The sequence below is a fragment of the Schistocerca americana genome, chromosome 3, assembly GCF_021461395.2.
Source record: "Schistocerca americana isolate TAMUIC-IGC-003095 chromosome 3, iqSchAmer2.1, whole genome shotgun sequence".
Taxonomy (NCBI): domain Eukaryota; kingdom Metazoa; phylum Arthropoda; class Insecta; order Orthoptera; family Acrididae; genus Schistocerca; species Schistocerca americana.
This window is the reverse complement of record NC_060121.1, coordinates 402451342-402582454: the sequence shown is the minus strand read 5'-3', so window position 1 is coordinate 402582454 and position 131113 is coordinate 402451342. Positions and strand designations below refer to the sequence as shown.

General features: G+C 42.7%; 1 protein-coding gene across 3 annotated transcripts; it reads left to right on the top strand.

The window, feature by feature from the left end:
* Positions 1-51360: 51360 nt before the first annotated feature.
* LOC124606725 lies at positions 51361-126493 on the top strand. 3 transcript variants are annotated; one of them, XM_047138758.1, is made up of 2 exons: positions 51361-51744; positions 126326-126493. In XM_047138758.1, exons 1-2 carry the CDS (start codon positions 51437-51439, stop codon positions 126348-126350), a joined length of 333 nt encoding a protein of 110 aa, XP_046994714.1. In that variant the 5' UTR covers positions 51361-51436; the 3' UTR covers positions 126351-126493. The 3 variants fall into 3 exon arrangements, 2 of the variants coding, with proteins under 2 accessions (XP_046994714.1, XP_046994713.1); XM_047138757.1 differs by lacking the exon at positions 126326-126493 and adding an exon at positions 57818-57942; XR_006978710.1 differs by lacking the exon at positions 51361-51744 and adding an exon at positions 100205-100482.
* The last annotated feature ends 4620 nt before the right edge of the window (positions 126494-131113 follow it).

The window sequence follows — 131113 nt, the reverse complement described above, 5'->3', positions numbered from 1 at the left end:
CGTCCACGCCGAAATCCTCTCCTGTGCCAATCTTTTCATCTCAGAGTAGCAATTACAACTAAAGTCCTCACTTATTTGCTGGCTGCATTCCAATCTCTGATTTCCTCTGTAGTTTTTACTCCCTACAGCTCCCTCAAGAACCACATATATTATTCCCTTATGTCTTAACAGATATCCTATCATCCTGTCCGTTCTTCTATTTTCCACATATTCCTTTCCTCGCCCATTCAACGGAGAACCTCCTCATTGTACACCTAATTTTCAACACTGTTCGTAGCACCACATCTCAAATGCTTCTAATCTCTTTTGTTCCTGTTTTCCCACAGTGTTTCACTGCCATGCAGTGCTGTGTTCCAAACGTATATTATCAGAAACTTCTTCCTCGGACAGTAAGGACTTATGTTTGATACAAGCAGATTTCTCAGAAATTTCTTGTAAATTTAAGATCTAAGTATACTACTAGCGGATTTCTCTTGTCCAGGAATGCCCTTTCCGCCAGTGGTAGTCTGCTTTTTATGTCCCCGTTGCTCCGTCCATCAGGGCTTATTTTGCTGCGTATGTAACAAAATTCCTTAATATCGTGATCCCTAATTCTGATGTTAAGTTTTTCTCTGTTCTCATTTCTTCTTCTCATTCATTACTTTCGATTTACTCTCAGTCCGTATTTTGTACTCATTTAACTGTTCATGACATTCAACAGATCCTTCACTTTTACTCAAGGTAGCAATGTCATTAGCGAATCTTATCACTGATATCCTTTCACCCTGAATTTTGAACCTTTCTTTTATTTCTGTTATTAGTTTTCGATGTACAGACTAATAGTAGGGGCGAGAAACGACTGTTCTGTCTCACATCCTTTTTAATTTGAGCACTTCGGTTTTTGTCTTCCACTCTTACGGTTCGCTCTTGGCTCTTGTACATAATGTATATAATACGTCTTTCTTTCTAGATTATCCCTGTTTATCTCAGAATTTCGAACACCTAGCACCGTTTGAAATTGTCGAATACTTCTTCTAGGTCGATAAATCCTACGAATGTGTCTTGATTTTTCTTCAGTCTTGCTTCCATTATCAACCGCTACGTCAGAACTACCTCTTCTGTACCTTCACTTTTCCTAAACCCAATTTGATCGTCATCTAACAGATTCTCACTTTTATTTTCTAGTCTTCGGTATATTTTTCTTGTCAGCATCTTGGATGAATAAGCTGTTAAGCTGATTGTGCGATAATTCTCACATTTCTCGGCCCTTACTATCTTCGAAAGGCCGGCCGGGGTGGCCAAGCGGTTCTAACCGCTAGAGTCAGGAACCGCGCGACCACTACGGTCGCAGGTTCGAATCCTGCCTCGAGCATGGATGTGTGTGATGTCCTTAGGTTAGTAAGGGTTAAGTTGTTCTAAGTTCTAGGGGACTGATGACCTCAGATGTTAAGTCCTATAGTGCTCAGAGCCATTTGAACCATTATCTTCGAAATTTTGTGGATGATATTTTCGCGAAAGTTAGATGGTATAGCGCCAGTCTCATACCTTCTACATTCCAAAGCGAAGATTCGTTTTGTTGCCACTTCACCTAATGAATTTAGACATTCCGATAGAATATTATCTGTTCCTTCTGCCTTATTTAATCTTAAATCGTCTAAATCTCTTTTAAATTCTGATTCTAATACTGCATCTGCTGTCTCATTCCTTTTTACACCTGTTTACTCTTCTATGAAGTCGTAAGACAAATCCTGCCATGCCCCCCCCACCGCCCCCCCCCCCCCAAAAAAGAGTTTAAATCCTGTGCACAATTGGACAACTGCAAACGACTCACAAAAGCCATGAAGATGGAAAACAGTAGACGCAGCCATAAGTTCCATTCAAAAACAATATACTATCCCTGTTTTTTTTTTTCTTCTTCTCCATCATTTCCCTTCGCACTCAAACACAAGTTTGTGGGAACACATCTACAAGTCCGCATACTTCTTATAACTGTATCTGAAAAAAATACCAAAAATGTCACGAAAAACGTGAAAAAATTCCGAGAAAAGGTTTTTGTTAATGACGTTCATAACTTATATAAGAGAAACGCGTGGCCATTTTCAGCTTCTGTTGAACCAAAGAACGGACAGACATGAATCATTATTTTTCTAAAGAAAAGATTTGGTAATAGGTCTTTATTATGAACTCCACCAATAATTTTCAAAACTAATTATGTCTCAGTTTCATCTTTTGAGAACATGTTATTGCAATCTTATTTGAGTTTGATACGTCTTATTCCACATGACAGCTATCTTCAACTATTCTACCATAGTATGGCGCAAAGATTTATTGGAAACGTAGCACACAAGAGAAGTAAAATTATTTTCTGAATTTGTGTAATGAATTTGTGGAAGAAAGTGACACCATTTTATAACTCTTGGAAGAACAGCCCACAGACGTGCATTGACACTAACAGCACAAATTATTTGAAGTAATTACTGATAATACGTCAATGAAAAACAATCTTTGGTTTCAACTTCAGTAAAGCAAGAACATGACATTATATAAAAAAAAACATGTTTTAAAATAACTTCATAGAGTAATAATAAGAGTGTAAGTGTAATACACGCAGTTAAATTTACCTAATAAGGCTTATGAGAAATCACATAACATAATTTGCTTGGATAACATTCGGTATTTTTTGCAAGCCCAGTAGTAGAATCCATGAGTTACTGAAAGTAAAGATCACATTTTAATCAAATCAAAGGAAGTTCAAGATAATTTTTATTACTGGTGTCTACAAGTGAGTGCAAGTAAAGTAACTAGAAAAAGTCACCATCGCACACACACACACAAACACACACACACACACACACACACACACACACACACACAAGGGCACGCACGCGCACACACACGCACATACAGCATAATGATTCACATCTGTACTGTCTTATAATAAAACTTCACCGCACACGTAGACACACATCAAAAAATTACATAAAGTATTTACACATCATAACCAATAAATTTCGTCTCTCTGTCAGCCTGCTTACCTGGGTGGTAACGTGCTCGCCTCCCATGCATGCGGACCTAGGTTCCCGACCGGGTGGCAGATTTTTCTCCGGTCAGGGACTGGGTGTTGTGTTGTTCTCGTCATCACTGCATCCTCATCACCGGCGCGCAAGTCCCAGTCTGGCGTCGAATGGAATAAGACGTGCACGTGGCGGCCGAACTTGCCCGACTAGGGACCCCCGGCCAACGATGCGATGCGATCATGTCCATTTATTTTTTCATCTATCTGTAATCATTACTTGCATGAGGAAATAATCTTGTAATTTGCTACACCTGGAATAAAACGAAAAACTAACCAAACAAAAAATACTACACATGACAATTTTATTGTTATTAAACTTTTTTTACATATTAGTATAATAAATTACTGCGAAATTTGGCTTGGAGCACAGATCGTTTGGCATTTAATTGTGTCACACGCAGTGAAAATACATTTCATCATCATCTTCAAAACTTATCGTTTATTGCTAACAGAGGGGTTTTCACAATCTGAATACTTATTTGAGATAACTCCACTAAACAGCCAATTTTTGACTGGTTTGTCTGCATTAATAAAATCGAAATGACACTGAACTGCAGTTCATGAGCAAACTGTATACGGTATGAATAATATGTCCTTAATGTAACAACCATCCAGTTTGTCATACTTGAACAGAAAGAGTTCAGTCAATAAATACATTCATACATATCACACAATTAAAATGCAAGAAAGTGTACAGTATCTTTAAAGCACTACTTCTCAAATAAGTGCATTATTTTCGCATTCATTTCTGAAAAAGAGTGTAGATCAAAACCAAAAGTAACGAATTTGTATGTGAGAATCAAACCTCTTATGAATGAAACATGAAACCACAATAACCCTGCTTTTGGAGAGCAAATATTAATTTCTCTTATAGTTCCATAGCGTGACATTGTGTGAGTAGGAGCTAATATTTTATACACACTGCCACTCTGCTAGATACATAAGAAAAAAATATGTTGATTCATATCACGATTTTTTAAAATAAATTGGGACATCCTTTTACAATATATCATCCACTTGATAGCATTGCTGAGAAAGACAAGTTCACCAACACTGATAGTCAAACATCTTGAAAGCAGATGTATTTTTCAGTCTTTCTGATAAAGCAACATCGTTGCTCCAGATTTTTTGTTGACACATCTCACGTTCAATACTGGATGGTGATAACCCTTCTGCAACGCTTATATTCTTTCAGTGCATATTGTGCTTCCATCTGTGTTCAGGCGCCTCAAGCTCTATAACACGCAAGTAGAAGAATATCTGCCCTCCTGTATTACAACAAAAGTTGATAAGCAAAAGATATATTCTGGTTGTAGAAGCAGCATGGAGTGCATTTAATATGAACATTTTGCATGCAAACAGAAGAAAAAACTGAATGATGGCAAAGACTGTGGTGCAGCAACAACAACAGGCTACCTGCCGCGAATATTCACCTTATATAATACACGGTAATGCTGAGCCAAAAACTTCAAACAGGCAAGAAATTCCATTAATCGGTAAGTCATGTCTTTATGACACAAGTATCAAAAATTATTTTCCAAATTTCTGAGGAACATGATAGCAGCGGGATCCATAGTTTTAGGTATATGTCATCAAGGAAACTCAATCTCAAATCTGTATGCTGTATCTTTGGGTTTCACACTGCTTCGAAATAAGGGTTGCTGTGCTTCCATCTGCCTAGCTCCAACAACTTTTCAAGGTGTACTCAGTTACCCAACAGCTGCTGGCTGCACCATCCACTGGGTGCGTCAGTTACTGGATCTTAGCACTCTGAAGACCACCACTTAGTAGAATTTTGGGCCTATAGAACCAGCCATTTATGCCATCATTTGAAGCGTTACTGGCGTGTATGTAATTGATGCATATTAACGAGTAATACATACTAAAAAAGACCAAGCTTCACGATTTATTTTTCATATATACGATATGTGATAAAAAACTGGAATTTTTTAATTTCTTACAGAATCTTTATTTATTTAGTAACAACAACTTTGTCCTCTTAAAAGAAACCCTCCTCAGATGTGATGCACTTACGGCAGCGCTTTTTCCAATCTCGGAAGTCCTTCTGGAACTCTCTTTTCGTTATGGCGTCCAACTTCTTTAGCGATTCTGTTTTATCTCATTAGTGGTGGGAGAACGACTTCCTTCCATGGTTGTCTTCATGCTCCGGAATAGAAAGAAGTCACAGGGGACAAGTCCGGCGAAAATTATGGCTAAGGTAACATAACGATTTTGTTTTTTTTGCCAAAAGAACACGAACGATCATTGATGAGTTATAGAGAGCAGTATCTTGATATAATTTTTACGACTGATTTTTGTCGCAATAGTGGTAGTTTCCTTCGAAACGTTTACACCACCTGTAAACGTCTATCTTACTCATAGTAGTTTCACCAAAAGCCGCAGTCAACACTTTGAGTACGGTGCCACACTTTACTCCATTTTTCAAGCAAAATTTTTCTAAAGCAAAAATTCGAAAACATTTATAACTTTTTCGATTGCCAACAGTAGACTAAATATTTAAAACAGATGAAAATGCAAACATACACCAGGAACATGTACACCAAAAAGATAAAAAAATTGAAAACGAATGTATAAAGCCCGTGACATTAAAAATTACCGTTACTTTTTAATCACACCTCGCGCTTTACTTTTTTGATAGAGTACAAATTTTAAAATAATGATGACAGAATGTGTAATTACCCTTCAAAAAAAAGTCGTGATGAATTTTTGAGCAATTTCTTTCTCTTGAGCTTCTGAAATTTCCTGCTCATTCAAAAACGTGACGTATTTGCAGCAGTATTACAAGAAACTAAAAATGTGATGAGTACACACACGAAATTACGTCAACGTAGTCACATGTTGGTTCAGCCATTCGTGACAGCAGCTGTTGTGTTTGCTAATGTTTATTTCCAAACAGAAGAACCTTATGAAACACAAGAAACTTTCATACATAGAAACTGTTGAATTTATGGAACTCCTTCAGCTAACCCTAAGTTACAACTACTTCACTTTTAATGGCAACATATATAAACAGCCAGATGGCCTAGCAATGGGGTCATGTATATCTGGTACCATAGCTGACATATACATAAATCACTTCAACAAAAATTATTTAACAGGCAAGAACCTTACCTAAAGAAAATTGAATTTCATAGGAGGTATGTAGATGACACACTACTGTTAGTGAAAGGGGATACCAAAGACATCACAGAGATTCTAAATTACTTCAATAATCTACACGAGAAAATCAAATTTACAGTGGAACATGAGAAAAATGAAAGCATCAACTTTCTGGACCTAAATATTACAAGACACAACAACAAATGCACGTTCAAAACTCATAGGAAAAACACAATGAATGACAACACAATCCCTGCAACCTCATGTCACCCAAATATCCATAAACAGGCAGCATACAGGACAATGCTACATAGGGCAACTAAAATACCACTAAACCAAGAAAACATGCAAGAAGAAATAAACATAGTGAAAAAGATTGCAGTTGCCAATGGGTAAAATGCTTCCATGATTGACACGATTCTAGCCAAAGTGAAGAAAGACCTAGGTACAAATTACACTACAGAAAAAAAGAGAAAAACAAATGTATATCTAGTATCCCATACATTGGCAATGTATCACAGAAGGTTGTAAATATTTTCAAACATCACAAAGTAAAAATTGGGTTTTCTACATCTAATAAACTACAACAAAAACTAATACACAATATAAAGTGTAACCATGATCCATACTCAGACTCTGGAATATTCAAGGTTACATTCCAGGAATTCTCCATGTCCTACCTAGGACAAACAGGCCGAAATTTCAACACCAGGTACACAGAACACATAAAAGCCCACACACACAACAGACACACTACATCAGCCATACAACACATGTACATAATACAGGACACCCATTTTTAAAAATAGAGCAAAATGTCAAAGTACTCCACCGACTAAATAAAGGACATACAATGGATTTGGTAGAAGAACTGGAGATATATTCACATTACAGAAAATGTAAAGATAAAATATTAAACGAAAAACTTGAAAGTGAAACAGTGAATTTCTTCAGATGTTTCGATAGTATACTTAAATAAAAATAGTAACACATAGAAATAAGCACAATTGTAAATTGGAAATAAGTAAATTATGATCCAATATGTTAAGATAAATAACCTCTGTACAAAAGCATATCATACTCTGTGGGAGACTCTGTTGACTACTTGTAGGAGCATCTGTGTAACTGTTTTGTTTATGTAAAATGTTTTCGATGTTTAAAAGTGTACAACAAGTTGCGTGTGATGTTTAGTGTGTGTGAGACTCTGCACAAATGGACAATAAGGAGACTGTAAGTACAAATTCTGTTAAATTTCGTCACTAACTTCACAAAAAGATCGACAACCAACTAAAAATCGCGTGTTTTCTTATATATTGCAGTAAAGTCAACGAAATGAAGCATAATCTCACACATCGACATCACATAGGAATGACATAACAAAAACAAAATCGCACTTGAAAATGGCAATCATTTCTCGAAACGTCTCGTGCGAAAAATAGAATAAAGAAAATCGTGACTGGTAGCAGATGAGTTATTTATAAACAAACCTATTGTTTTCACTGTCGCAGACTTTCAGAACCATTTATAATGGATCAAATCAGAATTCTAAAAATTGATTACAAAGGGACAGGTAGCGAGATGTCTATGCATTGTTCTCATATGAACCGAGCACAGTTTTTGAGCGATAGATGGATCGCCCATTGAGAAAATCGCAGTCTGCGCTGTATTCGAGTACAGTCTTTACAACAGAGCATTGTGGTACGAGCTGTGCTCGAGCTTGGTCGAAAAATTGTTAAAACTGTATTGTACAAGATAACACTCGCACCAGCAGTTTGGATGATCTTGCATAGCAGCCAGAAGTGGGTAGATCAGTGATCATGGAAAGAAAGTGAAACTCGGTAGTTGGTAAAACAATAATCCTCATTTTGTAGCTACGCAAGGGTGTCAACTCCGGGATGAGGAGGGGGAGCGGGGACCTACTAGTGGGTGTCAACTAATAGAGATATCAGCTACTGAGATATCCCTCTATGTTACATTAAAATTGTAAAAAGGTGCCCCATGTTATATAGCAAAAGAAGTAACAAGCAATCCTCCTGCTGCAGCAAACTGCCTATGTTACAGCAAAACTGTAATAAGTAGCCCTCATCGTTACCACAACTTTGTAATCAATTGACCCGTCTTTCAGCAATTTCCAGTGTAACCATTTTCCATTGTCACTGCGTACGTATTTTTGGATAGAACATTGGAGCACTGATAGTCAGCTGACATTGTTACTGTTGTTACCCTGCACATGCATTTATTGCGACTCCGGAAATATAAGATACTCGGAGACTGCACCAGTGCACATGTGTAAACATCAGTAAGTCAATCATGAAGTCGACTAAACAAGCTGAACTCTATTAAGCTCCCCTGCAAGTTACAGCGAAACTGTAACATGTTGCCTTCCATGTTACAACAAAACTGTAAAAATTTTCCCTCCTTGTTACAGTAAAACAGCAGCACATGCTGCAGCTGCTTGTTGGATGCTACTGGGGCAATGGTGGCAACCTGACATGGTGACCGCCAGTGTCACAATGTTTGTGACTAGCATAATCACAAATCTGTGGCGACATGTATGTGCCATAACCTTTTTTGAGTCGACAGTCTTCTGCAGTCCATCAGGAATTCCTCTTCTGTGCCAACCACTCTATCTCAGAGTTGCACTTGCAATCTGTGTCCTCAATTATTTGCTGGACGTATTCCAATCTCTGACTTCCACAACAGTCTTACCCTCCACAGCTCTCTCTAGTACCATGGAAGTCATTCACTGAGTCTCAGCAGATCTCCTATCATTCTGTTCCTTCTTCTTGTCTGTGTTTTCCATATAGTCAGTTCCTCGCCGATTCTGCAGGCAACATCTTAATTCCTTACCTTATCAGACCACGTAATTTTCAACTCCCGTCTGTAATACCATATCTCAAATACTTCCATTCTCTTCTGTTCGGTTTTTCCCGCAGTCCATGTTTCACTACCAAATAATACTGTGCTCCAAATGCACATTCTCGGAAATACCTTCCTCATGAAGCCCTATGATTGATACTAGTAGACTTCTCTTGGCCAGGAATGCCCTTGTCTCCAGTGCTAGTATGTTTTTGATGTTCTCCTTGGTCATTCTATAATGCGTTGTTTTGCTGCAGGTAGCAGAATTCCTTAACTTCTCCTACTTTGTGGTCATCAACTGCGATGTTAAGTTTATCGCTGTTCTCATTTCTGCTACTTCCCATTACTTTCGTCTTTCCTCGATTTGCTCTCCATCTATAGTAACTCCGTTCAACAGGTCCTATCCTGTAACTCCCTGTCATTGATATCCTCTCGCCTTGTATTTTAATTACTCTCTTGCACCTTTTCTTTTATTTCGGTCATTGCTTATTCGATGTATAGATTGAACAGTATAGGCGAAAGACTACAAACCTGCCGTATACCCTTTTAATCCGAGCACTTCTTTCTTCGTCTGGCACACTTATTTTTCCATCTTGGCTCTGGGTATATGTTGTATATTACACGTATTTTTCTATAGTATACACCTATTTTTCTCACCATTTCGAACACCTTGCTCCATTTGACACTGTCGAACGTTTTTTCCAGGTCAACAAATCCAATGAACGTGCCTTGATCTTCCTACAGTGTTCTTTCCATTATCAGTCGGAGCGCCAGAATTGTCTCTCTGGCGCCTTTACATTTCCTAAAGCCAAACTGATCGTCATCTAACACATTCTCATCTTTATTTTCCATTCTTTTGTATATTCTTGTCAGCACCTTGGATACATGGGCTGTTAAGATGATTGTGCGATAATTCTCGCACTTGACAGCTCTTCCCATCTTCGGAACTGTGTAGATGATGTTTTTCCGAAAGTCAGGTGGTATATCGTCAGATCCATACACTCTATAAGCCAAAGTGAGTAGTCGTTTTGTTGCCACTTTCCCCATCCATTTTAGAATTTCTGATGCAACGTTAGCTATCCCTTCTGCCTTATTTGATCTTAAGCTATACAAAGCTCGTTCAATTCTGATTGTAATACTGGATCCCCTGTCTCTTCTAAATCTACTCCTGTTTCTTCTTCTATCACATCGGACGAATCGTCCTCCTCATATAAACCTTCAATGTACTATTTCTACCCATCCACAGTCTCCTCTGCATTTAACAATGGAATCACCGTTGCATGCTTTGTATTTAATTTCACCGAAAGTTGTTTTGACTTTTCTATGCTGAGCCAGCCCTTCCGAAAATCATTTGTTTTTCGATTTCTTCACATTCTTCATGCAGCAATTTCGCATTATCTTCCTCGAAATAACGGACAATTCACGGACATGTTTTAAGTGGAAACTCACTTGAGCAACATCTACAGGCGTATCAAGACTGCCCGTCCGCAGACAGTAAGATAACCGAGACGAGATTGGTGGATTGCGGGAGAGATAGTCAACACGGTACACCGAACAAATATCTGAAAGTCCCAAACGCCCGAGACAGTGCGCACGTGCAACCACCTCGTATCGCAATAGAAAACTGTGATACTTCCACAAAAAACGACTAGAGAGCTGTTTTAGTTTCCTACCCATTATCGGGGGGAATGGGAACGATCTGAACGATGTAATATGTTTTACACAAGACATAGGGGGGAGGGGGGGGGGAGGCGTTTCAGCTACTAGGGGGTCTCAGCTGCTGGGTGTCAGCTGTTGGGGATGTGGAGATGTGAAGTTCAAAAATGGTTCAAATGGCTCTGAGCACTATGGGACTCAACTGCTGAGGTCATTAGTCCCCTAGAACTTAGAACTAGTTAAACCTAACTAACCTAAGGACATCACACACATCCATGCCCGAGGCAGGATTCGAACCTGCGATCGTAGCGGTCTCGCGGTTCCAGACTGCAGCGCCAGAACCGCGCGGCCACTTCGGCCGGCGGAGATGTGAAGTATTGGAGGTTTCAGCTATGGGATTGTCAGCTACTTGAGAGCCACCTGATACCGAAACTGTAACAATTTCCTCTGAAACTGTACGAACCATCTCTGAAAATGTAGCAGCTTGCTTCAAAACAGTAAAACGCGACCCAAAGCAGACCGTCGCTGCCCCACCCAATAACAGTTGGGGAAGGTGAGTAATGGCGGCAATATGTTACAGTTTCTGGGCATCTCCTTACAGTCCTGGACCAAGCTGTTACACCTTCGAGTGAGTTTTTACAGTTTAAGTGTGTAGCTGACAGCTTCCCAATAGCTGCCACCCTGGTAGCTGACATCCTCAGTATCTGACACACGCCGTACAAACGCACTGCCACCAACTAGTGTAATAATACAGTTTTGAGATCCACTAGCTGACATCCACCGTTAAGTTCTGGCACACACACTTTCAAGTTACGTCACTTGCTATAAGACCACTTGAATTGTAGAAACTAGGAAGTACTGAAAACTACTGAGGGTCGGAAGACGTATGGATGAATGGCGAACTAGATGAAACCCTCCTTGTGGCATTGAGATGTTGTCAGTGCCAATATGTAGCAATCACATTGCTTACTTTGGTAATTCTAGTCTGCAGGTGCACTTAGAGCTGTGAGTTCCACCACCGGCGTTTTTCAATGCTGTAGAACCATTTTTTATGTTTTTCTAACACAAACCATATTTGCCATTCACTGCAGAAATTATTTATTTCGCAATTGCAATTACCGTCTTTGGACTATTTTCAAGTGGTACTGCAAAAAATTTTGCTTCGGCACATGCCAGACTTTAAAATTCTCCAACACTCAAGGATTAGAGTTTTCCCTGTAGAAATACAGTGAAACCTGACCATGAGAAGTCAACTTTTATGTAGTTTGATGCATTTAATACGTGATGTTAATGCATTGTACAAATTTCAAACCACTATCATCCTCTAACACACTTCAACAGTTAAAATAAGCGAGCCATGTGAATTTTAATAAATAATACAGTCAATTTATATTTGGAAATATATAATTTGAGGACTTATTGCGCGTGCAGATTGTGGTACAACAAACAAATTTGGCCATCAACAAATGCTGTTTAACCTGCAAGTCTTATTAGTAGTGGCAATATACAAACATCGCGTATTTTTCGCAGTCTAATAGACATTTAAGTTACAACTGTAGCGTCACTTGAGTGTTGTGCTCTAAATCTCAGACCTTTTGCGAAATACTACAATTTCATTTTGGAGCAAAGTTTGAATTTTTGTTCATGATCACAGAACTGTAATTATTCCTGTGCATACAGGAAGCAATCTATCTCCGTAGCTGAGCAGTCATTGCAGCTCACTGCCATACAGGGGCCCTGGATTCGAATAGCGGCCACGCCAGAGATTTATCCACTCGGGGACTGGATGTTGCGTTGTCCTCATCATCATCGACATGTAAGACTTGCAGTCAGCGGCAGACTGGGTCTCCCAACCAAAAATGTCATACGATCATTTCATTTACACAATAAGCAACCCATGTATATGCATGCTATGTTGTACTTAAAATCATTGCTTATTATGAAAAATAGTTTTCTTTTGGTAGCAAGCATTGTACTTTTGAGATACTGACTTTTCATATCTGTCTTGTTTCATCACCATCTTTGGTCGAGCTGTATTACAAGTAAACATTTCATATTAGAGAGTTCGCCTTGTGTGAAACAAAAATATGTTGTTTATGTGATACACGGTAATAAAGATATCATCAAAATACCTTCTTCTGCCCTTCCTAAAATAGAGTTTGGTCAGTTAGAATGTATTTCGTATGTGCGTGTTTTCCTCACGTATTTTGGATATAGAAATACTACACATTGCACTATTTACGTCATTTTTCGGAGAACTACTTTTGAACATGGCGCAAAAAATTCTTGTCGTTCGCAAACTTTCGAGCACAGCCAAGATGGCGATTCTGGGGTTACAGTATGATTTGCTGCTTCATTTTAATGATCGCCAAAATACCGAATTGTAATTACAGGAGAGAGCCGTGGCTTCGTGTCATACTTGTTTGTGGTGCTAGTTAGAGGTATGCCTTGTCACGTGAAGAGGATGTGGCCTGTGACGCTATGGATAGGGGCCACGTGATGTGCAAGTGTTCTTCTTCAGCAGATATTTGATGGTCAAGGTTTGACAGCTTGGCCATGGGATACTATCGATATTAAGCAAAGAATCTAGAGATATTCTTCAGCCTCCTACATATCGCTCCTTTACGGATCTTGAAGACCAAATTAGAGTATTACAGTACGAACAGAGGAATATAAGCAGTCACTCTTCCCACGCTCAATACGTGAATAGAATGTGAAGTAACCCTGACAAGTGCTACCATGATTGTTGAGCACCCTCTGTCACGCACTTCACGGTGGTATGCAGACTACGAAATTAGGTGTAGATGTAGACATTCTATGTCTGACATTGTTGATGCACTGGGCGTTCCGTGTCTGCTGCATTAAACTAGCGAAGTGGGCAATTCAGTTTGCTATTGTTGGCAACAACCTGTTAATAGCAAGGGTCTTTGTTGACAACTGCATATTGTAACAGCAAATAGACGGGTCACAGTGTACAGAGTACTTGCCAATACAAACTGGATAGTATTAGGCGCTGAGCAGCTTTAGTGTGTTTCTAGCTGTGCTACAATTTTTATCGGGATCTGCAAGCTGGTTTTTTCCACCTTGTACAAACTCTAGGGATTGATCGATAGGATACGGAACAAAAAATGCCTAATAAACTTACGTCCGGAAATGCGTGGTTTCCATGGTACAGATCATATATTTAATCATACTTTGTTACAGACGCTGCGGTCTAACACGCGCTGTACCTTGCAGCCAGAATTACAATATGCATGGTTACTTCCTAGAAGGTGGTACTGTTCCTCATACGTCATGCACTAACGCCCTCTCCTGCCTTAGTAATTGGTAATGTGATGTTCGGTTCACTTCTCTTGCTGACTCACTTTATAGTGGATGTGATAAAGCGTTGTACACAGTGGTTGCGTATTCGAATCGAGAGCTAGCCGACATGGTGTTTACTTAACGAAAGGCAAACGAGAACGCGCGGCGGGCAGCAAGGTTACACCAACAGCAACCACAGCATTCAATGTTTGCAACAGTATTTTCGCCGTTGGTCTGAGCCAGGGTCTTTTCAGGAACCAGGGAATCATGAAAGACTCACCCGAAATGTTCGGACACCGGACTTCGAGGAAGATGTGATTAACACTGCAGAAGTCGACCGCCGTGTCAGTACCTGGCAGTTGGCCCGCCAGACGACCGTGTGGAACACTCTCCATGATAATTGTTACTACCTTTAGCACTTACAGCGTGTGCGGGACTTACTAGCGACAGACTTTCCACATCGAGAGCGGTTTTGTCACTGGTTTTCACCAGGCAACCACGATTCCGGGGTTTGAGTTATCCATCCTGTTCACAGATGAGGTCACCTTTACGTAGAGTGGTATCTTCAACTTTCATTACAGTCATCCTGGGCTGATGTGCAGAATACCCATGGTGTGGTGATAGTGAATCATCAGCATCGGTGCAGCTGGAATGTGCGGTCCCGGATAATAGGCGACGGTATTTCGGGACCAGTCTTCCTTCCACGTCGCCTAACAGGCCGGAATTTGTGGCGTTCCTTGCATGTGACTTTGCCTCTCCTGTTGGAAGAAGTGCCGTTGATGATACGAAGGATTATGTGGGTCCTACATGATGGAACTCGAGCCTACCTTCCCATTATCGTCCGGACCCATCTCAATCGTGTCTTCCCTGGTCGATGGATCGGACGAGGCGGTCCAGTTGCTTAGCCTTCTCGTTCACCGGATCTCAACCCGTTCGATTTCTGGTTATGCGGCCATTTCAAAAGTATTGTGTATGCAGAGCCCATCCAAATGTGGAGACAATGGAGCACCGTATTCATGCTGCCTTTGACACTCTTCGGATGCAACCAGACCGATGTGAACGAGTGAGACAGAACATTCTACTGCTTGTACACGCAACGTTGAGATACATGGAAACCATTTTCAACACACACTGTGACTGTGGCTGCCGAGTATAGCGTGTATTAGTCCGCAGTTTCTGTAACAATGTTTGACTGAATAAATGGTCTCTAGCATGAAAGCATGCATTTCAGGACGTAAGTTCATTAGACCTTTTTTGTTCCGTATCTTCTCATCGAACAATCTCTGGAGTTTGTAAATCATGGAAAAAAATCAGCCTCTACAGAGGTGACCACACTTATCAGGACCTGTGTGGTAGCCAACAGAAATAGCTAAGGTACTCTTAGCTGAATGCCAGGTCCATAATCTACGAACAGCGACAATCGATTCCTAGCGAGTGTAACCAGTGCTCAGCGCTCTAATTAAGTAAACGCAGCGAGATCAAAACATGCAGTGAAATCTCAGTGGCCCAGACCTTGTTATATATAGTCGCATGTTATGCGTATCCTCCAGTCCGCAGCTCGTGGTCTCGCGGTCACGGGGCACGGGGTCGCGGGTTCGATTCTCGCCGGGGTCCGTGATTTTCACCTGCCTCGAGATGACTGGGTGTTTGTGTTGTTTTCATCATTTCATAATCATTCATGAAAGTGGTGAGATTGAACAGTAAATGCCTTTCCGAGATTGATGTCTGAAATACTTCTCTGTGATACAGACAAGAGGGAGATGGACTCTCATGGTTATTATGGAGTATTTACCAGAATTTTAAAGTACTGTGCTGCACATGTTAGCTTTGTATTTAGCCATATTTCTAATTTTTCCTTTAGGAATGGTCAGTTTCCTGAGCGATTAAAGCACTCAGTAGTAAAGCCGCATTATAAAAAGAGAGAAAGGGATAATGTAGATAATTTTAGACCTATTTCTGTGCCATCAGTGTTTGCAAAAGTTATTGAAAAGGCTATGTATGTAAGGAGAATTGATCGTTTTATATCATACGATTTGCTATCAAATGTATAGTTCGGCTTTAGAAGTCGTTTAACAACTGAAAATGCTAAATTCTCTTTTCTCTGTGAGGTACTGGATGGGCTAAACAAAAAGTTTCGAACGCTTGGCGTATTTTTGATTTAACTATCGCATTTGATTGTGTTGATCACAAAATATTGCTCCAGAAGTTGGACCATTACGGAATACAGGGAGTAGCTCACAATTTGTTCATCTCTTACTTTAGCAACAGGCAGGAAAAGGTCATTATTCACAATGTTGGTAACTGCTGTGATGTGGGATCTAAGTGGGGTACTGTCAAGTGGGAGGTGTACCAGGGATCAGTGTTGGAGCCACTTCTGTTCCTTATTTATATAAATGATATGCCCTCTAGTGTTACGGGAAACTCTAAAATATTTCTGTTTGCTGATGACACTAACTTGGTCGTAAAGGCTGTTGTGTGCAACATTGGCTCGGTTTCAAATAGTGCAGTACGTGACCTCAGTTCATGGCTTGTAGAAAATAAGCTAACGTTAAATCACAGTAAGACTCAGTTGTTACAGTTTCTAACACACAATTCAACAAAACCTGACGTTTTAATTTCACAGAACGGGCATATGATAAGTGAAGCTGAACAGTCCAAATTTCTAGGTGTTCAGATAAACAGTAAGCTGTCGTGGAAAGCCCACGTTCAGGATCTTGTTCAAAGACTTAATACTGCCATTTTCACTATTCGAACGGTGTCAGATGTGAGTGATACTCCGACACGAAAATTAGTCTACTTTGCTTATTTGAATTTGCTTATGTCGTATGGTATTACATTTTGGAGTAACTCTTCCCATTCTAAAAGGATATTTTTGCCTCATAAACGGGCGGTTCGGGCAATAAGTGGTGTGAGTTCACGAACCTCTTGTCGACCTCTGTTCACGAGTCTGGCTGTTTTGACATTGGCCTCTCAATATGTATATTTCTTAATGTCGTTTCTTGTTACGAATATTAGTTTATTCCCAAGAACAAGCAGCTTTCACTCGGTTAATACTCGGCAGAAATCAAACATTTGGATCGGACTTCCTTAACTCTTGTGCAAAAAGGTGTGCAGTATACTGCTGCATCCATTTTCAATAAGCTGCCATTCGAATTCAAAAATCTTAGCACTAATGCACATGCTTTCAAATCGAAACTGAAGAGTTTCCTCATGGGTCACTCCTTCTATTCTGTCGAGGAGTTCCTTGAAAAATTAAACTGATTCTTATTGTATTGCTGATAGCGTTTACTTACACTTATGGTCTGACTTTTTTCAGGTTTATAAACATTTATTTTTATCTGTTATTACTTTTATGTTGTAATTTCATGTACTGACATTTTCCACGACCTTGAAGATTTGATCCTCAATTTGGTCCTACGGAACTTGACGTGTAAATAAATAAAATAAATCCATCTTGTGAATTTGTTCGGGCGCTGATAACCGCGCAGTTGAGCACCCGACAAACCAAACATCATCATCATAGTTTCCTCCAGCTCATGCGGTAGCTTGGTGGACGTACTCACAATGCCTAGTGAGTGTCCTTCTGACTTGTTACTTTGACTGTCCTCATGCAGGCCACAGCCATCATCATCGCAATCTGCATAGTACGTCGATATGCGAGACAAATTGCGTTACTTATTGATTAACTTATTAAAAATAAAACGTTTATCGACGGTCCTAGATCAGTTCCCGGCATTCCTGACTTCGAAAATATTTTTAATAAGTGTTCTTTGCTTTGGTTTGACCTACAAGGCGGGATTAAAGTGACCACTACTCCAATTTCCAGTCAGGACACTCGGAGCCGAACACTGCACTGGAAGTCGTACTCCGCTGATAGTTAATACACCTAGTGATTCCTTGAAAATTCCCTCAAATTTCTGTGAGAACAAACACAAGCATCAAGCTAACGGTTCCCCGATCTGATATATGACCTCTGCCTACCCACCACGTGCTCGCTCACTATTTTGCAAAAATTGTTTAAAAAACTGGAAATCATAATTTCACGTTCCCACACATGAACACACTTGCGAATTCTTTGAAGCTTTCTGTAATGTCAAAATAGCTTTATTGAGTTCTAGGATTATTAACTCCAGAAATATTGAACACTTTTGTTACGTAGTCTTCTTCTCATCCGACAAGAAGGGCTGTGTCCTCTCCAGACCTTAACAACGGAAAATTTTTCTTTCAAACTTCCGTAATTGATTCTTCGACGTACACATTGAAAAACTGTCGTGATAAGCTTAAAACCTACCTTACCCCTTCTTAACATTCATTTGTTTTCCTTGCTGTGAAAAGCTTTCATAGCTCACGTATGTGTTTTTTAAATGTTTTCTATTACTCGTCTTTCTCTATACATTAGTCCCAATCTTGGAACAATTAGGGAATTCGAATTTCACCTCACATTGTGGTAAGCTTTCTCTGGTTCCATAAATGCTACGAAGATATCCTGATATTTCTTCTGTGTGCTTTGCATCACTAATCACAATACCAAAATTGCTTCTACGATAACATGATATCATTTCCATTCAAGAAGCAAAATTGGTCTTCGTAAAGTGGATCTCCAATTTCTTCTTTATTATCAGCAGTTTGCAAGAATGACTTGACAAATTAAACGACTGAGAGTTAACTACATGTATCCTTATCCTTTCTGTAAATGCCTGAACAACAAACAATGGAAGGAGTGAGAAATCATTATTGTTTATTCCTCTACAGGTGAAGATAGGAAACTGACTAATACAAAAATTCAATGACGGAGCTTGCGCTGTTAATGGGACATCAATCAGCAAAGTCTGTGGATGAATATGGTGTCTGGTCTGCCAATTCGTAGAAATTCCTGAATTGTCCAGTTAAAACCATACTCGAAATCTGGATGATGGCGATCAGAATGGTGTGGCGTCTAGGTATCTACAGTAGTGAAGTACAAGAAGAGACTGCTGCGTGAGGTGCCCTGACGGCGTAGGAATATGCCCACTGTCGTTGAGTCTACAGTGGCATGCGATCGCCCGATTGATAGGGTACTATCTGCAGGTATTTGATGAGGGTACACTGACCAGGAGGTAACTGTATGCATGGGCCGTGCCTGTGCTGTCTAGCTGTGTGACGCTGTACAAGAGCCAGTAATGGCCAGCCATGGCCGGTGTGACATGTGACCTGTGGCCTAGAGGCGATGGTGCCATGGTGCAGGCATTGATGATACCACACTCTCCATCCCCCTCCCCATACAAACGTCTCACCGTGGGTGAGTGGCCATGGCCAGTGTGACATGTGACCTGTGGCCACCAGGTGACAGTGCCATGGGGCAGACATTGATGACACCACACTCTCCCAACCCCGCCCATAAAAAAGTCTCACCATGATGGGGGGGAGGGGGGGAGTGGCCATGGGCAGTGTGACATGTGACCTGTGGCCACCATGTGACAGTGCCATGGTGCAGGCATAGATGATACCACACTCTCCAACCCCCTCCCCATAAAAAAATGTCTCACCATGGGTGAGTGGCCATTGCTTTGATGATACCACACTCTCCCACCCCCTCCCCATAAAAACGTCTCACCATGGGTGAGTGGCCATGGCCAGTGTGACATGTGACCTGTGGCCACCAGGTGACAGTGCCATGGTGCAGGCATTGATGACACCACACTCTCCCACCCCTCCCCATAAAAAATGTCTTACCATGGTTGAGTGGCCATGGCTTTGATGATACCACACTCTCCCACCCCCTCTCCATAAAAAAATGTCTCACCATGAGTGGGTGGCCATGGCCAGTGTGACATGTGACCTGTGGCCATCAGGTGACAGTGCCATGGTGCAGGCATCGATGATATCACACTCTCCCACCCCTCTGCATAAAAAAATGTCTCACCATGGGTGAGTGGCCATTGCTTTGATGATACCACACTCTCCCACCCCCTCCCCATAAAAACGTCTCACTATGGGTGGGTGGCCATGGCCAGTGTGACATGTGACCTGTGGCCACCAGGCGACAGTTCCATGGTGCAGGCATTGATGACACCACACTCTCCCACCCCTCCCCATAAAAAATGTCTCACCATGGTTGAGTGGCCATGGCTTTGATGATACCACACTCTCCCACCCCCTCCCCATAAAAACGTCTCACCATGGGTGATTGGCCATGGCCTGTGTGACATGTGATCTGTGGCCACCAAGCGACAGTGCCATGGTGCAGGCATTGATGACACCACACTCTCCCTCCCCTCCCCATAAAAATGTCTCACGATGGTAGTGTACTGTGAGAGGTCATGGCCATGGTGGGAGGTCCCTTGTTGGCAGCAAAGCAACGGTCAGTCCAGATATGGCTGATCTGTATTCCAGCATTCATTATGTAGGCTCCAGAAAAAACTGCATGAAAACTTGAGGCAGAATGCACCTCATATGCTTCCTGGTGTGAGCAATGCCGAGATGGCATAGTTGAGTCCAGGTACATGGGCGTCTCCGCAAACGACAGCGAGGAAGACAGTGGCAGCGGTTGGGCAGTAGGAGGTGCAGCGTGCATTATGGTTACCATAGGCCAATGGCACTGCGGGCTGAGTGGTGGCTGTTGCTGAGGTGACCCAGACTAGAAGGGCTTCGGCTGAGATGCTGGTGATCGTGATGTGGCAATGCCGGGCACCTGGTACAAAATCCTCCATGGATAACTGCTGGGGGAGGCACCAACTACCTGAGCATGCTCTGAAACAGAAAGGTAGGCAACAGGATCGGCGACAGTGCGAGAGCGCAGCTGATTCTCGTGTCCATGATGAAAGCGTCCTGACCCATCGCAACATAGGTTGCTACACCCACACGCAATACAACATGGCATTGGCTTGGAATTTTGAGGGGACTGGAGGAGCACATGGGAATGTGAAGGATGTAGAACATGCGGTATAGCCTAATGAGACCTGGCATGCAGAAGTTCAGCTGGTGACTAATCTCGCAGAGGCGTCAAATCTTATATCGATAAGAACAGAAGCACAGAATTTTCCTTGAAGTGGGCTGCCTTGACTTCGATATTTGTGATTTGAAGACGGGCACATGGTTCTGTTGCAACGTCAAACTGTGGTGAGAAAGGTGCTGATCAGACGTGGGTGATGTTGTTGGCTTTACAGAAATCTACGAATTCTTTTGAAATCAGTCGTGAGCCACTATCAGGTACAGTGTTAGTTGGTAATCCTTCTATATGGAAAATAGTTGCTAAAACTCGAATCATGCCGGTCGATGTTGTTGAATTCAAAGAGATTACAAGAGGAAATTTGGTAGCAAGTCCACGACGATAAGCCACTACGATGCCCAAAATGGCCCCCTGAATTAGATGTGAATTCATTGCCAGGGGCGCTTGGTCGGTATCACTCAAAAAACTATTGGTGAGGAGCAGAAAGATCCTCAAAGTATTCCGATCAGTGCGTGATCGTGTGGCCAATGACCTTGTCCATCGCCAGCCACATGCAGCGATGCCTGGTCAATTGTTTCATATGGACGATGCCCCAAAGTCCCGTAGGAAATAATTCGAACACCTACTGCTGCAGGGAGACTAGGAATAATACACAGGTCTGTTTGTTTTGTGTGTGTATGAGCACATTTTGGACCGAAAAGATGTGCCACGGGAAAAACCAACGCCAAAGGGACTCACTGCCTGAATGAACTGGCGAATGAGTTGGAGGGTGCCCTCTTGCTCCATGGCGATGGTAATTCGATGATGGTCAGTCGGAAAGGTAACCGCTGTAGCTTCGTCGATATGGTCAATCTGAGAGCCAGATTCTTCAGAAGAATCGAATTCCGGATCTGATCCGACAATAAGATGGGATCAAGTATCCATATGGCGTGGCATGCCGCGGAACGCTAGAGAATTTCATTATTATAGTTGCCCGGGGTAAGCACTCATCGTTGGAGTTCTTGCGCTGTCTGGATGGGCACAAGTTTTACAAGGTGGAATAATCTTGTAAGAGGCTTGTAGTCCGTTAGCAGGAAAAAGTTTTCTTCCACAAAGACACTGATGAAACAGTAAATGTCATGGGTGACTGCCAAAGCCTCCTTCTCTAGTTGACGGTGATTTATCCGCACAACCTCATGAATCCACGGACCCTGCATGTCAGCAGTGAACTGTTCAAGCTGGAGGAGGCTCTGTAATGGTATGGGGCGTGTTCAGTTGAAGTGATACGGGACCCCTGATACGTCTAGACGCAATTCTGATATGTGACACGTACGTAAGCATCCTGTAAGATCACCTGCATCCACTCATGTCCATTGTGCATTCCGACGGACTTGGGCAATCCCAGTAGGACAATGCGACACCCCAGAATTGTTACAGAGTGGCTCCATGAACACTCTTCTGAGTTTAAACACTTCCGCTGGCCACCAAAATCCCCAGACATGAACATTATTGAGCATGTCTGGGATGCCTAGCAGCGTGCTGTTCAGCAGAGATCTCCACTCCCTGTATATTCTTACAGATTTATGGACAGCCCTGCAGGATTCACGGTGTCAGTTCCCTCCAGCACTACCTCAGACATTAGTCGAGTCCATGACACGTCGTTTGCGGTACTTCTTTGTGCTTGCTTGGGCTCTACATGATATTAGGCAGGTGCACCAGTTTCTTTGGCTCTTTAGTGTATAACACAATTCCAGTTACGGTAGTTCACTCTTACACAACCTAAGATTCCTGGCCCCGACGCATTTGATATCTTCGGCCTCCGAATTTCAGATTATGTAGCAACGATCAGTTCCCATTTCTGCAAAACAGCGCCATAAAGCTTTATGACAAATACTGTCAGCTTTTTGATGACTGGGGATGTGGCGAAATATTTTTCCATCCACATTAATTTGAAAGATACTGCCCACCGGCGGTTTGTCAAAGCTCGAGAGGTCTTCCGTGCCATTCAGGAGGACGGAGCGGCGGAGTTGAGGCATATGCAGTATCTAGGTCTTATCACGCCGGTCTACACCGATCAATGGGTGTCGCCCCTCGTCACAGCAGGAAAACCCAACGCCTTTGAGCCGATTTTTAGTCCATCATCAGTGCCCATTCTGTCACGGAATCGTATCCTCTCCCTCGCCCCAAACAGTTAATGGACACATTACAAGGGGGCAAGCTCTTCTCGAAGATAAACCTCTCTTGGATGATGCAGTGAAATACTAGCTCGTCATCAGCAATCATATCTGATTGTTCTAATATCAGCGTCTACCCATTGGCAGCGCTTCTTCTCCAACCATCTCCCAACGTTTTTCAGAGCAAGTGACGTCGCAGTTGCCTTCCTGCTCCAAATATCTGGATGACATCTTCATCCCAGGCAGTACTCCAGAGGAGCATCTCCAGAAGCTGGAATGTGTGTTCCAAAACCTCACCAAAACAGGCCTCAGATGCAACCAGAAGAAATGCAACTTGGTCTGTACAAAAATCGAACACGTAGATTATGTTACTGACTCCCACAGTGTTTACCCTTCCCTGAAGAATCTCGCCAAACTACAGGCTGTTCTCGCCAAGATCTCGTATTATCTTCGCCTCATACCTGTACGCTGCTCAGACCGTCTCACACGTATGTGCTCTCCTCGAGAAAACACCCCGGAGGGAATCTAGTCACCTGTGCAAGGAAAGGCTTTACAGACTTGCATAACGACCGAAGTTCAGTCCACTCTGATCCTGCAAATCCTATGGTCCTCACGATGGATGCCTCTTCCTACAGCGCTGGAGTTGTGCTGTCCCACAAGAATGGCGCCACAGAGCGCCCAGTTGCGCGGATACATCACGGTTAACTAGAGAGGGAGGCCTTGGCAATCGTCCATATCGTTTGCTATTTCATCAGTGTCTTTATGGACGAAAACTCTTCCTGCTAACGGACCACAAGCCTGTCACAAGTTTATTTCGCCTTGCGAATCCTGTGCCCATCCAGACTGCACAAAACTCCAACTATTAGTGCTTACCCTGGCCAATTATAATTATGAGATTCTCTATCGTTCTGCGCACGCCACGCCATATGGATACTTGATCTCATCTTATTGTAGGATCAGATGCGGAATTCGATTCTTCTGAAGAATCTGGCTCTCAAATTGACCATATCGACGAAGCTACAGTAGTTATCTCTCCGACTGACCATCATCGAATTACCATCGCCATGGGGCAAGATGGCACCCTCCAACTCCTTCGCCAGTTCATTCGTCAGTGAGTTTCTTTAGCGCTGATTTTCCCAGTGGGATATTTTTTCGGTCCAAAATGGGCTCTTACACACACAAAACAAACAGATCCGGGTATTATTCCGAGTATCTCTGCAGCATTAGGTGTTAGATTTATTTCCTAAGGGACATTGGGGCATCGCCCTATGAAGCAAATGACCAGGCATCACTGCATGTGGCTGGCTATGGACAAGGTCATTGGCCACACGCACTGATAGGAATACTTTGAGAATCTTTCTGCTCCTCACCAACAGTTTTTTGACTGATGCCGATCGAGCGCGCCCTGGCAATGAATTCACATCGAATTCAGGGGGCCATTTTGGGTTTCGTAGTGGCTTATCGTCGTAGACTTGCTACCAAATTTTCTTTTGTAATCTCTCTGAATTCAACAACTTCGACCTGCGTGATTCGAGTTTTAGCAACTATTTTCCGTATAGAAGGATTACCAACTAGCACTGTAACCGATAGTGGCTCACGACTGACTTCAACAGAATTCGTAGATTTCTGTAAGGCCAACACCATCACCCACGTCTGATCAGCACCTTTCTCACCACAGTTTAACGTTGCAACAGAACCATGTGCCTGTCTTCAATTCACAAATATCGAAGTCAAGGTAGCTCACTTCAAGGAAAATTCTGTGATTCAGTTCTTATCGATATAAGATTTGACACCTCTGCGAGATTAGTCACCAGCTGAACTTCTGCATGGCAGGTCGCATTAGGCAATACCGCATGTTCTACATCTTTCACGTTCCCATGTGCTCCTCCAGTTCCCTCCGAATTCCAATCCAATGCCATGTTGTATTGCTTGTGGGTGTAGCAACCTATGTCGCGATTGGTCAGGAGCTTTCTTCATGGACACGAGAATCAGCTACACTCTCGCGCTGTTGCCGATCCTGTTGCCTACCTTTCTGTTTCAGAGCATGCTCAGGTAGTCGGTGTCTCCCCCAGCAGTTATCCATGGAGGATTTTGTACCAGCTGCCCAGCATTACCATCAGGATTGCCACATCAAGACCGTCGTCACCACAGCTGAAGCCCTTCTATCTTGGATCACATTAGACACAACCACCACTCCCTCCACCGCTGAAAACCCTGCCGTCACTGCGCTAGCATCGCAACCTCTGTCGTCGCAGCCCACAATGCCATTGGCCTATGGTGATCATAATGCGCGCTGCACCTCCTACCGTCCCAGCCGCTGCCACTGTCTTCTTCGCTTTTGTTGAGGTAGACGCTCATGTACCTGGACTGAACTACGCCATCTCGAGATTGCTCACGGCCTATGGTAACTGTCATGCACGCTGCACCTTCTACCGTCCCACCAGCTGCCAATGTCTTCTTCAGTGTCGTTTACAGAGACGTCCATGTACCCAGACTCACCTATGCCATCTCAGCATTGCACACACCACGAAGCATACGAGGTGCATTCCGCCTCAAGTTTCCTTGCAGTTTTTCCTGGAACCTACATAACAATCCTGGAAAGCGATCGGCCATATCTGGACTCAGCACCTGGACTGACCGTTGCTTTTCCACCAACAATGGACCTCCCACCATTGCCAAGACCTCTCACAGTACACCATCATGGTGAGAAATTTTTTATAGGGAGGCGGTGGGACAGTGCGGTATCATCAATACCTGCACCATGGAGCAGTCGCCTAGTGGCCAAAGGTCAAATGTCACACCAGCCGTGGCCGCTCACCCATGGTGAGACATTTTTTTATGGAGAGGGGGTGGGGGAGTGTGGAATCATCAATGCCTGCACCATGGCACTGTCACCTCGTGGCCACAGTTACATGTAACACTGATCATGGCCATAGTGAGATATTTTTTATGGGGAGGGGTGGGAGAGTATGGTATCATCAATGCCTGCACCAAGGCACTTTCACGTCGTGGTCACAGGTCGCATCGGCCATGGCCACACACATGGTGAGACATTTTTTACAGGGAGGGATTGGGAGAGTGTGGTATCATCAATACCTGCACCATGGCATAGTCGCCTAGTGGCCACAGGTCACATGTCACACCGGACATGGCCATCCACCCATGGTGGGAAATTTATTATGGAGAGGGGGTGGGAGAGTATGGTATCATCAATGCCTGCACCATGGTGCAGTTGCCTACTGGCCACAGGTCACATGTCACACCGGCCATGGCCACCCACCTATGGCGTGATATTTTTTATGGAGAGGAGTTGGGAGAGCGTGGTATCATCAATGCCTGCACCATGGTGCAGTTGCCTAGTGTCCACAGGTCACATGTCAGAGCGGCCATGGCCACCCACCCATGGTGAGACATTTTTTATAGGGAGTGGGTGGGGCAGTGTGGTATCATCAATACCTTCACCATGGCATAGTCGCCTAATGGCCACAGGTCACATATCACACCAGCCATGGACACCCACCCATGGTGAGACATTTTTTTATGGAGAGGGGGTGGGAGAGTGTGGTATCATCAATGCCTGCACTATGGCACTCTTTCCTCATGTCCACAGGCCACATGTCACACCATGTCATGGCTGGACAGTCCTGGCTTTTGTACAGTCCACACAGCTAGACAGCACAGGCATGGCCCATGCATATAGTTGCCTCCTGGTCAGTGTACCCTCATCAAATACCTGCACAATAGTACCTTTTCAATCGGTCGATGCCATGCTATTGTAGACTCATCGACATTGGGCATATTCCTACGCCCACAGGGCATGTCATGCAGGCACTCTCTTCTTGTGCTTTAGTACTGCAGATACCTAGACACCACACCATTCGGTTCGCCATCATCCAGATTTCGACTGTGGTTTGAACTGGACTATTCAGGGATTTCTACTAATTGGCAGACGAGACACCATATTCATCCACAGGCTTTGCTGATTGCTGTCCCAGTAACAGCGCTAGCTCCGTCAGTGAATTTTTGTGTTAGTCAGTTTCCTAACTTCACATGTAGAGGAATAAACCTTAATGTTTCCTCACTCCTTCCATTGTTTGTTGTTTCGGCATTCACAGAAACGACAAGGATACATGTAATTAATTCTCAGACGTTTAATTTGTCAAGTTATTCTTGCAAACTGTTCATAATAATTGTATATCAAGGATAAAAAAATTGGAGATCCACTTTACGAAGATCAATTTTGCTTCTTGAATGGAAATGATACCATGGTATCGTAGAAGCAATTTTGGCATTGTGATAAGTGGTGCAAAGCAGACTGAAGAAATATCAGGATATCTTTGTAGAATTTATGGAACCAGAGAAAGCTTATCACAATGTGAGGTGAAATTAGAATTCCTTAATTGTTGCTAGATTGGGACTAATGGATAGAGAAAGACGAGTAATAGAGAATATTTAAAAAACACGTATGTGAGCTATGAATGCCTTTCACAGCAAGGAAAACAAATGCATGTTAAGAAGGGGTAAGGTAGGTTTTAAGCTTATCACGACAGTTGTTCAACGTGTACGTCGAAGAATCAGTTACGGAAGTTTGAAAGGAAAATTTTCCGTTGTTAAGGTCTGGAGAGGACACAGCCATTCTCGTCGGATGAGAAGAAGACTTCATAACAAAAGTGTTTAATCTTTCTGGAGTTAATAATCCTAAAACTCAATAAAGCTTTTTTTGCCATTGCAGAAAGCTTCGAAGAATTCGCAAGTTTGTTCATGTGTGGGTTCGTGAACTTATGATTTCCATTTTTTTAAGCTATTGTTGCAAACTGCTGAGCGAGAACGTGTTGGGCAGGCAGAGGCCATATATCAGTTCGTGGAACCGTTAGCTTGATGCTTGAGTTTTTTCTCACTTAAAGTTCAGGGAATTTTCAAGGAATTACTAGGTGTATTAACTGTCAACGGAGTGCGACTTCCAGTGCAGTGTTCGGCTCCGAGTGTCCTCCTGACCCGGAAATTGGAGTAGTGGTCATTTTAATCTCGTCATGTTGGTAAAACCAAAGCAAACGGCACTTATTAAAAATATTTTCGAAGTCAGGAATGCCGGGAACTGATATAGGACCGTCGATAAACGTTTTATTTTTAATAAGTTAATCAATATGTAGCGCAATTTGTCTCGCATATCGACGTACTATGCAGATTGCGATGATGATGGCTGTTTCCTGCATGAGGACAGTCAAAGTAACAAGTCACAAGGACGACACTCACTAGCCATTGTGACTAAGTCCACCAAGCTACCGCATGAGCTGGAGGAAACGATGATGAAGGTGGTGATGTTTGGTTTGTTGGGCGCTCAAGTGCGCGGTTATCAGCGCCCGTTCAGATTCCATCCTTTGCTCAGTCCAATCTCGCCACTTCCATGAATGATGATGAAACACAAACAGTCAGTCTTCTCGAGGCAGGAGAAAATTACTGATCCCGCCGAGAATCGAATTCGGAAACCTGTGCTCGGAAAGCTAGAACGCGTCCGCGAGACCACTAGCTGCAGGCTGGAGGAAACGCATAATACGCGACTGTATATAACCAGGTCGGGGCCAATAACATTTGACTGCATGTTTTGATGTCGTTGCGTCTGCTCAGAGAGCTGAGCACTGCTTACACTGGCTAGGCATCGATTGGCGAATGTATACTAACTTCGCTGTTCGTAGTTAATGGTGCTAATGTATACTAACTTCGCTGTTCGTAGTTAATGGTGCTGGCATTCGCCTAAGAATACCTTAGTTATTTCTATTGACTACCACACAGGTCTTGATAAATGTGGTGACCTATATAGAGGCTGATTTTTTTCCAACATTTACAAACTGTAGGGATTGATCGATGAGAAGATACGGAACAAAAAAGTCTAATGAACTTACATCCAAAAATGCATGGTTTCCATGCTAGACACCATTTATTCAGTCAAACATTGTTACAGAAACTGCGGACTAATACGCGCTGTCCCAGGCAGCCACAGTTACAGTATGGGTTGAAAATGGTTTCCATGTACCTTAACGCTTGCGTGTACGCGAGTAGAATGTTCTGTCTCACACGTTCACATCGGTCAGGTTGCATCCGAATAGTGTCAAAGGCAGCATGAATACGGTGCTCCAGTGTCTTCACAACTGCGTGGGCTCTGCATACATAATACTTCTGAGATGGTCCCATAACCAGAAATCGAACGAGTCGAGATCCGGTGAACGAGCAGACCATGCAACTGGACCCCCTCGTTCGATCGATCGACCAGGGAAGACACGACTGAGATGTGCCCGGACCACAAAGGGAAGGTGGGCTGGAGCACCGTCATGTAGGAGACACATAATCCTTCGAATCATCAATGGTACTTCTTCCAGCAGGGGAGGCAAAGTCTCCTGCAAGAGACGCCAATAATTACGGCCTGTTAGGTGACGTGGAAGGAAGACTGGACCAAAATACTGTCGCAATTTTTCCCGGCCCGCACATTCCAGCTGTACCCATGCTGGTGATTCGCTGTCACCCTACCATGGGTATTCTCCATGCTAGCCCACAGATGGCTGTAATGAGAGTTGAAGATACCACTCTACGTAAAGGTGACCTCATCTGTGAACAGGATGGATAACTTAAACCCCGGAATCGTGGTTGCCTGGTGAAGAAACCAGTGACAAAACTGATCTCGATGTGGAAAGTCTGTCGCTAGTAAGTCCCGCACACGCTATAAGTGCTAAAGGTAGTAACAATTATCATGGAGAGTGTTCCACACGGTCGTCTGGCGGGCCAACTACCAGGTACTGACACGGCGGTCGACTTCTGCAGTGTTAATCACATTTTCCCCGCTACATTTGGGGTATGTCTTTCATGACTTCCTGCTTCCTGAAACAACCCCGTCTCACACAAACGGCGAAATTACTGTTGCAAACATTGAATGTTATGGTTGTTGTTGGTGTAACATTGCTGCCCGTCGCCCCTTCTCGTTTGCCATTCGTTAAGTAAACACCATGACGGCAGGCTCTCGATTCGAGTACGGAACCACTGTGTACAACGCTGTATCACATCCACTACAAGGTGCGTCAGCAAGAGAAGTCAATGGGCCACAACATTACCAATTACTATGGCAGGAGAGGGCGCTAGGGCATGATGTATGAGGAATAGTACCACCTTCTAGGAAGAAACCATGCATACTGTAACTGTAGCTGCATGCTACAGCGCATGTTAGACTGCAGAGGCTGTAAGAAAGTATTATTTGAACATATAATGTCTATCATGGAAACCACGCATTTCCGTACATAAGTTCATTAGATGTATTTTGTTCCATATCCTATCGATCAATCCCTAGAGTTTGTACAGGATGGAAAAAATCAGACTGTAGATCCCGATAAAAATTGTGGCACAGCTAGAAACACACTAAAGCTGCTCAGCGCCTAATGCTGTACAGTTTGTATTGGCAAGTATTCTGCTACACTGTGAACCATCTATTTGCTGTTACAATATGCAGGTGTCAACAAAGACCCTTGCGATTAACACGGTGTTGCAGACAATAACAAACTGAATTGCTCACTTCGCAAGTTTACTGCAGCCGACATGGAACGCCCAGTGAGTCAACAATATCAGACATAGAATATCTACTTCTACACCTAAATACGTAGTCTGCATACCACCGTGAAGTGCGTGACAGAGGGTGCTCAACAATCATGGCAGCACTTGTCAAGGTGACTTCACACTCTATTCACGTATGGAGCGCGGGAAGAGTGACTGATTAAATATCTCTGTTCGTGCTGTAACACTGTAATTTGGTCTTCAAGATCCGTATGGGAGCCATATGTAGGAGGCTAAAAAATATCTCTAGATTCTTCGCTTAGTATGATAGTATCCTATGGGCAAGCTGTCACACCTTGACCTTCAAATATCAGCTGAAGGTCATGAAGAAGAACACTTGCACATCAAGTGGCCCCTGCCCATAACGTCACAAGCCACAGCCTCTTTCTCTGTCACGTGTCAACACGTACCTATTTAACCAGCACATCACAAACAAGTATGACAGTAAGCCACTGCTCTCTCCTATAAACACAATACAGTATTTTGGCGATCATTAAGCAGCAAATCACACTGTAATCCCATAATAGACATCTTGGCTATGCTCGAAAGATTGCGAACGACAAGAATTTTTTGCACCATGTTCAAAGTAGTTCTATGAAAAATAACGTAAATGGTGCAATGTGTAGTATTTCTGCATCTAAAATGCGTGAGGAAAACACACACACACAAAATACAGACAAACAAACTGACCATACACTATTTTAGGAAGGGCAGAAAGCCGGACGGAGTGGCCGTGCGGTTGTAGGCGCTACACTCTGGAGCCGAGCGACCGCTACGGTCGCAGGTTCGAATCCTGCCTCGGGCATGGATGTGTGTGATGTCCTTAGGTTAGTTAGGTTTAAGTAGTTCTAAGTTCTAGGCGACTGATGACCTTAGAAGTTAAGTCGCATAGTGCTCAGAGCCATTTGAACCATTTGAAGGGCAGAAGAAGGTGCTTTTATATCTTTATTACCTTGTATCACATAAATAACATATTTTTGTTACACACCAGGAGAACTCTCTAATATGAAATGTTTATTTGTAACACAGCTAGACCAAAGATGGTGATGGAACAAGATAGAAATGAAAAGTCAGTATCTCAAAAGTGCAATCCTTGCTACAAAAATAAAGCTATTTTTCATAATAAGCAATGATTTTAAGTACAAACACAGCATACATACACATAGGTTGCTTATTGTGTAAATGAATTGATCGTATGACATATTTGGTTGGGAGACCCAGTCTGTCGCTGATTGCAAGTCTTGCATGTCGATAATGATGAGGACAACGCAACATCCAGTCCCCGAGTGCATAAATCTCTGGCGTGGCCGCTGTTCTAATCCAGGGCCCCTGTATGGCAGTGAGCTGCAATGACTACTCAGCTACGGAGATAGATTGCTTCCCGTATGCACAGGAATAATTACAGTTCCGTGATCATGAACAAAAATTCAAACTTTGCTCCAAAATGGAATTGTAGTATTTCTCAAAAGGTCTGAGATTTAGAGCACAACACTCAAGTGACGCTAGTAACTTAATTGTTGTATAAGACGGCAAAAAATACGCATGTTTGTATATTTCCACTACTGATAAGACTTGCAGGTTAGGCAGCATTTGTTGATGGCCAAAATTTGTTTGTTGTACCACAATTTGCACGGACAATGAATCCTCAAATTAAATATTTCCAAATATAAATTGCCTGTATTATTTATTAAGATTCACATGGCTCGCTTATTTTAACTGTTTAAGTGTGTTAGAGGATGATAGTGGTTTGATCTTTGTACCATGCTTTAACATCACGTGCCAAATGCATCAAACTACATAAAAATTGACTTCTCATGGTCAGGTTTTATTGTATTTCTACAGGTAAAACTCTAATCCTGGTCAATGACAAGTATGCATGTTGGAGAATTTTAAAGTCTGACATGTGCTGAAGCAAAATTTTTTGCAGTGCCACTTGAAAAAGGTCCAAAGAACGAAACTGCAATGTTGAAATAAATAATGTCTACAGTGAATGGCAAATATGATGTGCGTTACAAAAAAATAAAAAAATGGTTCTACAATATTGAAAAACTCCGCTGGTGGAATTCACAGCTCTAAGTGCACCTGCAGACGAGAATTACCAAAGTAAACAATGTGATTGCTACATATTGGCACTGATAACATTTTAATGTCACAAAAAGTGTTTCATCTAGTTCACCATTCATCCATACGTCTTTCGATCCTGAGTACTTTTCAGTACTTTCTACTTTCTGCAATTCAAGTGGTCTTACAGCGTATGTACGGAGTGTGTCAGATACTGTGGATGTCAGCTACCTCGGTGGCAGTTATTGGGAAGGTGTCAGCTACACACCTAAACTGTAAAAACTCGCTTTAAGGAGATGCCCCGAAACTGTAACATATTGCCAGCATCACTCACCTTCCCCAACTATTATTGGGTGGGACAACGACAGTCTGCTTTGTGTCACGTTTTACTGTTTTGAAGCAAGCTGCTACATTTTTAGGGAAGGTTCGTACAGTTTCAGAGGAAATTGTTACAGTATCCGTTATCAGGTGGCTCTCAAGTGGCTGACAATCCCATAGCTGAAACCTCCAGTACTTCACATCTCCAGCAGCTGACACCCAATAGCTGAGACCCCCCAGTAGCTATGTCTTGTGTACAACATATTACATCGTTCAGATCGTTCCCCTTCCCCCCGATAATGGGTAGGAAACTAAAACAGCTCTCTAATCGTTTTTTGTGGAAGTATCACAGTTTTCGATTACAATACGAAGTGGTTGCAGGTACGCACTGTCTCGGGCGTTTGGGACTTTCAGATATTTGTTCGGTGTACCGTGTTGACTATCTCTCACGCAATCCACCAATCTCGTCTCGGTTATCTTACTGTCTGCGGACGGGCAGTCTTGATACGCCTGTCGATGTTGCTCGTGTGAGTTTCCAGTTAAAACATGTCCGTGAATTGCCAGTTATTTCGGAGAAGATAAGGCGAAATGGCTGCATGAAGAATGTGAAGAAATCTAAAAACAAATTATTCTCGGAAAATCTGGCTCAGCATAGAAAAGCTGAAACAATTTTCGGTGAAATTAAATTCAAGGGCCGTAATATTAATAATGCAACGATAATTCCATTGTTAAATGCAGAGGAGACGGTGGATAGGTAGAAAGAGTACATTGGAGGGCTTTATGAGGAGGACGACTCGTCCGCGGTGATAGAAGAAGAAACAGGAGTAAATTTAGAAGAGATAGGGGATCCAGTATTACAATCAGAATTTGAACGAGCTTTGTGTAGCTTAAGATCAAATAAGGCAGAAGGGATAGCTAACGTTGCATGAGAAATTCTAAAATGGTTGGAAAAAGTGGCAACAAAACAACTTGGCTTATAGAGTGTATAGGTCTGACGATATACCACCTGACTTTCGGAAAAACATCATCTATACAGTTCCACAGTTCCGAAGATAGCAAGAGCAAGATAGCAAGGATTATTGCACAATCAACAGTCCATGTATCCTAGGTGCTGACAAGAATAATATACAAAAGGATGGAAAAGAAAGTTGAGAATGTGTTAAATGACGATCAGTTTGGCATTAGGAAATGTAAAGGCACCAGAGAGACAATTCTGGCGTTCCGATTGATAATGGAAAGAACACCATAGAAAAATCAAGACAGATTCATTGGATTTATTAATCTGGAAAAAGCGTTCGCCGCTGTCGCGTGGAGCAAGGTGTGCTAAATTCTGAGAAAAATAGGTGTAATCTATAGAGAAAGACGTGTAATATACAACATTTACCCAGAGCGAAGATGGAAGAATAAGTGTGACAGACACTTCGCCTCTACTGTTCAATCTATACATCGAGTAAGCAATGACCGAAATAAATGAAAAGGCTCAAAAGAGTAATAAAAATTCAAGGCGAGGCGATATGAATGACAAGATTCACTGGTGTCATTGCTATCCTCCCGCTGAAAGGGAAGATGAATTACGGGATAGGATCTACTGAACAGATTGAGTACAGACTATAGATGGAGAGTAAATCGAAGAAATACGAAAGTAATGAGAAGTAGCAGAAACGAGAAAAGCGAGAAACTTAACATCGCAGTTGTTGACCACAAAGTAGGTGAACTTAAGGAATTCTGCTACCGCAGCAAAACAACGCATTATAGTCTGACCAAGGAGAACATCAAAAGCATACTAGCACTGGAAAAAAGGAAATTCCTGGCCAAGAGAAGTCTACTAGTAGGTCGTCTGATAAGGTAAGGAATTAAGATGTTGTCTGCAGAAGCAGCGAGGAACTGAATATATTGAAAACACAGACAAGAAGAAGGACAGGATGATAGAAAATCTGCTAAGACCTGTGAGAATGACTTCCATGGTACTAGAGAGAGCTGTAGAGCGTGAAAACTGCTAAACAAGTCAGAGATTGGAATGCATCCAGCAAATAATTGAGGACGCAGATTGCAAGTGCTACTCTGAGATAGAGTGGTTGACTCAGAAGAGGAATTCGTGATGGACCGCATCTGAGCAGTCAGAAAATTGTCGACTGAAAAAAGGTTATAGCACGTACACTGTCGCCACATGTTTGTGATTATGCTAATTAGGAGCATTGTGGTACTGGCAGTCACCATGTCAGGTTGGCACCATTGCCCCAGTAGCATCCAACTAGCAGCTGGAGCATGTACTGCTGTTTTACGGTAACACGGTGGGCAAATTTTTACAGTTTTGTTGAAAAAATGGAAGGCAACATGTTACGGTTCCTCTGTAGTTCGCAGGGGAACTTAATAGAGTTCAGCTTGTTTAGTCGACATCATGATTACACTTGCTGATGTTTACATATGTGCACTAATGCAGTCTCCGAGTATTTATATTTCCGGAGTCGAAATAAATGAACGTGCAGGGTAACAACAGTAACCATGTCGGCTGACTATCAATGCTCCATCCAAAAGTATGTACGCAGTGACAATGGAAAATGGTTACACTGGAAATTGCTGTAAGACGCGTCAGTTGGTTACAATTTTGCGGTAACAATGAGGGCTACTTATTACAGTTCTGCTATAACATAAGGCGGTTTGTTTCAGTTTTGCTGTAGTAGGAGGATTGCTTGTTACGTCTTTTACTATGTAACATGGGGCACCTTTTTACAATTTCGAAGTAACATAGAGGAAAATCTCAGTAGCTGACATCTCTAGTAGCTGACAGCCACTAGTAGTTCCCAGCTTCCCCTCCTCATCCCGGAGCAGACACCCTTGCGTAGCTACAAAATAAGGATTATTGTTTTATCAACTACCGAGTTTCACTTTCTTTTCATGATCACTGATCTACCCACTTTTGGCTGCTATGCAAGATCATCCAAACAGCAGCCGGCCGGAGTGGCCGAGCGGTTAAAGGTGCTACAGTCTGGAACCACACGACCGCTACGGTCGCAGGTTCGAATCCTGCCTCGGGCAGGGATGTGTGTGATGTCCTTAGGTTAGTTAGGTTTAAGTAGTTCTAAGTTCTAGGGGACTTATGACTACAGCAGTTGAGTCCCATAGTGCTCAGAGCCAAACAGCTACTCTGAGTGTTATCTTGTACAACACACTTTGTCGACCAAGCTGGAGCACAACTCGTGCCACAATGCTCTGTTCAGAAGATCGTACTCGAATTTAGCGCAGACTGCAATTTTCTCAATGAGCAAGCCATCTATCGCTCAAAAACTGGGCTCATTTCGTATGAGAATAATGTACAGACGTCTCGCTACGTGTCCCTTCAGTTTTTAGTTTCTAGAATTATTTCGAAATAAACATTAGCAAACACAACAGCTTCTGACACGAAAGGCTGAGCCAGCATGTGCATATTTCTGTCATCTATTTCTTACATTGTTATAAGTTCATATAATTTAGCTCAACTGTCCTACTTAACCCTTTGTCATATTAGCTCTATGTAACCATTTCTCATACTTTCCCTAGCTACGCATTTGTCATATTTGCTCTGCCTAATCATTTCTCATCTTAAACTTGTCTCTGTAACCCTTTCTCTTCTCATGTGTACCTTTATCTCTTTGCTTCCTCCTTACCCCCTTTCATGACTTTTTACATCTTTCAAGACTTATGAGAGCTCACTACAGTACTACATTTAACATAATTATTGTACTAATGGCCCCACATCCTATAGCAACAATTTATGCAGAAAATATCCTTTATAAAGAAACTCAATAAATGACATAAGTTTAAGAGGCAAATACAACCTGAAAATTCCTTAAGCTGAAGCATTGAATGTTATTATGTTACATCATATGTAAATTCAACAAGAAAGCTAGTTTGCAACAACACATGTTATTAAGAAAAATATTTATAAAAGAATGTTATCCTGTGCCATGGCAAAAAGAATACAGCTGAGAACTAAAAAAAAAATATCATTATTACTCCTTACACTTTCTGCATATTTTCTGTGCATGTCGCAACTTGTGAGTGATTAATTTCATCATCACTTCCAAAACTTAAAATTTTCCAAACACTTATACTTTTGGACTATATTGTTGTGGCATCACTTCATAGATATACAAATTTTATCTGTTAGACAAAGAAAAGGAAGATTAGTTCTACAGAACTCAGTACAAGTTAAATATTGCGTGCATGTAGCTATATAAAAGGCAGAAAAAAGTGTCATTCATCACTATAACCAAGAAAATAGATACCACCGCAAAGACAAGTCACATACTGTTCAGTGAGGTACCATATGCTAAAAGCTCATGTCACAGTGTAGGATAGCAATCAATGCTGAGCCAAATCTTTGTAAAACATTTTTTCGTGCATAAATGGAGATAAAAACACACACTTCTCAAGTTGCTGTAAAATATGCACGATTGTTACATGTTAAGTTGTTCCAATGAAAAAAAAGACAGTATATGTTTAGTATAAAGGTTGAATAATTTGCATGAGATAATCATAAACTGTATATCAAAGAAATAGCTGTGTTGTCTCAAGTCATGGTACCTTAAGTCAGTATTGTCATCCAGATATGTCTTTTCCAGAACTTACCTTTTACGCTTCTAAACACAGAATGCATTCACATGGCGTGAAAACTGACTATAACAAGAAACAGGGCCACTACGTCCTAACCATTATTCACTCACTCTACCTCTACATTAATCATCACAATCATTGATCATTCTACTACAGTACACATCATAAATGTCATAATTGTCATCTGATTTACTTACTCAACATAAATTTCATTATCTGTACTACAATATTAATCATGTTTGCTGCCTTTGTCTAAATTACTCTTCAAATAACAATTACCTCCTCTGTTATCATTCACTTATTACCACAAAAACAACACCATATTTCTGTAATCGTAAATATTTCACTTCAGTAAACTCGTCTTCACCACCTCTCAATACATCCTGAAAACTTCTTACATCAAAATACCTATCACTCTGCTCTCCAGATAACACAGTCCCCATTTTAAGAGTCCGTATGTCTCATCGGCTGCGGTAAAAATTATTATATGGCTCTATATTATCATCATTGTGTATAGCCAAAAATATTTCTCAAGTGAACAACACATTTCTGATAACCTGCGTATCCTCTCAGAATTGGTTTAAATATACTGTCAATGTTCATTTTATTATTCGGATTCTAGATGAAATTTTGAAGTTTGTTTAGCATGTGCATTGTGGCAGCAAGTCGCTCGAGTTGTTGCTGATAAATGAAGTTTGTTGAGCGACGAAAGTTGCCCAGTTCTGTCAAAAGTTGCCTGCCGCACGACGGGATTTGCTTTGGCATGTGGTGCAATACCACTGTTTCTCGCTAACTGCGGCTCTGAGCTGTAATGCAGCAAACACTTTGAAAATATTTTAGAAATTGGTGACATGTAGTTCTATCATCTGGGTACAACTTTAGTGAATGAATTACTCTATATATTGTTTGATATACGAAATATGAAAAGTCCCTTGCACGTGTACAATTCTACAAATCCCAAAAGGTCCCTTATATACTTGAAAGAATTTGTGACTAGGGGTGAGATTTAACCAGAATTTTCTGTCCAACCAGTAGCTATTTGGTATTTACTTGTTCTTGATGCGATTTCTTTCTTCTTATTGCAGTCTTTTTGATGTAGCTTAGCGCTGTGTCTAATATCTCCTTACGACGTAATTTTTTCGAAGCTGGAAATGATATTAACTCCCTGATACGATCTGGTGGTTGTAGGTTTTTGAGGACAAATAAAGGAGATAATGATGTAGAATCGTGTGTTAACTCATTGAGAATCTCTTGGAATTTTCGACTGTGTTTGTCCTGTATTGTTTCCTCGTCGTTGATTATCTAGTGGGTTTATTTCTATCCGTCGCGCTGGCCTTCCCCTTCCAGAATTTTGCCACTGTGAACTGTGGTGTTGATTACCGTGACTGTGTCGGTTTTGACTGTGTTGGTTGCTATTTGCATAATTGTTGTCGTGCCATGTGTGTTCCGGATTTGGTCTACCTAAGCTGTGCCCGTTAGAATTTACATGATTACCACTTGCGTTCTAGTATTGTCTGCGATTATTTTGATAACTGCGATTACGATGTTCTCATTACCTTACCCCCCATGAACCATGGACCTTGCCGTTGGTGGGGAGGCTTGCGTGCCTCAGCGATACAGATGGCCGTACCGTAGGTGCAACCACAACGGAGGGGTATCTGTTGAGAGGCCAGACAAACATGTGGTTCCTGAAGAGGGGTAGCAGCCTTTTCAGTAGTTGCAGGGGCAACAATCTGGATGATTGACTGATCTGGCCTTGTAACATTAACCAAAACGGCCTTGCTGTGCTGGTACTGCGAATGGCTGAAAGCAAGGGGAAACTACAACCGTAATTTTTCTCGAGGACATGCAGCTTTACTGTATGATTAAATGATGATGGCGTCCTCTTGGGTAAAATATTCCGCAGGTAAAATAGTCCCCCATTCGGATCTCCGGGCGGTGACTACTCAAGAGGACGTCGTTATCAGGAGAAAGAAAACTGGCGTTCTACGGTTCGGAGCGTGGAATGTCAGATCCCTTAATCGGGCAGGTAGGTTAGAAAATTTAAAAGGGGAAATGGATAGGTTAAAGTTAGATATAGTGGGAATTAGTGAAGTTCGGTGGCAGGAGGAACAAGACTTTTGGTCAGGTGATTACAGGGTTATAAATACAAAATCAAATAGGGGTAATACAGGAGTACGTTTAATAATGAATAAAAAATAGGAGTGCGGGTTAGCTACTACAAACAGCATAGTGAACGCATTATTGTGGCCAAGATAGACACAAAGTCCGTGCCTACTACAGTAGTACAAGTTTATATGCCAACTAGCTCTGCAGATGATGAAGAAATTGATGAAATGTATGACGAGATAAAAGAAATCATTCAGATAGTGAAGGAAGACAAAAATTTAATAGTCATGGGTGACTGGAATTCGTCAGTAGGAAAAGGGAGAGAAGGAAACATAGTAGGTGAATATGGATTGGGGGGAAGAAATGAAAGAGGAAGCCGCCTTGTAGAATCTTGCAGAGCATAACTTAATCATAGCTAACACTTGGTTCAAGAATCATAAAAGAAGGTTGTATACCTGGAAGAATCCTGGAGATACTAGAAGGTATCAGATAGATTATATAATGGTAAGACAGAGATTTAGGAACCAGGTTTTAAATTGTAAGACATTTCCAGGGGCGGATGTGGATTCTGACCACAATCTATTGGTTATGAACTGCAGATTGAAACTGAAGAAACTGCAAGAAGGTGGGAATTTAAGGAGATGGGACCTGGATAAACTGAAAGAACCTGAGGTTGTAGAGAGTTTCAGAGAGAGCATAAGGGAACAATTGACAGGAATGGGGGAAAGAAATACAGTAGAAGAAGAATGGGTAGCTCTGAGGGATGAAGTAGTGAAGGCAGCAGACGATCAAGTAGGTAAAAAGACGAGGGCTAATAGAAATCCTTGGGTAACAGAAGAAATATTGAATTTAATTGATGAAAGGAGAAAATATGAAAATGCAGTAAATGAAGCAGGCAAAAAGGAATACAAACGTCTGAAAAATGAGATCGACAGGAAGTGCAAAATGGCTAAGCAGGGATGGCTAGAGGACAAATGCAAGGATGTAGAGGCTTGTCTCACTAGGGGTAAGATAGATACTGCCTACAGGAAAATTAAAGAGACCTTTGGAGAGAAGAGAACCACTTGTATAAATATCAAGAGCTCAGATGGCAACCCAGTTGTAAGCAAAGAAGGGAAGGCAGAAAGGTGGAAGGAGTATATAGAGGGTTTATACAAGGGCGATGTACTTGAGGACAATATTATGGAAATGGAAGAGGATGTAGATGAAGACGAAATGGGAGATAAGATACTGCATGAAGAGTTTGACAGAGCACTGAAAGACCTGAGTCAAAACAAGGCCCCGGTAGTAGACAACATTCCATTAGAACTACTGATGGCCTTGGGAGAGCCAGTCATGACAAAACTCTACCATCTGGTGAGCAAGATGTAGGAGACAGGCGAAATACCCTCAGACTTTAAGAAGAATATAATAATTCCAATCCCAAAGAAAGCAGGTGTTGACAGATGTGAAAATTACCGAACTATCAGTTTAATAAATCACAGCTGCAAAATACTAATGTGAATTCTTTACAGACGAATGGAAAAACTGGTAGAAGCGGACCTCGGGGAAGATCAGTTTGGATTCCGTAGAAATGTTGGAACACGTGAGGCAATACTAACCTTACGACTTATCTTAGAAGAAAGATTAAGAAAAGGCAAACCTGCGTTTCTAGCATTTGTAGACTTAGGGAAAGCTTTTGACAATGTTAACTGGAATACTCTCTTTCAAATTCTGAAGGTGGCAGGGGTAAAATACAGGGAGCGAAAGGCTATTTACAATTTGTATAGAAACCAGATGGCAGTTATAAGAGTCGAGGGGCATGAAAGGGAAGCAGTGGTTGGGAAAGGAGTGAGACAGGGTTGTAGCCTCTCCCCGATGTTATTCAATCTGTATATTGAGCAAGCAATAAAGGAAACAAAAGAAAAATTCGGAGTAGGTATTAAAATCCATGGAGGAGAAATAAATACTTTGAGGTTCGCCGATGACATTGTAATTCTGTCAGAGACAGCAAAGGACTTGGAAGAGCAGTTGAACGGAATGGACAGTGTCTTGAAAGGAGGATATAAGATGAACATCAACAAAAGCAAAATGAGGATAAGGGAATGTAGTCAAAATAAATCGGGTGATGCTGAGGGAATTAGATTATGAAATGAGACACTTAAAGTAGTAACGGAGTTTTGCTATTTAGGGAGTAAAATAACTGAGGATGGTCGAAGTAGAGAGGATATAAAATGTAGACTGGCAATGGCAAGGAAATCGTTTCTGAAGAGGAGAAATTTGTTAACATCGAGTATAGATTTAAGTGTAAGGAAGTCGTTTCTGAAAGTATTTGTATGGAGTGTAGCCATGTATGGAAGTGAAACATGGACGATAACTAATTTGGACAAGAAGAGAATAGAAACTTTCGAAATATGGTGCTACAGAAGAATGCTGAAGATAAGGTGGGTAGATCACGTAACTAATGAGGAGGTATTGAATAGGATTGGGGAGAAGAGGAGCTTGTGGCACAACTTGACTAGAAGAAGGGATCGGTTGGTAGGACATGTTTTGAGGCATCAAGGGATTACAAATTTAGCTTTGGAAGGCAGCGTGGAGGGTAAAAATCGTAGAGGGAGACCAAGAGATGAATACACCAAGCAGATTCAGAAGGATGTAGGTTGCAGTAGGTACTGGGAGATGAAGAAGCTTGCACAGGATAGAGTTGCATCGAGAGCTGCATCAAACCAGTCTCAGGACTGAAGACCACAGCAGCATTACCTTAATTCCTGTGTTGTCTGTTATTATGCTCCTTATCAGAGCTAGAGAAGTTACTTCTACAACAATAGTCATTATTCAACTGCAAGAATTGTTCGTCGTACTGACGATGTCAGTTATCCCGTCTGTAATCAGTTCTCTGGTTGTGTTTATTATGCGACTTTCAATTGCTTTTGTTTTTATATAGTACAAAAGTGTCATCCGTGTCATAGTTAATGCTGTGATTCTTATTGTCTCTTTTCGTTAAATAGTTGTCACTGTCCAATTCCAGTTCCTGAAGTAAAGTGTGAAACGCTTTTAAATCATCTTTACATCTGCTGGCTAAAGTTACGTGTCCCAAATGTTCAGGTAACTTTGCTAAACAAATGTGGATTAGATCTGACGGACTGTATGGATTTGATAAGTACTCATTTCTGCATTTTGCTAGGCTTGAAAAGTCAGACTGTACAAGTGTCGTATCATTACACTGCTATGTTTTACCCGAAATCATTCACACATTTGCAGTCTCTCACTATAGATCGCATTGTTGCTGCATATTCATTTTAATATAGGAACTGATCAATCCAAGCTTGGGGGTGTATTTCGTTGCTGTAATTCCTGGAAACGTTGAATTTACGTAAAGTCAGAAAGTGTTTGTAATCGAAGTAACCGTTTCTGTGTGAAGCAGAGTGTGCTCTATTGCACCACATCGGCGAGTCATTGTCGTGTCTGGATGTGTGATACTGTTCTCGTGAAGAATCACCTAGATTTGTGTGGTCAGAAAAGCTTTCTGAATATGAATGTAAACGGCCAAATTCGTCTTTTTCGTCTTCGCGGTTATGCTTGCTTTCAGTACGCTCGCCATTTTCACTCATAGTATTCCTGTAACATTTATTTTTCATATTAATTTTCTCCTGGTTGTCTTCAAAATTTGTTAATGACTGATATTATGCTGTGTCTAAAAATTATACTGGTAGTGTGTCATTTAAATCCCTATCTAACTGTTTGATAAATTTGACGTTTTCGTTGTCAAGTCATCCACTTTTTCTTCAATTATTGTTAACTGTTGATTTTTATTCTCGAGAAGTTAATTTCAAAGTTTCCTCATATTCGTTTATTTGTTTTACCGTTGTGTTAAGCTGTTCGTTCTGTTCTTTCATCTGTGTAACTATCGCAACCGGAACTACAGCGTTGATTTTAGCTAACAATTCGTTCTTGTCATTACACCGGTTTCTTTTCGCGTTTTCGTGATTTGTATCAAGGTCACGTAATCTAGTTGCAAAACTGTTAATTATTAGTTGAAGGCCATTTTTAATTTCCTGTGATTTCCTGTTTTCACATTGTGTTTCTTTAGGCATCTGACGAATTGATTCAAGGAAGCCGGCCGGGGTGGCCAAGCGGTTAAAGGCGCTACAGTCTGGAACCGCGCGACCGCTACGGTCGCAGGTTCGAATCCTGCCTCGGGCATGGATGTGTGTGATGTCCTTAGGTTAGTTAGTTTTAAGTAGTTCTAAGTTCTAGGAGACTGATGACCTTAGAAGTTAAGTCCCACAGTGCTCAGAGCCATTTGAACCATTTGATTCAAGGAAATTTTACGGATTCAAATGGTCAGTGCCCTAGAACTTAGAACTACTTAAACCTAACTAACCTAAGGACATCACACACATCCATGCCCGAGGCAGGATTCGAACCTGCGACCCTTTCCGGATTCGCACAGTGTGGTTCTATATAATCGCTCACTGAGGATGATGTGTGTTGTGTTCGTTCAAAAGACATTGACACAAATCTTATTCTGATGTACCTGTTACTAGTTGTAAATTTCGCACGACTCTGGCGACTTTTGGTAGACGGTAGCGCCGCCCAACTCGACTTCAGAATTTACGTGTTCATTCACAATCGTTTTTCTGTTTCACTATTTTTCGCTAAATTGGTCAATAATCGTGTATGCGCAATTTCCTGTAGTCTCATGCAGACTATTGGCAGTTGCTAACTGCTGAATGTGGGTTATCTCATCCTGTACTGAATCCTTATTTTGTAACACCCTCTCTTGTCTTGTGGTACAAAAGATTTTCATATTGTTTTCTGTTGTATCAAACATGATGAAACACCGTATTGGAAAAACAAAATTGCTACAGTGACCAAAAAACAAAAACTGTACTGCTGTGTACGTAAATAGCCAACAATGAATGAAATCCACGCAGAACCCGTACTATTATGCAAACAGTTTATGTAAAAAATAATTGATATTCGTAACATGTCACAAAAATTTCACAAACTGAATACAAAATTGAATTGTCTGAAAAAGAAGTACAATATTAGTAAAACTAACGTGGTGTATTTCTTGCTTTCGAGCAATACAACACTATGTGACTATGTATTACCAAAAGCACCAATGAACTGCCTGACAGGGTCGCCGTATGTAACATCATCACTATATTCTTGTCTGTCTGAAATTTAGCCCGACTTTACCTCTCACTCTATAAAAATCTACATATTACCAAAACAATGTACTCAAAACTGTTATCAAATTTAAATGCAAATGCATATGCTAACCAGAATATGCTAAACAGAACCTAATTTGAAGTGAACTGTAACTGGTATGAATACATTTCTTCTTTACGTTAAATGGGTTAAATGCATAACTGAAATAAAACAATGATATGGCCTTAATCAAAGTTTCTACTTACCTCGCGTCTTGACAACATTGTTGCAGATTCCTCGAAAGCACAACAGCAAACAGCAAGTAGGCAGCGGCTAAGCTAGATTTCTGATTTTAAATAAAATTTCTAAACTATACTCAAATTGTTTAATACCACATGGTACAATGTGGCAATGCATAATGATAAACAATGGGATGAGGAGAGGAACTATTCCTATGAAATGATATTATAAGACAAAAATTTCAGAATGATGTATATATTCAAAAAGACAGAATAAAACTTCACGTGACCTTCACACTTAACGTAAGTCTGAACAATACTAAGCTTAACAAAGTAAACAATGGTTTCAAGAGGGTACAGTGTTAACAGAGAATGCCTATAAAAATCAATCAGCCTAATCAGTTAATACGTTAGTGCATGATTCAGGGAAGTGAGGTGGTCTTTCTCTCAACTCTGAGCAAGTGAACAAAGTTAACTTGCTGCCAATAATCATTTGTCTAAATCAGACGCACAGTGTTGCAGTCTTACTTGAAACTTCTTCTCTTAAAAAAATAACATTATTCAAAATTTATATTCTTTTTCCTTTCAACATATGCATCATATTCATTCTTGCTGTCTTTACAATAAGTATTTCTTCATCTAATAGATACAATCACAAGTCAACACAGGACTACTGATGTGTTTAGCACCTACCACACACAAACTAAGAATGTATCAGACTGCACAGAGGCAAAGACTGTACCACGATAAGATCAAAGATTGTTAAACAATAACATAACTTACTGTCTCTCTGGCGCGCACATCGATAACATAAACCATAATGACATGTCCACCTTACACTATTCCTCGCCTGTAGGAGTTGAATTTTCGAAAACACTGGAACAGGTATTTGTTTAAATTCTAACCGAACAACCAAATCCAAATTTTCTTAGATTTATCTTTTAAAATGCTTTCATAATGACATAGTTCATGAAACATTCCATCCCCTATTTCACCCCTTTAGAAGCTGAATTTCCAAAAACACTAAAACATACGTGTTTTTATGTCTTACAGAGAAGTGAAATATCAATTTATATATCATCATCATCATCATCATCATCATCGTTTAAGACTGATTATGCCTTTCAGCGTTCAGTCTGGAGCATAGCCCCCGTATAAAATTCCTCCACGATCTCCTATTCAGTGCTAACATTGGTGCCTCTTCTGATGTTAAACCCATTACTTCAAAATCATTCTTAACCGAATCCAGGTACCTTCTCCTTGGTTTGCCCCGACCCCTCCTACCCTCTACTGCTGACCCCATGAGTCTCTTGGGTAACCTTGCTTCTCCAATGCGTGTAACATGACACCACTATCTAAGCCTGTTCGCCCTGACTGCTACATCTATAGAGTTCATTCCCAGTTTTTCTTTGATTTCCTCATTGTGGACACCCTCCTGCCATTGTTCCCATCTACTAGTACCTGCAATCATCCTAGCTACTTTCATATCCGTAACCTCAACCTTGTTGATAAGGTAACCTGAATCCACCCAGCTTTCGCTCCCATACAACAAAGTTGGTCGAATGATTGAACGGTGCACAGATAACTTAGTCTTGGTACTGACTTCCTTCTTGCAGAAGAGAGTAGATCGTAGCTGAGCCCTCACTATATTAGCTTTGCTACACCTCGCTTCCAGTTCTTTCACTATGTTGCCATCCTGTGAGAATATGCATCCTAAGTACTTGAAACCGTCCACCTGTTCTAACTTTGTTCCTCCTATTTGGCACTCAATCCGTTTGTATCTCTGTCTCAGTGACATTACTTTCGTTTTGGAGATGCTAATCTTTATACCATAGTCCTTACATTTCTGATCTAGGTCTGAAATATTACTTTGCAAACTTTCAATCGAATCTGCCCATCACAAGTAAGTCATCCGCATACGCAAGACTGCTTATTTTGTGTTCACATATCTTAATTTCACCCAGCCAGTCTATTTCTTTCAACATATAAAAACAATTGACTGGCTGGGTGAGATTAAGACATGTGAACACAAAATAAGCAGTCTTGCATATGCGGATGACTTAGTTGTGATGGCAGATTCGATTGAAAGTTTGCAAAGTAATATTTCAGAGCTAGATCATATATATATGTACCTTTAAAAATACTTTAGTCTTTCTGTAACAACAATTTATTTAAAATTATTCACCCATCATTTCTCACCCGAAGGTGTGAAACTTTCAAAAATGCTGAAGCACGTATTTCTTTATGTTCAACCCAGAAACCAAATACCAATTTCGTAGGTCTATCTTCACAACTGTCTTAATAGGACATCTTTTCAAAAAACCTCTCATCCCATATTTCAACCCCCTTAGTTGGAGAATTTCAAAAAATCTCGTCTTTTAACGACGCCTGCATAATAAGACTAACACTCTCTTCAAATTTCGAATTTCTGTGCTTTGCGGTGTGGACTCGACGATGATGACTCAGTCATTCAGGACATTGCCTACATACACACTTCAAAAAAGTTTTGCATCACCCCGGTTCCAAGAACTCCAGAGGACAGAGGTTGACTGTGGATTCTTTATCACAGACACAATCCCTTTCGCCGGCCGCGGTGGTCGAGCGGTTCTAGGCGCCCAGTCCGGATCCGCGCGACTGCTACGGTCGCAGATTCGAATCCTGCCTCGGGCATGGATGTGTGTGATGTCCTTAGGTTGGTTAGGTTTAAGTCCGATAGTGCTCAGAGCCATTTGAACCATTTGAACCACAGTCCCTTTCACTGTTCAGAGATGTCACTAAACACGCCCAAAGATGTGAACAAGAACGTATGAGCAGCGCCTATTAGACGGAGGGGTCCGACAGCCGAAAAGTTCCAGTCATTCCACCAGGAAAAAAGTATACGGCTCATGTTGTCTGTAGTTCAACCATGCCTAGACGGTCAATACCGCGATTCGATCGCGTCCGCATTATGACTTTGTGCCAGGAAGGGCTCTCAATAAGGGAAGTATGCAGGCGTCTCGGAGTGAACCCAAGCGATGTTGTTCGAACATGGAGGAGATACAGAGAGACGGGACCTGTCAATGACATGCCTCGTTCAGGCCGCCCAAGGGCTACGAGTGTAGTGGATGATCGCTACCTACGGATTATGGCTCGGAGGAACGCTGACAGCAACACCACCTTGTTGAATAATGCTTTTTCAGCCATAGGACGTCGTGTTACGACTCAAACTGTGCGCAATAGGCTGCATGATGCTCAACTTCACTCCCGGCGTCCATGGCGAGGTCCATCTTTGCAACCTGGACACCATGCTGCGCGGTACAGATGGGCCCAACAACATGCTGAATGTACCGCTCAGGATTGGCATCACATTCCCTTCACCGATGAGTCTCGCATATGCCTTCAAGCAGACAATCGTTTGGAGGCAACCCGGTCAGACTGAACGCCTCAGACACACTGTCCAGCGAGTGCAACAAGGTGGAGGTTCCCTGTTGTTTCGGGGTGGCTTTCTGTGGGGCCGACGTACGCCGCTGCTGGTCATGGAAGGCGTCGTAATGACTGTACGATATGTGAATGCCATCCTCCGACAGATAGTGCAACAATATCGGCAGCATATTGGCGAGGCATTCGTCCTCATGGATGACAATTCGCGCACATCGTATGAATGACTTCCTTCAGGATAACGACATCTCTTGACTAGAGTGGCCAGCATGTTCCCCGGACATGAACCCTATCGAACATGCCAGGGATAGATTTTAACAGGGCTGTTTATGGACGACGTGACTCACCAACCACTCTGAGGGATCTACGCCGAATCGCCGTTGAGGAGTGGGACAATCTGGACCAATAGTGCATTGATGAACTTGTGGATAGCATGCCACGGCGAATACAGGCATGCATCAATGCAAGAGGATGTGTTACTGGGTATTAGAGGTACCGGTGTGTACTGCAGTCTGGACCACGACCTCTGAAGTTATCGCTGTATGGTGGTACCATATGCAATGCGTGGTTTTCATGAGCAATAAAAAGAGCGAAAATGATGTTTATGTTGATCTCTATTCCAATTTTCTGCACGGGTTCCGGAACCCTCAGAACCTAGGTGATGCAATTTTTTTTTCGTCTTTATATAGGTTTCTAATGTTGCCGTTGGTTTGGATTCGATTCTAATAAGAATAATCCTAATACTGAACTATCACAGTACGTCAACGTTTGTCCTGTCTTCCACTTTACAACGATTCTGTCCCAGACGCAACATATTTCTGCTGCTTTCCACGTTTCCCTATATTCGCCTGATCAGAAATCGTTGTCTACTTGCCGCTTCACTTCCTTGAATCGAGCTATGATGTACATTCAGACGTCGCTTGCCGGATATCAGAATAGTGAACTAAATCGAAATCATTTACCAGTGGAGATATGATCTTGAAACTTTCAGGTACAAGCCTAATGTCCTAATATACACACTATTTGTATTTAATGTTAGAGTGTCTATTTCTTCTCTACGCATTGCTGACTCCCCTGCTTCTGGGGAAAGAAAGTGCCCTGAAACTCTGTCTTCATGTCCGTACTATTTGACAAGACCGTGGGTAGTTTTCGGCAGCCATAACTGATAATTTTTATCCGTAAACTAAACTGCCTGGGATCGAACGGGATACACAACAATTTTCGTTGGGTAGCCAATGACGCTATCCCTAGATCACAAAAAGTTTATAGAAGCAAGGGTATTCGTTTTACAGTACGCGTAGTTACATGCCGGATGTAAACGGTAACTGTTTACAACGTACCACGGAGATGTAGGTGTAGCCGAAACTAACAAATTTACTTTTGTGGATCAAGCAGGGATACAACCTCAAATTCGGCTACAATAGCCACCTAAGCTCCAGCTCAAGTGCGCTGCAATGTTAGTAATTCCTCGCTCCTCCACTTACAAAATGTAAAACTGACGTTTGTGTAAATTTTACCTCAAAACACAGTGCGTTTTAACAGCTTAAAATTAACAATTTAATTGTTTAGTTTGTCTGTCTTTCTTACAGTGAAACTACTATGCTTGTAAGAGTTACGTTTAAACCGAATAGTAAAAGCAATTACTCTTTACGTAACGTTTACACATATTTTTTCTTAGATAACCTAATAGCCTAATAAGCCGGTGGCGTTAGAGAGCGGGAGGATATTTAAAATCTAGTCGTGCAGTGTCTGTATTTTACGGTGTCTGTACAGACTTATGCAGACATTGTAAAGTACAGACATTGCACTACTGTGTTTCATACCGAAGGAGCTGCGCGGGGTAGTCGCGCGGTCTAGGGCGTCTTGTCACGGTTCGCGCGGCTCGCCCCGTCGTAGGTTCGAATCCTCTCTCGGGCATGGGTGTGTGTGTTGTCCACAGAGTAAGTTAGATTAAGTAGTGTGTAAGCTTAGCAGTTTGGTCCCATAAGATCTTACCACAAATTTACAATACCAAAGGAAGACAATCTGATGCGAAAAAGAACCTCTCTTCCTAAGTGGGAATCGAACAATTTGCGTGCGATAGCTATGGGACGTAGGTAATAGGTTTGAGTGAGTCCTAGAAGCGTGCTCGGATAGCCGAAGTTGTTTAGGCGACTGACTGCGATAATTGTGAGTCCCGGTTCGACACAAATTTTCACATGTACTACAAATTGAATAGCTGTTGTATAATTGTATTCACAGTTTGGAAATACGTTTCACAATTATATTAAAAAACTCGCGTGGCGTACTTGCGCTGTAGCTTAGGTTGCTTTTGTAGGTCAATTTGAGGCTGTTTCCCGGCTTGATAGGCCGCTACTATCCTATATCAAATTGTTCGCCTGCACTTCCCATAGACCACTGTGGTATGTGGTAAACAGTTACCGTTTACCCCCCGTATATACTAAAAGGTGTTTATTCCGGGAATTTCCATATTGTTCTGTATCTAATTTACGTGCAAAATTGCGTGAAGTGCACTCAGTTCAGTGTTATAAAAATTTGTATTTTAGAGATGAAAGAAACTAAAAGCTATTATGTGTATGTACTTGACAGCGAGCCGTCACAACCGACAGCGAGTGGAGAACAGTGTTCGTATTGATACATTAAGCTTCCTGACGAGTATCTTCCTGGAAGAGCGTTAGGTCATCCGAAGCTGCGAGAAGCTGACTTTCAAGGCGTTAGTCAGCCACCAGTGGCGGAAGTTTGCATCCGGTGATAACGTCACCGCACCTATCTGCGGCGACGTTTTTTCGGAGAACGCGAGATACGAGTGGGGACGCACACGTGGTCGCTCCGAGTCGCGTACGCTCTGCGCCTGCCTCATCTGCGCCGGCCAAATCAAAGTGTGGGCGTAGCAGAGATGCAGCGGCTGGCGGCGTTGACGGCGCTGGTGTGGGTGGTCGCCACGTGCTGCAGTGCTGCCAACGTGGTGACAGTGAGGCAGCCCGACGCCGACTGCGTTCCGGTCGAGGAAATCGCGACGGCGGTGGAGGCGCAGGACAGTAGCGAAGAGCACCAGCCGACACCCCCCGTGCTGTTGGCCAACGTGATTCGCGCGCGGCCTCGCTGCCCCCCGGGCTCCACGTGGATCAAGGGCCGATGCCGCCGTGTCGTGAGGTGCAAGCCTGCCGGGTCCGGCGTCGCGACCACTGCTCTGCAAACCGATAGGTAAACCCATCGGACGCGGCGCGCTTCAAGTTCCTTCCTTCTACTAGGGTCATTCCGAAAATAATCCCTCTAACTTCCCTGTGATGACTTTCAATGCCCGGTCCAGATTCTTTTGATGTGGTACTAATTTTTGAATCTTCTAATGTCCTGTTAGTTTCGTTGTCCTGCGGCAGGCGGACATTGTGAGTAGTAAACTGGCTTTCATAGATGATGCAGTTATCTGAAATGAAATACTGTTTGGAAAACGTTGTAAAAATATTCAGTCATACCATTTCAAATACGTGCAAATATTGGAAACTTACTTTAAATACTCAGGAGTGTAAAATATTACACTTCTCAAAATGAGAAAGTACCCCAGTACTATTCTGTGACTACAGTACCAATGAGGTAAAGTTTGAGTCGGTCAACTTACACAAATACATGGATGTAACAGTTTGTAGGGATATGAAAAGGAACGATCGTATAGACTCAGTAGTAGACAAAGCAGATAACAGGCTTCGGTTCATCGGTAGAATGCTAGGGAAATGCAGTCAGTTCACGAAGGAAATTGTTTACAAACCATTCGTGTGCTCGAAAGCCAATTTTCTTAAAAAAAAGGAAACAACGGCAGCAAGAACAGTCACAGGTTCATTTGACCTACTGGACAGCGTGACGGACATACTGAAGCAACTGAACTGACAAACGCCTCAATGTCGACGCAAACTATCCTGTGTAGGCCTGCTTAGTAAGTTTCAGGATCTAAAATTAAATAATAAATCTAAAAGTGTACCAAAATCCCAACGTATCGCTCCCGTATGGATCGCAAAGGTAAGATCAGAAAAATCGCAGAGTGCACAGGAGTGTTTAAGCCGTCGTTTTCCCGCACTCTGTACTTGAATGGAACGGCAGAAAGCCTTAGGAAGTGGAAAAACGGGAAGCACCCTCTGCCATGCTCTTCACAATGGTTTGAAGAGTTTTTATGTAGACGTAGATGTAGACAGCAGCAGCAAGACAGCGTTGCAAAATGGCGTCTCTCATCGAAGAGCGTATGAAACAGACGTGTGTCATTTAGTTCCTCACTGCGCAACAAATTGCACCAATTGTAATCTGTCGACGCCTGATAAATGAACACGGTGATGATACAGTACATATGAATGAAGTGAGGCTTTTCAGCAGAGGTGAAAAATAGCGAAGACAAAGCTTGCCCCGGTCGCTGCTGTTCAGCTGGCATACCTCCTAATAAAAGGATCTCGATCAAATCATCGATGATGATCGGTGGATTACGGCAGAGGAATAGTCTGCACATCTGAATATCGACTGTACTGTCTTAGACGAGATGTTACGCTACCTCGGTATGTTCCAGACGGGCCCCTCGGATATTGATGCAGATGTGGAATGAATATATGTCAAGCCCTTCGGGACTATTGAGGCTAGAGACGACAGTTTTCTGAACACCATCCACTAGCAGAAATGCAAAAACCAGTGTTTGGAAATGTGTTATGCATATCTTCTAACGAAGAAAAGGTTCAAAAGACGGCCATCTACAGACAAAGTGATGTGTATAATGTTCTGGGGTAGGCAGGGTATGGTTCTTTTGGATGTCTTCAAGCATAAAGTAACTGCCAATTCAGAAGGCTACAAGACGACACTAACTAGGCTGTAAGGACAAACTTCTGGAGTCAGGCCAGAGAAGAAAGACACCGTCCGGCTTTTAACAAGATAATGCAACGCCACACAACAGTTTCGTGACCATGGAACTCTTGTCAAATTTGGTTCGGCTGTTCTACCGCAACATCGAACTGTTATAGTTCTCGGGATGAACGGAGTGGGCGAAAGGCTCTCCGCTGGAGATAGGTGGAGTTTGTAATCTCGCCCCTCCCCCCCCCCCCCACTTCCTAATTCAAGTTATTGTCCACAATAAGCAAAGTCTTTCATGAAAAAGTTGAGAGGAATGAAGATTACAATAAACTTTCTAGTTTACTTAGATTTTCGTGTAGAGTTCTTGACTATGGCTCTGATTCTTGAAGCCGAAATTCTCCATTTTAGGTCCTCGTGGTTGAATTGATCTAAAGACGAGGATTGTCCAAAAAGTAAGTTCCGATCGCTCGCAAAATGAAAACCACAGTGAAAACCAGAAACGTTTTATTTACAACAGTTAGGTACACCTTCCAACCACTTCTTTACATAGTCACCGCTCCAACTTCGAGTTTTGTCGTGGTGTTGTATCAACTTTCCAATATCCTTGTCATAAAAAGCAGCCGCCTGTGCTTTCACCAGTTATCTGCACTGATCTGCAGCTCGTTGTCTGTGGAAAAATTTTGTCTTCATAGCCAGCGGTTCTTGTGATCAGAGATGAGACTCACGGGGAGCCAATTACGAACTGTATTGTGTGTGATGAAACATTTCTCATCGGGAACGCTGCAGGAGCATCTTCATTGCCCCTGCAGTGTGCGGCCGAGAACTGGCATGAAGAAGGAACTGCTCGACAGTTGTGTTATGGTGGCTGCGTGACACAGGCGAAATCTCTAACCAGGCCGTCATACTTGGTGGTAGACGCTATTCCCTACGCATCTTTACGTGCTCACTGTTCACTCAAAGCTTAAAAGAGCGACGCGACACGATCGATGGGCGTATTAGAGACACTGCCCAACACATTTGTGCAGAGCTCTACCGGATTGTCGCATTGGATTCTATTTCGCGACCGATCAGAACTTACTGTTGTTGTTGCAGAATTTTTGTTGTTACGTTAATATGTTTTGCCATATTTTAGTGTCTCATTCAGTCTTATGAATTTTCACGTTAACGATGCCGAAATAACATGGTTCGCCCAAAATACAAGAATACGTCCGGTCACATCAGTGGCATGCTTACTACTTCTTCACTATGCGGTAATAACCATACTTCAAAGGGTTTACTTTTTTCTGGAGGAACGAATATCTATTAATTTCGATTATTGTTTCATAAATGAATGAAGAAATAACCATACTAAACAGTACTAGATTGCGTAGTTAACAATAGAAATTTTAAGTGTGCCAAATAATTCGTAATTTCGAATGTTCCTAAAAAAATAATTTTAACTGTACCGTACCTCTACAACTGGTATGGCCTCAGACCGTGAGATGGCGGCAGGAACCCCGGCAGATGGTGTCGTGGAGACGGCGGCAGAGCATTGGTCACGTGACGGCTGAGCCGTCCGGCAGCGGTCGTTGACTCGCAGCTAAGCTGCGACGAAGATATCTGCGTCAGCAGTTCGTCGCCAACCCCCGGCTATGCCGCGCTCATAATCTGCTCGTAAGGCCCCTTAATATTTTGCCAGAGTGGCCTTGTCACTGCGAAGACAGGCACTACCACATATTTCCAGTGCCGTCGCATTCCTTAGCTAATGCGGTGGACGAGTACAGTCGCGTACTTCAGGGCCCTTGAAACTCCCTGAAGGCTGGTTACTGTTCGGAAAACTGGGTCGTCATGGAGGAAGCGGGAGGTATGTCTAAAACGATGCATCGGCTAGCTGCAGCTAACGCTCTTGAAACGGCAATGGACACTGGCTTTGGCCTATGCCCTTAAGGTACATTCCTAATCAGAACATTCATACTACTTACACCTTTTTTGTCCTATGATAGATGAAAAACGTGGCCAAGAGTTATCCAGAAGCAGATACTATTTTGAAAGCTGTAATACAGTGGATAGCCTCAGATGGTTGGGTTTTTACGAGAATGGATTGCAGGCCCTTGTTCATAGTTGGCAAAAAATGCGTAATGGATGGTGATGGTGTGGAAAAATGACAGACGAAATCTGTTGCGCTTTCTGTACCTGTAGGAGTTCCCATGAAAAGAAATTGCAGACATTATTTTCGGAACGACCCATGCGATATTCTGTAACAGCTACTATGTTGGCTGTCAGACTATTGGTTTATTTGTTTTACAATAGGCTATATTTGCTGTCTACAATAATGCTTCTTCATTAAAAATAAATAAAACTCTACAATTAAATGTACATCAAGCATTAGTACAGTATTACTATTCTGCTACTGCTGCTAATGCTATCACCATCAATATTACACTAATGGCCATTAAAATTGCTACACCACGAAGATGACGTGCTACAGACGCGAAATTTAATCGACAGGAAGAAGATGCTGTGATATGCAAATGAATAGCTTTTCAGAGCATTCACTCAAGGGTGGCGCCGGTGGCGACACCTACAACGTGCTGACATGAGGAAAGTTTCCAACCAATTTCTCATACACAAACAGCAGTTGACCGGCGTTGCCTGGTGAAACGTTGTTGCGATACCTCGTGTAAGGAGGAGAAATGCGTACCATTACGTTTCCGACTTTGATAAAGGTCGGATTGTATCCTATCGCGATTGCTGTTTATCGTATCGCGACATGGCTGCTTGCGTTGGTCGAGATCCAATGACTGTTAGCAGAATATGGAATCGGTGGGTTCAGGAGGGTGATACGGAACCGCGTGCTGGGTCCCAACGGCCTCGTATCACTAGCAGTCGAGATGACAGGCATCTTATCCGCATGGCTGTAACGGATAGTGCAGCCACGTCTCGATCCCTGAGGCAACAGATGGGGACCTTTGCAAGACAACAACCATCTGCACGAACAGTTCGAAGACGTTTGCAGCAGCATGGACCATCAGCTCGGAGACCATGGCTGCGGTTACCCTTGACGCTGCATCACAGAGAGGAACGCCTACGATGGTGTACTCAACGACGAACCCGGGTGCACGAATGGCAAAACGTCATTTTTTCGGATGAATCCAGGTTCTGTTTGCAGCATCATGATGGTCGCATCCGTGTTTGGCGACATCGCGGTGAACGCACATTGGAAGCGTGTATTCATCATCGCCACAGTGGCGTATCACCCCGCGTGATGGTATGGGGTGCCATTAGTTACACGTCTCGGTCACCCCTTGTTCGCATTGACGACACTTTGAACAGTGGACGTTACATTTCAGATGTGTTAACACCCGTGGCTCTATCCTTCATTGGATCCCTGTGAAACCCTACATTTCAGCAGGATAATGCACGACCTCATGTTGCAGGTCCTGTATGGGCCTTTCTGGATGCAGAAAATGTTCCACTGCTGCCCTGGCCAGCTCATTCTCCAGATGTCTCACCAATGGAAAACGTCTGGTCAATGGTGGCCGAGCAACTGGTTTGTTCAATACGCCAGTCACTACTCTTCATGAACTGTGGTATCGCGTTGAAGCTGCATGGGCAGCTGTACCTGTACACGCCATCCAAGCTGTGTTTGACTCAATGCCCAGACGTATCAAGGTCGTTATTACGGCTAGAGGTGGTTGTTCTGGGTACTGATTTTTCAGGGTCTGTGCACCCAAACTGCGTGAAAATGTAATCACCTGTCAGTTCTAGTATAATATATTTGTCCAATGAATACCCGTTTATTATTTGCATTTCTTCTTGGTGCAGCAATTTTAATGGCCAATAGTGCAGTTGGTCGATTACGCAGTGCGCATCTGATTTCTCTCTCGCGATACCCATTCGAGTGAAAGGTAAGTTAACCTGAATGTGGGCTAACCGAGCTGACAAACTTTCTATCCGAAGATAACATGGGTCGTATGAAGTAAAAAGTATCACTTCAAGCTGTGCCGGCTGTTGACAGATGTCAGTCTGAAAGTTCAAGTAAGTGTTAGTACCATCTTCCTTCCTTCGGACCAACACATCAATGAAGGGAAGGCAGTGAAAATATGCAGAGCTTTATAGAAGATTTTAATTCCACCCCCCCCCCCCCCCTACACACACCAAATATTGTCTTGACTACGGGGGTGGAAGAAAAGGAATTACTAAGTCAGTAAATACAGGTCGATGCCATCGATTCTGTTTCTTCCAAAAGCCGAGACCTTCAGAGAAATGGCATAGTACACGCCTTGCTGCAAGGGAGAATCTGACTTCACCGCCGTCTTAATCGTAGCTGACCGGGATAGTCAGACGTCCCGTTTTATAAATTCGGTAGAGCAAACTGTTTTAGTTTTGTCGCATGTGTTTGACGCATAGCACGCTCCATTAACAGTAATGTATTTTCGCCTCATTATTAGCTATACCGTTTGCTGTTCTGCTCAAGGTCGTACTGGAGGTGGTTTGCTGTTACCTTCCTACGACCTTTCAACTCGTTCGCTGCTGCACAGAGCTGGCGGTACCCTCCCAGGAGCCGGTAATGGTAACCACAATAAATTATTACTGGTAACAATACATTTATATATACGGCATTACAAACACCTTAAAAAGTTTTTAAATCGTTTGCATATTTACGAACGTACGTTACCTGATCAAAGTATCCGGACACCGTATGTAATGCGGAATTGACCACTAAATGTCACAAGAGGCGGACCGACCAGTACGAAATGAGGCTGCGAGTGCTGGTTTGCCACTAGAGAAATAGTAACTGCAGAGTGCGTTGGTCAGCAGAGCTCAGTGACTTTGGACGTAGACTACTCATTGGACGCCAGCTGAGTAACGAATGCATCAGGGGCATTACTGTCCTTCTAAAACTGCCCAAATCTACTTTCGGTGATGCGAATGTGAAGCAGAATCGTGAAGGAACAACCACAACTACACAGAGACCAAGCAGACGCCATGTACTGATGCATACGAACTGTCAAGCATTGCGGAGGATAGTTGTAAGAAATCACATGAAATCAGTGGAAGAAATCAGTCATGAGTTCCACCACCAATCCAGCTAGTTTAAAAAGAATGCAGTAGAATGGCCAAGCAGCTCCTCGTAAGCAGAACATATCTGTAGTCACTGTTAAGCGACACTTAGGGTGGTGTAAAGGGCGACGCCACTGGACAGAGAAGGACTGGAAATGAGTGAATTTGAGTGTTGGATCATGCAATATACTTTGACAATCCTAATGAAGTGTTCGGGTTTTACGAATGCTTGGTGAACTTTACTTGCCGTCATGTGTGGTGCCAACAGGGAAGTATGGAGGAGGTGGTGTTAGGGTATGGGGTTGTGTTTCGTGATTGGCGTGTTGTCCCCTCATGGTGCTTAAGAAAACACTAAGTGTGGAAGGATAAGAACACATTTTACTGGATTGTGTACCGCGTACTGTAGAGGAACAGTCGATGATTTGTTTGTATCAGCATGACAGTGCACCCTTTCGTAAAGCAGCTTCTACGAGGCAATGTTTCGTAGACAATAACAGTGCTGGAAAGGACTGAGCTTCCCAAAGTGCAGACCCCAACCCAATGAAACACTCGTGGGATGTGTTAGAGTGCCAACTTCGCTGCAAGCCCACCGATCGAACTTCGTTCTCTGGTTTCTGCTCTTGAGGAAGAGCTGGCTACCGTTCCTCCATAGACATTTGGACACGCCATTGGACGTGTACTCAGCTGGTTTCAAGCCTTCGTAAAAGCACTCCATCTTAATGTCCCCTAGTAGGTATCCGAATGCTTTTGATCAGATAATGTATGTGGGCTTAGTTTAAAGTGGAGCAGGGAATGAAACAATAAGGTTTACGAACAACAAGCTTTTCTGTGAAATAAAAAGCAATCAACAACCATAAAAAGGAAATCTTCTGGGAAATCCATATCGTGTCACATTTGTAAATCAAAATCTGGGTGATATTCTGTAGCGCGTTGCTCCACCTCGTGCAGTATAACATCCTCGTAACCTCCTTGACATTTTGTCCTCAAAGTTGTCGAGACGTTGCTACTCTAGCCCTCTGGGATCATTTACTGTGTGAAGAGTGTTCCTCCGACAGCGCACTGCAAGTTTCAGCTCATCCCAAGCAGACTGGACCAGTTTCATGTCTGCAGATAAAGTAGGCCATTCCATTCAGTTGAATTTTGCTCACTGTAGAGAACGCTCGTGCGAAATCGTCGCAGAGATGTTGACAGTAGAAGCTCCCCCCAACCCCTCAAACTATCCTCTACAGCAATAAGACGTGTCCGACATGAATTGCGGCTTTATTTGACTAACCAAGCTCGTGCTGAATCTGTGGGAATGCATACACAAGATGCACTTTGGTAACTGGTCGTCTCTGCGCCCTTCTACGACTGTTATCATGTGTTAAAAAATCTGAAATTCGTCGGTGAAGGGAACGCAACGCAGGTAAAATGGGGTTTAGTTCAACACGTTCCTTGGTCCACCTTCTTCGTGCACCAAAGTTCTGGGAAATTTCTACTGTTGATCACAATGAACGCTTACAGGCTAACTGACCGCGCGTAGACGGTAACGTGTTGTCTGGGCAGAGACACCTCTCCCAGATTCCTTCAAACAGGCTCCTCGTAGCCTTGCTCATTTCTCTTTGAGATACCTTCGATCCAAAATTAGTAGGTAGCGGTGATAGCTGGTATTGTTGACCACGGACGACCAGAGTGACACATCTCTTCAATGTTTTGTTCCACAACAGCGTTTGAATGATCGAAAGACGCCGCCGTGCTCCACGCCAAGTCGGTGGTGAACTTGCTATGCAGCTGCCTCTTTCTGCCGTGAAGAGGCAATGAGCGCATACTGACCCTCGATCCATATCAGACTGAGCAGTGTACTGCAGCCGTGTTGGTCACGATTCAGGAAACAGCATGCTCGACAACTGAACTGAGGATGTATGCTTTCTTCTACTTCTTTTAAGAAGCTATAAGTTGTAACGAGATGAAAAAGTTTTGAGGTAGGGATTAGCCTACCAATGAAACAATATTGCCCTGGTGCGAGGGTTCCTTACAAACTTAATGACGTATATAGACAGTTCAGTCCGCTCCGGGAATCGAGGATCTCGATGATTTTTGCCTCTTAGCGACATTGGCAAGATATCGGTCACAGGGATTCCAAGACTTTCGAGAATATTATAATTTAAAGTTTCAAGTTGGATAAGAAATCACAAAGGTAATATTTGTTTCATGTGATAGAATTACTAGTTAACAATTTTCTATTTTTTTTCTTTTAGGTGTACTGTGTAACATTTCTTCTACGTCAACGTCGACGGGATGTACGCTATAGGTTTTAATGAGCGAGTTTGAGAGTACCAAAATATATGACATAAATGACCGTATCTTTTAGTTGCATTGATTTAGAAGCTTATTGTGCTTAGACCACCAAAATATTGTAGACCTTAGCGTGTGTCATAAATTTGAAACTGATGCGTCTACCCGTTCCTGAGAAAAGGGGGCTTAATAGATTGACAGAGAGTCAGACAGTCTGATAACAAATGAACAAAAATATATTTTTTTCGTGTTAAATAATTACAAGCCAATAATTTTCGGATTTTTTCGTTTATTTTTACAGTGAAACCTTGCTTTTTGCCGCATTTCATGATTCTAGACCAAGGATAAGTGCCCTATAGGTTTTGATGCCTGAGTTTGCGAGTATCGGACTATATCACGTAAATGGCAGCATCTTTTGATTGCGCTGACTTAGCAGCTAACGTTTATAACACAGCCATGGGGTCATACACTTTAGAATGTGGCATAAAATTCGGCTTGATACGTCTATCGGGGCTTCCTGAGGAGAAGGGTTTTGAACAGTCAGTCAGACAGTCAGACGCACGGACATCAAAATGATATTATATATGATTCTTTTTATAGGTTGAGGTATAGAACCATAAAAAAGACAATGAAAATTATGGGATAGTGTAAAATATTTTGAGCAGTTTACTAGTGGAACTGAATTATCTTACTCTATGTCGAATGCACTTTACAAATACAATATATAGAAAGTTAAAGCTGTGTGATGGAGAATGGGGAGGACCACTCGACAAATTGAAGCTTTCTGACGCTCCATTCTGGGAGCTCAGACAGGTTGTCTGATAAGCGCTGACAGGCAAATACCGGCATGCGGTTTAGAACCCGGTTCTTAACTTGTCACAGAATATCAGTTGTGTTACTGTTCACATGTTTTCGGTCTGTGCGCTGTCGTCTTCGTTCGTCATCCGCACAGTTAATTGGGCACTAAAGTCTTACTTGTCCGCAGCTCGTGGTCTTGCGGTAGCGTTCTCGCTTCCCGCGCTCGGATTCCCATGTTCGATTTCCGGCGGGGTCAGGGATTTTCTCTGCCTCGTGATGACTGGGTGTTGTGTGATGTCCTTAGGTTAGTTAGGTTTAAGTAGTTCTAAGTTCTAGGGGACTGATGACCATAGATGTTAAGTCCCATAGTGCTCAGAGCCATTTGAACCATTTAACGAATACAGCCCAAAAGAAATTTACGAGCAACAAAAAGCGTAGAAATTGAAACAGGTGTAGATTGTAAACAGTATAGTGTATATCTGGCAAACGAACAAACCAAACACACTCAAGAGAGAGAGAGAGAGAGAGAGAGAGAGAGAGAGAGAGAGAGAGAGAGAGAGAAAGGCGCAACATGAAGTAATTGTGCGAAAGAGACGCAAATTGGTGTTATGTGATGGACATGTGCAGACAAACAAATGACTACAATTAAAGAAAAACTGAATGGTTTATTCATGACAAAGAGCTTCGCAAACTGGGCATGTGAGTAACACTTTGGTCCACCTCGGACCCTTATGCAAGCAGTAATTCGGCTTTGACTTGACTGACAAAATTGTTGGATATTCTCCTGAAGGATATTGTGCCAAATTCTGTCCAATTGGGGCTTTAGATCGTAAAACTACCAAGCTGGTTGGAGAGCCCTGGTCATCGGGGCTCAGTTCGAGGCGAGACGCATCACTGAAGACAATTACACTCCAGCCAATGGAATTCCAGGCCGAAGACTTGTCTGGAAGCGCCCCGGATTGCGGTGGGATATTAACTTGAATGTGGCTCGCCATTTGGGCTGACAACCATGAGTGATGGTCTGGGACGCTATTTCCTTTCATAGTAGGCTCTGAGCACTATGGAACTTAACATCTATGGTCATCAGTCCCCTAGAACGTAGAAATACTTAAACCTAGGACAGCACACAACACCCAGCCATCACGAGGCAGAGAAAATCCCTGACCCCGCCGGGAATCGAACCCGGGAACCCGGGCGTGGGAAGCGAGAACGCTACCGCACGACCACGAGATGCGGGCCCTTTCATAGTAGGAACAGGTTGGTTGTCAACTCTGGCATCCTTACAATACAGTGCTACTGTGGAGATATTTTATGACCCGTTTCGTTGGCCTTCGTCACAAGCCATCCTGGGTTCATATTTCAGCAACATAATGTTCGCCCGCTCACAGCAGCCAGTTTCTCCTACTTGTTTTCGTGCTCGCCAAACCCTAACTTGGTAAGCAAAGTTGCCGGATCTCTCTCCAGTTGAGAACGTTTGGGGCATTATGGGCGAGGCTCTCCAACCAGTATGGGATTCCGACTATCTAACGTGCCAAGTGGACAGAATGTTGCACGATATCCCTCAGGAGCACATCCAACAACTCTGCCAATCAATGCGAAACCAATAACTGCTTGCATAAGGGCCAGAGGTGGACCAGCACGTTATTGACTTGTTCAGTTTGGGAAGCTCCTTGCCTTGAATAAATCGTCCAATTTTTATGAGACTGTAATCATTTGTTTGTACATGTATCTCACACCTACGATTTCCGTCCCTTTAGGGTAATTCCTGCAGGAGGCGTCTTTTTTTTTTTCTACTACGTTTCGCAAAATGTGTGTTGCTAATAATGGAAGACGCACAGACGAAGGATGAATCTTAGCACATAGTAGCAACTCCTTACAGCGCAGTTATAGAATATGGTTTCCACGTTTTTGCAAAAATGCTGAGTCCATATCCTATAATTTAGCTGCATATGCCGAAAGAAAGGGGATGAATATTTTATAGCGCAATCTTAGAAGGTGTATGTTCTTCTCTGTGAACAAAGGAAATCGTTTTAGGGTTCTCTATCTCTTCCGGTAAAAACTGAGCCCTTATAGCAGTGGTGGCCAAGGAATTCGGCTTCCGAACCGTGTCCTGGCATGAGTGCTATAGCACTCGGCCTCAAAAAGATGGTTCAAATGGCTCTGAGCTCTATGGGGCTGAACCGCTCGGCCACCACGGCCGGCCACTCGGCCTCGCTGCACACTTCCCCCATCGCCCCACGGCGTTGAGGGAAGGGATGCGGGGGGGGGGGGGGGGGGGAGGGGGAACTGCGAACAGTGTATGACTTCGTCTTATTTTTCACATTTCGCAACAGCATAGGCCACGAACGAAACAAATTTCAATATTATGTTATTATTTTTAGCGCACTGAAGACAATTTTTATCTGGTGTAAACTTTCGTGGTATGGACAGACTTTCGCACTCATGGTGCCATGTAGCCATGATGTATTTAGCTTCATAGTCGAAAAACGATCTACCACACAAATAGGTTGGTCGAAATATTGTAGCACTTTTGCAGCCTCATTATGGAGACGTGGAAACTCTACTCAAGGAAAGTAATGTAGAAGTCCTGGATAGTTTTGACGTAAAAGGATTTGTCAATAATATGAGAATTACCTTGCAGGTCAGTTAGAGGTGCACTTGCAACTCAAATGGCGAACGGTGTCGAAGACAGATGGTTCAAATGACTCTGAGCACTATGGGACTTTCACTCCTGAGGTCATCAGTCTCCTAGAACTTAGAACTACTTAAACCTAACTAACCTAAGGACATCCCACACATCCATAACCGAGGCAGGATTCGAACCTACGACCGTAGCGGTCGGGCGGTTCCAGACTGTAGCCCCTAGAACCGCTCGGCAACTCCGGCCGGTTCGAAAACCGATGTAAGATTGACAGTGACCTCAAAACGTTTAGAAAACTATCATTGTAATACTTTCAAGGCCACAACGAACTCTTCAGACCTCATGTTTTCCTTAACGGAAGTGAGCTTAGGGAGCTGTACCGGTGCATGTCAGAATGAGCCCTTTCTAAAACATTATTTTCTTTTTAAATGCATCTTCATTCGATCAGAAAGAAATTGTTTCTTACCTTAGAGTGTCTTACTATGGGCAGTGTGCAACTAAGTCCACTTAAAATGCGATGTCTGCAGTACATTCCGGATGTTTTACTTTTCGTTCCTGCACTCGTTTTTCCTTCGTAAATTCAACAATAGCAAATTTTAAATCTAAAAATCGTTCCAGGTACGCCCCTCGACTGAACCAAAGTACTTTGCAGTAATATATAAAATCTCCATACTCTTCGTTGAGTTCTACCAAAAACTGTTGCAACTGACAGTGCACTAAGACAGGTAACTGCAGAAATTTTAATATTCATACCACCATTTTCTTCGCAAGCTGCATGCCTCCAAATTAAGCAGAAAGTGCTTCAAAACAATGACTCCTATCTGTCAATAGTTGTAATTTTTTGTTGTTTCAGTGTCAGCTAAATCTTTAAATTCATTCTGAATAGTATTATTATACCTTTTATAGTAAATCTGCAACACTCGTCGCTTAAACGACCGTATAATATATACTGAGAACTCTCATGTCTCTCATTCCTTTTTAAAGGTTTGTGACGATAGATGGCCGGACTACCTCTTTTTGTTCAAGCAGCCACTTGACCTGTGACTGTATCTCATACCACGAACGACAGCGAAGGGTAAAGAGATGTGACACCACGACCATGCCGAACTGAAGAGATTTGTGGCGACCGAAAAACGCTACAGCGGAATAGTAAATGAAATGTGGTGCTGTACCGAGTACTTCAGAGAAGGATCGACCGAAGCCGACAGGCAGGGCCTTGGTCCGCATGCGGCCCTCACATCCAGCACACGCGAAGTTTGGCATGCTGTGGCCCACTCTGCCTTATAGGTTCATTTTGTCGTCCGTCCGCCTGTCTGTCCGACTGTTAAGGACTCTTTTTCTTAAGAACGGTTAGAGGTATCAAGCGGAGATACCGTCTCTTGGCGGGGTGAAAAATTTAAGCTTCTATGTCAATTCAGTCAGAAGACAGGCCCTTTTAGGTCACATATTTCGATACTCGCAAACTGACTCATAAAAGATCTATAGACGAACTATCTGTACACATGTCAGGACTGGTGACCTGGTGGTAAAGTGCGTGCCAGGACACGAAGAAACCGCGGGTGGACCTCGGATTTTCCAGTCTTCGTTTTAACCTAGCTTTCATCGCCTAACGATGTGAGGAGTCGCCAGAAATGACACATTAAACTATAGGTCCCCTTTCCCCTGTTCGATAACTAGCGTAGGATAGGGATGGCAAGTCGCCAAAGTGGCGTCCAATCGACGTGCACGATGCCACTGAGCCACAGCCAATTATTAGCTACATGTGTAACCATGTTTGTATCGAACCGTCAGAGTGCAAGTCCTATTCGCATTTATCCGCTTTATTAAGGAATTTCCCGCTTTTCCCCAATACTTTGATTTCTATTTTCAATAACTTTCGAAAGATACAAAATGTACAGGTTTATAAAATTAGTAAATTTGGCTCTTGTGCAATACATTGAAAGGTTTAAAAATGATGTCTTTTAAAATACCAAAATTTATGGAAGTCTCAAAAAGAAAAGTGAACTTCACAGTTATACACAAAGAAACTGGTATAGGCATGCCTATTCAAATACAGAGATACGTGAACAGGTAGAATACGGCGCTGCGGTCGGCAGCCCCTATATAACACTATAAGTGTCTGGCGCTGTTGTTAGATCGATTAATGCTGCAACAATGGCAGATTATAAAGATTTAAGTGAGTTTGAACGTTATGTTATAGCCGGCGCACGAGCGATTGGACACAGCATCTCCGAGGTAGCGATGAAGTGGAGATCTTCGCGTACGACAATTTCATGGTGTAGCGTGAAGATCAGGAAACAGGTAAAACACCAAATCTCCGACATCGCCGCGGCCGGGAAAACATCCTGCAAGATCGGGACCAACGACGACTGAAGAGAATCGCTCAACGTGACAGAAATGCAACACTTCCACAAATTGCTGTAGATTTTTGTGCTGGGCCATCAACAAGTGTCAGCGTGCGAGTCATTTAACGAAACATCATCGACATGGGCTTTCGGAGCTGAAGTCCCATTTGTGTACCCTTGATGACTGCACGACACAAAGCTTCACGCTCTGTCTGGGCTCGTTAACAACAATTGGACTGTTGATGACTGGAAACATGTTGCCTGGTAGGAAGAGTCTCGTTTCTGATTGTATTGAGGGAATGGACGCGTGCGGATATGGAGACAAACTCATGAATCCATGAGTCAGCAGGGGACTGTTCAAGCTCTTGGACGCTCTGTAATGGTGTGGGGCGTGTGCAGTTGGAGTGATATGGGACCACTGATACGTCTAGATATAACTCTGACATGTGACACGTACGTAAGCATCGTGTCTGATCAATGATTGGAAAAGAGCACAGGTAGTCCCAGTTTTCAAGAAGGGTCGTGAGCAGATGCGCAAAATTATAGGCCTATATCTCTGACGTCCACCTGTTGTAGGATTTTAGAACATGTTTTTTGCTCGCGTATCATGTCATTTCTGGAAACCCAGAATCTACTCTGTAGGAATCAACATGGATTCCGGAAACAGCGATCGTGTGAAACCCAACTCACTGTATTTGTTCATGAGACCCAGAAAATATTAGATACAAGCTCCCAGGTAGATGCCATTTTCCTTGGCTTCCGGAAGGCGTTCGATACAGTTCCGCACTGTCGCCTGATAAACAAAGTAAGTGCCTACGGAATATCAGGCCAGCTGTGTGGCTGGATTGAAGAGTTTTTAGCAAACAGAACACAGCATGTTGTTCTCAATGGAGAGGCTTCTACAGACGTTAAAGTAACCTCTGGCGTGCCACAGGGGAGTGTTATGGGACCATTGCTTTTCACAATATATATAAGTGACCTAGTAGATAGTGTCGGAAGTCCCATGCGGCTTTTCGCGGATGATGCTGTAGTATACAGGGGAGTTGCCGCATTAGAAAACTGCAGCGAAATGCAGGAAGATCTGCAGCGGATAGACACTTGGTGTAGGGAGTGGCAACTGACCCTTATCATAGACAAATGTAATGTATTGCGAATACATAGAAAGATGGATCCTTTATTGTATGATTGTATGATAGCGGACCAACCACTGGTAGCAGTTACTTCTGTAAAATATCTGGGAGTATGCGTGCGGAACGATTTGAAGTGGATCGATCATATAAAATTAATTGTTGGTAAGGCGGGTGCCAGGTTGAGATTCATTGGGAGAGTCCATCAACAAAGGAGGTGGCATACAAAACACTCGTTCGACTTATACTTGAGTATTGCTCGTCAGTGTGGGATCCGTACCAGATCGGGTTGACAGAGGATATAGAGAAGATCCAAAGAAGAGCGGCGCGTTTCGTCACAGGGTTATTTGGTAAGTGTGATAGCGTTACGGAGATGTTTAGCAAACTCAAGTGGCAGACTCTGCAAGAGAGGCGCTCTGCATCGAGGTGTAGCTTGCTGTCGAGAGGGTGCGTTTCTGGATGAGGTATCGAATATATTGCTTCCCCCTACTTATACCCCCCGAGGAGATCACGAATGTAAAATTGGAGAGATTCGAGCGCGCACGGAGGCTTTCCGACAGTCGTTCTTCCCGCGAACCATACGCGACTGGAACAGGATAGGGAGGTAATGACAGTGGCACGTAAAGTGCCCTCCGCCACACACCGTTGATCGGCTTGTGGAGTATAAATGTAGATGTAGATGTAGATCAACTCCATCCATTCATGTTCGTTTTGCATTCCGACGGCCTTGGGCACTTCCAGCTGGGCAATGCGACACCCCACACATCCAGAATTGCTACAGAGTGCCTCAGGCACACTCTTCTGAGTTATTATTGAGCATATATGGGATGCCTTGCAATGTGCTGCTTTGAAGAGATTTCCACCTCCTCGTACTCTTACAGATTGATGGACAGCCCTGCAGGATTCATGGTCTCAGCTCCCTCCAGCACTAGTTCAGACATTATTCGAGTCCATGCCACATCGTGTTGCTGCACTATTGCGTGCTCCCGGGGGCGCTACACGATATTAGGCAGGTGTACCAGTATCTTCGGCTCTTCAGTGTAGAAAGTGAGCAGTAAGTGATGAGGGATTTTGTCTTATAGTATTTCTGAAAGGAAGTGGTACAGAAAATATGGCATAAACGTTGACAGGAGAGGCAGAAATGTGCGGAGAATAGTAACCTATCATGGAAAGGTAGATGGGTATTCTGGTGAATCTGGAAGCATTGGAAATGTGGGAATATGTGATGATGTAGCAGGAGATAGTCAAGATTCGTTTTTATAGGATGTGGAAACTGCATACATAGGTGTAAAGGTGGCGGGATGTGTTGGTACAAGCACGGCGATAGTTCTTAATATTACCCCGTATTTTCGAAACGTACTCGGTGAAGACGGCTCCGGTAACAAATCTATGTTTCAGTGCCCTCTGACGAGAATTTCGTAGTCAGTAACAGGGAGGCCACAGCGGACTATTAGTTCTGTGTCGCCACTGATCGCTGAAGATTATTCCAGAATTGCGTTAATGCCCTCGGCTGTCAAGGGACGGTCCGCCACCTGTTGCTTGTCGCGGTTCCAGAGGGACGGATTGCGTCAGAGAGCAACAAGTGGCCCGTACACACGCGCATCGCAGCTCATATTGTCATATCGCATCCCGGCAAGAGCAGTGACAACTAAAAAATTCAATAATTGAGAAAAATCGACGTGATGTATTCTATATATATTGAAATAGTATAAGCATCGTTTAAATTTCAAGTGAGTATTCTTGGCAGTAAATTCGCTTATGTTCTATACAACAGTAATATGGACATATAGTTCTGTTCTCGTCAAATGTGAGGCTTCATCAGGAAATTATTAATTAGTTCTTTCAATTGTGTCACTTTTCTTGCTTTTTCAGAAGATTTTTTTGTTTTTGTTACGACTCCTCATGTAATACTTTTTCCGCCTTTCTATCCCAAACAATGTCTATCACTTTTACTTACAGTAATATAATACGACGTTCGAACCTCCATCAGACAAAATTAGCACTTAATTTAGAATGAAAAACATAAAAACAAGTAGAAATTGTTTTATTATAAAAAATAAACAATGAAAAAGTTATAATTTACGAAGATCAATAGAATTTAAGGAGGGTCATCAACTAGATACAATTTAAAGAAGACGATTTACGGAAAAATAGAATATAAATGAACTTACATAATGTAGGAATACTTCTCGCCGACAAAAAGGATTCAGTAAACTTTCTTTATAGTACAAATTTCCATTTCTTTCTTGCACGCTGAGAAGCACGAAATGTTGTAATATTTACAACAGCTGTAATCGTCAAAACAGTGCACGTTTCTACTGACACCCAAACTTGTCTGAAGTACACGGTAATGCACTATAAAGACGCTGTTTAAACATAGCCATTGTGATAATCAAAGATATCCGAAAGTGCATTCAACTCTCTTGTACATAAAAAGTGTCACAACTCAGAATGTACCATTCTTCTTGAATGACCCATGCACACCTGCCATTTGCAACCCTGAAGTGAGACTGTTCTTGTCGTGACGAATCATGAAATAGCCTACAACAGAACTGACACAACTGCCCTGGAGTGGAAAAATTATGAGACAGAGATGCACGTTGGGGCACTTCACACGTATTTACCAGTGACCTAAAGTCAAAACCGACGTTTTTTTGACTTTTGGCACTTTTCTCACAAGGGAGCGATATGAGAACATACCATCCGTTCTTTGATGATGTCACTTTTTTCAGTCATGTTCTAATCCTTAACCAAATCGAAACTGATTATATAACATTTGCCAACACATTCCATAATGTTGCCTTTAGATATCACCAGTAAACACTCGATCCTTTAAAGAATCGAAATCAAATGAGTTAATGTGTTAAATATATGGCGTTCAGTTTGTAAGCGAGGAAACGTTTAGAAGATGTTTGAAATTATGTTTGACGTTTGCTGGAGATCGGTAGATGCGCTCATTATCATCCATCGGACAAATATAGTGCGGTAATTTTCACTCCAATTTAAGCGAAAGCTCGTTTTTCACGCATCTAAGTGTTTATGACATCGTATTTCCCGAACTTAAAGTTTTACAATGATATAATTTTGCAGGTAAATTCATTAGTATAGGTGGATACTGTCTTCAAACTGCGTTGCGAATAGCGTTTGTAGTAAAGAAATAATTAATTAAAACCCCTTGTTTCTAAATCTAATATTGTCTTCTTGTGTTAAACTTCTAACATAATATTTTACTTCTTAATGAGTAGATCACGAGAACATTATAAAATTTTAAATTCTGTCAATAATTATGCAAGCTGCTGAAAATCGGATTTCTGTTGTCCCTACTCTGCAACTGGCATCGGTTTCTGGGATAGAGTTTTAGTAATACAGATTTCAGGCAGTAAGGACCGAAGTCTGAACAGTTAATTTCCAGCTTCAGTGATGAGGAACAATATCCTCAGCTCGTATATATTGAACATCTGTTAGTAGACCGAAAAACAGGTGCTACAGTTTCCATGGATTTTATCAGTGAGAAATTTAGACCGGTGAGGGGGTCAGGAAACTGGGCTCAATTCGAAGCAGCCAGAGAGGAAATTTTCGGATGTTAACTGGGAAAACGAAGAAGAATAATCACACCAGGCAAAATATTATTCACTTCTCGAAAGGAGCACACTGGTCGGTTTGGAGCTCATTAGATGGTGTATGACTGGTAGCAGGTAGCCATGTGACCCTTCATTGCTGATGTACATCTTGGCAGCGAAGTGGTGTATATGGGCCAGCCAGTTTCATGGAATCAGCGCTGGAAGATGGCTAAGCGAGGAAGGGTAATACAACGACACAAAGAATCTATCGTGTTTTGATGTGCCCATGTCTGGACCGTGAATTGAGTTGTCTGAGTGTCCCGCCTTGTCATTGGCAGTCAGGTTCAAACTGCGGCTGTTGATAAAATGTCAATATATCGACATATCGATATTTTATCCAAAATATATCTATATACAGAGGCGTCAGCTTTCACCAATATATCGATGTCGAAATCGCCATATAGAATGTCGATATTTGTCTTTTTTTTATTTTTTGGCAGTTTTCCGTAAATATATGATATTTTTCTTTTGATACTGTAGTAGGAGATACTGTTACTTTCACTGTGCGAAGGAGTCGTACTACTTTTTGAGCTCGTATCACGTCCATTCTTTATCTTTGACTGTGTGAAGCAAGTGTATGAGGCACAAAGAAGAAGTCCGATTGCATTGGGGGTGGCGGTGTGAGTGGAATAACAAGATTTCCGATGTGGAGACAGAGCACGCCAGTTGCGTTAAAAAAGTTAAAAAAGCAATGCTGACGTACGCGTGAGGGGATATGCTGACGTACGCGTGAGGGGACATGCTGACGTAATTGGCGCTCGGTGCTACAAACAGAAACTGCAACGTTTAACTTCACCACGCAATTTTGACACTACAGCTGCTAGGCTGCAGAAACGAAAAAAAAAAAACAGGGAATTCGACACGAAGTGTTCCAAACAAATCCGCTATGTGACGAAACTGAGCGACGGACCCATCGGACACCTTTTATTGTGCCACTTTTGTACAGTTACCACTATTAGCAAAGTGGTTATCGTCAAGCGTGAACGTACATCGTTTTCCTTTCAATTCTTTGTCTAACGGGGATAAGCAGGCAGTTATCTTGTTGATGTACAGAATATCTAATAATAAATCAATGCTTGGCAGTATATTTACAATGTGCAGTCGATACTTTTATAGGCCGGTACGTCTATATTGTTTCGTTCGTATACCGACACACTCATTTCGATATATCGATGCCATTTAGCTGTATTTCCTTAAATATCGATATATCGGACTACCGATATTTTTAAAAATATCAACAGACCTATTTCAAACTTGACAGAAACTGCTGTTGTCAGTGAATGCAGGTACATTAGATTCTGAATGCATGTTACTAAGCATGTGATGGACATTTGGAATAAAGGACGTGACAAAAGGTCGTCGCTCAAGCGTCACATACTGTTTCACGTCTTCAGTGTGACAAACAACAGAGACCTACACAATAGCTGATTAGGGGAGAGTAGTGGGAATCGGCGAGTCGCGATATTGCTTCTTTTCAAAAGTTGCAAGGTGTCGACAGTTCTGACAGACCCAGAAGGAGCTTAACCCGGAGTCTGTGGAGCGCGCACTTCAAGGCGGAAGTGGTGTTCGTATGTTTTGCCGTGTTTATCGTACCGCGACTTGGGCCCGCTCACTCCAGGTCGTGTTAAAACATGCAACTGTTAAACCTCTTCATAAGAAAAGTGACAAGACAGACTTATACAATTATCGTCAGTTTCCTAACTAACATCTTTTTTTCCAAAATATTCGAAAAGTAATAAACACAAAAACAGTACCATACTTAAGTGGAAGCAATTTCCTTAACATGTCACATTTTGAATTTCAGAAGGATTGCTCGACTGAGAAAGCTATTTATACATTTAGTCATAAGATAGAACAAGCCTTTAATGATAATACATAGGTGGAAGATATTTTTTGGGATCATTCCAGGCGTTTGATTGTGTAGATCATGCTACTTTCTAAGAAAAACACAAGTTTCATGTAATCGATGGCTTTGCTCTCAACTGGTTCGGATCATACATAACAAACGGAAAGCAAATAATTGTGCTGAATAATTCAGAGAAGATTTGAAAGCTACAAAATTTTTGTGACTGGAGAGAAATCACAGAGACCCATAGGGTTCAATTTTGGGCCCACTTCTATTCTGTATCTATGTGAATGAGATCCCACTTAACATTCAACAAACAAAACTGTCCCCTTTTGCAGACGATACTAGTGTTATAGTAAATCCCATTGCACAGAAGGAAACAAGAATGATATTTGCCAAAGAATTATTAAGTGGTTCGCTGAAAGTGGCCTCTCCCTAAATTGTGAAAAAGAAACACTACATTCAGTTCTGAACAACAAATAGAGTCACACCAGTAATTGCTGTAGAACACGAGCAGGAGACAGTAAATAGGGTACAATGCTCTGAACTTCTGAGTGTACATATAGATGAAAACGAAAAGCATAAAAGTCAGCTGCTCAAACATTTAAGTAAAGCTGCTTTTGTTTCTCATGTAATTACTAGTCTTGAAAACAAAAATATCAATATCATGATATATATTGCACATTACCACTCAATAAAGTCTAATGGAATAATTTTCTTGGGTAATTCATCACTTAGAAAGACAGTAATGACTGCACAAAAGCGAGCTGTAAGAATAATATGAGGTGTTCACCCACATAGGTAATGTAGGTTTCTTTCCAAGGAGCTAGCCATTTTAACTGCGCCGTCGCAACACATATATTTGCAAATGAAATTCGTCATAAATAATCCATCACTATGTGTCAAGAACATTCATGTCCATACCTACAAAACTAGAGCGAAAAATAACCCTTATTATCCATTGCTAAAGCCATCAACAGCTGAGAAAGGAGTTCAATATACGGCAAATAACGTAAAATGTGTGACAAGGTTTAAATCTAACTTAAAATCCCAGACAAAGACTTCTATTCCTTTGACGAATCTCTACTTGGGAACTGGTAGCCAGTAAAAAAGTGTAGTTGCATCAGTAGAAGTAATTACACTATGTGATCAAAAGTATCTGGACACCTGGCTGAAACTGACTTACAAGTACGTGGCGTTCTCCACCGGTAATGCAGGAATTCAATATGGTATTGGCCCACCCTAGCATTGATGACAGCTTCCACTGTCGCAGGCATACGTTCAATCAGGCGCTGGAAGGTTTCTTAGGGAGTGGCAGCCCATTCTTCACGGAGTGCTGCACTGAGGAGAGGTAGCGATTTCGGTAGGTGAGGCCTGACACGAAGTCGGCGTTCCAAAACATCTCAAAGGTGTTCTATAGGCTCAGGTCAGGACTCTGTGCAGGCCAGTTCATTACAGGGATGTTATTGTCGTGTAACTACTTCGCCACAGGCCGTGCATTAGGAACATGTGCTCGATCGTGTTGAAAGATGCAATCGCCATCCCCGAATTGTGCTTAAAACATCCATGTAGGCCTGTGCTGTGATAGTGGCACGCAAAACAACAAGGGTTGCGAACCCCCTCCATGAGAAACACGACCATACCAGAACACCACTGCCTCCGCATTTTACTGTTGGCAGTACACATGCTGGCAGATGACGTTCACCGGGCATTCTCTTTACCCACATCCTGCCATCGCATCGCCACGTTGTGTACCGTGATTCGTCACTCCACACAACGTTTTTCCACTGTTCAATCATCCTGTGTTTATACTCCTTACACCAGGCGAGGTGTCGTTTGGCATTTACCGGCATGATATGTAGATTATGAGCAACCGCTCGACCATGGAATACAAGTTTCCTCACCTCCCGCCTAACTGTCATAGTATTTGCAGTGGATCCTGACGCAGTTTGCAATTCCTGTGTCATGGTCTGGACAGACGTCTGCCTATTACTCATTACGACCGTCTTTAACTGTCGGCGGTCTCTGTCAGTCAACAGACGAGCTCGGACTGTACGCTTTTGTGCTGTACGTGTCCCCTCACGTTTCCACTTCGTTATAACATCGGAAACAGTGCACCAAGGGATGTTTAGGAACGTGGAAATCTCCAGTACAAACGTATGACACAAGTGACACCCAATCACCTGACCACGTTCGAAGTCCGTGAGTTCCACGGAGAGTCCCCTTCTGCTCTCTCACGATGTCTAATGATTACTGAGGTCGCTGATATGAAGTACGTGGCAGTAGGCGGCAGCACAATGCACCTAATATGAAAAAAGTATGTTTTTGGGGGTGTCCGGATACTTTTGATCACATAGTTTATATAATGTGTTCATTAATGTTAACAGTAATCATGTACCTATAAATATCCTGTAAACTGGCTCGTTCCACATCATTTCGATAAAAGAATCGTTAAAATGATGTACGGAACATGTAACTACCTAACTAGCCAACTAACTAACGACCGCGTACCTGAATCACGATGTTTATTTCAACATTTTATGTAGCCGGGTTCGATTCCCGGCCGGACAGGAGATATTCCTCGCTCAGGGATGTGGTATTACTGTTGTTCTCACCATTTCGACTTGTTTTCTTCGATGTGCAAATTGCCGAAATGGCATCGATTGCACGAGGCGGCTGAACTATCGCGGCCGGGGTTTCCCGCCCAATAATGCCATACGATCATTTAATTCTTATTCTTTTCGAAAGAAACATGATTCGCTGTAGCGATACAAGTGTTTCGCATAAGATTAGAAAAAAAGGGAGCTGACGACGCTGAAAGGCAGTAACAGGCAGAAATGTGGCCTACCGCCTCAGACGGTTGCACTTAGGCATATGCTAGGCAGCTGGCGCTCTCGTATGGTCCTCATCTGTGTCATAAAACTTTGAATCTCGGCTTCTCGAAAACGCGTGATGAGCAAACAATATTATAGCAGCGGTAGTTACATTTAAGTGTGAATGGGAGACAGGGGCAAGCTGACGAGCAAGGTAAGAGTAGACTTAGCGTAAGTCTGGGAGAATTGGACCATTGGCTGAGACGAACCAGAGGCGTATTTCACAAATGCACCGCTAGACAGCAGTGCTCGCTACTTGCGAGGGAGTCTCTTGAGAACAAATGTAGTGCAACAGTGTGGCTGTTATCTTCGTGTTAGTTTGAAGAAAAATATCATTCTCTATTCTGGCAAGCCGAAAAGTATTATCGTGTAGTCACATAGTCCACAGAATATTGACGCAGTTTTCCTACTGGAAGCTTGACGAATGTGAAACTAGACCCGAAATGGCCACCGAATTCGCTACCTCCAGACAGAAGTCGCTGTGGTCCACTTTGTCAGACAATCAGGAGCGGCGGACCATTGTTTTATGGCAGAGATGGAACACGCGTTTTAATATGGAAGAGATGAAGTTCAATTAAATTTAGCTTCCGGGAATGTGAAGTAATCCCACTGAAGACGACTGTACTCAGAGACTACGCTTATTACTAGGAAGATATGTCTGCGCCAACTAATGGCAGAGAAGAATCTCACACACAGGCCAACCAACCACTTCTAAGCTTTTCAAAGGATTAAGTGATCCCAAGAGCATCTAAAGGACAGAGTTATTTGCACAAGTCAAGTTCCTTCACTGACACACCTTCGGACTCCACACCATCTAAACCTAGAACTTCCAAGAATACCACTTGAAAACTTGCTACTCCTAAGCCAACAGAGGCAAGACTTTTGGAAGAAATATCACCTGTTTCTTCTACTATAAGACGATGAATTTTAAGAGCAAGGCAGCAACTGCATCAAAAGTGCTAAACTCTGCTGAAAATATTGGAACTGCAATGAAAAAGAAAAGGAAGGAAACAGAAAAAAAGGCACAAACAGATCATCAAAGAAAAATACTAATGAAGAGAAAAACAGACTGAAGAAGCTGAAAAAGCAATATACTTTAAATAGCTCACCACGTTCATCAGATGCAGACACTGTACAAGATTACGAAAATTACGTGAATGAATGTAATGAATATGAAATAGTTGGGTGTTTTGAAACCTGTCATGGAACTAATAAAAATGTCGCTTGGATTAAGTGTGTTTCCCGTTCACGACGGTTACATGTATGTTGTTGAACATTTAGCAATAAGTCTAATTGCTGCGATGAGAGAAAAATGGGCTAATACTTAAACGAAAAGAAAATCTCATTAGAAACGCCAATGTTCAATCAAGATTAAATAATAAGGTGATAAACCATGCAAATCCAACAAGATTAAACCCAGAAAAATCTTCAACATAGCAACTCTCAACATAAACTCCCTTCTCAAAGTGGGAAAACTTAAGCACCTTACAGACCAGTTACACACGGAAGACATACAAATTGTGGCGCTACAAGAAACTCGCTTAACTGTTGAAAACACATTTGAATCAAACAAATTAAGAATATTTAATGGAAAACCTAAAAAATTGTAATGAAGAAATGCCCTCAGCTTGGCACAGCTTTTGCTGTAAACACAAAAATTCTGAACTCTGTCGAACATTTTTGGTCAACATCATCGAGAACATCTTTCCTCACTTTTCGATGTGCAAATAAAAAATAAACATTAATCAATGTTCACGCTCCCACAAATGACAAAAAAAAAAAAATGGCTCTGAGCATTATGGGAATCAACTGCTGTGGTCGTAAGTCCCCCAGAACTTAGAACTACTTAAACCTAACTAACCTAAGGACAGCACACAACACCCAGCCATCACGAGGCAGAGAAAATCCCTAACCCCGCTGGGAATCGAACCCGGGAACCCGGGCGTGGGAAGCGAGAACGCTACCGCACGACCACGAGATGCGGGCGACAAAAATAATGCTAAAAATAGGGAAGAAACAGATGAATTCTGGGAAAACCTTAAGGATCATATATCAGAAATCCCAGAAAACAATGCAAAAATACTTCTAGGAGATTTTAACGCTCAGATTGGAAAAGAAAAAAAATCCGAAATATTGTCGGCAACTTTCCCGCACACAAACGAACCAACAAAAATGGAGAAAGGTTAATTATGCTCTGTAAGCAGTTTAAACTCAAGCTAATGTCAACACGTTTTAAACATCTTCCCAGAAAACAAAAAACCTGGTATCTCCGATAAATAGTATCGGAGAATTTCAAATTGATCACGTTGCCATCTCCTCCAAATGTGAAAAAGAAATATTGAACACACGTGTCCGAAAATCTCTAAACCTCGATTCCGATCACTATCTCACGAAAATAAAAACTAAACTGATCCCACAAAACAAACAGAAAAGCAGAAACGGTGAATATAAAAACAGAAATAAAATAAATTTTGATCTTACAACCCTGAGAAATTACAACCTTAAGTCCAACTCTAACCTCAAGGATTTTCAGAAAAAACTAAAGACATTCTCCCCTTCACAAAACCTCCAAGAATTTCAGAACAACTTGATTGAGGCAACAGAAACAACCTTTCCAAAAAAGAGCAAACCGAGACACCCGTGGTGGGACAGCAACTGTAATGAAGTTCTGCATGAAAGACTTAAAGCCTGGAAAAAGTGGAACTCACATAAAACTGAAAACAACTTTAATGAATTTAAGCAAGCCAGAAAGAATGCCTTGAAAACTATTCGCAACACCAAGAGACAATATGAAAAACAACAACTGGATTCAATCGAAGAAAATTTCAAGAAATGCAACATGGCAGCTTGGTACAAAACATTCAACCAGAAACTCCGAGGATACCAGTCCCCTTGGCTAAACCTTATGAGAAATAATAAGACTCTCGCCACCAACAATACTGAAAACTGTGAAATCCTGGCTGAATATTTTGAGACACTCCTAAACTGCCAAATACCCATCCAGACTCTCAGTTTTACGCAACCAGAAACATTACCAACACATTCAACACCTCCGACACGAGAGGAAATCACAAACATAATCAAAAATCTCAAAAACAGGAAAGCATGTGGAGAAGACACAATTACAGCAGAAATGCTCAACTTTGGGGGAGAAACATCAGTAGAAGCACTACACAAAGAACTTGAACAAGTATGGGAAACCAAGAAAATCCCGTCACTGTAAAACTGCCCTAATTCACCCTTTGTTTAAAAAAGGTGACAAAAGGGATGTTAACAACTATCGTGGAATATCGCTTCTCCTAGTCCCATACAAAATTCTATCAAAAGCCCTGCTCAATCGTGTATCACCAATTGTAGAGGGAAAACTTGGAGAATATCAAGCTGGCTTCAGACCAGGAAGATCCTGCGCCGAACAAATTTTTAACCTCAAAACAACAATGAACTATTTATCTACAAGGAACAAGAAATATTTCATAACATTCATTGATTTCAAAAAAGCTTATGACTCAATCGATAGGGACACACTCATCAAAACACTTCGAGAATATAAAATAGATGAAACAACAATCACCATAATCAAAGAAACATTAACAAATACAACATCAAAAGTAAAATTCCAAGGAGAAATTTCACGGCATTTCGAGGTCAAAACCGGCGTCAGACAGGGAGATGCGCTGTCCCCGGTACTCTTCAACTGTGTTCTGGATAAAGTCATAGCAGAATGGAGAAAACTCACGCAAAAACTTGGAGTTGAGAAAGTCCAAATTGGAGGGAAGTGCTACAAAGCCATTGAAACCAACTGTTTTGCCTTCGTTGAAGATCTCGCCTGTTTAGCTTACACACAAAAAGACACAATAAAACAAATAGAATTACTTAAAGAAACTGCTGAAAAAGCAGGATTGCAAATTTAATTTGAAAAGACAGAAATCATTACAAATATCAAAAATCCACCAAAGAAAATAACTACGAAATACGGGAAAATACAGGTATCTAAACATTTTTAATATCTTGGTGAACTAATTCAGCCTGTGGCAAAAGGTCATCCAGCCTGCAGGGCTAGAATACAAAAACTAGAGACAGCAACTCACTACTGGAGACAAATGTATTCAAAAAAATGTATATCCAAAAACATTAAACTCAGACACTACCAGACTGTCATTAGACCGCAGATACTATATGCATAAGAAACACTGGCAAATTTTACATACGCAGAACAGATAGAAAATCGTGAAAGAAGAATTGTGAGGACAATCCTTGGACACAGGAAAATAACAGATGATCAAGGTAAGCCTGTATACAGACTAAAAAGCAACAAAGAAGTGTATACGAAGTGCAGCAAAATTACAGACGAAATTAGAAAAAGAAGATGCTCCTTTTATGCTCACATCATGAGGATGAACCCGAATAGGCTTACAAAACATCGTACATCGCAAATCTAAAAAATAAAAATTTATGGTTTATCAACACAGAAAGAGATCTAAAAGAAATGGACATAGATCAGGAAACAATATTTAACAGAAACCTTTTTAGAAAAAAACTGAATTCAATCACGGGTTTCGGTGTGAAAATTAAGAAGACTTGTGGAACTAAATGGTCTGAAGAGAGAAAAGCCGCCTTCAGCGCAAGAATGAAAGAAGTGTGGACGGAGAGAAAGAAGACTTCCCAGAAGCGCAAGAAATAACTGTTTTCACGGTCTTTAACGGCCAAATTTGTATAATAATAATAATAATAATAAGGTGATAAAATTGTTTTGGACTAAAATATTTAATACAGTAATTCTGTATTCATTATAACATATTACACATAAGAATATGTAATTTTAATTGACTCTTTTCTTAAAGTATAGTCATTTTATACTGTCCACCTTTCTCAGTATATCATGTATTACATCTATATGAATATGAATGTGTTGGGTGTTTTGAAACCTGTAATGGAATTAAAAAATGTCGCTTGGATTAGGTGTGTTTCCTGTTCACGTTCACATGGACGATAAATAGTTTGGACAGGAAGAGAATAGAAGATTTCGAAATGTGGTGCTACAGAAGAATGCTGAAGATTAGATGGGTACATCACATAACTAATAAGGAGGTATTGAATAGGATTGGGGAGAAGAGGAGTTTGTGGCACGACTTGACTAGGAGAAGGGATCGGTTGGTAGGACATGTTCTGAGGCATCAAGGGATCACAAATTTAGCTTTGGAGGGCAGTGTGGAGGGTAAAAATCGTAGAGAGAGACCAAGAGATGAATACAGTATGCAGATTCAGATGGATGTAGGTTGCAGTAGGTGCTGGAAGATGGAGAAGCTTGCACAGGATAGAGTAGCATGGAGAGCTGCATCAGACCAGTCTCAGGACTGAAGACCACAACAACAACATCTATATTATATGTACATTTTCATTTTGTCATATCTCTATCTCTCATAAATATATTGTACTTACACTCGATACGAACATGCTGCCGGAAGTAAAAAAAAGTTGAAAAACAGAAAAATTTTATACTGAATAAAAAAAATTGCTCCAACTCTCCCGGACTTTCCTTAGTTTAAATTCATAGTTCTAGGTAGCCGCACCGTACGGATACGACAGACGCTCACACGGTGATACATTAAAAACTATCGCAGCCAAACCGCTGCCGCCAATTCAGAATCCGTAAGATAAATGTCAAGTACATTGCCAGAGATGTTATAATTTTGAAGGCATTCAACACAATCTCTAATGAAAAAACTGATATTTGGTTATTGTTTGTTACAGACGAACAAACAGATAAAATGCGTTTAACTGTCACTATACATGTCTGATTCTTGTTAATGCTACTACAAATTTCACAGAATTTTAATACAGCCGACTGGCGCAAATGACTGTTGCAAGTTGACAACTTCGTCAACTCTTCAGCGTGAAGAGCACAGTCTAGATCACAAATTTGTTTTCTATGGTCGGCTTCCGCCAGTACAGGCCATATTCAGATCTAGAAAGTCGTCGCAGCAACTGTTGTGGGCCGTTAACGATTTTAAAATACAGATCACAGTATCAGTCACCACTGCGTCCCCACTACAGACTAACACCGTCCTTTTGTACGTTAAAAGAATGTGAGATTGACCCTTATAACACAAATCGTGTTCTTGTCACGGCTCATGCTGAAGCTGAAAATTCTTCCGCACAGGCTGCAGGACTTAAAGAGCAAAACATAGGAGCTCGAAATAAATCTTCTGATCAGCATCAGCCAGGGCTAAATGAACAACAAATGCTCCTCCCATCACGCCAAACTGCTGCCGAAGTGCTTTCGAGTTTATGCCATTGCCTAAAGAAGGGAAATGTTCGAAAAACATGAAAAGTTACAGTATGAAAAGTTCAAATGTTTCAATAAGGTCAGGTATGATAACTGATTTTGACCGACAATGAAGCACACAAGGTGGAACATGGATATTTAAAACGACGTAGGTGTAGTACAATGTTCTGCACGTTAACCCAAGACAAGATAGGTGGGATGAGGACTGCTCAGACTTTAAAAAGGAGGAAAATTTGTGTGTGTCTTTTTACTGTAAAAAACTAATCTGAATTTATGTTAATTTTGAACACAATAATTATTTCATTAAATACTACTCAATGGGAAGTACATAAGAGTGTTTAATTAATTAGTGTATTTCTTATTCTTATAGATTATAATATTTTAGTTCTTAAGGATTGGAGGCGGTGGTTATGAAGATAACCTTTGTCGTTATTTAGAATGCCATATGAAAATGTGAGGAATACTACCCGCAGCTACGCGCTTCGGGAGCCACGCTCCCGCCATCTGTTTCTCTGCGCTCAACTTTTCACATGCATTTAAAAAAGCACAACATAGTGATGAAATAAAATAAAACGTAATAAAGATAGTCGGACATAAAGTCGTCGTCTTACTTTAAAATCGGCTCTATTTTGCTTCTTTGTACTGTTTAACATCTCACCAGCTGCCTTACTGTTCTGTACACAAATACACGCCTCCAACTGACTACACTGAACCAGCATCCGTTCCAGCTTAACCCAGAGATGTCCGAGGGCACATGAAGAAAGAACATAGCCGTGGCTCAGTGTGGTCAGCTGGAGCCGTGTAGTAACAAGGAAGCGCCTTGTGTGATGTTAAGCAGATGCAATTGATGTTACCACCGTAAGCAAGTGAGAAAGAGCGGTGGTATGAAGAAGTAAACAGAGCATAAGGTGTTGCACATTTTAAGGTAAGACGAAGACTATGTCCTAGTATCCTTATTTCATTTTATTTTATTTCATAACTACGACTATATTTTGCTTTTTTTAAAGTGCTTGTGTATGAAGCGTTGAATGAAGATAGATGATGGAAGCTCGACCTCCGAAACGCACAGCTGTGCATAACATTATTCACATTTGTATGTTGCGTGCCAAATAATGATAACGACTTTTACATTGGGTTTTAAAATCGGCAGAATAATCGTGATTGTATTAAAATAAGAAGCAATACGTGTAGGTGCAGTACGATAAACGACCACTTTATGAATACCTGCAAAGGAACCCAGACTCCAAAATTGAATTTATTAAAAATGGTCACCCGTTAACATCGACAACTTAGCCCTGTATCCCCTGATACAAAAGTGCGAAAACTGAGCAAAACTGGTGTCCCGTTGGCTGTATGCCTCTCTTGTAAAACGGAAAGTTCGCAAGCAACGTGCACTATCAGTTTTGACGTATGAAAATAGGATGTGGTATTTTAGTGAAAAAAATTCAAAAACTTAAAGTAGCTGAGTCATAAACAGAGAGGCATGTTAGGAGATAGGATAACAAATAAACTGATCGGGGAATAGCCTGGACTATAAGAAGCATCTACGACTGCAGTGAAAATGTAAAGGAGGTGGCAGGGACAAGTAACGCCGCATTTGGATTTAAAATATACCGATTGAGTTCTCTTCCAGATTTCAGTCAGAAGAAAAAACCGAAACTAAACGTAGTGGGAGAGCGGTGCATTACATTTGAAAATAAGCAGGACCAACTGGGACGTGTATATCTGAGCACCGTAATACATCGAAGAGTCGAGAGGTGGCGTTTACACAGCAACGGACATCAAATCGCTGATGGTAATGATGACCTGTTACAAAGCTGTTCGGTTATGTTCGGTGAGCATTGAAATTCATCTTTCCTGAACTGCGTCAGAACAGAGCTAACCGTCTCAAGCAGGGCATCGGTGTTCTGGGAAATTAAGGTTAGTTCTAAAGAACAATACTTATTGATCAGCCAGAATATCATGAACACTGACCTGATATCGATATAAACTCGTCCAAGCGATATAGGTGCAAACTGGCGAGGAATGTCTTCTAGTGAGACACGCATGGCGCTTGTAGCATCAGTGAGCGTGCTGTCGATGTGTAGATTGAGGAAGCCGAGCTATCTGAGTTTGACCAACGGCAGATTGTGATGGCCTGGAGGCTCGGCAAGTGCATTTGCAAGCTGCACGACTTGTCTGGTGTTCGAAGAGTGCGGTGGTGAGTGCCTTCAACACGTGGCGAAACCAAGGTTATACTACGTCCAGACGTCATGGGGTTCGGCGGCCACCCCACATTATAGATGTCAGACGTCGTAGGCTGGGCAGACCGCTAAAAGAGGAGAGGCGGTGCACTGTGGCGGAACCAACATCACACTTTAATGCTGGGCAGAGAACAAGTTCCTCCGAACACACAGTGCGTCGAACACTCCTAACGATTGACCGCAGCAGCCAAAGACACATGCATGGCCAATGTCAACACCGCATCGGTAACTGAGACTGAAATGGGCACGTGACCATCGGCACTGGAGGTTGGCGCAGTGGTAGAGCGTTGTATAATCTGATGAGTCCCGACATCTTCTTCATCATGCCAATGGTTGGGCGCCAATCCGTCACCTTCCAGGGAAACAGCTCCTTGTCACCTCTATTACGGGACGAGGACAAGCTCTGGGGAACATTCACATGAACATCCATGGGTCAAGTGGAGCTCGTGCAAGGCACTATGAGGGCCAAGGAGTATCGTACACTAGTTGCAAACCACGTACACCCCTTCATGACGATCACGTTTCCCGACGTCAGTGACAGTTTTCAACCAGACAATGCGCCATGTAGCAAGGCCAGGAGTGTGATGGAGTGGTTCGAGGAACACAGTGGTGATTTCCGATTGATGTACTGCCCCACAACTCACCAGATCTGAACCCGATAGAATATATCGGGGATGTAACTGAACGGGGAGTCAGAGATTATCACTCTTCTGCCCGGGAATTAGGAACTCGTGTGATCATATGTGGTGCCAACTCCCTGCAGCGACTTACCAAGACGTCACTGCTTCCACGCCACGAGGTGTCGCCGTTGTTATCCGTGCCAGAGGTGGACATACCGGCTGTTAGATAGGTGATCCTAATGTTCTGGTTGATCAGTGTATGAACAACACCCACCTACTACTGGATAGGCAGTATTACCATTCATTACGGACGACTAATTTTACGCGTAATTAATGGCTGCGTCTCGCTGTTAAAATCCTTTTCACTGTTACAGAACGGGACAGTTCCTGCAAGAAGCGGGTGGTTTGGACAAAATGGCCATTCATCTGCAAACGTAAGCAGAAAACGGAGTTTTTACAATCTGGTGATGGATATAATTACACATATGCTTATGTACTTCTGGGCTTATAGGGTGTAGCTCTGCTATAGCCAAAAAAGTTTATATTCGTACATTCGGGAACACAAATGAAGAGTAATTGGTCAGATGGAAATACTTTCAATCGAAATGGCAAACAGTGTGCGAAATACAAGTGCGCAAACGTTCTTTTATCGTTGTGTGACATCACTGTATCTTTTACAAAATGTACGTGAACGTAATGAAAGGATAAATGATGCGACGAAACAGGAGTACCAAACTGAAAATGGAACACAGCAGTATAAAGAAAGGTTGCTGCCTGCTCGGATAATTCCGTATAGGCAACTCTCAAATGAGGAAGACACTGCTTCTTGTGTTCTAAGTTACATGTAGTGTAAGGTCAGCAGATCTTTAATAAGACTCTTGTTTGTCAAATGGTAAACGGACTGTATTTATTACCTGTAAACGATGTTTCCATCGACTGCGAACGCATTTTAGTGTATTTAATTCATTTTTTAAAAAATGGTTCAAATGGCTCTGAGCACTATGGGACTAAACTTCTGAGGTCATCAGTCCCCTAGAAGTTACAACTACTTAAACCTAACTAACCTAAGGACATCACACACATCCATGCCCGAAGCAGGATTCGAACCTGCGACCGTAGCGTTCGCACGGTTCCAGACTGAAGCGCCTAGATAATTCATTTTACATCATCATCATCATCAGTTATCTGCTATATTAGCAGGTCCTTTGCCTCTCCATTTTCTGCGATCCATTGCTTCCTTCTTAAGGCTGCTGTATGTTGTACTGTCCATCATGTCATCCAGTATCTGGAATCTCTTCCTTCCTCGCTTCCTTTTCCCTTCTACATAACCTTCTAAAACTGTTTTTATCAGTCCGTCATTCTTTCTTAATATATGCCCAATCCAATTTCTTTTTCTTCTCTTTATTACATCTAGTAACTGCCTTTTCTCTCCCACTCTTCCCATTTTACATACAGAGTATTAAATAAAGTACGAATATCTTACGGAAATGTACTTTCCATCGGAACAAGAGAAGATTGTGACAAACTTGGGCCCGAAACAACGTTCTTCCTGAGGTATGAACATTCTGAACAATTATTCATACGATGAACTGGGAGACTTTTGGTTGTGGATATGACAGTCTTGTTTTGCCGTACCTTTAACGGGGTGAATTGAGTGTTTAGATATATTTATCACAGTGCTGTAGACACATTTAAGTCTGAGTCGAATATTTTGAGAGATGGTAGTACTTATCAAAAGAGAAAACAAGTCAAATAAACATGGGTCAGGAAGCACATGTTGAGAGATCAACATATATTCATACGACGTCCATTCATAACATTTGCTCATAGAAGTTAGTCGATGTTACGTCAATATGTATCTGTTCCTTCGTCGTAAGGAATCTCGCATCGTCTATGAAGTACCGCTTAGAAAAGGGAACGAGTCAGTCGTCGCACACTAATTGTAGAGTTAGTTCCTCTGCCCCATCCGCGCAGAATAAGCCAGGCTTTCCGTTACTTACCTTTCGGTCTGTAAGTGGACCTATATTCATAAGACGCTAGGAAAGTCGATCAAGCAGCTTATAACATGACATCCTTCCACTTCTATTTTTTCGCTTAGAGGGCATAGCGTCTCTGATTACTTCCATTTGTTGAATTATAACAGAAAACCGTGACTGTGCAATCAGTTGGCTTTTCTTTGTAACGGGAGGCACGAACGAGAAACGAGAAAATACTGAACTATTCGTATGTACAAACAGCACAGTATTAGTAATCACAAAAATGAAGACACCTGTGTAAGTACGTTTTTGTTGTTGTGGTCTTCAGTCCTGAGACTGGTTTGATGCAGCTCTCCATGCTACTCTATCCTGTGCAAGCTTCTTCATCTCCCAGTACCTACTGCAACCTACATCCTTCTGAATCTGCTTAGTGTATTGATCTCTTGGTCTCCCTCTACGATTTTTACCCTCCACGCTGCCCTCCAATGCTAAATTTGTGATCCCTTGATGCCTCAAAACATGTCCTACCAACCGATCCCTTCTTCTAGTCAAGTTGTGCCACAGACTTCTCTTCTCCCCAATTCTATTCAATACCTCCTCATTAGTTACGTGATCTACCCACCTTATCTTCAGCATTCTTCTGTAGCATCACATTTCGAAAGCTTCTATTCTCTTCTTGTCCAAACTGGTTATCGTCCATGTTTCACTTCCATACATGGCTACACTCCATACAAATACTTTCAGAAACGACTTCCTGACACTTAAATCTGTACTCGATGTTAACAAATTTCTCTTCTTCGGAAACGATTTCCTTGCCATTGCCAGTCTACATTTTATATCCTCTCTACTTCGACCATCATCAGTTATTTTATTCCCTAAATAGCAAAACTCCTTTACTGCTTTAAGTGTCTCATTTTCTAATCTAATCCCCTCAGCATCACCCGATTTAATTTGACTACATTCCATTATCCTCGTTTTGCTTTTGTTGATGTTCATCTTATATCCTCCTTTCAAGACACTGTCCATTCCATTCAACTGCTCTTCCAAGTCATTTGCTGTCTCTGACAGAATTACAATGTCATCGGCGAACCTCAAAGTTTTTATTTCTTCTCCATGGATTTTAATACCTACTCCGAATTTTTCTTTTGTTTCCTTTACTGCTTGCTCAATATACAGATTGAATAACATCGGGGAGAGGCTACAACCCTGTCTCACTCCTTCCCCAACCACTGCTTCCCTTTCATGCCCCTCGACTCTTATAACTGCCATCTGGTTTCTGTACAAATTGTAAATAGCCTTTCGCTCTCTGTATTTTACCCCTGCCACCTTCAGAATTTGAAAGAGAGTATTCCAGTTAACATTGTCAAAAGCTTTCTCTAAGTCTACAAATGCTAGAAACGTAGGTTTGCCTTTTCTTAATCTTTCTTCTAAGATAAGTCGTAAGGTTAGTATTGCCCCACGTGTTCCAACATTTCTACGGAATCCAAACTGATCTTCCCCGAGGTCCGCTTCTACCAGTTTTTCCATTCGTCTGTAAAGAATTCGCGTTAGTATTTTGCAGCTGTGACTTATTAAACTGATAGTTCGGTAATTTTCACATCTGTCAACACCTGCTTTCTTTGGGATTGGAATTATTATATTCTTCTTGAAGTCTGTGGGTATTTCGCCCGTCTCATACATCTTGCTCACCAGATGGTAGAGTTTTGTCATGACTGGCTCTCCCAAGGCCATCAGTAGTTCTAATGGAATGTTGTCTACTACCGGGGCCTTGTTTCGACTCAGGTCTTTCAGTGCTCTGTCAAACTCTTCACGCAGTATCGTATCTCCCATTTCATCTTCATCTACATTCTCTTCCATTTCCATAATATTGTCCTCGAGTACATCACCCTTGTATAAACCCTCTATATACTCCTTCCACCTTTCTGCCTTCCCTTCTTTGCTTAGAAGTGGGTTTCCATCTGAGCTCTTGATATTCATACAAGTGGTTCTCTTCTCTCCAAAGGTCTCTTTAATTTTCCTGTAGGCAGTATCTATCTTACCCCTAGTGAGACAAGCCTCTACATCGTTACATTTGTCCTCTAGCCATCCCTGCTTAGCCATTTTGCACTTCCTGTCGATCTCATTTTTGAGACGTTTGTATTCCTTTTTGCCTGCTTCATTTACTGCATTTTTATATTTTCTCCTTTCATCAATTAAATTCAATATTTGTTCTGTTACCCAAGCATTTCTATTAGCCCTCGTCTTTTTACCTACTTGATCGTCTGCTGCCTTCACTACTTCATCCCTCAGAGCTACCCATTCTTCTTCTACTGTATTGCTTTCCCCCATTCCTGTCAATTGTTCCCTTATGCTCTCCCTGAAACTCTGTACCACCTCTGGTTCTTTCAGTTTATCCAGGTCCCATCTCCTTAAATTCCCGCCTTTTTGCAGTTTCTTCTGTTTCAATCTGCAGTTCATAACCAATAGATTGTGGTCAGAATCCACATCCGCCCCTGGAAATGTCTTACAATTTAAAACCTGGTTCCTAAATCTCTGTCTTACCATTATGTAATCTATCTGATACCTTTTAGTATCTCCAGGATTCTTCCAGGTATACAACCTTCTTTCATGATTCTTGAACCAAGTGTTAGCTATGATTAAGTTATGCTCTGTGCAAAATTCTACAAGGCGGCTTCCTCTTTCATTTCTTCCCCCCAATCCATATTCACCTACTATGTTTCCTTCCCTCCCTTTTCCTACGGACGAATTCCAGTCACTCATGACTATTAAATTTTCGTCTCCCTTCACTACCTGAATAATTTCTTTTATCTCGTCATACATTTCATCAATTTCTTCATCATCTGCAGAGCTAGTTGGCATATAAACTTGTACTACTGTAGTAGGCATGGGCTTTGTGTCTATCTTGGCCACAATAATGCGTTCACTATGCTGTTTGTAGTAGCTAACCCGCACTCCTATTTTTTTATTCATTATTAAACCTACTCCTGCATTACCCCTATTTGATTTTGTATTGATAACCCTGTAATCACCTGACCAAAAGTCTTGCTCCTCATGCCACCGAACTTTACTAATTCCCACTATATCTAACTTTAACCTATCCATTTCCCCTTTTAAATTTTCTAACCTACCTGCCCGATTAAGGGATCTGACATTCCACGCTCCGATCCGTAGAATGCCAGTTTTCTTTCTCCTGATAACGACGTCCTCTTGAGTGGTCCCCGCCCGGAGATCCGAATGGGGGACTATTTTACCTCCGGAATATTTTACCCAAGAGGACGCCATCATCATTTAATCATACAGTAAAGCTGCATGTCCTCGGGAAAAATTACGGCTGTAGTTTCCCCTTGCTTTCAGCCGTTCGCAGTACCAGCACAGCAAGGCCGTTTTGGTTAGTGTTACAAGGCCAGATCAGTCAATCATCCAGACTGTTGCCCCTACAACTACTGAAAAGGCTGCTCCCCCTCTTCAGGAACCACATGTTTGTCTGGCCTCTCAACAGATACCCCTCCGTTGTGGTTGCACCTACTGTACGGCCATCTGTATCGCTGAGGCATGCAAGCCTCCCCACCAACGGCAAGGTCCATGGTTCATGGGGGGGGGGGGGGGGGTGTAAGCACGTAAGGGACCATATATCTACTGAGAGTTGCGAGTAGTTTACTGTATAATAACACACATTATTATAAATAAAATTACAGTATAATACAAATCGTACCGCACAACTGACTGCAGACTACCCAAGACTCAGTCTTACCTGTGCTTACAGCACTGTGATAAAGATATCTAACAGTCAGTTGACCCTTTTAAAAGAACGCCAAAGCAACGACTGTCCTCATATCAACAACCAAAAGTCTCCAAGCTCATCCTATGAAAAATTCTTCAGATATCAGGAAGCACGTTGTTTCGAGCCCAAGGCAGTCACATGTTACTCTTGTTCCGTTGAAAACTACCGTCTCTCAAAACATTCGTACATTGTTTAACACCCAGTATACGACTTGTTACACGATAAGCGATGATATTCATCGACTCTGTTCCCTAATAGGAATAGTGCCCCATATCCAGCTGTAATTGTAGCATCTGAGGTGTAGAGAAAAGTTTTGATATTGTTCATTGCAACACAGAAAGTGAAATGTTATCTCCAAGTCCTGCAAGAATCAGACTGGAGTTAAGCGAGTAAAAGAACATGAAGGAGAGGCAGTAGTTGAGGAGGGAGAAATAAAGTGTTGTAGTCTATCACCGATATTCTTCAATTGATATATTGTGCGAGAAGTAAAGGATAACATGGAGAGACGTTACAATTTTTTCAGAGATGACTTAATATCTGGAAGATCAGTTGAATGGAATTGATAGTGTCTTGAAAAGGTAATTAGGTGAATATCAACCAAAGCAAAACAACTGTAGACGAGCGTAGTCGAATCACAGCAGGGCAGTTGTGATGGAATTACTCCAACAAATGAGAAACTAAAGACAGAAGTTGAATATTGCTACTCGGGTAGCAAAATAATATGATGCTCGAAGTATAGAGGATATAAAATGCAGAGTGGCAATAGCGAGATAAGTGTTTTGAAGAACGAGAAATTTGTCAACGTCGAATACAAATTTAAGTCCTAAAATCGTTTCTGAAAAATTTGCTAAATGTAGTTTTATAAGGAAGTGAAACGTGAACGACAAACAGTTCAGACAAGAAGAGAATAGAAGCTTTCCATATATGATGCTTACATCTATTGGGGGAAAAGATATTTTTCTGCTACTTTATTGGAGCATCGCTGATAGGACGCCTCCTTAGACATCGATGAATCGTTATTTTGAAGAGAGAGACTAAGTCCTGACTGCAGCGAGAAAGTTCATAGGGATTTACACTGAGGGAACAAAATTCACGGGATAGCTCCTAATATCATGTGGGACCTCCTTTTGCCCGATGTAGCCGTCATAATTGCGAAATTGTTGGCGGTGCAGAATTTTGTGCACCAATTGACCTCTCGATTATGTCCTATGAACGTTCGATAGGATTCATGCCGGGTATCTGGGTGGTCAAATCATTCGCACGAAATGTCGAGAATGTCCTTCAAACCAATCACCAACGATTATGGCCCGGTGACATACACACCGTCATCCATAAGAACTCCATTGTTGTTTGGGAACACGAAATCCACGAATGGCTGCGGATGGTCTCCAAGTAGATGTAAATAACCATCTACATTCAATAATCAGCTCAATTGGACCCAAGGACCCAATCAGTTCCACGCAAACACACACACCATTATGGAGCCACCACCAGCTTGCTCACTGGCTTGTTGACAACTCGTGGGGTCTGCGCCACACTCTAACCCTATCATTAGCTCTTACGACCTGAAATTGCGATTTATCTGACCATGCAAGGTCCAACCGATACGGTCACGAGAGCAGGTGAGGCGCTGCAGCCGATGTAGGGCAGTTAGCAAAGGCACTCGCTGAGATCGTCTGCTGCCCTAGCCAATTAACGCAAAATTTCGCCCCACTGTCCCAATGGATACGTTCGTCGTACGTCCCACATGGATTTCTGCGATTATTTCACGCAGTGGTGCTTGTCTGTTAGCACTGACAACTCTACGCAAACGTCGCTGCTCTCGATCGTTAAGTGAAGGCCGTTTGCCACTGTGTTGTCCGTGGTGAGCGGTAATGCCTGAAATCTGATATTCTTGCCACACACTTGACAGTTTGTATCTCGGAATATTGTATTCCCTAACAATTTCCGAAATGGAATGTCCTATGCATCTAGCTCCAACTAGTATTCCACATTCAGAGTCTGTCAATTCTTGTCATGCAACCATAATCATGTCGGAAAACTTTTATAACTTATATAATAATTATAGTAATAATCATGTCGGAAACCTTTTCATATGAATCATCTGAATGCAAATGAGAACTTTGTCAATGCACTGCCGATTTGTAACTTTTGCACGCGATACTACTGCCCTCTGTATTTGTGAATATCGCTATCCAATGACTTTTGTCATTTCAGTAGACAGGCAGAAATGGAGGGGTCGCACCAGCGTCGAGAGTAGCACCAAACCATGCTTTTGACTGAAACCACAACAAGAACAAAAACGTATCTCTCATAAAATAGCGTCTTCTGACAGGCAGTATCTTCCTGCAGGACCAGTTGTTAGAGAAATTACTTCTCAAATGTGTGCATGTTAAAAAGAATCCGTGGATCGTTATATGGTCTTCACTGTAAAGAACATGTTACTATGCCTTAGAAGCTTCAATAATAACCCCAGAGACGATTCACGTCACCAAACCGAGCCCGAAATCAAGTATGTTCGAGGCCATCTCCTTTTCGGAGCTTGTTTGGTTTGGGTCCAACGCCCTATACAGAAAGTGACTGATGTACTAACGCCGCGGTGGAACGACTGAACATGTGTCTGAGGCGTCAGAGGGACAACGCCCGCTTTACGTAATGCGATGTCGGCTTATCGGGGCGGCAGGCCGTCACTGGGGCGGATGGCAGATGTTGTCCTACATGTGTACTCTGCCAGCACTCGCCGCCAACTGCCGTACTGTATAAACAGTAACACACAACACTCTGCGTGAGAACACACAGCTTGACCCCATATACGACGCAGTGCAACAAAATTTGGCCACTTTTTAAAAGGCAGTACGAATTAGAACTCACCTTCCTAAACGATAGATATTCTTTTTGCTTTTAATGATTGTTTTGCACGAGCGGGGTGCGATAAAGTAATAAACACTTTGTCTTAAGTGTGCTGCAGGTTAAGGAAGTTTCCCTCAGATGCAGGTGTAGTGGTAAAGTGTGTGCCTGCAAACGAGAGTAGTCGCAGTATCAAATCCACGTCGTTCCACAGAATACTTCGCCCAGCCTTTAACCCAGATTACACCTCTCAGTGGCGTTGAAATTCGCCGAGGACGACACATGTTGTATATTCCGTGTTAAAATGTAGGTCCCTTTTCCGTGGTAGTATTTACTGGGGTATAGTTGTGGTCCGAGTCCAAACATGAATCGCTGATGGGAGGACAAGCGAGTGGGCGACCAATGAAATTACAGACGAGTAGTTGGATATATGTGCCCATATTTGTCATGGAGGAAAGACATTTTCAACAACGTTTGCAATGACTACAGGATCAACGTTAAGAGTGCGTTGATAAGAGCGTACTACTGTATCCCACTCAAACTTTTCCCACGGGACGGCCCAGCGATTTACCGCGTCGTTATGATAGGTATTCCTGTAGTATTATCGCACTCTGCCTACTGTGTAGTGCGAGACACCCGCTACGGCTTCCAGGAATATTTAACTTTGTGATGGAATGAGCAGCAGAGGGGAAGAATAGTAGAGGTAGACTGAGACTGAAACATACAAAGCAGATTATGGAGGACCCTTAAGCCTCCCACCACTTGTTCTTTAAAGAATCTTACTCCTGTGTATAAAACAGCTTCAAACGTCTGATAGCATTACAACTGAGTTAATGTGATACATATTTGATGTTAAGCATGAAAGCGAGATAAATTTTACAAAAGGTCTGAAAATACGTTTAAAGTTTGTTAGAAGTAGCAAAGTGGTCTCATTATCTGAAACAGGATGAGTATTGTTTGGATAATGTGCGCTCCGTCGCAAGCAGTAAGTAGTTTCCACGAATCTCAATGTTTATGACACCATACCTGCTGAAGCACATTACGTGCAACGATATGACTTTGCAAGTACATTCACTGGTACACATACCGTTTGGAAAATGTGTTTCAAATAGAGATGACAATAAGGAAGCAATAAATTTAAGCGTCGTCCCTGATGCTGAAGTTTTAGTACATGCCATTCACCTTAGCTGCGTGGTCACCGCGTCTGATTCCCAGGCAGTGGGCTCGAGTTCCGTTCCCAGCTGGGCCGGGAATGTTCTACGCTCGGGGACTGGGTTTCTGTTATCTTTATCATCGTCGACTCGCAAGTTGCCCTATGTGTCGTCAACTGTGAAGACTTACACCTCGGCGGCCGTTACTAAAAAATGGTTCAAATGGCTCTAAGCTCTATGGGACTTAACATCTGAGGTCATGAGTCCCCTAAACATAGAACTACTTAAACCCAACTAACCTAAGGACATCATACACATGCATGCCCGAGGCGACCGTAGCAGCAGCGCGGTTCCTGACTGAAGCACTTAGAAACGCTCGGCCACAGCGGCCGGCGGCGGCCGATCTTACCCAGGAGGGACTCTCCCTGGTATCAATGCCATACTATCAGTGCACTCCATTTTCACTGATGTACAGAAAAAATGTAGGCGATAATATTTTTTTTTCCTTTAATAATTTTGTGTGTGTATTTGTGTGTGTGTGTGGGGGGGGGGGGGGGAGGGAGGGGGGGGGAGGGAGGTGGGGGGTTGCCACGGAGAAAAAGTTTCCTAACGGTTTGTAATTATATGGGTCAAATGGTTCAAATGGCTCTGAGCACTATGGGACTTAACATCTATGGTCATCAGTCCCCTAGAACTTAGAACTACTTAAACCTAACTAACCTAAGGACATCACACGACACCAAGCCATCACGAGGCAGAGAAAATCCCTGACCCCGCCGGGAATCGAACCCGGGAACCCGGGCGTGGGAAGCGAGAACGCTACCGCACGACCACGAGATGCGGGCTGTAATTATATGTAAAGTTTGTTGGAGGTCGCTGAGTGTTCTCATTCTCAAGGCCTGAATGAAAATATTTCATGTAATTTGGGCACCATGAGTAACAACAGCTGAAGTCGTATACGCTGTTGCTAACCGTAATACCTGTCTTTCTGTGTTAAACTTCTAACATAAGATTATGCACGGTGCAGTCGCATTAATGTGACCACCGCCTATGTTAGACGTCAACGTGCAATAACCACTCACGAACGGCAGGTGGTTGCACTAGCAGTGGAGGGTATACAAAGCGTGTCACGGGAGGCGGGGGAAGGGACGGACGCGGATAACAGTGCAGTCGTTGTCGTAATGCAAAAACGGAGTGACTTACCTAATGCCCAAAACGGCACGATCATTGGGTTTCCGGCCTAGGGTGGAAGCATTTCCAAAACGGCTAAGTTCGCAAACTGTTCGCGTTCCGCCTTGATTAAAGTGTATTGTGCATAGGAAAATAGCGCTATCCAAAACCGAGTCAATTGTGGTGCACCATGCGTTATAGATATGTGGGCTCCAGAGATGTGCCGGCCATGGTGGCCGAGCGGTTCTAGGGGCTTCAGTCCGGAACCGAGCGACTGCTACGGTCGCAGGTTCGAATCCTGCCTCGGGCATGGATGTGTGTGATGTCCTTAGGTTAGTTAGGTTTAAGTAGTTCTAAGTTCTAGGAGACTGATGACCTCAGATGTTAATTCGCATAGTGCTCAGAGCCATTCATTCCAGAGATGTGTACGGGCGAATAGATGTGCAAGTGTTGAGCCGTTGACCTCTCAAATGGTCCAAAGGGCTACCAACAGGGGCCTGGTTAGTGGACCCATCCTGGCTGCTGTTCCCCAGCAACAAAGTATACCAAAGTACACCAAAATCGCATCTGGGCGTCCCTTGAGTGTCTGGTAGGTGGTATTTTCGGATGAATCACGTTCTGTCCTCCATCAGACAGTTGGCTATTGGCGTGTACGGATCAGCAACAGTCGTCGGAACTGTCCAGGCCGGAGGAGGGAGCGTTATGGTCTGTGGAATGTTTTCGTTGCATTCCCTGGGTGATCTCTTAATTCTAGAAGGCACAATGGATCAACACAATTATGCATCTTTCCTTGGGGACCACGGCCACCCCTATATGCAGCCAGTTTTTTCTCGGCACTATTCCATCTGTCAGCAGGACAATGCAAAGTACCACACAGGTCGCCGTTTAAGTGAGTGGTTCGAAGTGCACCACGATGAATCTACTATTCTCGTCTGGCCACCAAACTCACCAGATTTAGTCCCGATCGAAAATCTGTGGGACCGCTTTGATCGGGCTGTTCGCGCATTGGATCCTCAACCGAGGAACCTAGCGTAGTTGGCCATGACACTGGAGTCGGCCTGAATCCACATTCATATCGGTACCATCCAAACCCTCGTTGACTGTTTTCCGCCGGCCGAAGTGGCCGTGCGGTTAAAGGCGCTGGAGTCTGGAACAGCAAGACCGCTACGGTCGCAGGTTCGAATCCTGCCTCGGGCATGGATGTTTGTGATGTCCTTAGGTTAGTTAGGTTTAACTAGTTCTAAGTTCTAGGGGACTAATGACCTCAGCAGTTGAGTCCCATAGTGCTCAGAGCCATTTGAACCATTTTTTGACTGTTTTCCTGCACGTCTTTCGCTGGTACACGCTGTAAACAGAGGTTATTCAGATTTCTGAGAAGTGTTCACATTGATGTGACAGGTCAGAGTATCTCTTAATGAACACATTATGATAGCATTTTATATTTTTAAGTTCGGTCAGTATTTATATGAAACACTGAAAATCAATTTTTTGGCTACTGGAGGACGTTCGATAGGCAACCTGCAACTGGAGCTCTGCATCGTGTACCAGGTTAGCCGTTTAGTAATGTAGATATGGATGTATCAGTTATGTAGAGATGAAACAATTAGCCCAGGACAGGAAAAGACGGAGGATGGGATGAAACCAATGGAAAAACATGTAAAAAAGGAAAGAAACAACCGGTCAAGAACGAGTATGACTTGCGCTCTGTGGATTCAGTACACTCCTAATTATGAATATAGACAACAATAATTTTGTGTGGCTTTCTATTGGACGCCACTTCAGCGACTTGTGTGCCCCTAACCTTCCCTACTTACCCCAACTTGGAAGAGGGACCTACAATTAAATGTGGAATACGAACCACATGTCTTTTCTGGAGGCATCTCATGTCATTGAGAGGTGAAGGCTACGTTAAAAGGAAGATTGATACATCCGTGGTCAGATAGCGATTCGATCTGGTATCTTTCAATTTCGAGGCATGCGGTTATACTGATAGAACACCAGGACCGAGATATGCATATATAATTCATCTATAGATTTTTGACTTGTATCAGAATATGTTATACATATGGCCGCTGCATTGGCTTAAAAGCTTAAATTATTTATACCGCCAAGGGATCGTAAACCTTAGTGTTTGAGATAAATTTCAACTTGATACCTCTACCCGTTCCTGCGAATATGGGGTCTTAACAGATGGACGGACAGACAGAGGAACAACAAATGGCAAACGGCCACATCTTTCGATTGTATTGACTTAGAAGCTTAACTCTCTTACACTGCCAAGGGCCGTAGACCTCAGTATGTGACATAATTTTAACTAGGTATCTCTTCCCTATAACCTCTGGGCTGCTACGGTCGCAGATTCGTATCCTGCCTCGGGCATGGATGTGTGTGATGTCCTTAGGTTACGTTAGGTTTAAGTAGTTCTAAGTCTAGGGGACTGACGACCTCAGATGTCAAGTCCCATAGTGCTTAGAGCGATTTGCACCATTCTCTACCAGTTCCTGAGAAAAAGGGGTCTTAACAGGTGGATGGAGAGACAGACAGACGGACAGGGAAGTGATCATATAAGGGTTCCGTATTTACCAATTGATGAACGGAACTCTATCAAGAAATAAAGGGTGTCGTAATTGTACATGGTTGAATGAGAATTGGCAGTCATAACACCTGTGGCAAATATGCAGGGTGATTATATTTAAAGCTAAACTTTCAAAAAGCTGTAGAAATAACACCACTGGTCAGAATGACGTCAAATTGCGACGGAATATTATCGGAGAAGGGGGAAAACTTATGACAGAAGAAAAAAAATAGTGTGGAAGCTGGTCAATAGGTGGCGCTCTGTGTGTCAGAATACGTAGATGAAAACACGTCCGCCCCCGGAAGCTGAGTGGTCAGCGCGACAGAATGTCAGTCCTCAGGGCCCGGGTTCGATTCCCGGCTGGGTTGGAGATTTTCTCCGCTGAGGGATTGGGTGTTGTCCTAATCATCATCATTTCATCCCCATCGACGCGCAAGTCGCCGAAGCGGCGTCAAATCGAAAGACTGGCACCCGGCGAACGGTCTACCCGACGGGAGGCCTAGTCACACGACATTTAATGAAAACACCTGCCATGCGCACAACCCACTGAAGTTGATACAAACACGGCGGGTACACGGCTTTACCTCCTTTCCCGTCTACGACGTTCGCCATGACTGTCTCAATGCATGATCGCGCTCTGCTTGCAAAGCTGTATTATTCTTTTCCAATTTGACGTCATTCTGACCAGTGGTGTTATTTCTTCAGCTTTTTGAAAGTTTAGCTTTAATTACAATCAGCCTGTACATCTTTGTGCCCAAACCTGAAATGTGTTCTACGTTCTTTACTGGTTTGCAGTCAAACATTGACGGTAATCCAGAAAATAAAACATTTGCCTCGTTTATAATCCGTATGTCTATATGCCTATAAAGAGGTTCAGTGATTTCCAGTGCAACGTTTACTACCGTAGACGAGACACATATTTCAGTTCTCTAATATCCTTTATAAATGTGATTCAGATGTCAATTCTCTTTCGACACCTGTCCTGTAAGTGTGTTACTTGAAGTATTTACATGTTCCACTCTTCACCGAAATCCCTGTTGGATGCGACCTGCGTTAATCGTCCACGTTGTTGCAATTTTCGACTACCAATAGATATTGATATCCCACACTACTTAGGAACTGAATATTTGGTGTATGGTAGCTCCGCTCAAATGTAGAGAAATGAACTGTATTACGGATAAATAGTGGAAATAATCGTGTTAAACGTATAGTAGATAAATTTGGATATTTCGGATAGTTTGCAGTGCATTTGCTAGGAAAGCGCATACAAGGCTACTGTGACATGTTCGAGACTATTACTTTGACGTCGGGGGTCCATCTTGCTGACGAAAGGTTTCGTAAAGCAGTATACACTGACTGACGTGCCCCGGAATCCGAAACACATTCGGAGTTAATTTGTGCTGAGCAGACTGCGCTTCCTGCCAACAGATGTCAGTATCGTCACATCTGTTGGCAATCTATACGCCTCACTAACACTGTTATGGTAGTAACGAGAAACAACATAACAAACTCGTCAAGCCGCCATGTGAGCGGATGCAAGCTGTAATCACATGGACACACACACTTCCTGCGAAGCTTGTTCTGCTTATCTCCGAGCGACCCGAGACACACGCAGTCCACAGTCAAGACGGCCTCTCTCCCAGTGCGACTCGGACGCCGCGACGGTGAAGCAGAGATGCGCTTGTGGTGTGTGTTGACAGCAGTGGCGGCGATTGTGTTCGCGCTGATAACCTCGAACAGGGCTGCCAACGTTGTGACTGTGCGAGGTTATCGACAGACGACTACGACGCCGGCGCTGAATTCGACGACTCCGAAAATATCGCAGATCATCAATGTAAGACCGAGGATTCCCACCTGCCCAGATGGTCAGAAATTCCTGATGGGGAAGTGCCGCGTAGTCATCAGGTGTGTGCGCAGCTGCTGGTCCTACCATAGGTTTTCCCTTTCTACAGACTTAGTTACAGCATCATAAAATATACTTACTTAACATGTCACTCCTCGGTGACGCTACACCACTATAAATACCATTTTGAAGTGTGACGTTGGTTATATTATAAGTTGAGAGTTTTCTTCTTTTAAAGCACTCTATTACATGGGCGAGAGAGTTAATGTTCACGAGTGGGGTTACACTCAGCTGTAAGTCACTGGTTCGAATCCTGATGGTGCAAGAATTTTTCGCCACCGATATCAGGGCGGAAAGGGGAACAGAGCTATTTTGGCATTCGTTTTCGGACGGGTATGGTGGGGCTCACTACGACTTCCTCTCCTGTGCCACCCTCTTCACCTCACAAGGGGAGGCCAACACGTTCGGATTACGGATTTACTTCAAACTTTGTGCACTTTTAGTAGTGCATTGGGACAACATAATGTGAAAGTAGTAAGGCGCAATACTTATGCGATTTCGGGAAAATCGCAAAAGAAGTTTTACACATAAGTAATATAACGGTGCGTTGCGACCTTGAGTACAAGCTGGTGGGGGTCATGTGATTAGCGTTCAACCTCCGTGATTGGTGGGTCGCTGGATCGAGTCCTGCTCAGAAGTTTTTTTATTTATATTTTTTCAACATTAGTAGTATTATTTCATATATATTTGAACGTCAATATGATGAAAAGACACGTGCACGAACTTTCATTGAATGTCCAATGTTATTCGGTTGTTTGATACTTTTTACTATCGGAACAAATATCAAATTGATAACTGTCGACAAACGCATAGAGTTTTTCTGAAAATGTGTGCCTGTTGTGATTACCGAAATCCCCTACATCTGCAGTGGGTAAGGTACCGAGAACTGCTTTGCATCTGGACGCTTCGATCTGCAGACATAGGTTTCAAGGACGGGAAGCCGAAGTGAAACATCGATAAATAATGGTGTAGATAATTATATTCAGTAATAAAAAATGGTTCAAATGGGTCTGAGCACTATGGGACTTAACTTCTGACGTCATCAGTCCCCTAGAACTTAGTACTATGTAAACCTAACTAACCTAAGGACATCACACACATCCATGCCCGAGGCAGGATTCGAACCTCCGACAGTAGCGGTCACGCGTTTCCAGACTGTAGCACCTAGAACAGCTCGCCCACCCCGGCCGGCTATTCAGTAACACAGTGAGTTAAAATATGCCAGAATAAGAGGAAAATGTACGATTAATAGTCGTATTTGCTTCCGAAATTACAGGTTGCAGGACAATATTTTTCATACAGATGCGGAAAACATAGAACAACACAGCATCTACTGCATCGAATGTATACCATTTTTGAGCAAAGCTCGTTGACAAACTGAAATTTTTTTTCTTTCTTCTGACAATTTAGAATCAAATCGTAGGTAACGCAACATTTACGAAAATGCCGGTGCCGAAAATCTGCGATGTATGATTGGATGTACTTTAATAGCATCTACAAAAGAAGCAATTTTTCGTTCGTTGTCAATCAAATATGAACCAGTCTGAAGGCCCTTGACAATGCTTTCAACTTGCCTATAGAAATAAAAGTGGCATAATATGTTATTGTAATAATAAAAATTAATAAACAGCCAAATAACACTGGATGTTCTCTAAACGTTCATGAACATAATCGTGTCTTTTAATCATGTTACGAAATAATATGAGTAGTGTTGGAAAAATCTTAATAAAAAAAAGATGAGCAGGACTCGATCCAACGATCCACGGATTGTTGAGGTTGAACGCTAACCACATGATCGCCAGCTGCTCTTCTGAGAGTCGCAACGCACCGGTACATTATTGACGCGTAAAGCTTCTCGTGTGATTTTCTTGAAATCGTGTAAGTATTACACCCTATTACTTGCACCTTATGTTGAACAATGTTTGAAGTAAATCCGAACGTTGTTGCCTCCCTTTGTCAGAGCAGCCCAACGCTCTCACTTACTTGCTGGGTATATTCCAGTCTTTGTCTTTCCCTACAGTTTTCACCCTCTATAGCTTCGCAAAATACTAAGGATGTTATCTCTTAACACGTCCTGTCATCCTGTCCTGTCTTCTTCTAAGTGTTCTCCACGTATTCCATTGATAGCCGATTCTGCGGAAAACCTCGTCATGCCTTGCCTTATTCGCCCATCTAATTTTTAACATTCTTCAGTAGCATCACATATCAAATGCTTCGATGTTCATCTGTTCCGGGTTTCCCACAGTCCATTTTTCAGCACCGCACAATGGTCTGCTCCAGACATACATTTTCAGATATGTCTTTCTCAAATTAACACCTATACTTAATACCACTAGGCTTCCTTTGACGAGGAAATCTTTCTTTTCCTATGCTAATATGCTTCTTGTATTCTCCTTACTTATTACGACATGCGTAATTTTGCTTTCAAGGTAGCAATTTCTTTTCTTCGTCTCCTTTATGGAGGAAACTCGTAAGTAGTATAACTTCTTTCTTGCTCTCGGAGGGGCTTAGTGAAAATTTGTCCGGTTGGGTGCCACTACTATAACCGTAATCCAAGCGAGGTCATCAGTTGGGTCGGAGTACTTGTTTTCGTAAACGTACTTTCCTGTTTCCGGCCAGTTCGCATTTACTGACGTTACACAGCAATGTGCTTATATCAAGTTCGTGGGATTTTTTATTTGTCCTGAAAAAGCTTCCCTTTTAGGTTAAATATACTCGTAAGGAACTAGAAAAAGTAACAGGGGATCAAATTCGGCTAGCAGGACTGCTGCAAAAATTTTCTCATTTTGTTATTGTCTAAACGTTGTCCGAAACCCTGCGCTTTATGCCCCATGCCTTGCAGGGTTCAAACAATTACTGAATAACAGCGTCCTGGGGCCTCTCCTGCAATATAAATATTTTTATTTTTAATTGAAAGTAACTTCAAGTAAAAGTAAGTAAATATCAGTAAAGATCTATTGAAAAATTATTTCTTGAATCGTCATAATAAAAGTCGTTTTTTCCGCAGTACTTAACTGAATCGTTCTAGCAGCTGAAGAAAGTAATTTTTGCTAAACGTGGTGCCTTGGGGAATAAATTCACGTCGGAACAGCAAACCAACATCTGTTCCATGTGTGATTCTCACATGTTTTGCTTTCTTCTGCTGTGGTAGTGTGGCTACTTTCCATTGGCTCGATTGTTGACTGGTACACTATGTGATCAAAAATATCCGGACACCTGGCTGAAAATGACTTACCAGTTCGTGGCGTCCTCCATCGGTAATGCAGGAATTCATTATGGTGTCGGGTCACCCTTAGCCTTGACGACAGCTTCCACTCTCGCAGGCATACGTTCAATCAGGTGCTGGAAGATTCCTTGGGGAATGGCAGCCCATTCTTCACAGAGTGCGGCACTAAGCACAGGTATCTATGTCGGTCGATGAATGAAGGAACTGGTGTGTATTCGAAAGGAAAACTTTCAATTGTAGGTTAACATTTCTGTTGCACACATGTAATAGTAGTCATGGGATAGCGGTACACATATATACACTGAAGAGCCAAAGAAACTGGTACACCTGCCTAATATCATGTAGGGGGACGCCAGCTAGCACGACGAGCAAGGGGCTCGACTAATGTCTGAAGTAGTACTAGAGGGAATTGACTCCACGAATCCTGCACGGTGGTCCATAAATCCGAAAGACCCTATTGAATGGTTCGCACGCTGACACAGCACTGAAATCTGCAGCAATTTGCGGAAGTATTGCACTTCTGTCACGTTGAACGATTCTCTTCAGTTGACGCTGGCCCCTTTCTTGCAGGATCTAAGGATCTTTATCCGGTCGCTGTGAGATCGGAGATTTGATATTTTACCGAATTTCTGACCTTCACGGTACACTCGTGTAATGGTAATATGGGACAATCCCCACTTCATCGCTACCTCGGAGATGCTCTAGCCCATCGCTCCTGCACTGACTGTAACAACACGTTCAAACTCACTGAAATCTTGATAATCTGCCATTGTAGCAGCAGGAATCGATCTAACAATTACGCCAGACACCAGTTGTCTTATATAGGCGTTACATATTTCTGTATTTGAATGCCGGCCGGTGTGGTCGAGCGGTTGTAGGCGCTTCAGTCTGGAACCGCGCGACCGCTACGGTCGCATGTTCGAATCCTGCCTCGGGCATGGATGTGTGTGACGTCCTTAGTTTAGGCAGATTTAAGTAGTTCTAAGTTCTAGGGGACTGATGACCTCAGATGTTAAGCACCATAGTGCTCAGAGCTATTTGAACCATTTTTTTTGTATTTGAATACGCATGCCTATACCAATTTATTTGGGGCTTCGGTGTATAAATGGCGATAGTACAGCGTACACAAGGTATGAAAGGGCAGTCCATTGGAGGAGCTGTCATTTGTATTCAGGTGATTCATGTGAAAGGTTTCGGACGCGAATAAGGCCACACGACGGGAATTGACAGATTTTGAACGCGGAATCGTAGATGGAGCTAGAAGCATGGGACGTTCCATTTCACAAATCATTAGTGACTTCAATATTCTGCGATCCGTAGTGTCAAGAGTGCGCCGACAATACCAAATTTCAAGCATTAGTTCTGACGATGGACAACACAAAAAATGGTTCAAATGGCTCTGAGCACTATGGGACTCAACATCAGTGGTCATCAGTCCCCTAGAACTTAGAACTAATTAAACCTAACTAACCTAAGGACATCACACACATCCATGCCCGAGGCAGGATTCGAACCTGCGACCGTAGCGGTCACGCGGTTCCAGACTGAAGTGCCTAGAACCGCACGGCCACACCGTTCGGCCGATGGACAACACAGTGGCCGACGAAGTTCACTTAATGAACGAGGGCAGCGTTTGCTTAGAATTGCGAGTGCTAACGAAGAAGCAGTGCTGCGTGAAATAACCGCAGAAATAAATGTGAGACGTAATACGAACGCATCCGTTAGGGCACTATGGCGACATTTGGCGTTAATGGGCTATGGTAGCAATTGACCGACGCGAGTGCCATTGCCTGCAGCGTCTCTCGTAGAATCGTAACCATATCGGTTTGATTCTAGACGACTGGAAAACCAAGGCCTGGCCAGATGAGTCTCGATCTCAGTTGGTAAGAGCAGATGGTGGGGTTCGAGTGTGGCGCAGATCCCACGAAGCCATAGTCCCAAGTTGTCAGCAAGGCATTGTGCAAACTGGTGGTGGTTCCATAAATGTGTGGCCTGTGTTTATATGGAATTGACTGGGCCCACTGGTCCCACTGAACCGACCACTGACTATAAATGATTATGTTCGAGTACTTGGATACCATTTGCAGGCATTCATGGATTTCATGTTATGGGTGGCAATGCATCATATCACTGGGCCAGAGTTGTTCACCATGGGTGAACAATGTTGTTGTTGACAGTGTCTTCAGTCCGAAGACTGTTTCGATGCAGCTCCACACGCTAGTCTACGCTGTGCAAGTCTATTCGGTCTATGTGGCTACTGCAACCTATAACCATAAGAGCCTACCTACTGTACTGATCTCCCTCTAGAGTTTTTTTATCCTTGACACTGCTCTCCATTATCAAAGTGACGATTCCTTGATGCCTCAGAACGTGTCCTGTCAACCGATCCCCTCTTTTAGCCAAGTTATGCTGCAGGTATGTTATTTTTCCAGCTCGATTCAGAACTCCTCATTAGTTACATGATCTGCCAATCTGATATGCAGCATTATTCTGGAGCACCACATTTCAAAGGCTTCTATTCTCTTTTTGTCTGAACAGCTGGTTGTCCATATTTCACTTCCGTACATAGCTGCACTCCATACTAACGTCTTCTGAAAGAGTTCCTGACGTTAAATTTGTATTAAATGTTAGCAAATTTCCGTTTTTCAGAAACGCTTTTCTTGCTATTGCCAGTCTGTAATTTATATCCTATCAGACATGAAAAATCGTCATTTATTTTTCTACCCAAATATCTGACCCCATCGCGGGTTGAAACCAGTTGGCGGTAAGATAAATAATGCGATTGTGGCTGTCATTTTGAGTAATTCACTATAAGGAAATTAATCACTGTTTATCTCCATACAACTATGTTGTCTAAAAAAATCTTATGAAAGTACTTCCGGTAATAGGTGTATGTATGGAACTGCGAGAAATGCGTTTTGGAAGTCAAGAAACACTGCATCTGTCTGTTTGCAGTGATACACGGCTTTCAGGATGTCATGTGAGAAAAGTGCGAGTCACTTTCACGTAATCGATGTTTTCGGAAACCGTGCTGCTTGGCATGAAGGAGGTCATTGTGTTCGAGATAGCACATTACATCTGAAATCAGAATATTGTACGAGATTCAGCAAGATATGGCTGTCAAGGATTAAACAGGTCCATGTGTAGTAGGCTCCAGTACTTATACAGGGATCACTAGACAAGCACATGATGGACTACTGTGCAGCGTTGCATCAAATCAGACTTCCGATTGAAGACCACAACAACAACAAAATATTCTTCGTGTATCTTCAACCTCACACTTATAATGTCCACACTGGACTCGCATTAGGAGGCCATCCTGATTTAGGTTTTCCGTGATTTCCCTAAATCGCTCCCGGCAAATGCAGGGATGGTTCCTTTGAAATGGCACAGCCTGTTTCCTTCCCCGCCCTTCCCTAATCAGATGAGACTGATGACTTCGCTGTTTGATCTCTTCCCCCAAACAATCCTTAGAAATTCCACTTCAGATTCGAAGGCAGATTTGGCAGGAATGTTAACGTACCGTCGTTGACGAGGTCGTTAGAAACGGAATACAAACACAGATTGGGGGAAAGACTGGGAAGAAGATCATTCACATTTGGATTTTTGGTTCCAGACTCTCATAATCTTCTCACCGTGAGGAGGATTATGGTCTTCACAGATTACGACATTACAGATGATTTAATAACTTGTATTAGTGTAGGGAATCCGTCCTGTTCATTACAAACGACTGACTCCGGCTTATGCCCTAAGTGATTTAGTGAAATTACGGAAAATCTACACCATCTGATCAAAAGCATTTTAACACCTATATGTAATGCGGATCTGGCCATTAAGTGCCACGAGAGGTGGATCCATCAGTATAAAAGGAAGCGGGGTGTATTGCGTTGTCAATAGAAAAGCAGTAACTGCAGAATGGTTAGATGGTTTGATCAGGTGAGTTCAGTCACTAAGAACGTGGACCAGTCATTGTCTGTCACCTGAGGAACAAATACATCAGGCTAAACCAAGAGCACGTAGTCATCGTGTACTTAAGGACACGATCGTCGAGCACTGTGGAGGGTGGTTGTAAAAAATAGCATGAAATCTGCGGAAAAAAATCACTCGAGAGTTCGAAATTGCTACCAGGAGTACAGTCAGCACAATCACTGTGCCTAGGCAGTTTAAAAGAATGGGATTCAATGGCCCACATTTCTGTAATCAGCGCTAAGCAACTCTTAAGGTGGTATAGAGAGCGACGCCAGTGGCCAGTGGATGAGGACTTATTCGGAGATTGGAAAGGTTTGGTTTGGCGAGTTGTGGGGAGCTTTACCTGTCATTAAGAAAGCGGGTAAATGTGAAAGGATGAAAACATATTTTGTAGCAATTTGTTCTGTGTACAATAGAGGTAGAGTTCGGAGACGATGACTGACCGTACCAGCATGACGACGAAACCTGTCGCAAGGCAGCATTTTTGAGGGAATAACATTCCTAAAACGAAGTGGCCTTCCCAGTGTTCCAATTTGAACCCAATGGAACACCTTTGCGGTGAGTTAGAACATCGATTTCGCTCCAGACCCCAGCGTACATCATGACCTTCACTGGTTTGTGCTCTTAAGGAAGAATGGGATCCCATTCCACCGTTGACATTCACACACTTCAGTAAAAGTGTCCCCATCAGACTTGAAGCTGTCATAATGGCGAAGGTTTGAGAGACCACAATATAATCTTCAATATTGGGTGCTCGGATACTTTTTGTCAGGTAGTGTATTTTGGATGATTGGACGAAGATACGAACTGCAAGTCTACCAATGTGCCAACTCGCGCGCATTTGGTGTTTTTCACAAAATTATTAAGTGGTTCTCAGCAAACGGACACTCTTTAAATTTTGATAAAACACAGTATATACAGTTCCGTACAATAAATGGCACAACTCCAGTAATAAATATAGACTTTGAACGGAAGTCTGTAGCTAAGGTAGAATTTTCAAAATTTTTAGGTGTGTCCATTGATGAGAGGTTAAACTGGAAGCAACACATTGATAGTCTGCGGAAACGTCTGAGTTCAGCTACGTGTGCTAGTAGGGTTATTGCAAATTTTGGTGATAACAATCTCAGTAAATTAGCTTACTATACCTCCTTTCATTCACTGCTTTCATATTATATCATACTCTGGGGTAATTCATCGTTGAGTAGAAAAGTATTCATTGCTCAAAAACGTGTAATCAGAATAATTGCTGGAGCCCACCCACGGTCATCCTGCAGACATCTATTTAAGGATCTATGGAACCTCACAGTAACCTCACAGTATATATATTCACTTATGAAATTTGTTGTTAATAATCCAACCCAGTTCAAAAGTAATAGCAGTGTGCATAGCTATAACACCAGGAGAAAGGATGATCTTCACTATGCAGGGTTAAATCTGACTTTGGCACAGAAAGGTGTAAATTATGCTGCCACAAAAGTCTTTGGTCACTTACCAACCAGCATCAAAAGCCTGACAGATAGCCAACTAACATTTAAAAATAAATTAAAAGAATTTCTAGATGACAACTCCTTCTACTCATTGGCTGAATTTTTAGGTATAAATTAATGAAAAAAAACAACTTAAACATTAGTGTCGTGCAATAATTTGTGTAATGTAATATCTTGCACAGACATCTTTTATGAACCTGACACGTTCGACATCATTACGAAGTGTCGTATTCATGATCTATGGAACAAGTCTTAATCTAATCTAATCTAATCTTTGGTACTCGATGCCAATTTTTTTTAGTTCATTCGATATGTCTTGTTCAATTACCAGTTCTACGTCTCGAGAAAGCCACACAGAGTGTAGTTTACAACGGATAGTTGATCATTTCTGAGATGAACGACGTCTCATCGCTCGAGTAACGACGACCAAAATATTATTTTGTAGAAGATAAATGAAATTTATCTAGCAGAAATTGAGGTGTCCCTTCTGTAAAACCGCAATCGTAATGAAATAGCAGACCCCTGGAAAGCTGGCGAGGACCTAGAAGTAGTTGGTTCTGAAATGAAAGGAGCAATACAGGGCTAAAAAGTCGGAGGAGGGCGAAGGTCAAATGTACAGCATAGCTGGGCTAAAAAGTCGGAGGAAGGCGAAGGTCAAATGTACTGCATAGCTGGATGCGCACATTAGGCAGAAAAAGTTCTGCAGCAAATCAATGAAAAGGCTGTTGACTGAGAGGAACAAGTAGATGAGCTGATATGAGTGTAACATTCTGCAGTGCAGGCTTGTTGTTTTCATACAGACACCGAGCCTGTGCGCCTGGAGTCCTTTTAATTACAGAGATAAATGGCGCAAAGCGACTCGTACAGAAGCCGTTGCCTGAGCGGGTCTCTTTCGTGTAATCAAATACGCCCGTCCGCCCACACGCGCGAGCGCCCACGCACACACACACACACACACACACACACACACACACACACAGACACACACACACACAGACCCACATTCATGCATACATATATATACACACACACAGTCCCAGCGATATGAACACTGCTTATCGCGTATGCAGAGTGCCGCATGTGCGGAGAGGGCCAGGGAGATTTTTCTCACAGTGTTTGTGCCATCGGCAGGCCGTGAAGATGCGGCTGCACATGTGTCTCGCAGCTGTGGTCCTAGTCGTCCTCGCGCTAGTAGCTCCTCAGAGAGCAGTTAACGTCGTGGGCGTGCGTCACTTCTGGCCCGCCACGCGACGTCCGACAACGCAGAGACCAGCGCTTCCAGAGGTTGATGGCGCCAGGATTCTGAACGTGAGGCCGAGGAGGACGCACTGCCCCCCTGGCCACCAGTTCTTCAAGGAACGGTGCCGTAAAATCTACAGGTTTGTGTTGTGCAAACTCATATCACTGCGGCAGAACAAGCAGAGAACTCGTGTTCCTGCCTTTGCTGTTCAAACCCAACATTTTGATTATATGAGGGCTGTTCACTACGCTCTCGTATTAGGAACGAAGCAACTTCAGAATCACCTGGCTGCAGACTATCTGGTAAGCCGTTTATTCGTGTACAGTTCGGTAATTTTTGAAAAAATAAGAACGAAGCCTTACGGCTCTCATTGTAATTAGAACTAATATTTTGGATTAGAATAAACTGTTATGACTGTCACTCTTCCTTTACTGCGGGAAGACAATGCGGAACAAAATCCCGCTGGTCTCCGTTGCTTCCCATTTTATCTTCAGGTAAATGTGCGGTTCTATCCGTGTAACATGTCCGCGGCTGGTTTCTTGTCCGAGGAAGACTAGACGACCAGGGAACCGAAACTTCCTGGCAGATTAAAACTGTGTGCTAAACCGAGACTCGAACTCGGGACCTTTGCCGTTCGCGGGCAAGTGCTCTACCAACTGAGCTACCCAAGGACGACTCACAGCCCGTCCTCACAGCTTTAATTCCATCAGTACCTCGTCTCCTACCTTCCAAACATCACAGAAGCTCTTCTGTGAACCTTGCAGAACTAGCACTTCTGGAAGAAAAGATATTGCGGAGACATGGCTTAGCCACAGCCTGAGGGATGTTTCTAAAATGAAGTTTCCACTCTACAGCGGAGTGTGCGCTGATATGAGGACGGAGCGTGAGTTGTGCTTGGGGAGATCAGTTGGTAGAGCACTTGCCAGCGAAAGGCAAAGGTCATGAGTTCGAGTCTCGGTTCGGCACACAGTTTTAATCTGCCAGGAAGTTTCATATCAGATCACATTCCGCTGTAGAGTGAAAACTTCATTCTAGACCAGGGAACCAGTTACCACGCACATCGAGGCGCTGAAATGAGTTGATCTGTTATTAGACTACGTAGGACCAAATTCTTTTTTCTACACCGAAGCTTTGTCTTTCCGGAAACAGAGAAACGTCGTCAGAAAATAGCTGAATCAAAAACAGAACCTTGAAAGTCAACTGAATGCAAGCGATACGAAATTTTGTGTGCTTTAATTATAATTTTGTAAATAACTTGTCAATTTTCACTCAGTAACGAATAAGTTACAGTGGGACACTAAAACTAACGTAACGTAGTGGGCCACTAAAGCTAACAAACCAACATAATGCAGCGGGCTTTCAAATGAGACGTGCAACATGTTTTGTAAATACAGCAAAAAGCAGTATTCGGTTATAAAGGTGTATTTCGGGTTATCTGTGTGTTATTGTTACTCGCGCAGTCTCGGCTCCGAATCAACCCGATAGCTTGCTGTGCTTTATTTTCTGATACATTCTAAGGCAGTCTCCTTTTTGGGATATAAAATTTACCTAACGTCCCTGCCATTTTTGAACTCCAACAAACATGAACTTTACAGCTCTTTAAAATACGTCTCTGTCTCGACATTGAACTATGTCAGCCATTTTTTCAAAATTGGGAGGAATAAGAAATCGTAGTGAGACAAGAAGGGTCGAGCGAATACGAGGGATGACGTAGCAGTTAATAATGTGCGTCTTACAGTTCTGAGGACGACAGCTGCAAATGAATGTGCTGATCCAGTGTCTTGGTGAGGCAGTATTTACTTCTTAGCGAACCAGGAGCATTTTTACCGTTCCATACTCCACTCAGTAAAAACGGAACAGCCCGCATCTCGTGGTCGTGCGGTAGCGTTCTCGCTTCCCACGCCTGGGTTCCCGGGTACGATTCCCGGCGGGGTCAGGGATTTTCTCTGCCTCGTGATGGCTGGGTGTTGTGTGCTGTCCTTAGGTTAGTTAGGTTTAAGTAGTTCTAAGTTCTAGGGGACTGATGACCATAGATGTTAAGTCCCATAGTGCTCAGAGCCATTTGAACCAGCCAAAAACGGAACAGGATCAGATTATTATCCGTCCGTCTTCCTGCCTGTCTGTCCGACTATCAAAAATCCTTTCTCTCAGGACCGACTAGACGTATCAAGTTGAAATTTATGACACATGCTATTGCAGTGGAAAGAAAACGCCATTTATGTCACATATTTTGATACTCGGAAACACGCCCATCCAAAGCTAAATTTTACCTCCCGCTGGCCTACAATCAAGAAAATTGGCAAGAAGCAAGAATTCACAGTACAACTAAAGGAAAAAAATCCCAAAACTGTTAATTTGTAATTAATTCTCTCACACGGATTTCTTTTGTCATTTGGCCGACTGGCTATCTTTCGGTCCGTCAGTTATCACTCCTTTCTCCCAGGAACGCGCAGAGGCATCAAGTTGACATTTATGCCATACACTAAGGTTTGCTATTCCCCTGGCGCTGTAGTAAATGTAAAGTTCTAAGTCAATGCAATTGAAAGATTCGGCATTTATGTCACATATTTTTATACTCGCAAACTCACTCATCGAAACCTACTAGAGTACCTCCCGGTGACCTAGAATAATGAAATTTGATAAGCAACAAGCTTTTACAGTAAAAGTAAAGGGAGCAATCCGATAATAGCTAATTCGTAAGTATATCACACGAAAAAACTTTTTTATCATTTGTTATCAGACTGTCTGCCGTCTGTCAGGACCCCTTTTTCTCAGGAAAGGGTGAGTGTACCAAGTTGAAATTATGTAATATACTAAAATCTGACAAACTGCCTATGGGCTTCTGTCTCGGGTTCTTCGGCCGACGTTCATTTAATGATTTTACTGACGTTTCTCCAGCACGAGCGGCTGGCATTGTCAAAGTTTCACCCTCCATAGCCGGTGGTGAACTGGAGCCGAGCTCGCAGCCGCAGACTACACTCCTGGAAATTGAAATAAGAACACCGTGAATTCATTGTCCCAGGAAGGGGAAACTTTATTGACACATTCCTGGGGTCAGATACATCACATGATCACACTGACAGAACCACAGGCACATAGACACAGGCAACAGAGCATGGACAATGTCGGCACTAGTACAGTGTATATCCACCTTTCGCAGCAATGCAGGCTGCTATTCTCCCATGGAGACGATCGTAGAGATGCTGGATGTAGTCCTGTGGAATGGCTTGCCATGCCATTTCCACCTGGCGCCTCAGTTGGACCAGCGTTCGTGCTGAACGTGCAGACCGCGTGAGACGACGCTTCATCCAGTCCCAAACATGCTCAATGGGGGACAGATCCGGAGATCTCGCTGGCCAGGGTAGTTGACTTACACCTTCTAGAGCACGTTGGGTGGCACGGGTTACATGCGGACGTGCATTGTCCTGTTGGAACAGCAAGTTCCCTTGCCGGTCTAGGAATGGTAGAACTACGGGTTCGATGACGGTTTGGATGTACCGTGCACTATTCAGTGTTCCCTCGACGATCACCAGTGGGGTACGGCCAGTGTAGGAGATCGCTGCCCACACCATGATGCCGGGTGTTGGCCCTGTGTGCCTCGGTCGTATGCAGTCCTGATTGTGGCGCTCACCTGCACGGCGCCAAACACGCATACGACCATCATTGGCACCAAGGCAGAAGCGACTCTCATCGCTGAAGACGACACGTCTCCATTCGTCCCTCCATTCACGCCTGTCGCGACACCACTGGAGGCGGGCTGCACGATGTTGGGGCGTGAGCGGAAGACGGCCTAACGGTGTGCGGGACCGTAGCCCAGCTTCATGGAGACGGTTGCGAATGGTCCTCGCCGATACCCCAGGAGCAACAGTGTCCCTAATTTGCTGGGAAGTGGCGGTGCGGTCCCCTACGGCACTGCGTAGGATCCTACGGTCTTGGCGTGCATCCGTGCGTCGCTGCGGTCCGGTCCCTGGTCGACGGGCACGTGCACCTTCCGCCGACCACTGGCGACAACATCGATGTACTGTGGAGACCTCACGCCCCACGTGTTGAGCAATTCGGCGGTACGTCCACCCGGCCTCCCGCATGCCCACTATACGCCCTCGCTCAAAGTCCGTCAACTGCACATACGGTTCACGTCCACGCTGTCGCGGCATGCTACCAGTGTTAAAGACTGCGATGGAGCTCCGTATGCCACGGCAAACTGGCTGACACTGACGGCGGCGGTGCACAAATGCTGCGCAGCTAGCGCCATTCGACGGCCAACACCGCGGTTCCTGGTGTGTCCGCTGTGCCGTGCGTGTGATCATTGCTTGTGCAGCCCTCTCGCAGTGTCCGGAGCAAGTATGGTGGGTCTGACACACCGGTGTCAATCTGTTCTTTTTTCCATTTCCAGGAGTGTATATGCCTACGTCCGAGGGCTTCTCCTCCGTCATTTCCGGTGCGGTTCTCCTCTTGCTACCTGCGACGGTCGTTCGCTGCAGTACGGGAAGCCAGGATCCGTTTACCGTAAAACTTGCCTCTTTCTTGTTGAAGCTGTTTGCGTGTTTTTGTATTTCTACAGCTTCCCTGAACAAGCGCGTGTGATAGTGCTTCTCTACAGCCAGAACTTCCGTGTCGGCGAAATTTACTACGTGGTCGGTCTCACTCAGTGCGTGCTCTTCAAAATGGCTCTGAGCACCATGGGACTTAACATCTTAGGTCATCAGTCCCCTAGAACTTAGAACTACTTAAACCTTACTAACCTAAGGACATCACACACATCCATGCCCGAGGCAGGATTCGAACCTACGACCGTAGCGAGTGCGTGCTCTGCCACGGCCGATTTCTCCACCTGCCCCAACCTGCAATGTCGCTTATGTTCTCTGATCGTGGTGTTGATCGATCATCCAGTTATTCCGACATAAACGTTTCCGCATGTGCATGGTATATGGTATATTCCCGACATTGCAAGTGGGTCGCTTTTCTCCTTTGCCGATCTAAGGCAAATTTGTATCACATATTTTATACACGCACACTCAACAAAATCTATAGGGTACTCCCGTTGACCGAGAAAACTGAAATTTGGCAAGATGCAAAGTTTCACAGCATAAATAAATGAAAAACCCGCCATTTTTACACTGGAATTATATCAAACGAAAAGAAAATATTTTTTAATCCGACAGTCCCTCTCAATTAAGATGAGTTTTTCTCAGAAAAGGGTTGACGTATCAAGTTAAAATTTGTGTGACATACAAAGGCCTATGACCCCTTGACGATGTTGTAAATGTAAGCTTTTAAGTCAATGTAGTAAAAAGTTACGGCCATTTGTGTCACATATTTTGATATTTGCAAATTCAGTCATCAAAACCTTTAGGGTACTTATCGTTGACCTAGAATCATAAAATTTGGCATGAAGCAGAGTTTCACTGTCCAAGTAAAGGAAAAAATCCGAAAATTATTGATTTATACTTATATCACGCGGGAAAATTTTTTTCTCCTTTTCGAAAGTCTTGGAATTCGCGGGACCGATATCTTGCCGGTACCTATATCGATAGCAACAAAAGTCATCGATATTCTTGATTCCCTGTATGGATGAACTGTCTGTACACATAGTTAAGTTCGTACGGAACCCTAGCTTCGCGAGTCCTGCTTGCACTTTTCCGGATTTTTTCATCTGTACCTGGTCGAGGCGGTCAATAGCGTACTGTAACGTAGCCCAGTGGTTGTTTTTCGATTTCTAACATACTTGTGAGTATGATGGATATAAATAAAAACTCGTCACCATAACTTTTCCCGATAATGGGACTGTCTTCTCCTTATATGGAGCAGATTTACTTGAAGCAAGCCATTTTTTGGACTCTGAGCACGTTTAAGGGAAGCAGATTACAAATCCACATTCAGAAAGACATTGGCGTGGTTCTCCAACAACATAATAACCTCTAACAACCACAGTAGTCTATGATGGTAATTATTTGATTTATTCAATGACCCGTTTCAATCATAACGATCATCTACATATTGATCTAAAAAAAAGAATATGCTTGCTTCTGGATAATACGATTATGATAGGTTTACACAGTTACGAGTAGTAGCGTGATTCACATTGTCTGAGGAGGGACTAACAAACATAACGGTTTTTCTCAGTTATCAAAAGAGACAAATAAAAGATCCAGCTATGAGATGCATCGTCACATGGTATAAAACCATAATAAAATTATGGTAGACACTCATAGCACGTAATGCAGCCTCGTCGTTAACGCTCTGTGCTTTCAGCTGCAGTTATGAACAGCTGACGCAGCTTGGCCTCTAGGTGTCACTGACCGAGCTGTGTTTGCAGTAGCGTGTTCCGAAGTCAGGGATATGATTCATCTAGAGCGTCAAATATCGTACCTCTGAATTTGCAGCAAGCCATTGTAAACAGTGCTTACCGTCAATGACACAGGGATCATGTTGCTCAACGCATGCCCCCCCCCCCCCCCCTTCCCAGCTGTTTGTAATTCAGCTGCAACGACGGTCCTACATTAGGGACCATGGGTGTTTACCATAACTTTATTATGTTATTATACCCTGTGACGATGTCAGTCACGGCTGTATGCTTTATTTGCCTCTTTTGTTAACATCAAGAACACGGATATGTTTAGTGGTTCCTCCTCAGACAACGTGAATCACACTGCTACTTTTAATTACGTTAACTTGCAAACAGTTCTTGCTCGGAAATATGTACATTATTTTCTGGATGTATCTGAAGATGACCATTAGACTTAAAAGGTCACTGAATGAAACAAATACTTGCGATCATAGATGTTTTTTTTTCATATTATCAAATTTTCGATCGCTGTTATTTTCAAACTGACTGTGTCGCCCCTCATCAACATAAAAATCGATTCCTCCTTCCTGCACGAACCAAACGAACTATTCCTCCATTTGTGACGACATCAATTTTCAGGTATCCTCACACCGGTGTCCGAAGATATGCGGAGTGCTTACATTGCTTCCGATGCAAGCAGGACATGGTAGTGTTTAATATGAAAAAGGTAAATTGTTGAAACAACAGTCCATGTTTTCCAGTTTACACACGAGCAGAAAACATTGTTTGGCCTCTGAATAAGTATCCATGTGCGTTTTCGTACTACATATCATAAAAAAGAAACAAAAACCTACATTATAAGATGAATTTTTGGATTGGTATTTTAACACAAAATTCTTAGGTAGCATAAGTTTGTGAAATAATAATTATGTTTAACACTTCGGAATGTTGGTTACAAATGACTATCTGGAACATTGCTTTCACTTTAAACACCAGAACACAGTTGTAGGTTGTTGAATAAAGTAACAGCAGTATTCCACATTGCAGCTACAGACAACTGCTTCCCATACCGACATTTATGCAAAAGCTGGTAGTTTGTAAAATACATGTCAGTCTCACGAAATCATAGCAGATTATGGAGGAATATGAGCATCCAGCTGTAGCAATCCTTAGTTACGTGCTGATTAAAATCTAAATCTCAATATACTTCAGTTTTTGTTCCTATTTGTTTATGCCTGCATATTATTATACATTGTCACTGAGCTTCATGCCAGACGAAATAATAATCGCAAACACAAAAATATAGATTCTTTACTTTCTTTTAATTTACCGAAAACGGTGTTCACGGTATATATAATTGCTTTGCAGGACTTCAAGGCGACTATACTGCTGGCGTCTGCTGATATTACAACACTAAACATCACTCAAATAAACTTCCTGTCGCCAGAAAATTCACTTACTTATAACCTTTCCAGTTTACTCTGGAATTATCATGTTTCCTTTCTCAATTCTGTCCTTGACATCATTAATAATTTTCGAAAGCTATAAGTGGCATCAAATTCAGTGGGCAAATTAACATGGAGTGTGTCGTTCTTTCTTTCAGTCACTCGTGTGTCTGCTGTACTGTTACATTTTTGACAGTAAATGGTGATGAAGTAGCAACTAATGCATAATCGTTGTTCGACGCCTTTGCTTCTTGAAATCGCGTCTCCAAATGAAAATACTGACATAACTACTCATGGTGTGATGGTGGTATCAGTATATTCAACGGCTGACGACATAGTACCAAAACATATCCTAAATTAAAATCTCCTTATTGCGATTTCTGTCTATATGTTCGAGCAAATCTTAGGAACTACTGTAGGGATTTTGATATCGTGTTTACTAATAAATAGAGTGAGCCCTGACGAAGGTTTGTTCGTATGACTACATGTTATAAGTAAGTCGTTGATTTCAACATGTGCGCCTTTACTAGTACACACAATATCCAGTCTGTATTCAAGCTCTATGCACACTCGGCGCAACATATTCCCTTCAACTGTGGCCATGGCAGCAACGATTAGGTTCTTAAAATCATTAATATGGTTGACAGGCGTTTGGTAGGCTCTGTCCTTGACACATCCCCACAGAAAGAAGTTCATCGGTTCATTGTCACGCGATCTAGAAGTCCAGGGAATTGATCCACCCTGACATCTGGAAACACCTGGTCTAGAACATCTCGCACAATCTGAAACCATTGTGGTGATGTACCATGTTGTTGGCGAACGTCTGTGTCTTGACGGTCAGCCACATGCGGTAACGCAAACAGCTCCAGCATGTCAAGGTAACTATTAGGCTTCTTTTTTTCTGAGAAGAGAATGGTAGAATAATGCGATCAACCATCAACCACAACACATTCAATTTCGGGTGTCACGTACCTTTTCCGTCACAGTATGAGGACTGGTTGTGCCCCTATGCGTATATTGCGTTTGTTTACCTTATCAAACACGTGGAATGTTGTTTCGTCAGAAAATGCGAAGTTGTATACAAAATTTCCTTCTGCCTCTAAACATTGAAGAACGTCCACAGTGAATAGTATACATTGTGGCTTGTCGTCTGGTTCCACTGCGTGCAGCAGTTGGGATACATCGCTTAACGTTTCCGAAGGACCCGGTGCACGGCCGTCCTAGAGATACGCAGCTCTTGCGACGCTCTCCGAACAGGCGTCTTGCGGTGAGCGTTGAAAAGTCAGCCGTATCCATTCTGTGTTGGCTTCACTTGTTCCAGTTCGTCCATTACGATGCTTCACAGCAACGCCTCCTGTCTGCATAAAATTTCTGTAGTACCGGTGTACCGAAGTCTGCGAAGGTGGTAACTTCCTATACTTTGGATGTTTCATTCAACTTGCGTGTCCGATTTTGTCTGAATAAACCATTCCACACAGTGAATCTTTTTTTGAACTGTGTCATAATGCTTCACTCACTACAAACGTTTCTGAGTTTATCTGTCACATAAGCCAAACATGGCGTGAATCTGAAGTTGTGGCATACCTTTTGAGACACCCTGTCTCTTTTTCCTTCTTCCATATTTCCCCTATAGCGATAAACTTAAGGACTTCGAGCCAGCTGTAACGCAGTTAGTTAATTTTTCCCATCACAGTATATTTGTACATATTTGCATATACCCAAAATTTAGTACTAGCAAATCGATTTTTTAAACCGAATATGTCTCTAGAGTAGTTTAGTAGCAACAAATGACAATAGGTAACATGTCAAGATTCTAGTGGGATGGTCGAATAAACGTGTTCAATACTTGCGTATCAACATTTATCGTTGCCTTAAGGAAATCAAAAGTATATAGCTATTTCCATTAGGACCGTAGTGTTGCCGCATTGCCAACCAACGGATATACAGGGTGATTCATTAATAGTGACCGGGCCAAATATCTCACGAAATAAGCATCAAACGAAAAAACTACAAAGAACGAAACTCGTCTAACTTGAATGGGAAAACCAGATGGTGCTATGGTTGGCCCGCTAGATGGCGTTGTCATAGGTCAAACGGATATCAACTGCGTTTTTTTAAAAATAGGAACCCCCATTTTTATTATATATTTGAGTAGTACATAAAGAAATATGAGTGTTTTAGTAGGACCACTTTTTTCTTTTTGTGATAGATGGCGCTGTAATAGTCACAAACGTATAAGTACGAAGTATCACGTAACATTTCGCGAGTGCGGACAGTATTTGCTTCGTGATACATTACCCGTGTTAACATGAACCGTTTACCAATTGCGGAAAAGGTCGATATCGTGTTGATGTATGGCTATTGTGATCAAAATGCCCAACGGGCGTGTGATATGTATGCTGCTCGGTATCCTGAACGACATCACCCAAGTGTACATACCGTTCGCCGGAGAGTTACCTTATTTAAGGAAACAGGAAGTGTTCAGCCACATGTGAAACGTTAGCCACGACCTGCAACAAATGATGATGCCAAAGTAGGTGTTTTAGCTGCTGTCGCGGCTAATCCGCACATCAGTAGCAGACAAATTGCGCGAGATTCGGGAATCTCAAAAACGTCTGTGTTGAGAATGCTACATCAACATCGATTGCACCCGTACCATATTTCTATGCACCAGGAATTTCATGGCGACGACTTTGAACGCCGTGTACAGTTCTGCTACTGGGCACAAGAGAAATTACGGGACGATGACAGATTTTTTGGACGAGTTCTATTTAGCGACGAAGTGTCATTCACCAACACCGGTAACGTAAACCGGCATAATATGCACTATTGGGCAACGGAAAATCCACGGTGGCTGCGACAAGTGGAACATAAGCGACCTTGGCTGGTTAATGTATGGTGCGGCATTATGGGAGGAAGGATAATTGGCCCCCATTTTATCGATGGCAATTTAAATGATGCAATGTATGCTGATTTCCTACGTAATGTCCTACCGATGTTACTGCAAGATGTTTCACTGCATGACTGAATGGCGATGTACTTCGAACATGATGGATGTCCGGCATATAGCTCGCGTGCGGTTGAAGCGGTATTGAATAGCATATTTCATGACAGATGGATTGGTCGTCGAAGCACCATACCATGGCCCGCATGTTCACCGGATCTGACGTCCCCGGATTTCTTTCTGTGGGGAAAGCTGAAGGATAAATATCCTATCGTGATCCACCGGCAACGCCTGACAACATGCGTCAGCGCATTGTCAATGCATGTGCGAACATTACGGAAGGCGAACTAACCGCTGTTGAGAGGAATGTCGTTACACGTATTGCCAAATGCATTGAGGTTGACGGACATCATTTTGAGCATTTATTGCATTAATGTGATATTTACAGGTAATCACGCTGTAACAGCATGCGTTCTCAGAAATGATAAGATCACAAAGGTACATGTATCACATTGGAACAACCGAAATAAAATGTTCAAACGTACCTACGTTCTGTATTTTAATTTAAAAAACCTACCTGTTACCAACTGTTCGTCTAAAATTGTGAGCCATATGTTTGTGACTATTACAGCGCCATCTATCACAAAGCGAAAACAGTAGCCCAACTAAAAGATTCATATTTCTTCACGTGCTACACGAATATCTAATAAAAAAACGGGGTTCCTACTAAAAAAAACGCAGTTGATATCCATTTGGCCTATGGCAGCGCCATCTAGCGGTCCAACCATAGCGCCATCTGGTTTCCCCCTTCAAGCTAGACAAGTTTCGTTCTTTGTAGTTTTTTCGTTTGACGCTTATTTCGTGAGTTATTTGGCCCGGTCACGATCAATGGACCATCCTGTAGTTTGCACTCTACTTATCATTCAATAGCTGCACATAGTGTTACATGCCGCAGCTACAGATCTTTCGTCAACTACACGGGTAAGAATTGGTCGCTGGTCTAATCCCGGAGGAACAATTTTTTCCATTTTCTCACAATGCATTCATTATGTGGTGAATATAGTTACTAAATAAGGCCTTCCATAGTCCTTTTGTACAGTGTAGTTTCAATAACTAAAGTGCACCGTTGTCGTTATTTTGATAAGGAAAGTTCACGATTAACGGCTGCTCTTCTTGTCGTTCAAATCTAGTTTTACTCTCCGACGACGGTGCATTGGTATGTCCATGACTATCAGCATTGAGTACGGTAAGACACTAAGGAATTACAGACATTGGCTGTGAGCGGGCATTGACTGAAATCAAGGGGAAAGCTGAAAATTTATGCCGGACCGGGATTCGAACCCGTGTCTACTGCTTAGTAGGTAGATTCTCTGACTAGCTTTCCTGGGATAATGATAATTGCCCTACCTTCAGTCCCAAATACTCAACTTGTGCACACACTAATAATGTAGTGCCCTTTGCCCATTATGCTCCCAGCATTTCGCCGATTCTCATAAGAGTTGGACCCTGGTGTGCGTCTGCACTGAAAGGATCATTGGCCTGCTCGTTTGAATTATTTCCCTATATGCGGTGACTGTTCTTTCGGTCGCGAAAAAGATTCAAATCGACATCGGCGGAAGACGAAACTTTTTATCATAATCGATTTCAAACCAGACAAGAACCGCAGCTGTCTTTGAATGCAGGTTCATCTCAATCAGTTTTTAGGCAAACGTTGCGAAGGGAACTGCATGAGATGGACACTAGGTGTCGGCTACCATGCAAAAGACCATTTTTCATAGTGGCACTTAAATTTGCAACACAAACCTGGACACTAGCTGATTGGAGGCGGATTGTGTGATTAGACAAGATGCAAATTTTTGCATTCTTCAGTTGATACAGACATTCTAACGTACCATCTGTCGAATGAGGAGTTTAACCCACAGAGATTGGAGGTATAGTCTAGGTATTGTTTTGGTGGTTTTTCGTACCATGACTTGAGCCCACTCATTCAGATGAGCATGACACTTATTTCAACGTTGTGGGCGATCTAGTGATGCCTTTCTTCTACATTTTCATTATGAGCATGTTATGCACATTCTTATTATTCAAGAAGGCAACAGCCGTATTCAGACAATTGCACTCATGCATTCCTAATCTGACGAGCGCACAGGCATTATACAGAACTTCCTCTGGTCGGCTAAATAATTCCATTCACCACCTTTGTGACTGCTGTAATCAGCGGGTGAATTGTAGCAATCAACGCCCCTACGATTTCATGGCTGTATGGGACTTGATTACCAATGACTGGCTTCAGATCGATACGACACACATGAAGAAATTTCTGGGCCCTCTTTCTCGCCAGTTTGAGGCCATTATCAAGGCTAGAGACAATGGTACACGGTATTAGCGTCATGTGTCTTGGAGCTGACTAAATTTTGTCCGATATGTATACGCATAACGTCGCGAAGTGATTACAAAGGTTGTAGAGAATGCGTGCATCGGAACAGATTACCGCATTCATACAAAACAGACATTTATTTATGAAATGACTTCTACTGCTTCAGTAACTGTCACTGAAGTAGCAGAAATTACGAGTGTCATTCAAGAAGTAATGCAACACATTTTTTTCTGAAAGCAGACTTGTTTTATATAGGATTCCAAAGCATCAAAAAATGGCTCTGAGCACTATGGGACTTAACTGCTGAGGTCATCAGTCCCCTAGAACTTAGAACTACTTAAACCTAACTAACCCAAGGACAGCACACACATCCATGCCCGAGGCAGGATTCGAGCCTGCGACCGTAGTGGTCGCGCTGTTCCAGACTGTAGCGCCTAGAACCACTCGGACACCCCGGCCGCCTCCAAAACATCAAATTATTCCCCATTCTTTTGGCTACAAAATCCTATCTTTCAACGTAATCTCCTTTTAATGCGACCGCCATACTCCACCTTACTGGGAGGGCCTATATGACCTCCCAATACCACTCTACTGGTCACAATCGGAGCCGACGTCTTGCTGTATCAATAACCTAGCCAACACCCACGTACTACTTTCCGGCCGGCCGTTGTGGTCGAGCGGTCACAGGCGCTTCTGTCAGTACTGTAGCGGGTTCGAATCTTGCCTCGGGCATGGATGTGTGTGATGTCCTTAGGTTAGTTAGGTTTAAGTAGTTCTAAGTCTAGGGGACTGATGACCTCAGATCTTAAGTCCCATAGTGCTCAGAGCCATTTGAACCATTTTTTGAACCGCTTTCCGCAGAGTACATCCTTCATTGTGCCAAACAGACTGAAGTCGGAAGATGTGAGGTTGGGGCTGGATGAGGGTGTGTAGATTTGTGAGGCCTTGCGTTGTCATGTAGAAGGAGAAGTTCGTTTGCATTTTTGGACGCTGAAGTCGACTGGATAGTTACCTGAGTGTAGCACAATACACTTGAGAGTTGATTATTGAACCAGGAGGGAGGATATGAAACAGAATAATACTTTCAAAATCCCAGAAGAGCGTCATCATAACTTATCGGCTGAAGGTGCGACTTTGAACTTTTTCTCCGGAGGAATGGTAGTTTGGCGCTACTCCGTGGATTGCCGTTTTGCTTCCGATTCGTAGTGATGAACCCATACTTCACTCCCTGTGATGATGTTTACAAAAAATTTTTACGATCAGCCTCGTAACGTGCAAGCCCTTCGTTGCTCTTTATGAGCTTCTTTTAGGCGCCGAAGGCCCCAGAGGGCACACACCTTCGAGCACCCCATTTGGGGAACGAGTATGTCAGCACTACCAACAGAGGCGCCCAGCTGAGCTGCGAGGTGTTGGATTGTGATCACCTCGAATTAGAGTGTTCGCAGTTTCCAACATTGCAGGTGCCACAACGCGAGTTCCCTGTGAAGTTCCTCAAATCGCTGGCTCTGTTGCACTGCAGTTATCCTGTTTGAAGATGCCATCGCCGGCGGGGAAGACATCAAGTATGAAAGCATACAGGTGGTCCGCAATAATGTTCCTGTAGTCGACAGCTGTCTTGGTGCCTTAGTTTACTACCACAGGTTTCATGGAAGTCCAAATGAATGCCCCCTAGTAAGGTGCATATTTTGAGATCCGTTCGTAGGATGTCGGCATATCGGGACACGGCCATCGTCCTACTATAACAAAAAAACGTGATTCATTCCAACAGGTGACACATTTTCATTGCTCCACTGTCCGGTCTCGAAGATTCCATGATTACTTCAATAGTAATTGTCTTTGACGTTGCATCAACACCGAACCGTCAGATCCGCTACAAATCTCCGTCCATATTGCTTTATAGCGCGGCAAGTGCCCGACCTGCACGTTTTGTAATGAGGTGTGGACGCCCAACATCTTGTCTGCTACTTGCAGTGTCACCGTCCTTCTGCCATTTTACATAGACGCTCACTACAGCTGATCAGCTTCGCCATTTTCAAAATGCTCGTTCACAGCCGCCGGTCTATAACAATCCGCACTTCGTCAAAGTTGCTCATAGTTCCCCGTTTGTATGAGCACTAGGCTGATTCGTCACTCGTCTCTGCTCCACTTATAGGCTTATTTTCCTTACCGCTTGACGTACCGTCAGGCTTTTGGTGGGCAGTGGTTATAATGTTCCTGGTAAGCCAGTCTGCCACAGTTGCAAAATGCTATTATTGACCGAAGTATTACACGACGGAAGTCGCTAAACACTACCATGGTTTCTGGGTCTTAGCCCCACCATCAGGTGCATCTGAAATCTAGCAGTAGTAGGACGTGATGTCCATGCCCGAACAACTAGTAGGCATACGTCTACCGTAGTTGGCCTGTCATAATAGCATCGCAAATTGTGGCTGGAAGGAATCCCGACTATGAAGAGCGCCCTAAGGAACAGCCTCTTGTCCGAAAATTGCCACCGGGACTGCATGCAGCCGAATGCAGATACAGCAGGCTGTGACCCGTGTGGTTATGGAAAGAGGACCGTGGTAGTATTCAGCGACTTCTGTCGTGTAAGACTTCGCTCAGTAAACGCATTTTACAATTGTGGCGGATTTGTCTGCCATGAAAATGTTGGAAAAATGTTGCGCTTGTCCAACAAATAAAAATTTATTTAGTGATCATAATGTTTTGCCCTTCAGAGAATATATGTCTTTTTTGTTAGTTTTTTGTGTTTGTGTATTGGTTTGTGCGGGGTGCTCGTGTCCGCGCGCTCTCGTGTATGTGAGTGAGTGTGTGTGTGCGTGGGATAAAGAAATGAATTAATTTTCTTATGCTATGTGTTATTATCTTTTGCAGGAACAGCGCCAAGCCAAGGCGGTAGAACCTACATGGAGTTTGGAGATGTGCTGTTAGATATATAATCCGTAAACTTCATGGAAAATTAATTTACGTAGCTTTTAAGATAACTATGTAACGCTGTCATTAGTCTTTGTCGATGTTTTAATAAATACTAACAGAAACACATATTATGATCATTGACTTTTTTAAATTTTGTTTCTAAAGTGACAATAATAGTGAAAGATTACCGTCAAACCTCCTTGCCTAGGGACGCCAGATGAATGTTGATGTCGTCAAGCCCTGAATGAAAATTGCGCAACGGATAACTGGGGAAAGGAGCTTGAGAGCGCTACCTAGAGAGCGTGCCCTTTCTGTACGATACTAGGCAAGGGGCTGGAGGGCTCACACACTGATATGTGGGTCCCTGCATTCTGTATCATTTATTTTAAATGAATTCCTTTAATTTGACTTCTTTGTGATTTTTAAGGTATGTTAAAGATTAATGACAATTGATTACTTATTTATTTTAAACGTTATCTCTCGACTTTACAGCGATTACAGATATTACAATTTTACAACTTATGGCTCGGGTATATTATATACTAATCTGCACGCACATTTCTACGGGCAAGACGGAATTGCGTTGGCCAAATGTATACCACCAAAGTCTCCCAATATTTTACATTGGACATCCACTATGTGAGGAGGATAACAGGCAAACTGGGGACCAGATACATTAACACAGGGGGTCAAATTTCCGAAATTAAACGAGAACATTCATTTCCTCACACAATCCAAAGCTGGAAATAAAAGAATTAGTACAAATATTCAAATACCTCTCTTCCATGCGTGAACATTGAGACAGTCGCACTGAGGGCACGTCTGCTCACTTACTCGTCTTCTGTAACACTCCCCGAATATGGCGGGCACCCAGAGGTCTTCCTGGGGCCCGGTGGAAGGGATGGTCGAACCACTTTGCCGTGACCAACCTCTCCACCCCAAATCTTGTGACACTGGAACGTCTTCGACTTTTACCTGCCTGTGCTGTCTCTCTGATCCCCTACCCAGGAGTGAGGTTGGCACTACTATACTACATAACTACATCCCAACAAAGATTAGGCCACGCTTTACGGAAAGGTGTGAAGAGGATTAGGAAAGTTCACGTGCAGATTCACATTCACGTACAAGAAATGCATAATACACGCCACATATAAACACGTATTATGAAGCCTGGCACATTTCTTTCCACCCGTCCACGTGGGTTCAGTTGCACCCGCGGCCGGCCGCGTCGTGTAATAAAATTGGCGGCGGAACCGCCTCAGTTTATATTTCCCGGTGCGAGCGAGCAGCGAAACCTGCTGCTTATGGAGCGGAAACTACTGTACCGTTTCAATAGTACATATTATTATATATGTTGTTGTAGATCACTCCTTCAAAGATTTTCTCCCAGAGTCAACGTAAGGTTTGGCAAGATTTCACAGAGATCGATGTCTCATTTTTGGTGCGTAAGGATTTTGTACGCTTCTTGTTTGATTTCATTTCAGTTTACGTCTGTGCTCAGTTAACATCCCAGCAACTCGGGATAACTCTCACGAATAAATATGCACCAGTATATTATGTACTAAAACTGTTGGTATTCTGCTCACAGTATTAAGATCACGGAATACTATCATCGCTACTGCTGTTAAAAAATTCCATGTATTTACATTGTGGAACGTGAGTTCACTGTTTTAATATAGGTTACTGTTTTAATACGTGACTATATCTCCTGTGAAACAGATATACGCGAAACTCCTTTCAACTACTTTGGAACGCACCTATAGAAGAAAGTGTTCGATCTTTGAGTGACCTGTTTCCGTATATGACGTGTGTTTTTCAGGCAAGGAAAAAAACTTATATATTTATTACTTATATACTTGAACTTATGTACTTGAACTTGTGTCAGCTCGCTTCATTACCACATTGTTAGGATTGTACATGCGGTAAAAATGGAAAGATCTTGTCTCCATGTCCTTCATTCTGTCATTTTGGTGTCAAAGACATTACGTGGCTTAAATATCATTACTACTGGTGTGCTTTCGGATGTTCAGGCACGTTATTGATTCAATTTTTCAGCATGATGTTTTGACGACCGTGCCAGTCGTGTTCCTCAGGCCGTGCGAGCCGCGTTACTACATATACCATTTGCCTTCAAGCAAAAGAGACTGGCCGTTGCATTAGTGAAGGAAAGAGAGCAGGAAGACGATTCAGTGTGACTTTTAAGCATATGGAACCCCACACATCATCAATGAAAAATTCATCCCAACGGAATCCGGTTTCAGACCTGGGAAGTGATTCTGATGGGAAAAAAATATTTACTTTATTTCAGCATATTGAGTGTGCTTTGGGGAAGGAATATTAATGGCACTGTTTTTGATGAGCTATTTGAGATACGATAAATCACTACCTGTCGTGAAAACGTGGTCACTTGACAAAGGATTTCTACCTGAAACCTCTAATTTGAATCGTTGTATGGAGTTGAATATTGTACGTCAGCCTTCCTGGAGAAAAGAGCATCACGCTTATAGATGAATGGGATCTACAGCCCAATGTCCTTTTGCCATTATTACATTGTCCCCAAGAAAATGTGAAAGTTATCGTTGGCAACGGTTTACTACGATGAGAACTTCCTATGAAAGACATCTTCTGTGTTTTCTACCTACGAAATCTTCGAGAAAATAGACAATGAATACATCGTGGCGTCATCAGAAAACACAAAATACGCAAAAACTCTCTCTCTCTCTCTCTCTCTCTCTCAAACACACACACAAGAGTTAAATGGAGGGTACAGCAAGTGTTTCATGCAGAAATCAATCTGCTGACGAACTGTGCATCATGAGCAATTAACGTATTGACGTAGAGAGACGTCGCATCGTAAGTAAAGAGGGATACTACCATCAAAGTCATGTTGATAATGACTTTACAATAATTTCCATGTCAATGTCGTTCTAACTCTGCTGGGTTACATTGCTAGACTATCCCCTGGTTGAGGGATATGGGGTAGTGGTTTGGGAACAAGATGAAGGTTGCTTCCATAATAAACCTTCCATTCACTGTCGACAAAAATTGTTCTGTTAAAGCTATGTGACTTGTTGTGAGTTAAATTCACTTACTTTAATTAATTTCATGGGCCATGCTCTAGAGACTCAGCGACTGAGAACAATCCTATGGCCCGATGTGAGAGACAAGTATTTTTGGAAAAAAGACGTTCCGTCTAAGCTGTATCCTTAGGATTGCTCCTTCGTTTCTTTTATTGCAATGACCTTACTTTACTTTAAATATGATTTTACTGATTCAACGACATGTACTCCACTCTTATTTTTTACATTTTACAAATGAGTGACTGAAATATTATTGTAATATTTGTCGAATTTTATCTTTTAACACAGGCGAAGATTGTCTTACTGAGGACAAGCACATGTAATACAAAAAATAAGGAAATAAAAGTGCACTTAGCTGTATCCATGCAATTCCATGATTTATGATATTACGTTTAGTTTGATAACGCCTAAACATTTGTTCGCCAAATACCGCCCACAGCTATGATCCACATATATCTTAATAACACACTTCTTAGTTCACAAGGAGGCCTAGTGAAAATACACTCCTGGAAACTGAAATAAGAACACCGTGAATTCATTGTCCCAGGAAGGGGAAACTTTATTGACACATTCCTGGGGTCAGATACATCACATGATCACACTGACAGAACCACAGGCACATAGACACAGGCAACAGAGCATGCACAATGTCGGCACTAGTACAGTGTATATCCACCTTTCGCAGCAATGCAGGCTGCTATTCTCCCATGGAGACGATCGTAGAGATGCTGGATGTAGTCCTGTGGAACGGCTTGCCATGCCATTTCCACCTGGCGCCTCAGTTGGACCAGCGTTCGTGCTGGACGTGCAGACCGCGTGAGACGACGCTTCATCCAGTCCCAAACATGCTCAATGGGGGACAGATCCGGAGATCTTGCTGGCCAGGGTAGTTGACTTACACCTTCTAGAGCACGTTGGGTGGCACGGGATACATGCGGACGTGCATTGTCCTGTTGGAACAGCAAGTTCCCTTGCCGGTCTAGGAATGGTAGAACGATGGGTTCGATGACGGTTTGGATGTACCGTGCACTATTCAGTGCCCCCTCGACGATCACCAGTGGTGTACGGCCAGTGTAGGAGATCGCTCCCCACACCATGATGCCGGGTGTTGGCCCTGTGTGCCTCGGTCGTATGCAGTCCTGATTGTGGCGCTCACCTGCACGGCGCCAAACACGCATACGACCATAATTGACACCAAGGCAGAAGCGACTCTCATCGCTGAAGACGACACGTCTCCATTCGTCCCTCCATTCACGCCTGTCGCGACACCACTGGAGGCGGGCTGCACGATGTTGGGGCGTGAGCGGAAGACGGCCTAACGGTGTGCGGGACCGTAGCCCAACTTCATGGAGACGGTTGCGAATGGTCCTCGCCGATACCCCAGGAGCAACAGTGTCCCTAATTTGCTGGGAAGTGGCGGTGAGGTCCCCTACGGCACTGCGTAGGATCCTACGGTCTTGGCGTGCATCCGTGCGTCGCTGCGGTCCGGTCCCAGGGCGACGGGCACGTGCACCTTCCGCCGACCACTGGCGACAACATCGATGTACTGTGGAGACCTCACGCCCCACGTGTTGAGCAATTCGGCGGTACGTCCACCCGGCCTCTCGCATGCCCACTATACGCCCTCGCTCAAAGTCCGTCAACTGCACATACGGCTCACGTCCAC

What these genes read in the sequence shown, in the direction of transcription:
- LOC124606725 (XM_047138757.1), top strand. Translation starts at nt 51,437, where the DNA reads ATGCAGCGGCTGGCGGCGTTGACGGCGCTGGTGTGGGTGGTCGCCACG. An exon ending in ACTGCTCTGCAAACCGATAG is followed by an intron (nt 51,745 to 57,817) that starts GTAAACCCATCG and finishes GTTCTGCTCAAG; the next exon opens with GTCGTACTGGAGGTGGTTTG.